Genomic DNA, 144,179 nt, shown 5'->3' with positions numbered 1-144,179 from the left:
GCTTAACCTTCACATTGTACCTCAAGGTTTTCTTTCCACCTTGGTAGCAAAACCTACTCTTACGGATCAAATCATCGCTGCCCAAAAGCGAGATAAGGGAATATCTAAAATCAAAGAGAACATTGCTAGCGGAGGTGCTAGTTGTTTCTCCACAAATGATCATGGTGTTGTGTACTTTGAGAACCGTCTAGTGGTTCCCAAGAACCAGCATCTACGGCAGTTGATCCTTAAGGAGGCTCATGAATCTCCTCTCACCATTCATCCCGGTAGTACTAAGATGTATCAGGACCTACGCCAGAGGTTCTGGTGGACTAGGATGAAGAGAGAAATTGCTCAGTATATTGCAAATTGCGACGTCTGTCGTCGTGTAAAAGCAGAGCATCAACGGCCTGCTGGCACCCTTCAACCCTTAGCTATTCCTGAATGGAAATGGGATAAAATTGGTATGGATTTCATTACCGGTTTTCCCAGGACCAAGAGAGGGAATAATGCTATCTTCGTCGTTGTCGATCGTCTTTCCAAAGTAGCCCATTTCCTACCTGTTCGAGAGAGTATAACCGCTAGTCAGCTGGCAGACTTATACATCTCCCGAATAGTGTCCCTCCATGGTGTTCCTTTGGAAATTAACTCGGATCGAGGAAGTCTTTTCACCTCTCGATTTTGGGAAAGTTTCCAAAATGCTATGGGAACCCGTCTCTCCTTTAGCACCGCCTTCCACCCTCAGTCGAGTGGTCAAGTGGAACGCGTCAACCAGATTCTAGAAGACATGCTTCGAGCCTCTGTTATCTCATTCGGAATGGACTGGGAGAAGTGCCTTCCATTTGCCGAATTCGCTTACAACAACAGCTATCAATCTAGCTTGGGTAAAGCCCCTTTTGAAGTTCTCTATGGACGACGGTGTCGAACACCCCTTAACTGGTCAGAGACCGGGGAAAGACAATTCTTTGGCCCGGATATGATTCAGGAAGCAGAAGAACAAGTTCGTATCGTTCGTGAAAAGTTGAAAACAGCCCAATCTCGTCAAAAGAGTCAATATGACCGAAAACATAAGGCTATGACTTTCGAGGTTGACGAGAAGGCTTATCTTCGGGTCACCCCTCTGAAGGGAACCCATCGTTTCGGTATCAAAGGCAAATTGGCTCCTCGTTACATTGGACCTTTTCGCATTCTTGCCAAACGAGGAGAAGTTGCCTACCAGTTGGAACTACCTCCGCACCTCTCCAGAGTCCACGATGTCTTCCACGTTTCTCAACTCAGGCGTTGCTTCTCGGATCCTATCCGTGGAGTGGACCACGAAACGCTTGATCTCCAAGATAATCTTACATATCGAGAGTACCCCATTCGTATCCTCGATCAAGCCGAACGTACCACCCGACGTCATAATATCAAGTTTCTCAAAGTACAATGGTCGCACCATTCTGAGGATGAAGCAACTTGGGAAAGGGAGGATCGTCTTCGACTCGAGTATCCCGCCTTCTTCCCGGAGGAACCCAAATCTCGGGACGAGATTCTTTTGAGTGGGGGTGAGTTGTCACACCCTAGCTAGTCATGCATCAGAGTGTGTGCATCATGTTTAAAATTCCATTTAATTTTGAAATGGGGATTTGTGAAACCCTCAGAATCATTTTTGAAAATGACCCAAATAAAAACTTCTCCAAAAGGGTCCAAGAAAATGCTCATGTGGCTCTCTGAAAATATTGGACAGAGATAAAAATCAAATCAATATTTTTAAGAGCTCATAGGTATTTATTTTGGGCATTTGGATTTAATGCATAAATATTTGCATTGGAAATATATTAATTATATATATTAATATATGTCCAAATATTATGCCATTTATAAAGGAGCTCTGGAATAATATATCTAGCTCCTGCAAAAATTGGCATAAGGTAAATAAATGATTTAATATTTTATTTAAATCAAAACGAATGTCAGAAATTAGAAAACAGAAATAAATAAAAGAGGGAAACCTTACCTGGGCCTCTTACCTGGCGCCTCCGGCCCAGCCAGCTGGCCGGCCCAGCCAGCAGGCGGCCCAGCCCGCCTCCCTCCTCTGTCGCCTTCGTCCTCGACAGAGGGAGGGGAGTGTGCCCGGCGCGCGCGCGCCACCTCACCACGCCACCAGCTCGCCTGCCTGCCTGCCCTTCCCCCCCTCGTCTGGATGGCCTGGAACGACGCCACGCCCTCCCCTGCTCTCTCTCACTCTCCCCGGTTCTTCCTCTCCTCTCCCTCGCTCTCTCTCTCCCGTGTCCGAACGCACCCGTCGCCGCCGTTCGCCATAGCCGCCGCTACCGGCCTCCCCTCGCCTCCCCGACACGCTCCCCAGCTCCGCCCCGACCCCCTCTTCCTCCCCACCAAGCCAAGCCCCTCGGGAAGCTCTGCATCGCCTCCACGCCATCGTCTTCGTCCTCGGGCTCCGACCACCATCGCCGTCGATTCTCCGTCTCCAGCGCGTCCCCGAGCCCGCTTCGATGCCCACTGCAACCGCGGTGAGCTCCGCCACCGTTTCCCCCTCTTTTCCCCCTCGTTCCCTCACCGTAGCCTCCTCCCCACCACGGCCGAACCTCTGCCGTCGCCGAGCTCGCCGTCGACGCAGCTCCGGTGACCATTTGGTCAAGGGCGTGCACCCGTTGTGCTTGCCGCGACCCGTAGAGCCCCTCCAGTGCCTCAGCTCCCTCGCTTGCGAGCAGCAGCGCCGATCCCGACCGCACCCGAACTCCGGCCGCCGCTCACGAGCTCGCCGTGGTCGGTACCGGCCACCTCAGGCACGGCCAGCACCACCGTTCGACACGCGGGAGCAAGGGCTCTCCAACGAGCCCAAGCACGGCCTCGCCCGTGCCCTGTAGCGCGTTTCCGTATCGCGCCACCGTCTCGGGCCTCGCCGGCGTCATGTCGCCGGTGGGTTTGACTTGTCCGACCTGGGGTTTGACCCCCCCAGAGTCACTGACGCGTGGGCCCCGTCGGCCAGGTGGTTAGCTTAGTGCTAATCGCTGTTAGTTAACCCCCCTGACACTGACCAGTGGGCCCCAGCGCCACTAATTCCTAATTAGGATTAAATTAACCCTGTTAAACCCCCCTGTCACTGACGTGTGGACCCCACACGTCAGGTTTGACCCCAGCCAGCCGCAGTTGACCACTGACGTCATGCTGACGTCATGCTGGCGCAATATATATATTTCTGGATTTAATTTAAATCAGGAAATTCCAGAATATTATTTAAACTTCAAAAATTCATAACTTTTATTCTGTAACTCCAAATCAGACAAATTATATATGAAAAATGATCAGAAAAATCCAAACTATCCATCTGTACTATTTTCATGCATGATCAAACAAGTTAAATTGATGTTTTTAACAGAACAAGGAAAAGCACCTTAAAGGGCCATGTTTGAGTTTGAAATTTGAATCTTTGATTCAAATTGGTTCAAACCCTTCTGGTTTTAGTTGCATTAGCCCAACACACTCATATTGCCATGTTTCATGCATGCATCATATTGTTGCACATTGTTTGGTGATGGTTGTGTATCGGTGTCCTTTGCGACAGGTTCTGCCTCTGAGGAGTACCGTGATTACCCTAACGAAGAATCGTATCAGTGCATCGAACCATCAGGCAAGCAACCAACCATTTGATCATATCGATACAATCCCATGTTCTCGCTCCTGCTCTCTTTTACTGCATTAAGACAACGCGTTTCAAACTGCTGTGTGCTACGGTAGTTGAACCCATTTCCTCTGCATGACATGTCATTGCCACAGTAACTAGATGAAACCCACTAGCATGTGTAGGAGTTGATTGAGCCATATGTATGTGTTGTTCCTACCTTGCTATGCTTGCTATGCTTAGAGTCGTGTCAGGTCTGGTTCATCTGGGTGGTGGGCTAGAGTAAAAATAATTATGTCGGTAATGAGAATGGTGTGGTGAACACGAATTGGTAAAGGTATCGATGAGAGGCCATGTAGGAGTACATGGTGGGTTGTTTCATTGAAGCCGACCTTAAGCACTGAGATCTGTATGTGTGATTTAAGATACAGCTACTACCATGCATTGGGCCCTGAAATATGACCCCGCTCGACTTCTTATTCACCCTAGCTCTCTGTCCAGGAGTTGCAAGTAGTTTCTGGTGTTTGTAGCCTACTGGAGGCCGTGGACAGCGCTGACCGTAGGGGTGGGCTGTGATGCGGTAGGTACGTGGCCGGGTGTACCGAATACCCGTTAGGTATCTCGGGAACCCTGTTCACATCGTTCGGGGCCGTATGGGAAACCTCGGCCGGACTCCCTGCGGATGGAACCTGAATAGGCGATAAACCTGGACTAGAGGCTTAAGTGTTTAGGTAGGTCGTGGTCTACACCCACGTCGGCTTTCGCTTGAAGTCTGCCGAGCACATGTCGTGTGCAGACGCTAAGTGGTGGAAACATGTATGAAGAAGTACACCCCTGCAGGGTTAACATGATCTATTCGAATAGCCGCGTCCGCGGTAAAGGACTACTTGGTTGCCTATACAGTTCATAGACAAGTAAATGGAAACTACTAAAAGCCTCAAGATAAGTGTGAGTGCCAAGGATGGCTCTTCCGTAGGAAGACGGAGGCGGATCCTCGGTAGTGTATTGAAGTGGTGAGTAGTGGACTCGTGTGCGCAAAACCATTTCAAGTTGGAGTATCGTAGGATAGTCTAGCCAAGAGTCAAAGCTGGCTTGCTGCAATAACTCCACCAGCCCTTCTTGATAATATGCATGTATGTAGGATCTGATGTAAGTCTTGCTGAGTACCTTTGTACTCATGTTGCTATAATTTACTTTTTTACAGAAGACGCTGCAACCCCTTCTGATGGGTTCTATGTAGACATTGACATCAACGAGTAGGCTAAAGGCCCAGGTGGTGACCCTGAGCTTGTGAAGGACCACGTAGTATAGTTAGGCTTTCCAAGCCTCTTTTATTTTACTAGTTGTCTGTACTCAGACAAGTTACTTCCGCTGCTGGTTTGTATGACTGTATGACTTGAATGTTGGGTCGTGAGACCCGTACCTTTGTGTATGTTATGTATGGCTCCCTGAGCCTTAAATAAAGTACTTGTGTCATAGAGTCATGTTGTGATGCTTCGTTGTATTTGCACATATCGAGCATATTGTGTGTATGATTGAAATGCTTGGTATGTGTGGGATCTGACCACCTAGTTGTTTATCCTTAGTAGCCTCTCTTACCGGGAAATGTCTCCTAGTGTTACCGCTGAGCCATGGTAGCTTGCTACTGCTCTGGAACACTTAGGCTGGCCGGCATGTGTCCTTCTTCGTTCCTGTGTCTGTCCCTTCGGGGAAATGTCACGCTTTGAGTATCGGAGTCCTGTTAGCCCGCTACAGCCCGGTTTACCGGAGTCCTGCTAGCCCAGTGCTACAGCCCGGACCCACTTGCTGATGACCGACACGTTCGAAGCTGGGTCATGGATGCCTGTCCCTGTAAGTCTGTGCCACTTTGGGTTTACGACTAGTCATGTCAGCCCGGGCTCCTTATCATATGGATGCTAGCGACACTATCATATACGCGAGCCAAAAGGCGCAAACGGTCCCGGGCAAAGGTAAGGCGACACCCGTGGGGATACCGTGCGTGAGGCCGCAAAGTGATATGAGGTGTTACCGGCTAGATTGATGTGACATCGAGTCGGGGTCCTGACAGCGTTGGCATCAGAGCCGGACTGCCTGTAGGTTCTCCAAGCCAAACTGGTCGATGTTGAGTCTAGAAATTCTTTAGTTATATGTAGGGGAATTGTTTGTGGGTTGGAACGTAAGGCTCTTTTTACTCCTTTATCTTATGACATTCTGATCTGAGTCGGTCTATTCTTCCACCGGGGATTAAGGAATTAGGATCTGTTCTCTCTATTAGGATCACGTGTTACTAATCAGTAGTACCTTATAGGTTTGATGGATACAAGCCTAGTTCAGTTCTACTACCACATTATGTTGCTAGGATGGTCTCAGAACTTGGTATGATGATGATGAGTGTGTATGTAATCCTTTGTTAAATGTCTCAAAATCCTTCTTGAGCATTTACAGCTGTTATGCTGCCGAAATTTTGCTAGAAATTCTAATGCCTTTGCATTATAATTGTGCTTTCAGATGGCCACTCGCGACCTCAATCAAGTGGTTCGCCTGACTCGATGCCTAGATGTACCCGGCCATACTGCCAAGTTGGTCAGGGTAATGACTGAGGCTGGATACCGCTGGTATCCTGAGTACACAGTCGAAGAGCAATTTCGGGACTTCAATCAAAGCCAGTATCTCTGCACTGTCAGGATATTTCCATCTTATCCTGGATCCACCGAGCCCCTTCACTGCTCCTATGGACTCGGGGTTACTATTGAGATGGCTATGCAGGACGCCGCCTACTCTATGATGACCATCATGCGAGTCAGATCTGGTCTATTTCGGGACTCTGATTTCCGGTATATGCCAGGATCACTTCCGGGAGCACAAGGGTATCTCCAGGCTATCTATGCTGACCCCACCCAGGAGGATTCACGGACTCGCACCACTGCTGAGATGCTCGACGATAAGGACCGTGAAAATCGGGCCTTGAGGTTAGAGCTCTTTAATACCCGTGCTGACCATTGGGCCACGTTGACTCGGTTTGCACCGGCGGTGCAAGCTGGATATTCGGATATGCGCGATCTCTATCCTGTGAGATCTGCTCTGCCAGACGTGATGGGTTGGCGTGATGTAGGAGGCATCACCCCACCTCGCGGTCCCCGCAGGCCACCGTCTGTTGGTCCAAGACCTCATCCTAGCCCCTATGGTCCACAAGCTCCGCGAGATCGTCTGTTTCCGGATGATCATGTTGAGCTTCCAGGCTATGGAGGTGACTTCTACGAGGACTACTACGGATCGGTCTGAGTTAGTGGTAGTATCACTAGTTCGCACTAGCTGTGTTGTCTATCGTCCCGCGTGACTCGTGGGATATGACCTAGCTTGTACTCTTTCCGGAGGTGTAGAAAAATAATGTATAGGAGCTTGGGATGCCTCCGATGAGATGTAATCCTCTTTTCACCGTAATAGTACCTTGTTTGGTCTTGTACTAAACCCTGTATGGTGTGTATGATGATGGAATAAAGAAACAGTTTCTGTATCTACCATGTCATACGGATGATCATCTTGCATTCTGAGTTATTCCTTACATTTTGTATCCTATGTTGGAATTTTATCATCCTGACTAAATCATTGTCTTGTCTACCTAGGATGGTCAACACGCGCACTAACCCTGCTCCTCAAGAGCAGGCCAAAGGCAGGGAAGTCAGGGATGCAAATCTGCCTCATCCTCCTTCCCTAGCCGAGGTTATGATGGAAGCTGAGAGAAACAAGCGGGAGACCAACCATTTGTTGGAGCGTATTGAACAGAACACAGCACACCATCAGAGGACTAACGTGGTGTCAGTCAGTGATTTCATCAAATTACATCCGCCCACGTTCCACCACTCCGTCGAGCCTCTCGACGCTGATGACTGGCTTCGCAGTATCTCTCACAAACTGCGTTCCGCGCTGGTAGCGGAGGCTGACAAGGTCACCTTTGCTGCATATCATCTTGAAGGCCCCGCCAGTCTATGGTGGGAGAATTATGGAGCTATGCGCCCGGCGGGCCATGTCACTACTTGGGCTGAATTCAGCGAGGCTTTCCGTGAACATCACATTCCGGAGGGTCTCATGGACCGTAAACGTGAGGAATTTTGCAATTTCACCCAAGGCCGACTCTCTGTGGATGTTTACAGCAGGGAGTTTGGTAACCTCGCACGATATGCAACTGAGGAAGTGTCTACTGATGCCAAGAAGCAAGCAAGGTTCCGTAAGGGCCTTAGTCCTGAGCTTCGCCGCGACCTCGATCTGCATGAGTGCACATCTTTTCAGAAACTTGTTAACAAAGCCATCAGTGCTGAAACTGGTCAGACTGACTATGACGCAACACGCAAGCATGGCCGTGACATGGGTTCCTCATCCGGTGCTGGTCCTCAGAAGCGCCGCGTGTGGGTGCCCAACACCGCCCTGCCACCCAGGTTCACACCGAGGCCATCTTTCCAGGCGCCTCGCCCTGTTCAACAGTCTGCACCGGCCAAGCCCTATGGGGGTCCAACAAACAATGCTCCTCCACGTACCAGTTCCGTAACTTGTTTCAAGTGTGGGGAATCTGGCCACTATATGCGTGAGTGTCCCCAGACCAACCCCAACCAATCTGCTAAAGCCGTTGGCCGTGGCAAGCCGACAGGGAAAGTGTTCCACGCCAAGCCGGCCACCGCCTCACGTGGCCATGTCAACTGTATCTCTGCCGAGGAAGCTCAAGAGGATCCCAACGTCGTTCTCGGTACGCTTCTTGTTAATTGCCACCCGGCATCTGTTCTTTTTGATACAGGAGCCTCCCATTCTTTTATATCTGAAAACTATGCTCGTTTGCATAACACCGCATTCTGTGACATGCCATCCACTATGGAAATTTCTACTCCTGGTTCTAGATGGCAGACCTCTAGGGTAAGTTATGGAAATAAAATCCAAGTCGACAGACTTGTTTTCCTTGCATCGTTGATAGCCCTTAAATTTTCAGATATTAATATCATTTTGGGTATGGACTGGATGTCAGCTCATCATGCCAAAATTGATTGTTTCTCTAGGACTGTTCAACTCACTCACCCTTCGGGCAAGATAGTCAATGTCTTGACCCGATTAGCCAAGCGACAATTATATTCTCTTAACGCCAGCCCTTTGCCAGACCTTGAGGACGTTCCGGTAGTCCGTGACTTTCCGGATGTCTTCCCAGAGGAATTGCCAGGTGTTCCACCTGACAGGGATGTTGAGTTCGTAATAGACCTCATTCCAGGAACCGTTCCGATTGCTAGAAGACCCTATAAGATGGCACCCCTAGAACTAGCCGAGCTTAAGAAACAACTCGATGAGTCCTTGAAAAAGGGTTTCATCCGCCCTAGTTCATCTCCGTGGGCTTGCCCCGTCCTATTCGTCAAGAAGAAGGATGGTACGGACCGGATGGTTGTAGATTACCGACCTGTCAATTTGGTCACAATCAAGAACAAATATCCACTTCCCAGGATCAACGACCTGTATGATCAGCTCGCTGGATCCTCAGTCTTCTCCAAGATGGATTTGAGGTTGGGCTACCATCAAATCAAAATCAGAAACGGGGACATTCCTAAAACGGCCTTTGTTACTCGTGGTGGTAATAATTCAGCACCAAAGCGAAACAATTTCAACCCCAATAACAACCACCGGAAGGGTCACCTGAACCACGTGACAAAAGAGGAAGCATAGAATGCCCCAGATATCATACTCGGTACGTACCCTGTCAACACAATACCTGCCATGGTTTTGTTTGATTCTGGAGCTTCTCACTCATTCATTTCGAAGAGTTTTGCTTTGCAAAATAATTTGTCGATGCTTCCCTTGGAAAAATCAATGATCATCAAGTCCCCTGGAATTAAGCAAGTGACCCAGAGTTACTGTCAAGGTGTGGTTATTGAATTTGAAGGATTGAAGTTTTACGCCAACATTATTGTATTGGAAAGCAAAGGACTGGATGTCATCCTAGGGATGGATTGGTTAACCACCAACAAAGGTTTTATTGACTGCTTCAACCGGACCGTGATTCTCACACACCATCAAGGGAAGACAATAAAAGTTTCAGCCAAAGAAAGACAAATACCTCAGCAACCGAGATTAAACAAGGTGGACGTCTCTGAGCTGAACAAGGTTCCAGTAGTGTGTGAATTTCCAGACGTATTTCCAGAAGAACTACCAGGCATGCCACCGGACCGAGAGATAGAATTCAGCATTGAGCTAGCACCCGGAACCGCTCCCATTTACAAGAAACCATACAGAATGGCACCATCCGAATTGGTAGAACTGAAGAAGCAAATAAAAGAATTATTGGAGAAAGGATACATACGAGCCAGTTCCTCACCTTGGGGTTCTCCAATTTTATTTGCCAAGAAGAAGGACGGAACACTGAGATTGTGTATTGACTGCCGAGCTCTTAACATGGTCACAATCAAGAACAAATACCCAATGCCCCGAATAAATGATTTATTTGATCAGCTCGCACAGGCCAAAGTCTTCTCAAAAATTGACTTGAGATCGGGATACCACCAATTAAAAGTGCGGACGGAAGATATTCCAAGACAGCCTTCACTTCCAGATATGGACTGTATGAATTCACAGTAATGCCATTTGGGCTAACCAACGCCCCCGCATATTTTGTTCACCTCATGAACAAAGTATTAATGAAGTATATGGACAAGTTTGTTGTGGTATTCATCGATGATATTCTGATATAATCCAAAACACCAGAAGAGCACGCCGAGCATCTCAGGATTGTACTAGGAGAACTCAGAAAACATCAACTGTATGCCAAATTTAGCAAATGTGAATTTTGGCTAAGACAGGTGGGTTTTCTGGGCCACGTGCTAACCCAAGAAGGTATTGCAGTAGACCCGGAAAAGGTCAAGGCCGTACTTGCATGGAAACCGCCAGCTAGCGTAACGGACGTACGGAGTTTCTTGGGAATGGCAGGCTATTATCGGAGATTTATTGAAGGATTCTTTACCATAGCAAAGCCAATGACGCAATTGCTCAAGAAAGGCAAGAAGTTTGAATGGACGGAAGCATGTGAGAAAAGTTTCCAAGAGCTAAAAAGCAAATTAACAACGGCACCAGTATTAATTGTGCCAGACATACACAAGAATTTTGAGGTATATTGTGACGCATCCCGGAAAGGCCTCGGATGCGTGTTGATGCAAGAAGGCAAGGTAGTGGCGTATGTCTCCAGACAAATTCGCAAGCATGAGGAGAATTATCCCACTCATGACTTAGAATTGGCAGCGTCATCCATGCACTCAAGGAATGGAGACACTTTCTACTTGGAAATCATTGTGAAATATACACAGACCATAAGAGTCTTAAGTATATTTTCACACAGCCGGAACTTAATTTACGACAATGACGCTGGTTGGAGTTGGTAAATGATTATGATGTTGGAATCCACTATCATCCCGGAAAAGCAAATGTTGTGGCAGATGCCCTTAGTCAGAATCCCAGCACAGACAACGACAATATACCAAATTTGAGGCCAGAATTTCAACAGGAATTTGCCAAACTCAATTTAATAATGGTCACTGAAGGCAGCGTATCAAATTTGGAAATACAGCCTACCCTGATGGAAAAGATTAAGGAGGCTCAGCATGGACACTCCAGCATTGATGGCATAAAAAGGAAAGTGAGCTGGGGCAAGGCCTCGGAATTCAACGTAGATGAGCAAGGGATGTTGTGGTACGGAGAAAGGCTTTGCGTACCAAATATCAAGGAACTCAAACAACAGATCCTGGCTGAAAGCCACAACGCTCCGTATTCAATCTATCCTGGAGGAACAAAATGTACAAAGACCTTCAGAAATTTTTTTGGTGGCACGGTATGAAGAGAGATATAGCCACGTTCATTGCATGCTGTGACTCTTGTCAATGCATCAAGGCCGAGCACCAGAGACCAGCTGGGCTGTTACAACCAAACAAGATACCCGAGTGGAAGTGGGACGAGATTGGAATGGATTTCATTGTTGGACTACCACGGTCGCAACACGGAAGTAATGCCATATGGGTCATAACCGACAGATTAACCAAAGTGGCACGTTTTATTCCGGTGAAGACAACTTACACCACTTAGAGACTGGCCAGACTTTATCTTGCCCGTATCGTCTGCCTGCATGGAGTCCCAAAGACTATCATATCCGACAGAGGCACACAGTTCGTCTCTAGATTTTGGGATCACCTACAACAGGCACTGGGAAACCAACTGTCGTTCAATACCGCATACCACCCCTAGACTGATGGTCAAACTGAACGCGTAAACCAAATTCTGGAAGACATGCTGAGAGCCTGTGTCCTCACATACGGAACTAGTTGGGAAGAAAGTTTGCCATATGCAGAGTTCGCATACAACAACAGTTATCAAGCCAACTTGCAAATGGCACCCTTCGAAGCTCTATATGGGATAAGATGCCGTACCCCGCTAAACTGGTCAGAAACCGGGGACAGCCACAACTTTGGCCCAGATATGCTCAAAGAGGCTGAAGAGAAAGTTAAGACGATTAGAGATCGACTCAAGACAGCTCAAAGTCGGCAAAAGAGTTATTATGATCGAAAGCATCGGGAAATCAGTTTTGAACCCGGAGAATTTGTATACCTAAGAGTTTCTCCTATGAGGGGTCTGCAGCGATTCAGGATTAAGGGAAAGCTAGCACCAAGATTCATCGGACCATTCCGTATAGTGGCCGAAGAGGCACGGTAGCCTACCAGCTAGACCTACCCGGGGATTTATCCGATATCCACAACGTGTTCCACATCTCGCAGTTGAGAAAGTACATGAGCAACCCAGAGAAGCAAGTATCACATGAAAATATTGACGTGCAACCAGACCTCACCTATCGGGAGCACCCAATAAAAATATTAGAAGAGTCTGAGAGGAGGACCCGACAGAAAACCATCAAGTTTTTCAGAGTTCAGTGGAGCAATCACTCCGAGAATGAAGCTACTTGGGAGAGAGAGGATTTCCTTCGGACAGAGCACCCACACCTATTTAAGGATCAGCTGAAATCTCGGGGACGACATTTTTCCTAAGGGGGTAGGTGCTGTGACACTCCAAAATTTTTGTGGTTTTTGTTTAAAAAAAACCTTTTTGGTTTTGGGCTTTTATTTGGTTTTGATCCTTTCTTGATTTTACCATACCTCTTATGGTAAAATTCCCCCAAAACCCCTCCTTCCACTTTGTATCAACCCAAACATTCTGTCCCAACTAATAAAATCCATTTTTGGATTTTATCTCATTTGTTTCTTTTCCAAAAACAATTCTGTCCTTTATTTTGAGCCTAGGTCATTTGCAAAGCAAGTACCTTAATGCCTTTGATTTTTGGTCTCAACTCAACTCCCCTGGATAGTCCTTAGCACCCACAACCTAGAACCATCATGATCCACTCTTCTTCCTTTCAAAATTTTCAAAATTCAACCTCTGCAAGTTTGAACCAGATTTGTCAAATTTGGTGAAATTCATATCTCCACTTCTCCAAAAATCCCACCAAAATTCAGGCAAACTCTAGTTGCAATGAGAGACCACTCCACCAAAAACCAGCTCAAGGAAAAATCCCCACATGCAAAAATCATTCTATTGAACACCTGGCATGCACTGTTACTATTCATATTCAGTAAAATTCAGATTTCAGTGTCGTTTCTTCATCAGAGTTTCAGTCACATGTAAATTGTGCACTTGGCACGTTGCTCACAGCCCCTCCTCCTTGTCCGGAGCTCCACACGCGCGCTTGGCTCGTTCCTGGTGTCGATGGCGCCGTGGCCCGCTTGCGCCGGCGTGTCCCGCGGCGGCAGAACCACCGTAAGGGCCGACAGGGGGACACACTACGGCATAACGCCGTTCGGCACCGCCCAGACCTCCTGAGAGGTCCGCGTGGCCATCTCCTTGCCAGCGCACGCATGCAGCACCGTTGCCATGGCCTGGCACGCGCAGAGCGCGTTCTCTGCCGCCGACGTGCCGTGCGGCCGTTCCGTCGAGGACAGGCCGTAACCACCCCTTCCTTGCTGAGTTGGACACTGGAATGGCACCAGTGCTTCGTCTAGTCGATGCTCAAGCCCCTAATCCAACCGTCCAGCCACAGCGCCGCCGTAGTCGCTCGCCGGACTTATCCGTTCATGGCAACCGCCTCGGGCTGGCTATAAATAGCACCTTATATCTTTTTTCTGCTGAACCCCCTGGGAGTTTTCTGTTTCATTACAAAAAGGTCCTTGGATCAAAACCCTTATATCTTTTAAACAGAAAAGTATTTTTGGTTGATTCTTTTTCTGTTCTTCTTAAAATTTTGTCTAGTTTTTTATCAGATTTATTTGAAAATTATTTGGTATACTTTTTTTGCACCTCGCGGTATTTACGTTACGTGCGTATTTTTCTTATACCGTAGATTCCGGAGGAAGTGACGGAGCCGCAAACTTCACCCAGTTAGACTCCGACTACTCCGAACCAGGCAAGCATGTTTGAACTCTTGATATGATGAAGTGTTTGTTGCATGTTTGCATCTTAGGAGTTTCATGGCATGTTTATGAACATTTCTTTAAATGTTATATTTCAAGCACAAGTGGAAAGTAAGTTTCGGAAAGCCATATGTTGTTGGATACATATTGGCATGGCCATGAGATGGCATGAGGATGGGTAAGATGGCAGTGTTGTGACATGCCAGTCTTATGCCAGTCCATTTGACATCAGTGTCATCGTGAATCAAATCACATTCCCATTCATTTCCATTCCTGTACTGCCACATGTTTTCCACAAGGAATATGGCTTAGTAAGTTGCAACCGTTTTCCTGGTACACACCAAGTAGAGAGGCCGGGATGAGGGTTCCATGGCCCTGGATTAAAGCCCGTCATCCGGTCAGGGGGCATGGGTGTTTCCGGTTGGGACGGAGAGGGGGGCACCCCTTAGAGCGCGCGTATAGAAATTTGATCCCATGCTATTCGAGGTTGTGACCTCCCCGTCTCAAAGTTTTTCTTGGACGTTGTCTAGGGTTATTCCTGGCATCGTGAGGTAGAATGGTTGTGTACTGGTTAAATGTGTTTCTACCGAAATACCGTAAACGGAACTAGTCCTTCGTGACTATGGAAATCCGTTGGCTGTGGTCACTCAGTACAAACTCTGCAGAGTCACAAATCCTTTAAATCATCTTGTACTTGTCCAAGTACTGTGTTCATCTTATCTTGTCAGATATCAGTCTCAGTGACAAAACTCTGGAGGAATACATGTGTGAAAAATCCAGTTAAAAGTTTATTCTTGTGGATGGACTAATCTTGTTATTTACATTTGTTATAAGCCCTGTCTATGATGTTGCTCAGACGTCCGACGGTGGCATACTTGTTATTTACATTTGTTATAAGCCCTGTCTGTGATGTCGCTCAGACGTCCGACGGTGGCATACTTGTTATTTACATTGTGGCATTTCTTTTCAAAGCCCTTTCTGTGATGTCGCTCAGACGTCCGACTGTGGCATTTCTTTTATAAGCCCTTTCTGTGATGTCGCTCAGACGACCGACTGTGGCATTTCTTTTCCAAGCCCTTTCTGTGATGTCGCTCAGACGTCTGACTGTGGCATTTCTTTTCAAAGCCCTTTCTGTGATGTCGCTCAGACGTCCGACTGTGGCATTTCTTTTATAAGCCCTTTATGTGGTGTCGCTTAGACGCCCGACTGCGGCATGAATTTTATTTGTTTACCTTTCGAGGCGTCGCTCCAGACACCCGATCGGTCTCAGTTATTTGTTTCACTTGAAAAATCTTTATTTTGGGATGAGTATCATTATCTTTTGCTCATGACGCATTCATGCATGCATTTGTTATATCTTTTGTCCGAACTGTCTTGCGAGTACTTTCAAAGTACTCACCTGGCTTGTTGATTTGGCCAGATGTTGATGAAGGCGATCTCATGGATGAAGAGTTCAATAGCGAGTCCGAAGCCTAGAGGAGTCCCAGTCAGTCCCGTGCGATCCTGTTTTGGTCATTGTATCATACCCGCTTCCGCCACCCCAGAATAAATTCATCGAGCCTCACTTCGACGCTCGATGAGCTGCCAGTTAGGAGTCAAGTTATCCACCACCACTTTTATCTCGAGCTAGTAGCATGCCACCACACCCTGTGTCATAACCGCCCTTATGTAAGATATTGGCGAGTTTGTAATAATTTGTTGAGCAGCCTCAGCTCAACCCTGTAATATATTTATGCTACTGGTCCTCTGTTTATCAAGTATTTCTCTACCAGTGAGGATAATTTTTCCTATACTGGGAACTAAAGATCGATTTTCTCAATAAGCTTTTTAATGAAAAACCGGTCGTGACAATGACTTATACATATTCCTCAAACTATGAGATTATGTAACTCCCGAATACCGGAGGAACACTTTGTGTGCTACCAAACGTCACAACGTAACTGGGTGATTATAAAGGTGCTCTACAGGTGTCTCCGATGGTACTTGTTGAGTTGACATAGATCAAGATTAGGATTTGTCACTCCGATTGTCGGAGAGGTATCTCTGGGCCCTCTCGGTAATGCACATCACTATAAGCCTTGCAAGCAATGTGACTAATGAGTTAGTTGCGGGATGATGCATTACAGAATGAGTAAAGAGACTTGCCGGTAACGAGATTGAACTAGGTATTGAGATATCGACGATCGAATCTCGGGCAAGTAACATACCGATGACAAAGGGAACAACGTATGTTGTTATGCGGTTTGACCGATAAAGATCTTCGTAGAATATGTAGGAGCCAATATGAGCATCCAGGTTCCGCTATTGGTTATTGACCGGAGATGAATCTCAGTCATGTCTACATAGTTCTCAAACCCATAGGGTCCGCACGCTTAACGTTCTGTGACGATTTGTATTATGAGTTATGTGATTTGATGACCGAAGTTTGTTCAGAGTCTCGGATGAGATCGGGGACATGATGAGGAGTCTCGAAATGGTCGAGCCGTAAAGATAGATATATTGGGAGGCTATATTCGGACATCGGAAAGGTTCTGAGTGGTTTGGATATTTATCGGAGTATCGGAGAGTTACGGGAATTCGTCGGGAGAAGTATTGGGCCTTATTGGGCCATACGGGAAAGAGAGAGGGTCTGCCTAGGGCAGGCCGCGCGCCCCCAAAGGCCTAGTCGGAATGGACTAGGGGGAGGGGCGGCGCCCCCTCCTTCCTTCTCTTCTCTCTTCCCTTTCCTTCTCTCCTACTCCTACTACTTGGAAGGGGGGAATCCTACTCTCGGTGGGAGTAGGACTCCCCTTGGGGCGCGCCTAGGAGGCCGGCCTCCTCCCCATCCTCCACTCCTTTTTATACGGGTGAGGAGGGCACCCCATAGACACACAAGTTGATCATTGATCTTTAGCCGTGTGCGGTGCCCCCCTCCACGATAATCCACCTCGGTCATATCATAGCGGTGCTTAGGCGAAGCCCTGCGTCGGTAGCTTCATCAACACCATCATCACGCCGTCGTGCTGACGGAACTCTCCCTCGAAGCTCTACTGGATCGTGAGTTCGTGGGACGTCACCGAGCTGAACGTGTGCAGATCGCGGAGGTGTTGTACGTTCGGTACTTGGATCGGTTGATCGTGAAGACGTACGACTACATCAAGCGCGTTGTCATAACACTTCCGCTTACAGTCTACAAGGGTACGTGGACGATACTCTCCCCTCTCGTTGCTATGCATCACCATGATCTTGCGTGTGCGTAGGAATTTTTTTGAAATTACTAAGTTTCCCAACATATGGATGACGTGCTAACCAAACATTTTGATGGGATGATGCACACCTTCGGCCTAATTGTTTTTCGCTTCCATCCTTCTCTTCCTTTGCTTTTGTAACCCTTGTTGCAATAGAAGGTTGCACATCATTTTTATTTTGACTGCTCCTCTTGGGAACCCATGCCATGTTCTTCTTTTTCAGCTGTCGTGCACTAAGCTTTTGTAATTCCTTCTTTTGCCAATACAATAAACCGAGTGGGCACCTCGATTGTGATTTTGTTTGAAGTAATGGAAATTATTGTTTTACCTTGTGCACTCTCAACTTCTTATCTTCAGATTTGGCACTTGATTAACTTGCCTCATTACTTTTAGTAGCCAATGTTAATACTCCCTCCGTACCAAAATACTTGTCGGAGAAATGGATAAAAAGAAATGTATCTGCAACTAAAATACATCTAGATACATCCATTTGTCCGACAAGTATTTCCGGACAGAGGGAGTACTTTAATTGGCTCCTTTTCATTTGAGATCAAATATGAAGTAACACTTTTATGACCATCTCTTTTAACGCGGTAAACTTGCTTTACCACCTCTTTATTCTTCCTTGAGCTCTTGACCGATTCCTTATGATTGCAACAGTCTTTCACATGGGACTGTTCAAATGTTGATCTTCTCGGAGCTGCATAATATTGGTGAGATGGTATAAACTAAGATGGAGAATATGCCTGTCGGTGTCAAAACTGGCGGATCTCGGGTAGGGGGTCCCGAACTGTGCGTCTAGGCGGATGGTAACAGGAGACAAGGGACACAATGTTTTACCCAGGTTCGGGCCCTCTTGATGGAGGTAAAACCCTACGTCCTGCTTGATTAATATTGATGATGTGTGTTACAAGAGTGGATCTACCACGAGATCAAGGAGGCTAAACCCTAGAAACTAGCCTATGGTATGATTGTTGTTCGTCCTATGGACTAAAGCCATACGGTTTATATAGACACCGGAGAGGGCTAGGGTTACACAAAGTTGGCTACAATGGTAGGAGATCTACATATCCGTATCGCCAAGCTTGCCTTCCACGCCAAGGAAAGTCCCATCCGGACACGGGACAAAGTCTTCAATCTTGTGTCTTCATAGTCTTGGAGTCCGGTCGATGATGATAGTTCGGCTATCCGGACACCCCCTAGTCCGGGACTCCCTCAGTAGCCCCCGAACCGGGCTTCAGCGACGACGAGTCCGGCGCGTATATTGTCTTCGGCGTTGCAAGGCGGGTTGTCCTTCAAACTTCATGTTCCTGTCGAATAGTGTCGGACTTCCTCATAAATGTTGCGCTCCTTGGCTTCTGCGCCCAATAATGGCCTTATTCCACGTGTCGTATGAATGCGAAAAGCTAGGGTATTTTTACATATTACCCCCTAGCCGTGCGAACGAGCCGCCTATAAGAGAGGCGAGGATCTAGATCCAGCTCACACCATCCTCCCTTTGCAAGTTCTCATCGAAGCGCTTCTGACAAAAAATCCATTCCATCATGGGTAGTCGACGCGGCTCCTCCTCTCGCGCTCCCAGCCCTAATCCAGGAGATTGGGGGAGATGCTCAGTTCCACACAGCGATCTAGTGGCGCTCCAAGCTGAGGGATATCTACCCCCAGCTTTCATGGTTCCGGTTCGAGCCGGACTGGCCACCTTCCAGGGTGGGAAGCAGGCGGAGAGCGTCCCCAACCCTTCCAAAGGAGAGCGGGTATGCTTCGTCCCTTATCTAATAAGGGGACTCGGATTTCCCATACATCCGTTTCTCCGGGGGCTCCTAGAGTTCTATGGACTCCAGCTCCACCACCTCACACGTGCCTCCATTTTGCACATCGCGGGCTTTGTAGCTCTTTGCGAGCTGTTCCTGGGCATCGAGCCCCATTTCACGCTATGGAAGAGATTGTTTTGCCTTGTACCCCGTTCTTATGAGGGGTCGATATATCAAGTGGGCGGAGCCGAAATATGGCGCATCGCCGGGACCGGATATCTATCCGGCACCCCGAAGAAGGCGTCTGAAGACTGGCCTTCGGAATGGTTCTACATGGAGGACGCCCCTCTGCCGGACCCAGTTCGGGTCGGCCTCCCGGAGTTCAGCAATGCTCCCTTGAAGAAACGCCTAAGTTGGCGCCCGCGGAGCCCTCAACGGGAGGATGATAGGAGCGCCCATTATCTGATGGGCCGGATTAGATTACTGGCCCATTCCGGATTGACCATGATTGGAATCATGGCCACGTGCATTATGCGAGGGGTGCAGCCGCTCCAATATAGGGGCCATCCTATGTGGGATTTCAACAGGGAAGACGACGCCACCCTTCACGGCCGCAAAGGGCCGAGCTCGGCAGCCGATCTGGCAAAGATCCTGTCCGGCTTGTACAAGGGGGAGGAAGAGGACTTTCTCCGCACGAATCCATTGAACGGATTTTCCATGAACAACCCTCGGAGCTAGGTAAGTGGACGTTTCATCCACCCGATCCATACTTCCAAAGTCAAGTATTTTACTTTGTAATTTCGGCGCAGGAACTGCGCCGGGACGTGGAGGGCATACGAAGCCTAACTCCACAGCCCTAGGATCCGGAACGATCCCTTGATCCAACCTCCGAAGAGGATCCGGACATAAAGGTGGAGCTGATCGACGGGGCGTTCCACCAACTTAGCATGGACAATGCCCTAGTCGCCATTACGGCTGGCTACCCCGGTTTGATTCTGGCCTCCCAGGTGACTACGGCTGAGGTCTTGACACCATCATTTAATCCATGCTCAATTCTGACCATCCCATATTGATGGTGCATCGCAGGAGGTGCCTTTAAGGCGGGAAGCCGAACCTGCGGCGGTTGACCAACAAGGGTCAGTTCGGCCCAGCAGGCGGAAGAAGAGTGCGACGCGAGTCGAAACGTTGCCGCAACGGTACAGTGCACCATTGTTTTTGAGGGAAGGATCCCTAGGAGGTACATTAATGCTCATAACTTTTTCCAGGAGAAAGAGCGCTCGCCGGACAATGTCCGGAGAGGTTGCCAATCAAGCCTCCACCAGCCATGCTCCATCGCGTGGTCCGGAAGTGGAGGCGAACACAAGGCAAGAGCCGGATGCTCCTCCAACGGAGGATGCCGACAGGCTGTCCGCCACCCAGTCTGAGGTGGAGAGCGCCATGAATCATAGGCGTCGCCGGATAGTTCTTCATGACGCGTGTTTCTCCCCGGAGGCGTTGAATGCCTTTGACGCGGGAAACGCGCACCTCCGTGCTGCTCAAGATGGTTTAACCAGAGCCACGGAGCAGTATGTGAAGGACATACGGGTAAGTGATTTTGATAGTTATATATGCCAGTAGCCCCCGAGACTTATAATAGTTAAAATAACTGATTTAAGGATCATTTATTATGCAGGATCTTACGGAGAAGAACACCCACCTATCCCAGGAGCTCCAAGAGTGCAAGGCCCAACTTGAGGCCGCACTAGCCACCACAGGGAGAGCCACAGAGACCCCCGCTGGTAATACGTACTTCGAAAAGATACGTAGTTAACAAAGTGCGGCGTGTGCGTAAATCTGACAATAATATTGCAGAGGGCGCCGGACTTGATCCGGACAAGCAACAGCTACTGCGTCAGCTAAAGGCCGACGAGAGGGTGCTTATGAAGGTGCAGCAGGAGAGCAACAAGCTCCAAGATGCCCACGCCCAGCTAGGAGAAGAGCTGAAAGGCGTTCAGGCCCAGCTGTCTGGCTCCGTGAAGGAGAATCAGCGGCTTTGACGCGGCATTTATAGTAAGTGCTTGAGCAAATTCCTTTGAAAAGAAGAATTCGGCGAGGAAGTCAATTGACAGAAATGTGTCGTTAGGTGTGCTCACAGGTCGCCCTGCGGAGGAAATGCCTGGTTCAACGGGTGACCAACTTCCCGAGCTGGTTCAACTGCTCGAACTTGTTTGGCACGCGATGAGTGTCGTCGTTCGGGCTTTATGGCCTTCCGTCTCCCTACCCGAGGGCCTTGGAGAGCTTGCTGAGAAGCTTCAGGGAGCACGGCGACGCCTCCATCTGTGGAAAATATCGGCCTGTCGTCAAGGCGCCAGGGAAGCCTGGGCCATGGTGAAGACGCGATACCCGAAGGCTGACCCAAACCACATGGCCGAGGTCGGACCTGCGGGGCCTGACGGGAAGGAGATCCCTGTGAGCTTGATGTACGACCAAGTAGAACTGGCTGCGAAATATTCCCAACAGGACTGTAAATTAGACAGCCTGTTAGATGGGATTGAAGAGGAGTACAATCAGTCAGTTTGACGATGTAATTTGAAATGACATGTAAAATGCCTTCTAGCCGGATTGTAGATCGTTTGTCTTTGCGGACCTTTTCGCTTCAACCTCCGGACCCAACAGTCCAGAGTGTGTCCGAATACCCTTACGGTTATAGAAGAACCGGGGCATGCGTGGAGACAAGGCGTCGGGGTCATAATTGCTTTATCAGACAAGTGCCCAACTAGCTATGTTATATTACATGGTTAGTAAGAAACATCTTCCAGGGAGAATAGTTCCGTTAAGGGTTCCTTTCCCTGGGAGGCATGCCCTAAAGTGCATGTCCGGACTGTGAAAATAGCAGAAAAAGGCATCTGGGGGCAAATAAATAAGTAAGTAATAAATCATCTTTCAAGTCACCAACCGAATATTCTCTTAAGAACGCTAGCTTTCGGCTTCACCCAGTCTGAGGTACACAACCGGCTGACCCGGCAGTAACAATCGCAGAGGTGCTCCCTTTACCTCCTAGCCGAACAATCGGGAATGTAGGGGTAAGCATAGGAGCCAGGCAACCCAGCTTGGCCAAAACTTAAGTCATATCGATGCATATAATGGTGAATAAAAGGTACATGCGGAAGTATGACACATGTGTTGGGCATGAAGCCCGTATAAATAAGCTTATGTTAAAGAAGCCCCCAGGTATAACGAGTGCTAGGAGCACATCGAGTGTGTGTGAACAATGCGCAAATCAGCCTATCAAAGGTATTGAAAAGAAAAAAAAGTGGGAAGAAGGAGGGGGACAAGAGATAGTGAAAATGTAAAAAGGTGGACGGAAGAGTGAGACGAACTCTGAGTCCGGCCTTAGGCGTAGAATCTTCGGAGACGGGCTGCATTCCATGGGTTCGGCTCGAGTCGGTTGTTAGATGCGTTACGTAGACGGTATGCTCCGCCGGTCAGGACTTGGTCGATGATGAAGGGACCTTCCGCTTGGGCTTAAGTTTGTCCTTTTTCTTGTCCGGCAGGCGTAGAACAAGTTCGCCGACATTGTAAGCTTTGGCCCGTACTTCTCTGCTTTGATATCTTCGAGCCTGCTGTTGGTAAAATGCGGAACGAGCTTTTGCCACGTCCCGTTCCTCCTCTAAAGCGTCCAAATTGTCCTGCCGATCTAGCTCGGCTTCTCTTTCTTCGTACATGCGGACGCAAGGTGAGTCATGAATTATATCGCAGGGCAGAATTGCCTCTACGCCGTACACCATAAAAAATGGTGTGAATCCGGTAGTTCGGTTTGGCGTGGTCCGCAGCCCCCAGAGTACGGAGTCGAGCTCCTCTACCTAGTGCGGGTTAGATTCCTTGAGGGACCGCACTAGTCTGGGTTTGATGCCGCTCATGATTAGACCATTTGCTCGCTCGACTTGACCGTTAGTTTGAGGGTGATAGACTGAAGCGTAATCGAGCTTTATGCCCATGTTTTTGCACTAGAGTTTAACCTCATCGGCCGTGAAATTCATGCCGTTATCAGTGATGATGCTGTGGGGGACGCCAAAACGGTGTACTACCCCGGATATGAAGTCTATCACAGGTCCGGATTCTGCAGTTTTAACCGGCTTGGCTTCAATCCATTTGGTGAATTTGTCCACCATGACCAATAAGTATTTGCGCTTGTGGGTTCCCCCTTTAAGGGGTCCAACCATGTCAAGCCCCCAGACCGCGAACGGCCAGGTGATGGGTATAGTTTTAAGGGCGGTGGGTGGCATGTGGCTCTGATTAGCAAAGAGCTAGCAACCAACGCATCGTCGGACTAAGTCCTGAGCATCTGCCCGGGCTGTTGGCCAATAAAATCCCGTACGGAAGGCCTTGCCTACAAGGGCCCGGGCTGCGGCGTGGTGCCCGCCGAGCCCGGTGTGAATTTCAGCCAGGAGATTTCGCCCCTCCTCTTCGGAGATACACCTTTGAAGGACTCCGGTTGTGCTTTTCTTATAAAGTTCTCCCTCATGGACCTTGTAGGCTTTAGATCGCCGAACTATGCAGCGGGCCTCATTTTGGTCTTCGGGAAGTTCCTGCCTAATTAAGTAGGCTAGGAATGGTTCCGTCCACGGGGCAATTACTGCCATTATTTCGTGGGCTGAAGGTGTTATTTCATTGGCTGAGCCACCGATCGTGTCAGAATTGTCTGGGTTAGGAGGTGCAGCTGGCTCCAGACTGTTATTTCCGGACTCCTCTTCCCATAATACGGATGGCTTAAAGAGCCGTTCTAGGAAGATGTTTGGAGGTACGGCGTCATGTTTTGCGCCGATGCGTGCTAACACGTCTGCTGCCTGGTTATTATCCCGGGCTACGTGATGGAATTCGAGTCCTTCGAACCGGGCTGACATTTAGGACAGCATTGTGGTAAGCTGCCATTTTCGGATCTTTGGCGTCAAAGTCTCCATTTACTTGGGATATTGCGAGGTTTGAATCCCCGCGCACCTCTAGGCATTGGATGCCCATGGAGATTGCCATCCGGAGGCCGTGTAGAAGGGCCTCATATTCGGCTGCGTTGTTGGAGTCCATGTACATTATTTGAAGTACGTATTGGACTGTGTCTCCAGTTGGGGACGTCAAGACGACGCCAGCCCCCAAGCCAGCCAACATTTTGGAATCGTCGAAATGCATGATCCAATTGGAGTACGCGTCATACTCTTTAGGGAGTTCGGCTTCGGTCCATTCGGCGACGAAGTCAGCCAGGACTTGCGACTTTATAGCTCGCCGTGGTTTGTAGGTTATGTCAAATGGTAAGAGCTCAATGGCCCACTTTGCAATCCTGCCTGTTGCGTCGTGATTGTTTATAATATCGTTGAGAGGTACTTCGGAGGCCACCGTTATGGAACACTCTTGAAAGTAGTGTCGCAGCTTCCGGGATGCCATGAACACCGCATACGCTATATTTTGATAATGTGGGTACCGGGACTTGCATGGAGTTAAGACAGTGGATACGTAGTACACTAGTTTTTGAAGAGGGAATCTGTGCCCTTCAGTTTCTCGTTCGACGACGAGTACCGCGCTAACAACTTGATGTGTTGCTGCGATATATAATAACATAGGTTCGCCCAGGTTGGGCGCGGCTAGGACTGGATTTGTTGCCAGTATGGCCTTGATTTGTTCGAGTCCGGCCGTGGCGGCATCCGTCCATTCGAAGTGTTCGGTGCGCCGGAGAAGGCGATAGAGGGGCAGAGCCTTTTCTCCCAAACGGGAGATGAAGCGACTTAGAGCCGCTACACACCCAGTTAGTTTTTGTATTTGCTTGAGGTCTTTTGGGATATCCAATTGTGACAGAGCTCGGATCTTGGCTGGGTTTGCTTCAATTCCTCTACCGGATACAATGAAGCCCAAAAGTTTTCCGGCTGGTACTCCGAAGACACACTTCTCCGGGTTGAGCTTAATGTCATATGCTCGGAGGTTGTCAAATGTCACCCTCAAGTCGTCTACTAGAGTTTCGACGTGCTTGGTCTTGACGACCACATCGTCTACATATGCCTCTACTGTTTTGCCTATCTGGGTAGCCAGACATGTCTGAATCATGCGTTGATATGTTGCGCCGGTGTTTTTGAGTCTGAAGGGCATTGTGTTGAAGCAGAATGGCCCATATGGAGTAATGAATGCCATTGCAGCCTGGTATTTTTCCGCCATCTTGATTTGATGGTATCCGGAGTATGCATCGAGGAAGCACAATGAATCGTGCCCTGCGGTAGCATCGATGATTTGGTCGATGCGAGGGAGAGGGAAAGGGTCCTTTGGACAGGCCTTGTTAAGGTCTTTGAAATCGATGCAGAGGCGCCAGGATTTGTCCTTTTTTGGTACCATTACCAGGTTGGCTAGCTAGTCCGGATGTTTGATATCTCTGATGAATCCGGCTTCTAAGAGTTTGGCTAGCTCCTCTCCCATTGCCTGTCTTTTGGGTTCGGAAAATCGCCGAAGAGCTTGTTTGACTGGCTTGAATCCTTTTAGGATATTTAGGCTGTGCTCTGCCAGCCTGCGTGGGATTCCTGGCATGTCTGAAGGATGCCAGGCAAAAATATCCCAATTTTCCCGAAGGAATTCTCGTAGTGTGGCTTCTACATCAGGATTTAATTGTGCCCCAATGGATGCCGTCTTTGTGGGGTCCGTTGGATGGACTTGGAATTTCACTATTTCGTCTGCTAGTTTAAAGGAGGTGGACTTGGACCTCTTATCGAGTATAACATCGTCCCTATCCACCATGGAGCGCAGCACGGTTAATTCCTCTGCCGCTAGGGCTTCGGATAATGCCTCTAGGGCTAGTGCGGCCGTCTTATTCTCAGCGCGGAGTGCTGTATCTGGATCACTGGCGAGAGTGATTATTCCATTGGGTCCGGGCATTTTGAGCTTCATGTACCCGTAATGGGGTATAGCTTGGAAGATTGTGAATGCCTCTCGTCCTAACAAAGCGTGATATCCGCTGCCGAATGGGGCCACTTGGAACGTGACCTCTTCGGACCTATAATTGTCCGGCGAGCCGAACACTACATCTAGTGTGATTTTTCCCGTGCAGCGTACTTCTCAACTAGGAATTATTCCCCTGAAGGTTGTGCTGCTTCGCTCAATGCGGCTCCAGTCAATTTACATTTTTTGAAGGGTTTACTCATAGATGAGGTTTAGTCCGCTGCCGCCATCCATGAGTACCTTGGTAAGACGAAAGTCGTCCACTATCAGACTGAGGACCAATGCCGCTGGTGCTCTAGTTGTTCGGAATTTAGGTTCGTCGCTAGCATTAAAGGTGATAGCCGTGTCGCTCCATGGATTTGTTGTTGCTACTTGGTAGACTTCGGCAAGGCTGCGGATTGTTCGTTTCCGTATGTTATTTGATGCGAAAGTCTCGAAGACTATTAATACCATACTGGTGCTGCTGGGCTGGTTGCCCGGGGCTAAAAAGCCTTCGCCACTTTTGGCCACCTGCTGTAATATCCAACATGCTCGAAGGCTATGTGTTGGAGTGGCGCCCTCCGTACTGTGGATTTTGCAGGGTCCGTTGAGCCATCCCTCCAGTACGGTTCCATACCCTTAATAGGGTTTTTGCTTTTTGCTTTTTAACCCAGGTGCTTGAGTATGACGCACCCTTTTATTTCGGACTGGGGTTGCATTCAGGGCCGGATTGTCCCAAAACCTAGTTTCAGTTTTCCAGGCACTTTCCATTGCGTAGTATTTTTGTACAATGGTCGCTCGGTCAGCAAAGCGTGTAACTTCGCGACAACTGATGGCGTTTATGATTCCCTTGTCCGTGCAATTGTTGCAGAAAATTGAAATCACGCTTTCTTCACGGCAGTCCTTTATGCTGTCCATAACCAGGAGGAATCTGGCCCAGTAATGATGTACTGTTTCATCGGGCTCTTGCCGTATTTGAGATAGATCGCTTATGTTTGGGTGGGCGGGTGGAATCAAGTTCGGAACCTCGCCCAATCTGAGGCTCAAAGGCCCAGAGGCTTCCGGATTCAGAAGCTTGGTTTGCCGGATGCTTTCCAACGAATCTGGTCCGATGCCTGACTTTAGGTTCAGTATTTGATTAGCGTCCGTCCCTCCGCGGGAATCCGGCATGGGGGGATGGGGAATCCGGACATAGTTGGTTTTTAATATAGAAGAAGAGTCGCCGCATTGTTCCTCTACCACGATAGCGTGGTGGGTAACCTGGGGAGAGTTAATTTCTCTCAGATCGGTTTTAAGCCTGATCTGATCGTAGTCAGTAGCGACTCCCAGGGCGGCGATGCAGTCCAAGAGCTCGTTTACGGAGGAGAGCTCAATCGGATCTAACTGCTCGGCGAATTCCGAGCTGACATGCAGACCACTTTCAATGAACTGAGAGGTCATTGTTGGAGCGGTGGCCGAACGGGCGGTCATAAGAAAGCCGCCTAGCCGGATAGTCTGGCCGGCGGCCAAAGCTCCCTTAACGACGGTGCCGTCTTTGAAGACGGGAAAAGGCATCCTTCCTGATGGTGACGACACAGAGGAACTCTCAATGAAAGCACCAATGTCGGTGTCAAAACCGGCGGATCTCGGGTAGGGGGTCCCGAACTATGCGTCTAGGCGGATGGTAACAGGAGACAAGGGACACGATGTTTTACCCAGGTTCGGGCCCTCTTGATGGAGGTAAAACCCTACGTCCTGCTTGATTAATATTGATGATGTGTGTTACAAGAGTGGATCTACCACGAGATCAAGGAGGCTAAACCCTAGAAGCTAGCCTATGGTATGATTGTTGTTCGTCCTATGGACTAAAGCCATCCGGTTTATATAGACACCGGAGAGGGCTAGGGTTACACAAAGTCGGTTACAATGGTAGGAGATCTACATATCCGTATCGCCAAGCTTGCCTTCCGCGCCAAGGGAAGTCCCATCTGGACACGGGACGAAGTCTTCAATCTTGTGTCTTCATAGTCTTGGAGTCCGGTCGATGATGATAGTTCGGCTATCCGGACACCCCCTAGTCCGGGACTCCCTCAGTGCCCTTGTATCATACCTGTCCCATGATGGATATGAATCAACATGAGCATAGGGATGCATCCACGGCATTGGCATTGGCGTCCCAAAATAAGGATATGAATATCTTGCATTAAAATTATCACTTTGCCAATATCGATCCTCATATTTGCGCCTTGGGGGTGATCTTCGTTTCTTTGCATGATTTGGCCGATAAACATTCTTATCTTCACTCTTATTTTGATATTTATCCAATAGTTCAGCAAATGTGATTTTTGATCTCTTACACTTGCGCTTATTTCGGCCTTTGCTTTCTTTTGGTTTGCTTTCATTGATCATTGGATTTGCTTGCTGCCCCCCAGTCCTTGACGTCTCCATTGTAGGTTTGATGGAATTTTCGCCCTCAAGATTATGTTCATTATGCTCTTCAACAACTTCTTTACTTGAAAGCTTGATCCCATCACCTGCAGTTTTTACCTTCTCTTTAAATGGATCGACTTGAAGCAGCTGATGCAAAAACTTTCTGCCATCGGGACCAATCGGAATAGACTGGTCATCTCTTGGTGTCTCAACAAATTTCAATCGTCCTTTACCAATGGCCGATTTAACTATTTGACAAAACATGTTGCAATCCTCAAAATTATGCTTGGACGAATCATGCAACTTATAAGACATTCGTCCCTGGACAGATGGCTCAACATGGTGATAAAAATTCTAATATAACTATTTCTCAACAACAAATCAAATATTTGATGACACATGCTTGAATTGAAGGTAAACTTTTTATTCTCTAGCCGATCTTGCTCTGAGAACGGCTTTGGTGTTAAGCAAACGAATGGTTTAGATTTTTGCATCACCCCATTCAGCTATGCATTGTGTTTTGCACTCTATCTCCAATTTCTTTGGATAAGAAACTATACTGGCATCGGTTTGCTCAGAAGATTTTAACCTTGGCTTTAAATTTCTGAAACGAAAATAGTTAGAACATACATGTCTCAATTGAGACCAAGTGTAAGCCAAGTAAGAAATGAGCAAAGCTACCCAATTAGATATGAGCTTTATATAAAGTAATGTGGAAAGCCTTGGCTGCAATAATTTTTCACCATCGGTCTTGATGTCTACTACACAACCTTCTTCTTGTAGACGTTGTTGGGCCTCCAAGTGTAGAGGTTTGTAGGACAATAGCAAATTTCCCTCAAGTGGATGACCTAAGGTTTATCAATCCGTGGGAGGCGTAGGATGAAGATGGTATCTCTCAAACAATCCTGCAACCAAATAACAAAGAGTCTCTTGTGTCCCCAACACACCCAATACAATGGTAAATTGTATAGGTGCACTAGTTCGGCGAAGAGATGGTGATACAAGTGCAATATGGATAGTAGATAAAGGTATTTGTAATCTGAAATTACAAAAACAGCAAGGTAACTAATAATAAAAGTGAGCGTAAATGGTATTGCAATTGTAGGAAACAAGGCCTAAGTTTCATAATTTCACTAGTGCAAGTTCTCTCAACAATAATAACATAATTGGATCACATAACTATCCCTCAACATGCAACAAAGAGTCACTCCAAAGACACTAATAGCGGTGAACAAACGAAGAGATTATGGTAGGGTACGAAACCACCTCAAAGTTATCCTTTCTGTTCTATCTATTCAAGAGTCCGTAGTAAAATAACATGAAGCTATTCTTTCCGTTCAATCTATCATAGATTTCATACTAGAATAACACCTTAAGACACAAATCAGCCAAAACCCTAATGTCACCTAGATACTCCATTGTCACCTCAAGTATCTGTGGGCATGATTATACGATATGCATCACACAATCTCAGATTCATCTATTCAACCAACACAAAGTACTTGAAAGAGCGCCCCAAAGTTTCTACCGGAAAGTCAAGATGAAAACGTGTGCCAACCACTATGCATAGGTTCATGGGTGGAACCCGCAAGTTGATCACCAAAACATACATCAAGTGGATGACGTGAATATCCCATTGTCACCATAGATAAGCACGACAAGACATACATCAAGTGTTCTCAAATCCTTAAAGACTCAATCCGACAAGATAACTTCAAAGGGAAAACTCAATTCATCACAAGAGAGTAGAGGGGGGAGAAATATCATAAGATCCAACTATAATAGCAAAGCTCGCGATACATCAAGATCGTGCCATAGAGAGAACACGAGAGATAGAGAGATCAAACACATAGCTACTGGTACATACCCTCAGCCCTGAGGGTGAACTAGTCCCTCCTTGTCATGGAGAGCGCCGGGATGATGAAGATGGCCACCGATGATGGATCCACCCTCCGGCAGGGTGCCGGAACAGGCTCCCGAGAGGTTTTTTGTGGCTACAGAGGCTTGCAACGGCGGAACTCCCAATCTATCTTCGTCTTCGATGGTTTTAGGGTATATGAGAATATATAGGCGAAAAAAGTCAGCCGAGGAGTCTCAAGGGGCCCACGAGACACGGGGGCGCGCCCAGGGGGTGGGGGCGCCCTCCTATCTCCTGGCCTCCTCGAGGCTTCCCTGGCTTGTACCTCAAGTCTCCCGGATCATGTTCATTCCAAAAATCATGCTCCCGAAGGTTTCATTCCGTTTGGACTCCGTTTGATATTCCTTTTCTTCGAAATACTGAAACAGGCAATAAAATAGCAATATGGGATGGGCCTCTGGTTAATAGGTGCTACGTCTTGAGCTAGCATTGGTTTTCCCCAAAGAGGAGAGGGTGATGCAGCAAAGTGTAGCGTAAGTATTTCCCTCAGTTTTGAGAACCAAGGTATCAATCCAGTAGGAGGCTCCTCAAAAGTCTCACGCACCTACACAAACAAACTGAGAACTCGCAACCAACACAATAAAGGGGTTGTCAATCCCTTCACGGTCACTTACGAAAGTGAGATCTGATAGAGATAGTATAATAAGATAAATATATTTTTGGTATTTTGTGATATAGATGCAGAAAAGTAAAGATGGAAATAAAAAGTAGATTGAAAGCAAATATGATAAGAGATAGACCCCGGGGCCATAGGTTTCACTAGAGGCTTCTCTCGAGAGCATAAGTATTACGATGGGTGAACAAATTACTATCGAGCAATTGATAGAAAAGCGAATAATTATGACGTTATCTAGGCATGATCATGTATATAGGCATCACGTCCATAACAAGTAGACCGACTCCTGCCTGCATCTACTACCATTACTCCACACATCGACCGACTCCTGCCTGCATCTAGAGTATTAAGTTCATAAGAACAGAGTAACGCCTTAAGCAAAATGACATGATATAGAAGGATAAACACATGCAATATGATATAAACCCCATCTTGTTATCCTTGATGGCAACAATACAATACGTGTCTTGCAACCCTTTCTGTCACTGGGTAAGATCACCGCAAGATTGAACCCAAAGCTAAACACTTCTCCCATGGCTAGAAAGATCAATCTAGTAGGCCAAACCAAACTGATAATTCGAAGAGACTTGTAAAGATAACTCAATCATACATAAAAGAATTCAGAGAAGATTCCAATATTATTCATAGATAAACTTCATCATAAACCCACAATTCATTGGATCTCGACAAACACACCGCAAAAAGAGATTACATCGAATAGATCTCCACAAGAGAGGGGGAGAACATTGTATTGAGATCCAAAAAGAGAGAATAAGCCATCTAGCTAATAACTATGGACCTGTAGGTCTGTGGTAAACTACTCACAACTCATCGGAGAGGCTATGTTGTTGATGTAGAAGCCCTCCATGGTCGATTCCCCCTCCGGCAGAGTGCCGGCGAAGGCTCCAAGATGGGATCTCGCGGATACAGAAGGTTACGGCGGTGGAAATTGTGTTTCGTGGTGCTCCTAGATGTTTTTGGGGTCCGTGGACATATATAGGATGAAGAAGTACATCGGTGGACGCCCGAGGGGCCCACGAGACAGGGGGCGCGCCCTACAGGGGGGGCCCTCTTATCTCGTGGGGCCCTCGGAGCTTTCTTGACTTGCACTCCAGGCTCTACGGATCATATTTGTTCCAAAAATAATGCTCCCAAAGGTTTCATTCCGTTTGGACTCCGTTTGATATTCCTTTTCTTCGAAATACTGAAATAGGCAAAAAAACAGCAATACGGGCTGGGCCTCCGGTTAGTAGGTTAGTCCCAAAAATGATATAAATGTGTAGAATAAAGCCCATAAACATCCAAAAGGGGTAATATAATAGCATGGAAGAATAAAAAATTATAGATACGTTGGAGACGTATCAAGCATCCCCAAGCTTAATTCCTGCTTGTCCTCGAGTAGGTAAATGATAAAAAGAGAATTTTTGATGTGGAATGCTACCTAGCATAATTCATAATGCAATTTTCTTTCATTGTGGCATGAATATTCAGATCCAAATAATACAAAATAAAAGTTCATAGTGACATGAGAAATAGTAATACTTCAAGCATACTAGTCAAGGTAGTCATGTCTTCTCCAAATAACATGGCTAAAGAAAGTTATCCCTACAAAATCATATAGTCTGGCTATGCTTCATCTTCATCACACAACGTATTTAATCATGCACAACCCCGATGACGAGCGAAGTAATTGTTTCATACTTTAATAATCTCAAACTCTTTCAACTTTCATGCAATACATGAGCATGAGCCATGGACATAACACTATATGTGGAATAGAATGGTGGTTGTGGAGAAGACAAAAAGGAGAAGATAGTCTCACATCAACTAGGCGTATCAACGGACTATGGAGGTGCTGATTAATAGATATCAATGTGAGTGAGTAGGGATTGCCATGCAACGGATGCACTAGAGCTATAAATATATAAAAGCTCAACAAAAGAAAACTAGTGGGTGTGCATCCAACTTGCTTGCTCACGAAGACCTAGGGCACTTTCGAGGAAGCCCATCATTGGAATATACAAGCCAAGTTCTATAATGAAAAATTCCCACTAGTATATGAAAGTGACAACATATGAGACTCTCTATCATGAAGATCATGGTGCTATTTTGAAGCACAAGTGTGGAAAAGGAGATAGTAGCATTGTCCCTTCTCTCTTTTTCTCTCATTTTATTTTTTTCTTTTTTTTCTTTTCTTTTCCTCTTTTTTTTCTTTGGCCTTTTTCTCTTTTTTTTTTCTTTTTGGCCTCTTTTTTTTCTTTTCCCTTTTTTTTCTTTTTGTAAAGTCCGAAGTCTCATCCTGACTTGTGGGGGAATCATAGCCTTCATCATCCTTTCCTCACGAGGACAATGCTCTAATAATGAAGATCATCACACTTTTATGGATTTACAACTCAAAGCTAGAACAAGATATGACTATATGAATGCCTCCGGCGGTGTACCGGGATATGCAATGACTCAAGAGCGACATGTATGAAAATTATGAAGGTGGCCTTGCCACAAATACGATGTCAACTACATGATGATGCAAAGAGCAATATGACAAAAGTAATGTGTGTCATATGAACGGAACGGTGGAAAGTTGCATGGCAATATATCTCGGAATGGCTATGGAAGTGCCATAATAGGTAGGTATGGTGGCTGTTTTGAGGAAGGAGTATGGTGGGTGTATGGTACCGGCAAAAATTGCGTGGCACAAGAGAGGCTAGCAATGGTGGAAGGGTGAAAGGGTGCGTATAATCCATGGACTCAACATTAATCAAAAGAACTCATATACTTGTTGCAAAAATTTAGAAGTCATCAAAAATCAAAGCACTACGTGCATGATCCTAGGGGGATAGATTGGTAGGAAAAGTCCATCGCTCGTCCCCGACTGCCACTCATAAGGAAGACAATCAATAAATAAAATTATGCTCCAACTTCATCACAAAGCGGTTCACCATACGTGCATGCTACGGGAATCACAAACTGCAACACAAGCATTCTTTAAAACCATAATCGCCCAACTAGCATGACTTTAATATTACTACCTCCATATCTCAAAACAATTATCAAGTATCAAGTTGATCATAGCATCCAATTCACTTCCTATGATAGTTTTTATTATACCCAACTTGGATGCTCATCATTCTAGGATCAACTTTGTAACAAAAGCAAATACCATGCTGTTCTAAAAGACTCTCAAAATGATCTAAGTGAAGCATGATAGACTAGCAATTTCTTCAAAATTAAGACACCGCCGTCGTGCTCTAAAAGATATAAGTGAAGCACTAGAGCAAAAACTATCAAGCTCAAAAGATATAAGTGAAGCACATAGAGTATTCTAGCAAATTCTAATCAAATAGGCTTCTCCCAAAAGGCGTGTTACAGCAAGAATGATTGTGGTAAACTAACAAGCAAAGACTAATATAATACATGACGCTCCAAGCAAAACACATATCATGTGGCGAATAAAAATATAGCTCCAAGTAAAGTTACCAATGAACAAAGACGAAAGAGGGGATGCCTTCCCGGGGCATCCCCAAGCTTGGGATTTTGGCTACTCTTGAATATCTTGGGGTGCCATGGGCATCCCCAAGCTTAGGCTCTTGCCACCCTTTATTCCATAGTCCATAAGGGCTTTACCCAAAACTTGAAAACTTCACAACACAAAACTCAACAGGAAATCTTATAAACTCCGTTAGTGAAAGAAAACAAAACCACCACATAAGGTACTGCAATGAACTCATTCTTTATTTATTTTGGTGTTAAACCTACTGTATTTCAACTTCCTTATGGTTTATAAACTAATTTATTAGCCATAGATGCATTGAAATAAGCAAACAACACACGAAAAACAGAATCTGTCAAAAACAGAACAGTCTGTAGAAATCTGTAACTAACGCAAACTTATGGAACTCTAAAAATCCTAACAAAATAGGACGTACAGGAAAATTTGTCTATTGATCAGCAGCAAAAAGAATAAATGCAAAATCACGTTTCTGTGATTTATTGATTTTTTTCTCGTGAGCGCAAAGTTTCTGTTTTTCAGCAGAATAAAATCAACTATCATCGTAGTTTATCCTATAGGTTCTACTTGGCAAAAACACTAATTAAAAGATAAAAACACATCTAAACAGAGAGTAGATGCAAGATTTATTCCTAAACAAGAGAAAAACAAAAAACATAAAGAAAAATTGGGTTGCCTCCCAACTAGCGCTATCGTTTAACGCCCCTAGCTAGGCATAAAAGCGAAGATAGATTTAACACGTGCCATAATAATAAGATAGATCTTGAAGGCTCATCTCATATTCTCTATGTTCGGCAGCAAGTTTGCTTTGAGGCAAGCAAAAGTAATCAAAAGGGCTAAATTTAGTGGGACAGATGTCCCCAAGATCAATCACATGAGGAACGGGTTCCTCCTTTGGCCCTTCATAGTGCACAACTATTTCATCACTAAAAGCATTCTTTTGGCAAAATCTTGTGGCCTATACTCAAGGGAGTATCCTAGCTCATTGTTTCGAAGGGCAAAATAATTATTAAGTTTGTTAATGCAATCAACCAAGACATTGGTAGGAACCTTTTTTCTAAGGTTTTCATTAAAAGCAACATAGTCCGAAGATTGAAAATGCCTAAATTCCTCTTGATCGTAGAGGATCGCCTCTATGGGAGGACGACCGGCGTCCACCCTATAGTGCGCAAAGATTTCTTTGGCCTCTCTTATGATAAATCTAAGCCCGTGAGCCAAAAAGATAGTAACAGCGCGCTTAACAGAAGAATGCTCAATATTAGAGAATTCTAGGAAAATTCTTTGTATGCAAGGATGCATATGCATAAATTGTCTTTCAAGTTCAACTACAAGCATAGCGATAGCATCCGCAAGACTACTAGTTCTATGAAGAATAGAACATCCCAAGGAAGGTAAAGCACCGACACAACTTAATAAATCTTGAATAACGCCTTTGCCAATGATGTTACCACTGTCGATTCGAAACTTTTTAGTATGCAAAATAGGGGGTTCATCGGCCGGTGCCTCGGGATTTTCCATGTTATCATTATTGTCCATATCGATGATAATCTCCCCAGTTTCAGACATAGCGGCAAACAAAGAGCAAGGCGGAAGAAAGCGAGTGAAAAAGAGGGGAGGAGATTGGGAAAGAGAGGGAGAATAAAACGGCAAGGGTGAAGTGGGGGGAGAGGAAAAAGAGAGGCAAATAATGTAAATGCGAGGGAGATGGGTTTGTGATGGGTACTTGGTATGTCTTGACTTGAGCGAAGACCTCCCCGGCAACAGCGCCAGAAATCCTTCTTGCTACGTCTTGAGCTAGCGTTGGTTTTCCCCGAAGAGGAGAGGGTGATATAGCAAAGTGTAGCGTAAGTATTTCCCTCAGTTTTGAGAACCAAGGTATCAATCCAGTAGGAGGCTCCTAAAAAGTCCCACGCACCTACACAAACAAACTGAGAACTCGCAACCAACGCAATAAAGGGGTTGTCAATCCCTTCACGGTCACTTATGAAAGTGAGATCTGATAGAGATAGTATGATAAGATAAATATTTTTTTGGTATTTTGTGATATAGATGCAGAAAAGTAAAGATGCAAATAAAAGTAGATTGAAAGCAAATATGATAAGAGATAGACCCGGGGGCCATAGGTATCACTAGAGGCTTCTCTCAAGAGCATAAGTATTACGGTGGGTGAACAAATTACTGTCGAGCAATTGATAGAAAAGCGAATAATTATGACGTTATCTAGGCATGATCATGTATATAGGCATCACGTCCATAACAAGTAGACCGACTCCTGCCTGCACCTACTACTATTACTCCACACATCGACCGACTCCTGCCTGCATCTAGAGTATTAAGTTCATAAGAACAGAGTAACGCCTTAAGCAAGATGACATGATGTAGAAGGATAAACACATGCAATATGATATAAACCCCATATTGTTATCCTCGATGGAAACAATACAATACGCGTCTTGCAACTCTTTCTGTCACTGGGTAAGATCACCGCAAGATTGAACCCAAAGCTAAACACTTCTCCCATGGCAAGAAAGATAAATCTAGTAGGCCAAACCAAACTGATAATTCGAAGAGACTTGTAAAGATAACTCAATCATACATAAAAGAATACAGAGAAGATTCCAATATTATTCATAGATAAACTTGATCATAAACCCACAATTCATCGGATCTCGACAAACATACCGCAAAAAGAGATTACATCGAATAGATCTCCACAAGAGAGGGGGAGAACATTGTATTGAGATCCAAAAAGAGAGAAGAAGCCATCTAGCTAATAACTATGGACCCGTAGGTCTATGGTAAACTACTCACAACTCATCGGAGAGGCTATGGTGTTGATGTAGAAGCCCTCCATGGTCGATTCCCCCTCCGGCAGAGTGCCGGCAAAGGCTCCAAGATGGGATCTCGCGGATACAGAAGGTTCCGCGGTGGAAATTGTGTTTCGTGGTGCTCCTGGATGTTTTCGGGGTCCGTGGACATATATAGGAGGAAGAAGTATGTCGGTGGACGCCCGAGGGGCCCACGAGACAGGGGGGCACACCCTACATGGGAGGCCCGCCCTCCTATCTCGTGGGGCCCTTGGAGCTTTCTTGACTTGCACTCCAGGCTCTCTGGATCAGACCTGTTCCAAAAATAATGCTCCCAAAGGTTTCATTCCATTTGGACTCCGTTTGATATTCCTTTTCTTCGAAATACTGAAATAGGCAAAAAAACAGCAATATGGGCTGGGCCTCCGGTTAGTAGGTTAGTCCAAAAAATTATATAAATGTGTAGAATAAAGCCCATAAATATCCAAAAGGGGTAATATAATAGCATGGAACAATAAAAAATTATAGATGCGTTGGAGACGTATCAATAGGTTAGTCCCAAAAGTAATATAAAAGTGTATAATAAAGCCCATAATCGTTCAAAACGGATAACAAAATATCATGAATGCTTCATAAATTATAGATACGTTGGAGACGAATCAGCATCCCCAAGCTTAATTCCTGCTCGTCCTTGAGTAGGTAAATGATAAAAGAAAGAATTTATGAAGTGTGAATGCTAGAAGGTGCACACGTTTGATCAATGATAATTTCAATCGCCTTTTCTAGCATGATTATATGTCATAACAGTAGTTCATCTCATAAAACTTCTCACAAACAAGTGACAAGCAATTTACATGTTAAAGCGTAGACCATAAACTTTCTTGAAAACTAATAAACTTCATTCTTAGTCATCAAACAATTGCAGTTCATCTTATTTTCAGGAAGGGTCTATGTTAGAGCTTTGATTTAGCAAACTTCACATACTCAACTATCATATAGTCTTCTACAATTGCTAACACTCACGCAATACTTATGGTTATGGAGTTTTAATCGAACACTGAGAAAGATAGGGGCTTACAGTATTGCCTCCCAACGTATTCACCTTTGGGTGATGTCAACAATAATAGTTCATGCTAACTTACAGCCAATTGGATATATATATCAGGATCTTTCCAACACGAGGTTCTTGCCAAAGGATAAAATGAAAAAGGGAAAGGTGAAGATCACCTTGACTCTTGCATAAAGTAAAAGACATACAGTAAAAGATAGGCCCTTCGCAGAGGGAAGCAGGGATTTGCAGAGGTGCCAGAGCTCGATTTTGAAATAGAGATAAATAATTTTGAGAGGTATGATCTCATTGTCAACATAACAACCAAGAGTTCCCAATATCTTCCATACTTTATACATTATAGGCGGTTCCCAAACAGAATGGTAAAAGTTTTTACTCCCCCTCCACCAACAATCATCAATCCATGGCTGGCCCGAAACAACGGATGCCTCCAACTAACATCAAACCTGGGGGAGTTTTATTTGCAATTGTTTTCGATTTTATATTGATCTTTTGATCATGGGACTGGGCATCCCAGTTACCAGCCATTTTTCTTGTGAATGATGAGCGGAGTCCACTCATCTTGAGAATAATCCACCTAGCATGGAAGATACTGACAACCCCTGGTTGCTACATGAGCGATTCGGTCATACAAAACAGATTATTGTTTGAAGGTTTAGAGTTTTGCACATGCAAATTTACATGGAACGGCAGGTAAATACCGCATAAGTTAGGTATGGTGGACACTCATGGCAAAAACTGGGTTTAAGGATATTTGGAAGCACAAGTAGTATCTCTACTTGGTGCAAGGAATTTTGGCTAGCATGAAGGGGAAAGGCAAGCTCAACATGTTTGAATGATCCATGACAATATACTTTAACTGAGATGTGGGAAAACATAACCCATTACATTGTCTTCTTTGTCCAACATCAACTCTTTAGCATGTCATTCTTAATGGGTGCTCACAATTATAAAATATGTCCAAGATAGTATATTTATATGTTAAATCTCTCTTCCTTCAATATTCTTTTATGAATTGTTCAAATGACCAATACAATGCTTGCTAACCTTCAATAAATTTACAACCTCTACTTCTTAGATGTGAAGTCATTACTCCCCATGGGATAAGCAAATGAGACATATATAATTTCAGATTTGTGACATTCAACTCATTCAACCATTTACTCATAGGTTATAAGTGAAGCACACGAGTAAATGACAAACTACTCCAAAAAGATATAAGTGAAGATCAATGAGTAGCTAAATAATTATGTAACTATGTGAAGACTCTCTCTCATTAAAGAATTTCAGATCTTGGTACTGCATACAAACAGCAAGCAAAACAAAATAAAATGACATTGCAAGTATAGCACAACTCATGTGAAGAAGCAAAAACTTAGGCTCAACCGATACTAACCGATAGTTGTTGAAGAAGAAAGGTGGGATGCCTACCGGGGCAACCCCAAGCTTAGATGCTTGAGACTTCTTGAAATATTATCTTGGGGTGCCTTGGGCATCCCCAAGCTTGAGCTTTTATGTCTCCTTAATTCCTCTCATATCATGGTTTCTCTTCTTTTTATCAAAATCTTCATCCAATACAAACTCAACAAGAACTCGTGAGGTAGGTTAGTATAAACCAATGCAAAACTTTATCATTTTCTACTATAACAAATCACCAAAATTATTATTCAACATTGCATACCAAATTCCTCTGCATATTTAATACTCCTATCCTCAAATAGAATCATTAAACAAGCAAACATATGCAAACAATGCAACCATAACAGCAATCTGCCAAAACAGTATAGTCTGTAAAGAATGCAAGATTCATCATACTTACCTAACTCCACGAATTATGAGAAAAATACTAAGCTGTAGAATATTTATCATAGCTCAATATGCAAAAAGTTCAACATTATACCATTCCCTGACTTTTCTAGGGAATTTTTGCAACAGTGGTAAACTTTCTGTTTTTAAACAGCAACATGTATACTAGCAAAATAAGCATGGTAAAGGCTATACTTGACTTTTTTATTGAAAATATAGATGAAAAACATTATTCTAAATAACATCAAGCAAATACTAACAAAATAAAATGACACTCCAAGCAAAACACATATCATGTGGCGAATAAAAATATAGCTCCAAGTAAAGTTACCGATGAACGAAGACGAAAGAGGGGATGCCTTCCGGGGCATCCCCTAGCTTAGGCTCTTGGTTGTCCTTGGATATTACCTTGGGGGCATCCCCAAGCTTAGTCTCTTGCTACTCCTTATTCCATAGTCCATCGAATCTTTACCCAAAAATTGAAAACTTCACAACACGAAACTCAAAACAAAACTCGTAAGCTCCGTTAGTATAAGAAAATAAATCACCACTTTTGGTACTGTTGTGAACTCATTATAAATTCATATTGTTGTAATATCTACTTTATTACAGCTTCTCTATGGTTCATACCCTCCGATACTACTCATAGATTCATTGAAATAAGCAAACAACACAAAGAAAAAGAATCTGTCAAAAACAGAACAGTCTGTAGTAATCTGTATCATTCGAATACTTCTGTAACTACAAAAATTCTGAAATAAATTGGTGGACCTGATGAATTTGTCTATTAATCGTCTGCAGAAATAATCAACCTAAAATCACTCTCCAGTAAAAAATAGCAGCTAATCTCGTGAGAGCTAAAGTTTCTGTTTTTATAGCATGATCATAAAGACTTCACCCAAGTCTTCCCAAAGGTCCTACTTGGAACTTTATTGAAACAAACCTATAAAAAATGATTACTACAGTAGCATAATCATGTGAACACACAAAAACAGTAAGGGTAAATATTGGGTTGTCTCCCAACAAGAACTTTTCTTTAATGCCTTTTTAGCTAGGCATGATGATGGCAATGATGCTCACATAAAAGATAAGAATTGAAATATAACGGGAGCATCATGAAGCATATGACTAGCACATTTAAATCTAACCCACTTCCTATGCATAGGGATTTCATGAGCAAACAACTTATGGGAACAATAATCAACTAGCATAGGAAGGCAAAACAAGCATAACTTTAAAGCTTTAAGCACATAGAGAGGAAACTTGGTATTATTGCAATTCCTACAAGCATATGTTCCTCCATCATAATAATTTTCAGTAGCATCATGCATGAATTCAACAATATAACCAGCACCTAAAAATATCAACTTTATTTAGGAAGTAACAACTTTGCATATCAAAACTTGGGAGGCTAAAAATATCATCTTCATTAAACATAGCATCCCCAAGCTTGGGACAAACATTAATTTCAGCATTCTCAAATATTTCATCCTCATCAAACATAGCTTCCCCAAGCTTGTGGCTTTTCATATCATTAGCATCATGGATATTCAAGGAATTCATACTAACAACATTGCAACCATGCTCATCATTCACATATTTCATGCCAAGCATTCTATGTAATTCTTCTTCTAGCACTTGAACACAACTTTCCTTTTCATCATACTCACGAAAGATATTAAAAGGATGAAGCCTATGAGACAAAGTCAAATCCATTTTTTTTGTAATTTTCTTTTATAAACTAAACTAGTGATAAAACAAGAAACAAAAAGATTCGATTGCAAGATCTAAAGATATACCTTCAAGCACTCACCTCCCCGGCAACGGCGCCAAAAAAGAGCTTAGTTGATGGGGTGTGAGTGCCGCTTACCTAGCCTCCCCGGCAACGGCGCTATAAAAGAGCTTGATGTCTACTACACAACCTTCTTCGTGTAGACGTTGTTGGGCCTCCAAATGCAGAGGTTTGTAGGACAGTAGCAAATTTCCCTCAAGTGGATGACCTAAGGTTTATCAATCCGTGCGAGGCGCAGGATGAAGATGGTCTCTCTCAAACAACCCTACAACCAAATAACAAAGAGTCTCTTGTGTCCCCAACACACCCAATACAATGGTAAATTGTATAGGTGCACTAGTTCGGCGAAGAGATGGTGATACAAGTGCAATATGGATAGTAGATAAAGGTATTTGTAATCTGAAATTATAAAAACAGCAAGGTAACTAATAATAAAAGTGAGAGTAAATGGTATTGCAATTGTAGGAAATAAGGCCTAAGGTTCATACTTTCACTAGTGCAAGTTCTCTCAACAATAATAACATAATTGTATCACATAACTATCCCTCAACATGCAACAAGGAGTCACTCCAAAGAAACTAATAGCGGAGAACTAACGAAGAGATTATGGTAGGGTACGAAACCACCTCAAAGTTATCCTTTCTGTTCTAACTATTCAAGAGTCCGTAGTAAAATAACATGAAGCTATTCTTTCCGTTGAATCTATCATAGAGTTCATACTAGAATAACACCTTAAGACACAAATCAACCAAAACCCTAATGTCACCTAGATACTCCATTGTCACCTCAAGTATCTTAGGGCATGATTATACGATATGCATCACACAATCTCAGATTCATCTATTCAACCAACACAAAGTACTTGAAAGAGCACCCCAAAGTTTCTACCGGAAAGTCATGACGAAAACGTGTGCCAACCCCTATGCATAGGTTCATGGGTGGAACCCGCAAGTTGATCACCAAAACATACATCAAGTGGATCACATGAATATCCCATTGTCACCATAGATAAGCACGGCAAGACATACATCAAGTGTTCTCAAATCCTTAAAGACTCAATCCGACAAGATAACTTCAAAGGGAAAACTCAATTCATCACAAGAGAGTAGAGGGGGAGAAACATCATAAAATCCAACTATAATAGCAAAGCTCGCGATACATCTAGATCGTGCCATAGAGAGAACACGATAGAGAGAGAGATCAAACACATAGCTACTGGTACATACCCTCAGCCCCGAGGGTAAATGAGGGAGTCCTGGATAAGGGGGTATCCGGACGGCTGGACTATATACTTTGGCCGGACTGTTGGACTATGAAGATACAAGATAGAAGACTTCATCCCGTGCCCGGATGGGACTCTCCTTGGCGTGGAAGACAAGTTTGGCGATTCGGATGTAGATCTCCTCCTCTGTAAACCGACTCTGTGTAACCCTAGCCCCTCCGTTGTCTATATAAACCGGAGGGTTTAGTCCGCAGGACAACAACAACAATCATACCATAGGCTAGCTTCTAGGGTTTAGCCTCTCTAATCTCATGGTAGATCAACTCTTGTAATACTCATATCATCAAGATCAATCAAGCAGGAAGTAGGGTATTACCTCCATCGAGAGGGCCCGAACCTGGGTAAACATCGTGTTCCCGGTCTCCTGTTACCATTAGCCTTAGACGCACATTTTGGGACCCCCTACCCGAGATCCGCCGGTTTTGACACCGACATTGGTGATTTCATTGAGAGTTCCTATGTGTCGTCGCTGCAAGGCTAGATGGCTTCTCCAACCTTCAACCACGCTGTCCTGGGTGAGACTTTTCTCCCCGGACAGATCTTCGAGTTCGGTGGCTTCGCACTGCGGGCCAACTCGCTTGGCCATCTGGGGTAGATCGATAGCTACGCCCCTGGCCATCAGGTCAGGTTTGGAAACCTAAAATACACTGCCGACATCCGCGGAGACTTGATCTTCGACGGATTCGGGCCCGTGTCAGGAGCGTCGAACAAGCACGATGTGCATGACCCAGATCTGCAGTCGGATAGTATTCAGAACATCGCACCTGCTACAGCTCCGGACTTTGTTCCAGAGCAGGTCGTGCCTTCCAAGGACGGGTGGATGGCCCCCGCCCCGGAGGACGCACACTCCTCGGTGTTGGAGCCGAACACAGACTCCTCTCCTAAGGGGATCTGTGTCTCCAGACCCCCGGACTGATCTCCGGCCATGTGCTCCGAACCGCGCACATCCGTGCCCATTGAACCCAACTGGGCTCCGGTCATGGAGTTCACCGCCGTGGATATCCTTCAGCACTCACCCTTCGGAGACGTGCTGGGCTCATTAAGGTCTCTCTCTTTGTCAGGAGACTCCTGACCAAACTATGTCCGGCTCAAGTGGGAAGCTGGTGACGAAGAAATTCGTTACCCACCCACCACCCACTTAATAGCCACGGTCGATGACTTAACCGACGTTCTTAACTTCGACTCCGAAGACATCAATGGTATAGACGAAGATGCGAGAGAAGAGCTGGAACCACCGCCCACAGGCCGTTGGACTGCCACCTCTTCCTATGATATATATATGGTGGATACTCCCAAAGAAACCAATGGCGATAAGGCAATGGGAGATAGCCCCTCGGGGAAGAAAGCAAAACATGGGCGTCATCAGTGCCGCTCCAAGCCTTGCCACAACAATACCGGCACTGGAGAAAATCCAGATGGTGCCGAAGAGGAATACGATCCTGATCAACCCACCTTCGAGCAAGCCGAACAGGAACACGGGCAGGCTAGCCCAAACGAACATGCGATAGACGAATACTTGGAGAACGATAACTATATGCCTCCCTTCGAAGATGAGGTGAGCCTCGGTGATGATGAATTCGGTGTACCAGAGGATCACATAGAGAAGGAGCGCTTCAAGAAGCCTGAAAAGAAGCAGCAGCAGCTCCAAGCTGACCAAGATCTGCTCACAGACAGACGGACTAAGGCCCAGGCAGCCGAAGAATACGGACTCGAGCGCCGAACAAAATACTACCCAAAACGCAGGCTGCTACCTCAATTCGAGGAGGCGACACTAAAAACCAAACGCATGCCTACACCCCGCCGACAACAGACCGCGACAAGGGGCTGCGCACAAGACCAGCATTATATACCAAACAGCAACATGGCAAGCACCCCGTACGCATCAGCGGACAAAAACAAAGTCTATTAACCTTGGTGCAACAAATATAAGCGTCCCAAGGCAACAAACGGTGCCCAGGGAATGACGATCAACACAGGAGCCCGTAATCCTCAACCCATTGAGCGGGAGAAGAGACTTCAACATCTTAATTCGGACCCCTCCAGCTTGAACCGCATACTTGACCGCCCATGTCAAATTCATGGCACCCCAGGAGCGGCTGCCAATCATACGAATAGAGAATGCTAGGTTTTTAAACAAATCGGCAGGCCGGCGCCGGAAGGAGCATGAAGAAGCCCAGATTATCAAGTCTAGGGACCGATAACTCGAGGATCATACTCACCAAATAACTCATTCTAGAGTACCATAAATAGGCGTGACAGCCATCTAGGCCCCGCCACCCCGGAGCTGGTCTCCGGATAGCCAAAAATGTCATACCAACTTTCGGTCTAACACCTCTAGGCAGTAGCTACTCAGCACCGCTAGGATACACTGCGACTCGACGCATTACCACCCAAGACCCACGTGATGAAGTCACAAATGCGGTCAAGACTGAGCTTCGCCTCGGCACTGAAGAATATTCGGCTACTTTATTCACTGAAGCAGCGAGTCATGGTTTTTTCAATCAAACTTAGATTTGACAGCCGAACTCCCGGACACAAAGGAGTCCGAACTACTTCACGATACCCCAACCTAACCATAGCTCATACTGATCCTTCAGCGTAAGCCGGACGGATCACATCCACGGCTCAGCTACTGCTCACACACGCCTCTTAAGCATTATTCGCAGGTTCGCCCTCGCGAATAACAGGACCGGCGACTTGGAAGCAGCTCGGACGCACACAGGGGGTATCTCCACCCCACCTGAATACAATCTGGATATTCCTCCGGACTCGCGCATAGCCAACCACCGCCCGGCCCTAACAGGTTCTGCCGTCATGCCTCTCTTTTATAACATGCACTGTACTCATACGCATAGACGTGTTACTTAGTTACAGCATGGAGAGTCATTTGATGCTTATCTGCTATTTCTCAACGACATTTTGTCATAACGGCATCCGAACATCGTGTTATGCCTTTGAATGTCAGGGCTTCCTTGCACCCGTACTACGACGACTAAAGTCCGAACACCTTTTCGGTCGTTCGGCACCCCGAACTTATAGCATTATATGCATCAGCTCCGAATGATGTCTTGGGTCATTGGTTGGGTTTGCCCAACTCCCATGTTTTGGTACCTTATGTTCCGCAATATCGGCTAAGGTAGCGCTGGGAGAACTACTGTGATTGTGTCCCGGTTCTGCCGGACGAACACCTCAGTAGAGAAAGCCGAAAACCGACTGTCATGATAAGGCGGGAGTTGGTCAGCTGTTCGAGAGGTTGTAAAATCTTTAAGGATTTATTCTGCATAAATGCCATAATAAAATGCAGCATGCGAAGGATCGGTCCACCGATCAGGCGCTATTTGATCCCCCGTGCGGTCTTCCGAACACCAGGGGCTGCGCCTCCCATACTCGAATTCCTATGGCTAAGTGAGAGTAATAAAGCCCTATAGTCTGATTGCCTGGTTCGTTGTGCTGAACACCTCCTTCATGGACCCAAGAATGGGATAAAGAGTGTTTAGGTTTATCTCGAACACCCCCGTAGTTCCTACGTGGGGGCAGAAGCCGACGACTGGCCAACTCTCAAGACTAACATATTAAACAGCCGGGCAGGAATAGAATTTACACATAGCAGGCACCTACATATAAGTGACTCTGTTTTGCCTTACAAAGGATATCACATATGCTTTCAGGAAAAAATAATGTCTTTCATACATTCCTCGGCCACGAGGCGGGCGCCTTTTAGGACACCATCATAATATAGTTCGGGCTTGCGGTGTTCCTTCCCCTCCGGCGGCCCCTCAGTCATCAGCTTCTCAGCACCAAGCTTCCCCCAGTGCACTTTCGCATGGGCAAATGCCATTCGTGCCCCTTCTATGCAAAATGACCGCTTAATGACGTCCAGCCGAGGGCAGGCCCTCACAATCCGCTTCATGAGCCCAAAGAAACTGCTCGGTATAGGCTCGGCGGGCCATAACCGGATAACCAGATCCTTCATGGCTAGTTCGGCCGCCTAATGCAGTTCGATCAGCTGTTTGAGCTGGTCGACAAATGGCACCGGATAGTCCGACGCCAAATACTATGACCAGAAGAGCTTCTCCGCAGTTTCCTTTTTCTCAGCTCGACGGAATTGGGCAGCATCAGATATGATGCATGGCAAATCCGCCAATACCTCTAAAAAATCAGGATTCAATGGGTCACCATGAATATTCCCTGCAAAAGTGTAAGGCCCTTTGAACAAAAAAAACCCTTACCGGCCGCAATCTTCCGCGCCTCCTCAATATCCTTCAGCGCAGCCTGGGCTTCCTCCCGAACCTCATTCGTGGTCCGGAGAGCTTGGGCGAGTTCAGATTCTTTCAATGATAAACTCTGCTCCAAGCTCTCGCTTCTCCCTACGGCCTCCTGAAGCTCTCGTTCAGCTTCCATGACCCCCGCTTCGTGTTTTTCATGGAGAGCCTGCTCCAGGCCGCTTTCTTTTCGGCCAAGGCAACATCCTTCTTGAGCCCCTCAATTTCTGCATTTGCCCCTGGAGTGTGCGATATATATACTCTAAGATAGCCACAACTACTTACTTGTGCTAAAACTTACTAAAAGTTTCAAAACATACCTTGTTGGTCCTCCAGCTGCTTCTTCACTCGACCGAGTTCCTCTTCGGCCCGCACCAGACTCTGCTTGAGTCCGAACACTTTAGCAGTATGAGAGGAGGCAGTCGCTGTAGACATCTGATTCATAAAATATATATGTCATTAGCTAAGTCTCCTGCGGACGGGAAGTTGATCCCCTGTCCGGTTCCTGTCCTCTCCGGACAGTGTATCAGGGGCTACTATCTATACTATGACAGTCTTTTACATGTACCTCCAAGCCTTTTATAAGGCTGACGCAGGATTCATTCAGTCCGCTCTCGGCGGCCTGAATCTTTTCTATCACCACACCCATAAGGGCGTGGTGTTCATCAATGATGGACGCACTTTCAGTGCCGTCGACAGACCGCCTGACACCTTTGGTTGGACGGAGGTCGCAGGCGGAGTAGGGTCGCCCCCTCCAGTCAAGAGGGGCTGCCCGCCCGATCCGGGAGCCTTAAGGGCCTCCGAGACTGTGTCCGGCTGCGGGCCGGATCCACGATCGCCCCCGCCGTCGACATTCATGGGAACCGCCGCTCCCGCATGTCTGGCCCCCAAGGTACTCCCCCCTGGCTCAGGTCCCTTTTGGAGGACACCTCGGCATCACAGCCAGGCTCTTGGGAAGGGGCCCTGGGAGGTGTCTCACTTTCCAAGGCATCGGAACCCAACGAGTCCTCTGATGAGGCCTGTTGGGCCGAAGACCTCGCCGGACTGTAAAAAGCACGGTGCGAATCAAAATACTACATTCTAGTAAATTCTGGATGCATGAATATGTTCGAATTTCATGCACTTACGATTTTATCAGGGGCTGGGCCCTGGGATCCCGCTCCAGGCTGCTGTCGGTAGCCATGGTAGACGCCTCGGGGAAGGATGTTCTTCCCCTCTTAGGCGAATCTGTCTCTAAGGATGAGGAGGCTGTCCTTTTCTTCCTCCCCCTCGTAGGGGACTCAGGCTCTTCTTCCTCCTCATCCTCTTCCTCCTACTCGTCCTCTTCCTCCTCCTTGTTCTCTCCGAAGGAGGGAGGGTCACTAGAGTCTTCAGACTTCAGGTCCGAAGCACCGTGACAACGGAGACCGCTCCTGGTCTCCTTGGCCTTTTTGTTGGCCTCTTTCTTCAGCGCCTTGTAAGGCACTGGGACCAGCATCTTCGTCAGAAGAGGTCTCGCCGGTTCTTCTGGCAGCGGGGCCGGGCAATGAATCCGCTCCGCCACCTTCGTCCATCCCTGAGGCAATCATGGAAAGACACATTAAAAAACATCTCCTTTGGGACATATCAATGAAACATGCGAATAGCCAAGATATGATGACGACTTACCAGACTTGTGGGGTGGGACAATTGGTACCCACGGTCTGCGGCCGAGTCCGGCCATGGTTTGCCGGACTTAAAGAGCACCTTCCAGATGTCCTTGTGTGAGGAGCCAAAAAGCTCCCGCAGGGTCTGGTGTTCGGCTGGGTCATACTCCCACAAGTCACAGCCTCTGTGCTGGCAAGGAAGGATCAGGCGAACCAGCATCACTTGGACCACATCAACAAGCCTGATGGCCTTGTCCTCCATACCTTTGACGCGCGCCTGGATCACTAGTAGTTCGTCGGACGGCAACCAGTTCACGCCCTTCTTGGGCCAGGATGTGAGCCGCAAAGGGGCTCTAGATCGAAACTCGGGAGTAGCGGCCAACTTTTTGCCGCGCGGCTCAGTGATATAGAACCACTGTTGCTGCCACTCCTTGACAGAGTCATTGAAAGTACCCGTCGGCCATGTGACCTTGGGCATCCTGCTCACCATGGCACCTCCGCACCCCGCATGTTTGCCATTCACCACTTTGGGCTTCACGTTGGAAATCTTGAGCCATAACCCGAAGTGCGGCGAGATACGGAGAAAGGCCTCGCACACGACAATAAACATTGAGATGTTTAGGAAAGAATTGGGGGATAGATCATGAAAATCAATCCCGTAGTAATACATGATGCCGCGAACAAAAGGGTGGAGGGGGAACCCGAGCCCACGGAAGAAATTGGGGAGGAAAACAACTCTCTCGTGGGGCTCTGGAGTCAGGACAATCTGTCCCGCCGTTGGAAGACGGTGGCCAATTTTCTTGGCCAGATATCCGGCCGCCCGCAGCTTTTTAATATCCTTCTCCTGGACGGAGGAGGCCATCCACTTGCCTCCTACTCCAGATCCGGACATTTTCGGAGGACCTTTTTTGGTGGGGAAGATGAATGCTTGGGTGCTAGGGCTTGGGAGAAAAGAAAGGGGCAAGCAGAAGTAGAAGAAGGCGTGTGTAGAAGGGAGGAGGCTTTTCCCCCTTTTATCAAGGCGATAAAACTTTACGCCTCCCCGCTTGCCTAACGGAGCCTGCTCGTTCCCCACTTACCGTAATTGATGGTACGGTTGGGTTACCCACGCCCGTATTAAAGAGGATCCCGTGTTAAGGGGACACAATATCTGCTTTGACAAGACGTGCCGAGGAAACCGCCTCGCAATATGTGAAGAAGCAGGTTGTAGAAAATGGTTCGAATAAAAATCAGACCGTGGCGTGATGTCACTTTTCGAAGAATTGTCAGCAGATTAGATTCGTGCATTATTATTATTCTCTCTACGGTGGTATATGGAATTTTATCTTGCAGAGCCGGACACGGTCCTTGTGTTCGGAATTTATCTTGGAGTATTCGGAGATGGAACCCGCCTTGCAATGCTGAAGACAATCTACGTGCCGGACTCATCGTCATTGAAGCCTGGTTCAGGGGCTACTGAGGGAGTCCTGGATAACGGGGTATCCGGACGGCTGGAGTATATACTTTGGCCGGACTATTGGACTATGAAGATACAAGATAGAAGACTTCGTCCCGTGTCCGGATGGGACTCTCCTTGGAGTGGAAGGCAAGTTTGGTGATTCAGATGTAGATCTCCTCCTCTGTAAACTGACTCTGTGTAACCCTAGCCCCCTCCGGTGTCTATATAAACCGGAGGGTTTAGTCCGTAGGACAACAACAACAATCATACCACAAGCTAGCTTCTAGGGTTTATCCTCTCTGATCTCGTGGTAGATCAACTCTTGTAATACTCATATCATCAACATCAATCAAACAGGAAGTAGGGTATTACCTCCATCGAGAGGCCCAAACCTGGGTAAACATCGTGTCCCTAGTCTCCTGTTACCATTAGCCTTAGACGCACAGTTCGGGACCCCCTACCCGAGATCCGCCGGTTTATACACTGACAGTGAACTACTCCCTCCTCGTCATGGAGAGCACCGGGATGATGAAGATGGCCACCGGTGATGGATCCCCCCTCCGGTAGGGTGCCAGAACGGGCTCACGAGAGGTTTTTGGTGGCTACAGAGGCTTGCGGCGGCAGAACTCCCGATCTATCTTCGTCTTCGATGGTTTTAGGGTATATGGGAATATATAGGTGAAAGAAGTCGGTCGGGGGAGTCTCAAGGGGCCCACGAGATAGGGGGACGCGCCCAGGGGGTGGGCGCGCCCTCCTATCTCCTAGCCTCCTCGACGCTTCCCTGGCTTGTACTCCAAGTCTCCCGGATCATGTTCGTTCCGAAAATCACGCTCCCGAAGGTTTCATTCCGTTTGGACTCTGTTTGATATTCCTTTTCTTCGAAATACTGAAACAGGAAATAAAACAACAATATGGGCTGGGCCTCCGGTTAATAGGTTAGTCCCAAAAGTAATATAAAAGTGTATAATAAAGCCCGTGATCGTTCAAAACAGATAATAAAATATCATGAATGCTTCATAAATTATAGATACATTGGAGACGTCTAAGAATCCCCAAGCTTAATGCCTGCTCGTCCTCGAGTAGGTAAATGATAAAAGAAAGAATTTATGAAGTGTGAATGCTAGAAGGTGCACAAGTTTGATCAATGATAATTTCAATCACCTTTTCTAGCATGATTATATGTCATAACAGTAGTTCATCTCATAAAACTTCTCACGAACAAGTAACAAGCAATTCACATGTTAAAGCATAGACCATAAACTCTCTTGAAAACTAATAAACTTCATTCTTAGTCATCAAACAATTGCAATTCATCTTATTTTCAGGAAGGGTCTATGTCAGAGCTTTGATTTAGCAAACTTCACATACTCAACTATCATATAGTCTTCTACAATTGCTAACACTCACGCAATACTTATGGTTATGGAGTTTTAATCGGACACTAAGAAAGATAGGGGCTTATAGTGTTGCCTCCCAACATATTCACCTTTGGGTGATGTCAACAATAATAGTTCATGCTAACTTACATCCAATTGGATATATATCAGGATCTTTCCAACACGAGGTGCTTGCCAAAGGATAAAATGAAAAAGGGAAAGGTGAAGATCACCTTGACTCTTGCATAAAGTAAAAGACATACAGTAAAAGATAGGCCCTTCGCAGAGGGAAGCAGGGATTTGCAGAGGTTCTAGAGCTCGATTTTGAAATAGAGATAAATAATTTTGAGAGGTATGATCTCATTGTCAACATAACAACCAAGAGTTCCCAATATCTTCCATACTATATACATTATAGGCGGTTCCCAAACAGAATGATAAAAGTTTTTACTCCCCCTCCACCAACAATCATCAATCCTTGGCTTGCCCGAAACAATGGGTGCCTCCAACAAACATCAAACCTGGGGGAGTTTTGTTTGCAATTATTTTCGATTTGATTTTGATCTTTTGATCATGGGACCGGGCATCCTGGTTACTAGCCATTTTTTCTCGTGAATGATGAGCGAAGTCCACTCATCTTGAGAATAACCCACCTAGCATGGAAGATACTGACAGCCCATAGTCGCTACATGAGCGATTCGGGCATACAAAAAAGATTAATGTTTGAAGGATTAGAGTTTGGCACATGCAAATTTACTTGGAACGGCAGGTAAATACCGCATATAGGTAGGTATGGTGGACACTCATGGCAAAAATTGGGTTTAAGGATATTTGGAAGCACAAGTAGTATCTCTACTTGGTGCAAGGAATTTTGGCTAGCATGAGGGGGAAAGGCAAGCTCAACATGTTTGAATGATCCATGACAATATACTTTAACTGAGATGTGAGAAAACATAACCCATTACGTTGTCTTCCTTGTCCAACATCAACACTTTAGCATGTCATACTTAATGAGTGCTCACAATTATAAAAGATATCCAAGATAGTATATTTATATGTGAAATCTCTCTTCCTTCAACATTCTTTCATGAATTGTTCAAATGACCAATACAATGCTTGCTAACCTTCAATAAATTTACAACCTCTAATTCTTAGATGTGAAGTCATTACTCCCAATGGGATAAGAAAATGAGACATATATAATTTCAGATTTGTGACATTCAACTCATTCAACAATTTACTCATAAGATATAAGTGAAGCACACGAGTAAATGACAAACTACTCCAAAAAGATATAAGTGAAGATCAATGAGTAGCTAAATAATTATGTAACTATGTGAAGACTCTCTCTCATTAAAGAATTTCAGATCTTGGTATTGTATTCAAACAGCAAGCAAAATAAAATAAAATGACATTGCAAGGATAGCACAACTCATGTGAAGAAGCAAAAACTTAGGATCAACCGATACTAACCGATAGTTGTTGAAGAAGAAAGATGGGATGCCTACCGGGGCATCCCCAAGCTTAGATGCTTGAGACTTCTTGAAATATTATCTTGGGGTGCCTTGGGCATCCCCAAGCTTGAGCTTTTATGTCTCCTTAATTCCTCTTATATCATGGTTTCTCTTCTTTTTATCAAAATCTTCATCCAATACAAACTCAACAAGAACTCGTGAGGTAGGTTAGTATAAACCAATGCAAAAACTTATCATTTTCTACTGTAACAAATCACCAAAATTATTATTCAACATTGCATACCAAATTCTATGCATATTTAATACTCCTATCCTCAAATAGAATCATTAAACAAGCAAACATATGCAAACAATGCAACCATAACAGCAATCTGCCAAAACAGTATAGTCTGTAAAGAATGCAAGATTCATCATACTTCCCTAACTCCAAAAATTATGAGAAAAATACTACGCTGTATAATATTTATCAGAGCTCAATATGCAAAAAAAATTCAACATTATTCCATTCTCTGACTTTTCTAGGGAATTTTTGCAACAGCGGTAAACTTTTTGTTTTTAAACAGCAACATGTATACTAGCAAAATAAGCATGGTAAAGGCTATACTTGACTTTTTTATTGAAAATATAGATGCAAAACATTACTCTAAATAACATCAAGAAAATACTAACAAAATAAAATTATGCTCCAAGCAAAACACATATCATGTGGCAAATAAAAAATATAGCTCCAAGTAAAGTTATCGATGAACGAAGACAAAAGAGGGGATGCCTTCCGGGGCATCCCCAAGCTTAGGCTCTTGGTTGTCCTTGGATATTACCTTGGGGTGACTTGGGCATACCCAATCTTAGGCTCTTGCCACTCCTTATTCCATAGTCCATCGAATCTTTACCCAAAAGTTGAAAACTTCACAACACGAAACTCAAAACAAAACTCGTAAGCTCTGTTAGTATAAGAAAATAAATCACCACTTTTGGTACTGTTGTGAACTCATTCTAAATTCATATTGGTGTAATATCTACTGTATTCCAACTTCTCTATGTTTCATACCCTCCGATACTACTCATAGATTCATTGAAATAAGCAAACAACACAAAGAAAATAGAATCTGTCAAAAATAGAGTAGTCTGTAGTAATCTGTATCATTCGAATACTTCTGTAACTACAAAAATTCAGAAATAAATTTGTCGACCTGATGAATTTATCTATTAATCGTCTTCAAAAAGAATCAACCTAAAATCACTCTCCAATAAAAAATAGCAGCTAATCTCGTGAGCGCTAAAGTTTTTGTTTTTTACAGCATGATCATAAAGACTTCACCCAAGTCTTTCCAAAGGTCCTACTTGGCACTTTATTGAAACAAACCTATAAAAATGATTACTATAGTAGCATAATCATGTGAACACACAAAAACATTAAGGGTAAATATTGGGTTGTCTCCCCACAAGCACTTTTCTTTAATGCCTTTTTAGCTAGGCATGATGATGACAATGATGCTCACATAAAAGATAAGAATTGAAACATAACGGGAGCATCATGAAGCATATGACTAGCACATTTAAGTCTAACCCACTTCCTATGCATAGGATTTCGTGAGCAAACAACTTATAGGAACAATAATCAACTAGCATAGGAAGGCAAAACAAGCATAACTTTAAAACTTTAAGCAATAGAGAGGAAACTTGGTATTATTGCAATTTCTACCAGCATATGTTCCTCCATCATAATAATTTTCAGTAGCATCATGAATGATTTCAACAATATAACCAGCACCTAAAGCATTCTTTTCATGATCTACAAGCATAGAAAATTTACTACTCTCCACATAAGCAAAATTCTTCTCATTCGGAATGGTGGGAGTATCATAAGAGACTCGAACACTATAAATTGTTTCCACATTAAAAGAGTAATGTTCAGAAAAAGGGTAATCATAATCATGACAAGTTCTATAAGTATAATCTTCACTACTTTTTATAGCATAATTTTCATCACAATATCATCATAAGTAGCAACTTTGTTCTGATCATAATCGATTGAAACCTCTTCCAAGATAGTGGAATCATCACTAAATAAAGTTGACACTCTTCCAAATCCACTTTCATATTCTTCACAATAAGATTCAACATCCTGCAAAATAGTGGGATCATTACTTCCTAAAGTTGACACTCTTCCAAACCCACTTTCATCAATATAATCATAAGTAAGAGGCATGCTATCATCATAACAACTTTGCATATCAAAACTTGGGAGGCTAAAAATATCATCTTCATTAAACATAGCATCCCCAAGCTTGGGACAAACATTAACTTCAGCAAATATATTCTCAAATATTTCATCCTCATCAAACATAGCTTCCCCAAGCTTGTGGCTTTGCATATCATTAGCATCATGGATATTCAAGGAATTCATACTAGCAACATTGCAACCATGCTCATTATTCACATATTTCATGCCAAGCATTCTATGTAATTCTTCTTCTAGCACTTGAGCACAGTTTTCCTTTTCATCATACTCACGAAAGATATTAAAAAGAGGAAGCGTATGAGACAAACTCAAATCCATTTTTTTTGTAATTTTCTTTTATAAACTAAACTAGTGATAAAACAAGAAACAAAAAGATACGATTGCAAGATCTAAAGATATACCTTCAAGCACTCACCTCCCCGGCAACGGCGCCAGAAAAGAGCTTAGTTGATGGTGTGTGAGTGTCGCTTACCTAGCCTCCCCGGCAACGGCGCTAGAAAAGAGCTTGATGTCTACTACACAACCATCTTCTTGTAGACGTTGTTGGGCCTCCAAGTGCAGAGGTTTGTAGGACAGTAGCAAATTTCCCTCAAGTGGATGACCTAAGGTTTCTCAATCTGTGGGAGGCATAGGATGAAGATGGTCTCTCTCAAACAACCCTACAACCAAATAACAAAGAGTCTCTTGTGTCCCCAACACACCCAATACAATGGTAAATTGTATAGGTGCACTAGTTCGGCAAAGAGATGGTGATACAAGTGCAATATGGATAGTAGATAAAGGTATTTGTAATCTGAAATTATAAAAACAGCAAGGTAACTAATAATAAAAGTGAGCGTAAATGGTACTGCAATTGTAGGAAACAAGGCCTAAGGCTCATACTTTCACTAGTGCAAGTTCTCTCAACAATAATAACATAATTGGATGACATAACTATCCCTCAACATGCAACAAAGAGTCACTCCAAAGACACTAATAGCAGAGAACAAACGAAGATATTATGGTAGGGTACGAAACCACCTCAAAGTTATCCTTTCTGTTCTATCTATTCAAGAGTCCGTAGTAAAATAACATGAAGCTATTCTTTCCGTTCAATCTATCATAGACTTCATACTAGAATAACTCCTTAAGACACAAATCAACCAAAACCCTAATGTCACATAGATACTCCATTGTCACCTCAAGTATCCGTGGGCATGATTATACGATATGCATCACACAATCTCAGGTTCATCTATTCAACCAACACAAAGTACTTCAAAGAGCGCCCCAAAGTTTCTACCAGAAAGTCAAGATGAAAACGTGTGCCAACCCCTATGCATAGGTTCATGGGTGGAACCCGCAAGTTGATCACCAAAACATACATCAAGTGGATCACGTGAATATCCCATTGTCACCACAGATAAGCACGACAAGACATACATCATGTGTTCTCAAATCCTTAAAGACTCAATCCGACAAGATAACTTCAAAGGGAAAACGCAATTCATCACAAGAGAGTAGAAGAGGGAGAAACATCATAAGATCCAACTATAATAGCAAAGCTCGCGATACATCAAGATCATGCCACAGAGAGAACACGAGAGAGAGAGATCAAACATATAGCTACTGGTACATACCCTCAGCCCCGAGGGTGAACTACTCCCTCCTCATCATGGAGAGCACCAGGATGATGAAGATGACCACCGGTGATGGATCCCCCCTCCGGCAGGGTGCCGGAACAGGCTCCCGAGAGGTTTTTGGTGCAACACAGGCTTGCGGCGGCGGAACTCCTGATCTATCTTTGTCTTTGATGTTTTTAGGGTATATGGGAATATATAGGCAAAAGAAGTCGGTCGGGAGAGTCTTAAGGGGCCCACGAGACAGGGGGGCGCGCCCAGGGGGGTGGGCGCGCCCTCCTATCTCCTGGCCTCCTCGAGGCTTCCCTGGCTTGTACTCCAAGTCTCCCGGATCATGTTCGTTCCAAAAATCACGCTCCCGAAGGTTTAATTCTGTTTGGACTCCATTTAATATTCCTTTTCTTCGAAATACTGAAACAGGCACTAAAACAGCAATATGGGCTGGGCCTCCGGTTAATAGGTTAGTCCCAAAAGTAATATAAAAGTGTATAATAAAGCCCGTAATCGTTCAAAACAGATAATAAAATAGCATGAATGCTTCATAAATTATAGATATGTTGGAGACGTATCAGCATCCCCAAGCTTAATTCCTGCTCGTCCTTGAGTAGGTAAATGATAAAAGAAAGTATTTATGAGGTGTGAATGCTAGAAGGTGCACAAGTTTGATCAATGATAATTTCAATCACCTTTTCTAGCATGATTATATGTCATAACAGTACTTCATCTCATAAAACTTCTCACGAACAAGTAACAAGCAATTCACATGTTAAAGCATAGACCATAAACTTTCTTGAAAACTAATAAACTTCATTCTTAGTCATCAAACAATTGCAATGTGTTAATAGGTTAGTCCCAAAAGTAATATAAAAGTGTATAATAAAGCCCGTAATTGTTCAAAACAGATAATAAAATAGCATGAATGCTTCATAAATTATAGATACGTTGGAGACGTATCAGGTCTTTCTGAATGGTGCAATGTGTTGACCGATATGCTTTGTGACAATCTGATTGCTAACAAATAAATTACCCTTCTTCATTGGTCTCTGAATATTTCTTATGAAGATTTTTCTAATATATGCATCAACAACTAAGTCATGACCAAATTTAAAAATAGATAAATTAATTGCTAGACATACCTCTTCAAATATTTTAGGAGAGCATGATGGTGGTGTGACTTGAAGAATATCTTGCTCTGCCTTCGGATAGCTCCCCAATGCCTTGTCATCATCTTTTTCTTGATTTTGTGCATCATTAGTTTGAAGATCTTTGTCCACCAAACTTTCTTCGGCTACTTGTTCTTGTTCTTGAAGCTCGTCAATTTCTATGGCACGAAACTCATAGGGCAGGAAGTAGGTTCCATTAACTTCAGAAAAATCAAGTATGGCTGTCTTGCTATACTTTCCGTGCCCTTTCTCAAAAATGTTTGCCTCTTTGGATTCGATGGATTCAGAATATATACTACTTGATTCGGCTTTTTCAACCGAAGCACTTTTAGTTTCCGGATCATGAATGTTTTCATCGGTTATATCAATTGGCAAGGCTTCTTTTCTTTGAGCCAATTCCCTATCAATTCTCTCTTGGCGAAGTACTTGCACCCTATCACGTAAAGCTTTAACTCCCCTCTCAATTTCAGCCCGCTCTAGATCAGTTTGCCCCCCAATGCTTTTAGGATCTTTCGGCAATGAATTGTTAGTGTTGCCGAAATTTTGCAATTGTGTAGCGGGTGTATAATATGTTGCGGTACAAGGTGAAGGTGTATGCACTGCTATATAACCATATGCTCTCTCACCAATACTATCAATTGATGAAGTTTCATCTTCCTGCAAAACTCTAGCCTTTATTGCAACATAATCAGGAAACAACCCCTTTTCATATTGTTCAAGGCAAAGAGCACTAATTCTCTTGTTTTGTGCCAAGCTCTTTTTTAATGCAACCACAACCGCTTCAGGAAGGGATTGCTCCACAATACTTTCAGATTCTTTCGGCAATGATTCGTGAGTGTTGCTGAAATTCTTGAATTGCATAGAGTATGCATTGTATGCTATAGTATTTGATGAAGGCACATGTCTTCCTGTAAAATTTTCACTTATTTGGCTAAGACCATGAAGATGCAAGGCCGAATTATGAACATCTACAGTTGCATACGCTGGTGAAAAATTACTAACATGAGGTGTAACATATGATGGCTGAGAGTAACTGGCCGAATAGCTAGTAGTAGCATGGACAATTCTCCCATCCATCGGCAAGGTTGGATCCACATATTGCAAATTAGTTGCCGATGAATAAAAAGGTGAAACACTTTCTTGTATGCTATTGGAAATTTTAACATGAGGTGTTTCAAATTGATTAACCAAACCCATCATGTTGTTCACCGGCATATGGATTTGTAGGGTAGCCGATGCATGAGAGTTTGGATACATATGTTGTACGTTGCTAAAATCATAAGAATTTGAAGCATGAAAATTGTTTTGCATTGGCCCTTGCACATAATTAGATGCATAATTGATAAAACTAGGGCTAGCCGATACATTATGCTCATTAGGTGATCTAGCAACAACATATGGATTATTTGCATCTACAAAGGGGAATTGAGTATTCATATTACCTTTGTAGATTGCATCAACTTGATGACGATCTCTTCGTAGCAAGAACGGGCTGGAGACCGTTCAAAGCTTTGTCCCCAGCGGAGTCGCCAAAAAGTGTGTTCGCACACGAACACATTGCCACATACCCTTGACACCGGGGGTGATGCACCGCAGCTCACGTCAAAGGAGACTCGTCCGTAAGCGCAGTACGCAGGCAATTCGGCGGGCGCTTTTGATGACCCGAAACCCCACACGCCTGGGAGGGACCCCGTCAGGGTGCGCGACGGCTATGGGCTGCCATAGGTCGGCCCGACCGCCCCTAGGGCCTCGAGGTTCGCCGCCCTGCAATAAGAAGAACAGATGAAGAACAAGGAAGAATAAGAAGTAGGGTTAATGAGAAAAGATAAAAGATAAAAAGTGGTAGATGATTTGATCGATTGTATGTTGTTCAATCGACCGTCACCCCTTAGGTATATAAGAGGCGGCTGGACTTTCCATGAAAGGAAAAGGCTTGTATTCACGTCCAAAACCCTAGTCAAATTTGGATTGGTTTTGTCCGAACTTTCCAAAACTGTTCTGTTTAAACTGGTTGCACCTTGCGGGTCTTTTTTGTGGTGGTAAACGATCTCGGATAGAAACGAGCCCAAAAACAATCTTGACCGTTTCGACGACGAACAACTTTCATGCTGAACGTTTTTTGATCAGAGGTCATCTTGAGGGTCAAATCGGTCATGCAAAACAGGCTATTCCCTCGCGCTACCCATCAGACATGCATCTGGTGGGGCGCGCCACATCTCGCCTCGTCACAGGGCTGCACTCCGATTGCTCTAAATTTTGCATAAGAACTCGGATTTGGACGATTTTTATATCAAAATCGATCATTTCAACGAGATGAAGACAACCTGTGTAGATCGTTTTTCCATTTGAGGTCGTCTTGGGGGCTTAGTCGTCCAAATTGTACTCTGAATATAAGATATTAGTACTTTGAGCATAGTTTCGGCCTTCGAGATGAAATCAGATGACGATGACCCAAACTTCAAAGATGTACATATCAACAATACATAACTCTTTCATGTAGATCACTTCTCCATTTGAGGTCATCTTAAATAAGTTCTTGACCGTGCCAAAATCTGGTGTCAACACAAAAGAGACTCTTACGGTACATCGTTCTACCGAAAAATAAGGTGCAGTATATACTCCCTCCGTCCAAAAATACTTGTCATAGAAATGCATAAAAATGGATGTATTTAGAACTAAAATACATCTAGATACATCCATTTTTCCGATAAGTATTTCCAGACGGAGGGAGTATAATTGATTGGTTACCTAGGGAGTACTAGTCGGTGGTTGGAACTGAGTACCTACGTAGTAATGTGTTGCATAATCCTCTAAGGAGAGAAAAGCAAAATCAGTTACGGGTATACATCTTGTATGAATTGACGTACGGGTATACATCTTGTATGAATTGACATCATCTGTGGCCGTTTCCGCGTGAACGCCTTAGGATACGTTGGATCCCGTGCATGAATCTAAAAACATTCGCTCCCACCAGAACGAGCGTTGCACATACCCCCTCAGAGTGAATTTTTTCCTATAAAGGGGATATTAATATCAGGATGATAGTAATTACACCCAGACTCTGCAACAACATAGACATTAAGGAAATGACTCTTAACTTTGTTCGAGCAGCAACACCGAAATCTTCCCCGCCAAGAATTAATAGATGGTTGAGATCATTGAATGGCCAACTGGTTTTGAATATTGATGCTTCTTTTTAGAGGATCACACAGGTTCATGTGGTGTCGTGCTAAGAGACCACTTGGGTTTTTTCATTGCGGCATCCACAGCAAAATTAGACCATGTGGCTGACGTTGAATCAGCGGAGGCAGCTGCGCTCTTGGAGGGACTAAAGCTAGCCTGCTCGATTGGTGCACATACCCTTGTTCCTCGGGCGGATAACATAACAGTGGTGGAGGCGATGGCAAATAACTCTGGGCAATCACTGGTGGCAGGACCCATACTTGATGAATGTCGTTCTCTGTGTTTAGAATTTGGGAAGGTCTTTTTTCAGCATTGTAATAGAGAATCCAATATGGTTGCTCATAGGCTAGCTCAAAGGGGACGTGATGGTCCACCAGCTTTGTGGTTGGACGCCCCCTAGTTTTATTTCGGTTTTACTTGCGGATGATGTAAGCATTGGTTGAAGTTAATAAAGCTAGCCAAAATACCTTTCCCTCAAAAAAAACATAGAGATTAAGGATGCACATAGCAGTAGCCATGATGGCCTTCCCTAAAAAAAAGATGCACATAGCCAAAAGGAGAAATAAAAAGAAAAAGGAAAGACCCCGCTTAAGCTACCATAGACTCACATCAGCATGGTCAGACCACCACCAAAGGTCACACATAAATTCCACGAAAGGTTCTCCAAAGCGACGCCTCTAAGAAGGTAACATCACACAAGCACCATCATCGCCCGGTCTAACCACCTAGTGAGAAGCAGGGTTTTCACCCTAGGGAATGTCCAATCTCCGAACAATGCCTTCAACAAGTAAACGACTAAGGAGCCGCCATTGCCAAGTACAACCAATAAATGTTAGACCTAGGGCTTTCACCCTAGAAATCGAGACACGATGTTCAAAGAGCTCCACCAGAAGTCACCTTGTGCCCCCCCCCCCCCCCCCCCCCCCCCACTTGTCGGGAACACTGCTGCAACTCCAAACGTCTGGCTTACCATCATCATGCACATGGTTTTATTGTGGACATCGCCACAATACTAAACCGCATACGCACAAGCAACAGTGAAACACCATCTTCACTCCATTCTCTGCTAGAACACCCTGGAACAAATGGTCCCAACTCAAAAAGCTTGCGAATAGTACCCAATCTTCTCCCAACATGAAAGCCTTGATTCCCTGTGTCAAACACATTGGTCATCTAGGCCATGGAGGTGCCAATGTTGATGGACCCAAACTGCCGACATCATGTGGTTGAGAGTCGCCAAATCACTCAAGCTTGCAGCCTTCTACGATGTCGGTAACACATCAAAAACTGCATTAGAGGTAGGCTCTGTTAGAGTTGTATTTTATATATATGCATGTACATGTTGTATACTCATTGTATTTCCTTGTTGTACAAGTTGATCTAATCAATATAAAGAGATGCCAGCCGGTTGGGGCTAACCACGACAAATAATTCTTTTTGACTTGGTATACAGAGCGGGCCGACCCTACCTAGGGTTTCGCGCACGCGCTTCCGCCGCTGCCGTCTCTTTTCCCCGCTTCCGCTGCCGCAACACCTCGACGCGCTGGGTGACACCGCCGCCGCGTTGCAGCTTGCCCTCTCCACTTCGAGCACCTTGTCCCAGTCCTCCGCACCATCCATCCCCGCCGGCACCATCATCTCCGCCCCTATCGGCCAGAACCTCAACACCATCACGGTACGTCTAGATCACACCAATTATCTTATCTGGAAGATGCAGGTCGTCCCCAACATCGCCGGCCAGGGCTGGTACGGCTTCTTGTATGGCTCCTACGGAGCCCCTCCGGCCACGATCACCAAAGGATACGGCGCCAAGGCCGTGACCAAGCCCAATCCGGAGTATGCCTGTGGTTCTACACGGATCAGCATGTTCTCAGCATCCTCGTCGGCTCCATGACGGAGGAGATCCTCGGCCATGTCATCGGCCACACCACCGCGTCCTCTGTGTGGGCGTGCCTCGAGTCCATGTTCTCGGTGCAGAACAGGGCCGGGGTGCGCCAGATGCGGCGTCAACTCTCGACGCTGAAGAAGAACGACCTCACCGCAGCCGCCTACTTTCACAAGATGAAGGGTTTCGCGGACGCCATGGCCTAGGTGGGGTCGCCTCTCTCCGATGCTGAGGTGATCGACTACATCATCGTCGGTCTCGGGCCTCATTACGAGTCCCTCCAGCACTCTCTCACAGTGTTGGCAGCTGCTGGCGCTGACAACCTCAGCCTGTCGGATTTTTACTCCATGCTCCTCTCCTGCGAATCCCTCAAGGAGCAGAACGCCTTCGCCCCCGAGTTCTCCACCTCCGCTAATGCCGTGGCACGGCAAGGCGACGACCGTGGAGGGGGGCGCATCTTCACCGACACCACCAACGACGGCCGCGGCGGGGGTCGTCCTACTGGCTCGCACGGAGGCGGCCAGTACAACGGCGGCCAGCAGGCCTCCCGCGGTAACAACCGCCCCAACCAAGGGGGCGGTGGTGGTGGCAACGGTGGAGGAGGAGGACAGGGCAACGGCGGTGGCAGGTGCAACAACCGGTGCGAGCGCCCCCGCTGTCAAGTTTGTCGGTACTGGGGTATGAGGCTCTCCAGTGCAAACAACCCTACAACTTGTCCTACGACGAAAATCGTGCTGGCAATTCTGCCTCTTTCCAACCTGCCCCCAGTCAACCTTGGCTCTTCGACCCCGGCGCCACGGATCATCTCACCAAGGACATGAGCCGGATGAACATCCAGGAGCGCTACAACAGCATGGATCAAGTGCAAGTCGCCAACGGTGTAGGTCTGTCTATTACACATGTTGGTCACTCTCGTTTACCTGGTTCATCCGCCCAAATTGAACTCAAAAATATTCTTCTTGTTCCTGACCTTAGCACTAATTTGCTCTCCGTTTATCGTCTTGTCTCTGACAATAAAATCTTTGTTGAATTTCATAAATTCTTTTTGTATGTCGAGGACAAGTTCACGAAGAAAATTCTTCTTCGCGGTAGGAGTCGTGGCAGCCTCTACCCTCTTCCGTTCAGTCGTGCCGTCACCTCTGGATGTCATGCGTCTTCTGACGTTAGGCTGACTACCGAGCAGTGGCATCGGCGTATTGGTCATCCTTCAAATAAAATAGTTCATACCATTGTTAGCTCCAATAAATTGTTGTGATCTCCAAACAATGAGTCCTCTGTGTGTGATGCTTGTCAGCATGCTAAGAGTCACCAGTTACAATATAATTATTCTACTCGTGTTTCTACATCACCACTTGATCTTATTCATACCGATGTTTGGGGGCCTGCTTTGCCATCTTCCGGAGGTTTTAAGTACTATGTCAGCTTCATTGATGACTATAGTCGTTACTGCTGGATATACTTGATCAAGCATAAATCTGATGTTGAGAGCATTTTTTACACTTTTCAAAACCATGTTGAGTGTCTCTTAAATGCTAAGGTTCATTCTGTTCAGTCAGACTGGGGTGGTGAGTATCACTGTCTCCATGCTTATTTTCAGCGCACCGGCATTGCTCATCGTGTGTCTTGTCCACATACCTCCCGACAGAATGGTATAGCTGAACGCAAGCACCGTCATCTCGTTGAGACGGGTCTAGCCCTCCTCGCACACTCCTCCCTGCCTCTTTGGTTTTGGGACGAGTTGTTTCTTACTGCTTGCTACCTGCTACCTCTTGAGCACTGCGTTGAATTTCCCCGAAGAGGAGAGGATGATGCAGTAAAGTAGCGTAAGTATTTCCCTCAGTTTTTGAGAACCAAAGTATCAATCCAGTAGGAGACCATGCACAAGTCTCTCGTACCTACACAAAACGATAGCAACTCGCAACCAACGCTTAGGGGTTGTCAATCCCTTCACGGTCACTTACGAGAGTGAGATCTGATAGAGATAATATTTTTGGTATTTTTGATAGATAGATGCAAAGTAAAAAGTAAAAGGCAAAGTAAAACAAAGCAAGTAAATAAAGTGATATAGATTGATATGATGAGAATAGACCCGGGGGCCATAGGTTTCACTAGTGGCTTCTCTCAGGAGCATAAGTATTCTACGGTGGGTGAAAAAATTACTGTTGAGCAATTGACAGAATTGAGCATAGTTATGAGTATATCTAGGCGATGATCATGTATATAGGAATCACGCACAAAACAAGTAGATCGAAACAATTCTGCATCTACTACTATTACTCCACTCATCGACCGCTAACCAGCATGCATCTAGAGTATTAAGTAAAAACAGAGTAACGCCGTAAGCAAGATGACATGATGTAGAGGGATAAATTCATGCAATATGATAAAGAAAACATCTTGTTATCCTCGATGGCAACAATACAATACGTGCCTTGCAACTCTTTTTGTCACTGAGTAAGGACACCGCAAGATTGAACCCAAAGCTAAGCACTTCTCCCATTGCAAGAACTACCAATCTAGTTGGCCAAACCAAAAAGGTAATTCAAAGAGACTTGCAAAGATAACTCAATCATACATAAAAGAATTCAAAGAAGAATAAAATATTTTCCATAGATAATACTGGATCATAAACCCACAATTCATCGGTCTCAACAAACACACTGCAAAAAGAAGATTACATCGAAGAGATCTCCACGAGAGAGAGGGAGAACATTGTATTGAGATCCGAAAAGAGAGAAGAATCCATCTAGCTACTAGCTATGGACCCGAAGGTCTGAAGTAAACTACTCACACTTCATCGAAGGGGCTGTGGTGATGATGTAGAAGCCCTCCGTGGTGGATGCCCCCTCCGGCGGAGCTCCGGAATAGGCCCCAAGATGGGATCTCGTGGATACAGAAGGTTGCGGCGGTGGAATTAGGTTTTTGGCTCCTATTCTGATCGTTCGGGGATACGTAGGTATATATAGGAGGAAGGAGTACGTCGGTGGAGCTCCGAGGGGCCCACGAGGTAGGGGGCGCGCCCAGGGGGGCACGCCCTCCACCCTCGTGACCTCCTCGGAAACTTCTTGGAGTAGGGTCCAAGTCTCCTCGATCATGTTCGGTTGGAAAATCATGATCCCGAAGGTTTCATTCCGTTTGGACTCCGTTTGATATTCTGTTTCTTCAAAATACTTAAAAAGGCAAAAAACAGCAATTCTGGGCTGGGCCTCCGGTTAATAGGTTAGTCCCAAAAGTAATATAAAAGTGGAAAATAAAGCCCAATATAGTCCAAAACAGTGGATAAAGTAGCATGGAGCAATCAAAAATTATAGATACGTTGGAGACGTATCAGGCATCCCCAAGCTTAATTCCTGCTCGTCCTCGAGTAGGTAAATGATAAAAAAAGAATTTTTGATGCGGAGTGATACTTTGGCATAATTTCAATGTAAATCTTCCTAATTGTGGTATGAATATTCAGATCCGAAAGATTCAAGACAAAAGTTCATATTGACACAAAAATAATAATACTTCTAGCATACTAATCAAAGCAATCATGTCTTCTCAAAATAACATGGCAAAAGAAAGTTCATACCTACAAAATCATATAGTTAGGCTATGCTTCATTTTCGTCACACAAAGATGTTCCCAACTTCTATACCCCCGATGACAAGCCAAGCAATTGTTTCATACTTAAATAATCTCAAACTTTTTCAACTTTCACGCAATACATGAGCGTGAGCCATGGATATAGCACTATGGGTGGAATAGAATATGGTGATGGGGATTGTGTGGAGAAGACAAAAAAGGAGAAAATCTCACGTTGACGAGGCTAATCAACGGGCTATGGAGATGCCCATCAATTGATGTCAACATGAGTAGGGATTGCCATGCAACGGATGCACTAGAGCTATGAATGCTCAACAAAAGAAAACTAGTGGGTGTGCATCCAACTTGGTTGCTCATGAAGACCTAGGGCATTTCAAGAAGCCCATCGTAGGAATATACAAGCCAAGTTCTATAATGAAAAATTCCCACTAGTGTAAAAAGGATAACTTATGAGACTCACTACATGAAGAACAAGGTGCTACTTTGAAGCACAATATATGAGACTCGCTACATGAAGAACAAGGTGCTACTTTGAAGCACAAGTGTGGAAAAAGAGATAGTAACATTGCCCTTTTTTTGGGCCTTTATTTTTTTTGGCCTTTATCTTTCTTTTTTTCATTTGGGCAATGCTCTAGTAATGATGATCATCACACTTCTATTGATTACAACACAAGGATTACAACTCGAAACTTAGAACAAGATATGACTCTATATGAATGCCTCCGGCGGTGTACCGGGATGGTGCAATGAATCAAGAGTGACATTTATGAAAAATAATGCATGGTGGCTTTGCCACAAATACGATGTCAACTACATGATCATGTAATGGAAATATGACAAAAGTAATGTATGTCATGATGATGATGATGGAAGTTGCATGGCAATATATCTCGGAATGGCTATGGAAATGCCACAATAGGTAGGTATGGTGGCTGTTTTGAGGAAGATATAAGGAGGTTTATGTGTGATAGAGCGTATCGTATCACGGGGTTTGGATGCACCGGCGAAGTTTGCGCCAACTCTCAAGGTGAGGAAGGGCAATGCACAGTACCGAAGAGGCTAGCAAAGATGGAAAGGTGAGAGTGCATATAATCCATGGACTCAACATTAGTCAAAAGAACTCCTATACTTATTGCAAAAATTTAGAAGTCATCAAAAATCAAGTACTACGCGCATGCTCCTAGGGGGATAGATTGGTAGGAAAAGACCATCGCTCGTCCCCGGCCGCCACTCATAAGGATGCACAAGCCTGGTACACTTCATGTTTCAAATTTGTTACACAACTTTAACCATACGTGCATGCTACGAGACTTGCAAACTTCAACACAAGTATTTCTCAAATTCATAATCACCCAACTAGCACGACTTTGATATTATCACCTCCATATCTCAAAACAATTATCAAGCATCAAACTTATGTTAGTATTCAATTCACTCAAAAGAAAGTTTCACATATCTTGAACACCAAGTATATTAACATTAAGAAAATTATCATGCTATTAAAGACTCTCAAAATAATCTAAGTGAAGCATGAGAGATCAAATAGTTTCTTTAAAACAAATCCACCACCGTGCTCTAAAAGATCTAAGTGAAGTACCAGAGCAAAAATTATCACGCTCAAAAGATATAAGTGAAGCACTATGAGCAAAACTATCAAGCTCAAAAGATATAAGTGAAGCACCTAGAGTATTCTAACAAATTCCAATTCATGTATGGCTCTCTCAAAAGGTGTGTACAGCAAGGATAATTGTGGTAAACTAACAAGCAAAGACACAAATAATACAAGACGCTCCAAGCAAAACACATATCATGTTGGTGAATAAAAATATAGCTCCAAGTAAATTACCGATGGAAGTGGACGAAAGAGGGGATGCCTTCCGGGGCATACCCAAGCTTTGACTTTTTGGTGTCCTTGGATTATCTTTGGGGTGCCATGGGCATCCCCAAGCTTAGGCTCTTGCCACTCCTTGTTCCATAATCCATCAAAAGAATTCACCCAAAACTTGAAAACTTCACAACACAAAACTCAACAGAAATCTCATGAGCTCCGTCAGAGAAAGAAAACAAAAGACTAGTTCAAGGTACTATCATGAACTCATTCTTTATTTATATTGGTGTTAAACCTACTGTATTCCAACTTCTCTATGGTTTATAAACTAATTTACTAGCCATAGATTCATCAAAATAAGCAAACAACACACGAAAAACAGAATCTGTCAAAAACAGAACAGTCTGTAGCAATCTGTAACTAACGCAAACTTCTGAAACTCTAAAAATTCTACCAAAATATTAAGTCCTGGACAATTTGTTTATTGATCAGCAGCAAAAATAATCAACGCAACAGCACGTTCTTGTGATTTCTCATAATTAAATTCGGTTGGACAATTACTTGGCACAAACACTAATTAAAACATAAAACCACATCCAAACAGAAGGTAGATGGATTATTTATTACTAAACATAAGCAAAAACAAAAAACAGAAAATAAAATTGGGTTGCCTCCCAACAAGCGCTGTCGTTTAACGCCCCTAGCTAGGCATAAAAGCAAGGATAGATCTAGGTATTGCCATCTTTGGTAGGCAATCCATAAGTGGCTCTCATGATAGATTCATATGGTAATTTTATTTTCTTTCTAGGTACGTGTTCCATACCCTTCTTTAAGGGAAATTGGAATCTAATATTCCCTTCCTTCATATCAATAATTGCACCAATCGTTCTAAGGAAAGGTCTACCAAGAATTATAGGACATGAAGGATTGCAATCTGTATCAAGAACTATAAAATCTACGGGCACATAATTCCTATTTGCAACAATAAGAACATCATTAATTCTTCCCATAGGCTTTTTAATAGTGTAATCCACAAGATGCAAGTTTAGGGAGCAATCATCAAAATCACGGAAATCTAGCAAATCACATAAAGTTTTGGGGATAGTAGAGACACTAGCACCCAAATCACACAAAGCATAAAACTCAAAATCTTTAATTTTAATTTTAATAGTAGGTTCACACTCATCATAGAGTTTTCTAGGGATAGAAACTTTCAACTCAAGTTTTTCTTCATAAGATTGCATCAAAGCATCAACAATATCTTCGGTAAAGGCCTTATTTTGACTATAAGCATGAGGAGAATCTAGCACGGATTGCAACAAGGAAATACAACCAATCAAAGAGCAATTTTCATAATTAAATTCCTTGAGATCCAAAATAGTGGGTTTAGCAACATCACGGTTTTTATTTATTTCAATCCCACTTTCATCAATTTCATCATTAAGATCTAGAAACTCCAAATTCTTAGAACGCCTTCTAGGTAAAGGAAGATAATCTTCAGATTCATCAAGATTCATATTGCAAAACAAAGATTTAATGGGGGACACGTCAATAACTTTTAGATCTTCATCTTGATTTTCATAGGGATTGGAAGAACACGCTTTAATAAAGGCATCTTTGGAAGCACGCATCCTAGCGGTTCTTTCCTTGCACTCATCAATGAAAATTCTCATTGCTTTGAGAGACTCATTGATATCATGCTTAGGAGGAATAGATCTAAGCTTTAAAGAATCAATTTCAAGAGAAATTCTATCAACGTTCCTAGCCAAATCATCAACTTTAAGGAATTTTCTTCAAGCAAAGCATTAAAATTCTTTTGTGAATTCATAAACTCTTTAACACTACTCTCAAATTCAGAGGGCATCTTAAAATTTCCATAAGAGTTATTGTAGGAATTTCCATAATTATTAGAAGGATTACTAGGATAAGGCCTAGGATTAAAATTCCCTCTATAAGCGTTGTTTCCAAAACTATTCCTACCAACGAAATTCACATCCATAGATTCATTATTATTCTCAAGCAAGGTAGATAAAGGCATATAATTGGGATCAAGAGGAATATTTTTAGGCGCAAACATCTTCATAAGTTCATCCATCTTCTCACTCAAAACATTGATTTCTTCTAAAGCATGCACCTTTTTACTAGAAGATATTTCGGTGTGCCATTGAGAATAATTAGCCATAATACTATCAAGCAATTTGGTAGCATCCCCTAACGTAATTTCCATAAAAGTGCCTCCCGCGGTCGAAACTAAAAGATTGCTAGAAGCAAAATTCAATCTGGCATAAAATTTGTGTATGATCATCCATAAATTCAAACCATGAGTAGGGCAAGTGCGAAGCATTAATTTCATTCTTTCCCAAGATTGGGAAACATGCTCATGATCAAGTTGTTTAAAATTCATGATATCGTTCCTAAGAGTGATAATCTTAGCGGGAGGAAAATACTTAGAGATAAAAGCATCTTTGCACTTGTTCCAAGAATCAATACTATTTTCAGGCAAAGATGAAAACCAAACTTTAGCACGATCTCTAAGTGAAAACAGAAATAACTTCAATTTGACAATATTGTTATCTGTATCTTTCTTCTTTTGTGTATCACACAAATCAACAAAATTGTTTAGATGAGTAGCGGCATCTTCACTAGGAAGGCCGGCGAATTGATCTTTCATAACAAGATTCAACAAAAGCGGTATTGATTTCACAAGACTCATCATTATTAAGAGGAGCAATCGAAGTACTAAGGAAATCATTATTATTGGTATTCGAGAAATCACACAATTTGGTATTATCTTGTGCCATGGCAACAAGTAATCCAACACACAAGCAAACAGAAAGGCAACGGGAAAAAGGCAAACGGAAAAGAGAGGAGGAGATTGGGAAAGAGAGGGCAAATAAAACGGCAAGGGTGAAGTGGGGGAGAGGCAAACGAGAGGCAAATGGCAAATAATGTAATGCGAGAGATAGGGATTGCGATGGGTACTTGGTATGGTTGACTTGCTTGCGTGAGCCTCCCCGTCAACGGCGCAGAAATTCTTCTTGCTACCTCTTGAGCACTGCATTGGATTTCCCCGAAGAGGAGATGATGATGTAGTAAAGTAGCGTAATTATTTCCCTCAGTTTTTGAGAACCAAGGTATCAATCCAGTAGGAGACCACGCACAAGTCCCTCGTACCTACACAAAACGATAGCAACTCGCAACCAACGCTTAGGGGTTGTCAATCCCTTCACGGTCACTTACGAGAGTGAGATCTGATAGAGATAATATTTTTGGTATTTTTGATAGATAGATGTAAAGTAAAAAGTAAAAGGCAAAGTAAAACAAAGCAAGTAAATAAAGTGATATAGATTGATATGATGAGAATAGACCAGGGGGCCATAGGTTTCACTAGTGGCTTCTCTCAAGAGCATAAGTATTCTACGGTGGGTGAACAAATTATTGTTGAGCACTTGACAGAATTGAGCATAATTATGAGTATATCTAGGCGATGATCATGTATATAGGCATCACGTCCAAAACAAGTAGATCGAAACGATTCTGCATCTACTACTATTACTCCACTCATCGACCGCTATCCAGCATGCATCTAGAGTATTAAGTAAAAACAGAGTAACGCCGTAAGCAAGATGACATGATGTAGAGGGATAAATTCATGCAATATGATAAAAAAAACCATCTTGTTATCCTCGATGGCAACAATACAATACGTGTCTTGCAACTCTTTCTATCACTAAGTAAGGACACCAAAATATTGAACCCAAAGCTAAGCACTTCTCCCATTGCAAGAACTACCAATCTAGTTGGCCAAACCAAAAAGATAATTCGAAGAGACTTGCAAAGATAACTCAATCATACATAAAAAATTCAGAGAAGAATCAAATATTTTCCATAGATAATACTGGATCATAAACCCACAATTCATCGGTCTCAACAAACACACCGCAAAAAGAAGATTACATCGAATAGATCTCCATGAGAGAGGGGGAGAACATTGTATTGAGATCCAAAAAGAGAGAAGAAGCCATCTAGCTACTAGCTATGGACCCGAAGGTCTGAAGTAAACTACTCACACTTCATCGGAGGGGCTGTGGTGATGATGTAGAAGCCCTCCGTGGTGGATGCCCCCTCCGGCGAAGCTCCGGAACATGCCCCAAGATGGGATCTCATGGATACAGAAGGTTGTGCTGGTGGAATTAGGTTTTTGGCTCCTTTTTCTGATCGTTCAGGGATACGTAGGTATATATAGGAGGAAGGAGTACGTCGGTGGAGCTCCGAGAGGGCCACGAGGTAGGGGCGGGCCCAGGGGGGCGCCCTCCACCCTCGTGACCTCCTCGGAAACTTCTTGGAGTAGGGTCCAAGTCTCCTGGATCACGTTCGGTTGGAAAATCACGATCCCGAAGGTTTCATTCCGTTTGGACTCCGTTTGATATTCTGTTTCTTCAAAATACTGAAAAAGGCAAAAAACAGCAATTCTGGGATGGGCCTCCGGTTAATAGGTTAGTCCCAAAAGTAATATAAAAGTGGAAAATAAAGCCCAATATAGTCCAAAACAGTGGATAAAGTAGCATGGAGCAATTAAAAATTATAGATACGTTGGAGACATATCACTACCTCATCAATAGGATGCCTATGCCTGTTATCAACAATGCCACACCCGTGTTTCGCCTCCTCAACATGCTTCCCGAGTATTCATTTCTCCACACTTTTGGTTGTGCGTGTTGGCCTAGTTTGCGTAAGTACAATTCACGTAAACTCGAGTTTCGCTCTAGGATGTGTGTGTTTCTTGGTTATAGTCCCATACATAAAGGCTACAAGTGCCTTGATCGCACCACCGGTCATATTTACATCTCTCGTGGCGTCGTGTTCGACAAGATGGTGTTTCTCTATGCCACTCCCAGTGCCACTGTTGATGTATCCCAACTCCTTCTCGTGTCATTTCCGTCAGATGAGCCAGTTACTCAGAGTACCGACACGCGTAATTATGACATTACCTTGTTACCGGCTAATGCACCTGGTGTTGTTGTTAGTTCTCCTGTGCAGGTCCCTGCGACGTCAACTTCGCCGCTCAATGTCCCTGCTCCATCAGCGCCACCGCCTCTGCATGTCTCGGGCAGCCCGCTTGGGCCCGCCTCTCATGCAGGCACGACCCGTTCGCCTAGGACGGCCTCTGCTCTGCATGCCTCGGGTGGCATGCCAGGGGCCCGCTTGCATACAGGCACGCAGGCTGCTCCCGGATCGACACCGCCTCTACATGCCTTGGCTGTCACGCCTGGGCCCGGGTCGCATGCAGGCACGCCCCGCTCGCCCGGGTCGGCTTCTCGTGCCGCTTCTGGTGTCGACCCCGCCCAGGCCGATTCGCAGGTCCCGGTGGTCGACCACGGCCCGCGGTCTCGCTCTCCGTCGCCAGCACGGTCATCTGCCTCGCCGGCTCCTGACGGGGCTTCTTTGCCTGGCCTCTCTCTGGCCCGTGACGAGGCTGCTTCTTCGCCCTTGTCGACGTCTTCTATACCACCAGCGTCGCCGCCTCTAGTGCCTCCTACTGCTGAACCGGCTCGGGTCATCGTGACGCGACGGCGCAATGATATCTCTCGTCTCAAGGTGTTTCGGGATGGCACAGTTCAATATGATCCCTATCGTCGCCGTGCGTTTATGGTGGAGCATGCATCTCATCGTACTGCTCTCTCTGAGCCAGCTTGGCGTCCTGCTATGGAGGCTGAGTTCGAGGCACTTCAGGCTAACAAAACGTGGATATTGGTACCCCATCCACCTAGCACTAACATTGTTGGTAGCAAATGGATCTTCAAGACGAAGTTCCATCCCGATGGTTCTGTTGATAAATACAAGGTACGACTTGTGATTCGAGGCTTCACACAGCAGTACGGTATAGATTATCATGATACTTTCAGTCATGTGGTCAAACCAGTCACCGTTTGCCTAGTGCTTGCTCTTGTTGTCTCTCGTGGTTGGTGCCTTCATCAGATTGATGTGAGTAATGCCTTCCTTCATGGTTTTCTGTCTGAGGAAGTGTATATGCAGCAGCCCCCTGGTTTTGAGGATTCACGGTACCCTCGACATGTTTGCAAGCTGCAGCGTGCTCTCTATGGTCTCAAACAGTCGCCTCGTGCCTGGTATGCCCGTTTGAGTGACAAGCTTCATCAGCTTGGTTTTGTTGCTAGCAAGGCCGATACCTCTCTGTTCATTTTGTATCATCATGGGTTATTATATATATGCTTGTCTATGTTGACGATATTGTTTTGGCTGGGTCCTCTTCGGCTGCTGTTGAGAAACTGGTTACAACTCTTTCTGGTTCTTTTCCTGTCAAAGACCTTGGGCGCCTGGAGTATTTTCTTGGTATTGAGGCCACTTATAATTCTGAGGGTCTGGTCTTGTCGCAACACAAATATGCTCTTGATCTCTTGCACCGGGCCAACATGGAGCAATGTCGGTGTGTTACTACTCCCATGTCTACTTCCGACAAAATGTCTCGAGATCAAGGCCAGCAATTGAGCTCTGAGGATGTTTTCAAGTACAGGAGTCTTGTTGGGGGGTCTCCAGTACCTCACTCTGACACGTCCCGACTTGTCCTTTGCTGTTAACAAGGTGTGCCAATACTTGTCGCAGCCTACTACCGCTCACTATGAGGCAGTGAAGCGAATTCTTCCCTATATCCGAGGTACTGTGTCTACTGGCTTGCATTTCCAACGCTCCCCTTCTATGGGACTGAGTATTTTCACTGATGTCGGTTGTGTTGGAAATATGCCCTAGAGGCAATAATAAAATGGTTATTATTGTATTTCCTTGTTCATGATAATTGTCTATTATTCATGCTATAATTGTATTGACTGGAGACCGCAATACATGTGTGAATACACAGACCACAACATGTCCCTAGTGAGCCTCTAGTTGACTAGCTCGTTGATCAACAGATGGTCATGGTTTCCTGACCATGGACATTGGATGTCATTGATAACGGGATCACATCATTAGGAGAACGATGTGATGGACAAGACCCAATCCTAAGCCTAGCACAAGATCGTGTAGTTCGTATGCTAAAGCTTTTGTAAAATGTCAAGTATCTTTTCCTTAGACCATGAGATTGTGCAACTCCTGGATACCATAGGAATGCTTTGGGTGTACCAAACGTCACAACGTAACTGGGTGGCTATAAAGGTGCACTGCGGGTATCTCCAAAAGTGTCTGTTGGGTTGGCACGAATCGACACTGGGATTTGTCACTCCGTGTGACGGAGAGGTATCTCTGGGCCCACTCGGTAAGACATCATCATAATGTGCACAATGTGATCAAGGAGTTGATCGCGGGATGATGTGTTACGGAACGAGTAAAGAGACTTGCCGGTAATGAGATTGAACAAGGTATCGGGATACCGACGATCGAATCTCGGGCAAGTACTATACCGGTAGACAAAGGGAATTGTATACGGGATTGATAGAATCCTTGACATCGTGGTTCATCCGATGAGATCATCATGGAACATGTGGGAGCCAACATGGGTATCCAGATCCCGCTATTAGTTATTGGCCGAAAAGTTGTCTCGGTCATGTCTGCATGGTTCCCGAACCCGTAGGGTGTACACACTTAAGGTTCGATGACGCTAGGGTTATAGGGAAGGTATGTACGTGGTTACCAAATGTTGTTCGGAGTCCCGGATGAGATCCCGGACATCACGAGGAGTCCCCGAATGGTCCGGAGGTGAAGATTGATATATTGGACGAAGGGTTTTGGAGTCCGGAAGTGTTCCGGAGGTACCGGGTGATGACAAGCATGACCGAAAGGTGTTTCGGGAGCCCCGGCAAGTGTTGGGGGGGCTTCATGGGCCAAGGGGAGGGGCAAACCAGCCCACTAAGGGTTGTGCGCCCCCCTCACCTATTCCCACGTGACCAGGGGGTTTGGGGCGCCCCATCTAGGGTTCCCACCTCCTGGCTTGGGGGCCAAGTCACCCAAAGGGGAGATCCCATCTGCCCTGGCCGCCGCCCCCCTAGGGGAAACCCTAGAGCGCCTCCCCCTCTCCCTTCCCCCTATATATAGTGGAGGTTTTCGGGTTGCCCAACACATGAGTTTCTCTCTCCCAAGGTGCAGCCCTACCTCTCTCCCTCCTCGTCTCTCGTAGTGCTTGGCGAAGCCCTGCTAGAGTACCGCGCTCCTACACCACCACCACGCCATCGTGCTGCTGCTGGACGGAGTCTTCCCCAACCTCTCCCTCTCTCCTTGCTGGATCAAGGCATGGGAGACGTCACCGCGCTGCACGTGTGTTGAACGCGGAGGCACCGTTGTTCGGCGCTTAGATCGGAATCAACCGGGATCTGAATCGCTACGAGTACGACTCCTTCATCCGCGTTCTTGTAACGCTTCCGCTTAGCGATCTACAAGGGTATGTAGATGCACTCCCCTTCCCCTTGTTGCTAGATTACTCCATAATTGATCTTGGTGATGCATAGAAAATTTTGAATTTCTGCTACGTTCCCCAACAGAGGCATCATGAGCTAGGTCTATTGCGTAGATTCTATGCACGAGTAGAACACAAGTTGTTGTGGGCGTTGATTTTGTTCAATATGCTTACCGTTACTAGTCCTATCTTGTTTCGACGGTATTGTTCGATGAAGCGGCCTGGACCGACCTTATATGTACACTTACGTGAGACAGGTTCCACCGACTGACATGCACTTGTTGCATAAGGTGGCTAGCGGGTGCCAGTCTCTCCCACATTAGTCGGATCGGATTCAATGAAAAGGGTCCTTATGAAGGGTAAATAGAAATTGGCATATCACATTGTGGCTTTTGCGTAGGTAAGAAACGTTCTTGCTAGAAACCAATAGCAGCCACGTAAAACATGCAAACAACAATTAGAGGACGTCTAACTTGTTTTTGCAGGGTATGCTATGTGATGTGATATGGCCAAAAGAATGTGATGAATGATATGTGATGTATGAGATTGATCATGTTCTTGTAATAGGAATCACGACTTGCATGTCGATGAGTATGACAACCGGCAGGAGCCATAGGAGTTGTCTTTATTTATTGTATGACCTGCGTGTCACTGAATAACGCCATGTAATTACTTTACTTCATTGCTAAACCGTTAGCCATAGTAGTAGAAGTAATAGTTGGCGAGACAACTTCATGGAGACACGATGATGGAGATCATGGTGTCATGCCGGTGACGATGATGATCGTGGAGCCCCGAAGATGGAGATCAGAAGGAGCAAAATGATATTGGCCATATCATGTCACTTTTTGATTGCATGTGATGTTTATCATGTTTATGCATCTTATTTGCTTAGAACGACGGTAGTAAATAAGATGATCCCTCATAATAATTTCAAGAAAGTGTTCCCCCTAACTGTGCACCATTGCGAAAGTTTGTTGTTTCGAAGCACCACGTGATGATCGGGTGTGATAGATTCTAACATTCACATACAACGGGTGTAAGCCAGATTTACACACGCGAAACACTTAGGTTGACTTGACGAGCCTAGTGTGTACAGACATGGCCTCGGAACACAAGAGACCGAAAGGTCGAACATGAGTCGTATAGTGGATACGATCAACATGAAGATGTTCACCTATGATGACTAGTCCGTCTCACGTGATGATCGGACACGGCCTAGTTGACTCGGATCATGTATCACTTAGATGACTAGAGGGATGTCTATCTGAGTGGGAGTTCATTAGATGAACTTAATTATCCTGAACATAGTCAAAAGGTTTTTGCAAATTATGTCGTAGCTCGCGCTTTAGTTCTACTATTTCAGATATGTTCCTAGAGAAAATTTAGTTGAAAGTTGATAGTAGCAATTATGCGGACTGGGTCCGTAAACTGAGGATTGTCCTCATTGCTGCGTAGAAGGCTTATGTCCTTAATGCACCGCTTGGTGTGCTGAACCTGAACGTCGTCTGTGGATGTTGCGAACATCTAACATACACGTTTTGATAACTACGTGATAGTTCAGTAATGGAAAACGGTTTAGAATTGAGGCATCGAAGACGATTTCGAAATGTCGCGAAACATATGAGATGTTTCGAGGGCTAAAATTGGGATTTCAGGCTCGTGCCCACGTCAAGAGGTATAAGACCTCCGACGAGTTTCTTAGCCTGCAAACTAAGGGAGAAAAGCTCAATCGTTGAGCTTGTGCTCAGATTGTCTGAGTACAACAATCACTTGAATCGAGTGGGAGTTAATCTTTCAGATGAGATAGTGATGTTTCTCCAAAGACATTGCCACCAAGCTACTAGAGCTCCGTGATGAACTATAACATATCAGGGATATATATGATGATCCTTGAAATATTCACGATGTTTGACACCGCAAAAGTAGAAATCAAGAAGGAGCATCAATTGTTGATGGTTAGGGAAACCACTAGTTTCAAGAAGGGCAAGGGCAAGAAGCGGTACTTCATGAAACGGAAAATCAGTTGCTGCTCCAGTGAAGAAACCCAGGGTTGAACCCAAACCCGAGACTAAGTGCTTCTGTAATGAGGGAACGGTCACTGAAGCAGAACTACCCTAGATACTTGGTAGATGAGAAGGCTGGCAAGGTTGACAGAAGTATATTGGATATACATTGAATTAAATGTGTACTTTACCAGTACTCCTAGTAGCACCAGGGTATTAAGATACTGATTTGGTTGCTAAGTGTTAGTAACTCTAAATAAAAGAGCTACGGAATAAACGGAGACTAGCTAAAGGTGAGATGACGATATGTGTTGGAAGTGTTTCCAAGCTTGATGAGATCAAGCATCGCATACTCCCTCTACCATTGAGATTGGTGATAAACCTAAATAATTGTTATTTGGTGTTTGCGTTGAGCATAGACATGATTGGATTATGTCTATCGCAATACGGTCATTCATTTAAGGAGAATAATGGTTACTCTGTTTATTTGAATAATACCTTCAATGGTCTTACACCTAAAATGAATGGTTTATTGAATCTCGATCGTAGTGATACACATGTTCATGCCAAAAGATATAAGATAGTAATGATAATACCACATACTTGTGGCACTGACATTTGAGTCATATTGGTATAAAATGCATGAAGAAGCTCCATGTTGATGGATCTTTGGACTCACTCGTTTTTTGAAAAGTTTGAGACATGCGAACCATGTCTATTGGTATGTACGCATGAAGAAACTCCATGCAGATGGATTGTTTGGACTCACTTGATTTTGAATCACTTGAGACATGCAAATCATACCACATGGGCAAGATGACTGAAAAGCCTCGTTTTCAGTAAGATGGAACAAGAAAGCAACTTGTTGGAAGTAATACATTTTGATGTGTGCACTCCAATGAGTGCTGGGACACGCAGTGGATATCGTTATGTTCTTACTTCACACATGATTTGAGTAGATGCTGAGTATATTTACGTGATAAAACACAAGTTTGAATTATTGAAAGGTTCAAGTAATTTCAGAGTGAAGTTGAAGATCTTCATGACAAGAGGATAAAATGTCTATGATATGATCATAGAGATGAATATCTGAGTTGCGAGTTTGGTACACAATTAAGACATTGTGAAAATTGTTTCAAAACTAACACCGCCTGGAACACCATAGTGTGATGGTGTATCTGAACATCATAGATGCACCCTATTGGATATGGGGCATACGATGATGTCTCTTATCGAATTACCACTATCATTTATGGGTTAGGCATTAGAGACAACCACATTCACTTTAAATAGGGCACCATGTAATTCCATTGAGATGACACCGTGTGAACTATGGTTTAGAGAAACCTAAGCTGTCATTTCTTAAAAGTTTGGGGCTGCGATGCTTATGTGAAAAAGTTTCATCGTGATAAGCTCGAACCCAAAGCGGATAAATACATCTTCATAGGACACCCAAAACAGTTGGGTATACCTCCTATTTCAGATCCGGAAGCAAAGTGATTGTTTCTAGAAACGAGTCCTTTCTCGAGGAAAAGTTTCTCTCGAAAGAATTGAGTGGGAGGATGGTGGAGACTTGATATGGTTATTGAACCGTCACTACAACTAGTGTGTAGCAGGGCACAGGAAGTTGTTCCTGTGGCGCCTACACCAATTGAAGTAGAAGCTTATGATAGTGATCATGAAGCTTCGGATCAAGTCACTACTGAACCTCGTAGGGTGACAAGGATGCGTACTACTTCAGAGTGGTACAATAATCATGTCTTGAAGGTCATGTTGCTAGATAAAAATGAACCTACGAGCTATGGAGAAGTGATGGTGGGCCCAGATTCCGACGAATGGCTCGAGGCCATAAAATCCGAGAGAGGATCCATGTATGAAAACAAAGTGTAGGCTTTGGAAGAACTACTTGATGGCCGTAAGGCTGTTGGGTACAGATGGATTTCAAAAGGAAGACGGACAATGATGGTAAGTATCACCATTAAGAAAGCTCGACTTGTCGTTAAGATGTTTTCCGACAAGTTCAAGGAGTTGACTACGATGAGACTTTCTCACTCGTAGCAACGCTAAGAGTCTGTTGGAATTATATTAGCAATTACTGCATGATTTATGAAATCTTGCAGATAGAATGTCAAAACATTGTTTCCTCGACGATATTCTTGAGGAAAGATTGTATGTGATACAACTAGAAGGTTTTGTCAATCCTGAAAGATGCTAACAAGTGTGCAAAGCTCCAGCAATCCTTCTAAGGACTGGAGTAAGCATCTCGGAGTTGGAATATACGCTTTGATGAGATGATCAAAGATTTTGGGTTTATACAAAGTTTATGAGAAACTTGTATTTCCAAAGAAGTGAGTGGGAGCACTATAGCATTTCTGATGAGTATATGTTGTTGACATATTGTTGATCGGAAATGATGTAGAATTTCTGGAAAGCATATAGGGTTATTTGAAAAGTGTTTTTCAATGGAAAACCTGGATTAAGCTACTTGAACATTGAGCATCAAGATCTATAAGGATAGATCAAAACGCTTAATAGTACTTTCAAATGAATACATACCGTGACAAGATTTTGAAGGAGTTCAAAATAGATCAGCAAAGAAGGAGTTCTTGGCTGTGTTATATGGTGTGAGTATTGAGTAAGACTCAAGACATGACCACGGCAGAAGAGAGAGAAAGGACGAAGGTCGTCCCCTATGCTTCAGACGTAGGCTCTATAGTATGCTATGCTGTGTACCGCACCGGAAGTGTGCCTTGCCATGAGTCAGTCAAGGGGTACAAGAGTGATCCAGGAATGGATCACAGGACAGCGGTCAAACTTATCCTTAGTAACTAGTGGACTAAGGAATTTTCTCGATTATGGAGGTGGTAAAAGAGTTCGTCGTAAAGGGTTACGCCGATGCAAACTTTGACACTAATCCGGATTATTCTGAGTAGTAAACCGGATTCGTATAGTAGAACAGTTATTTGGAATAGCTCCAAATAGAGCGTGGTAGCTGCATCTAGGAGATGACATAGAGATTTGCAAAGCACACACGGATCTGAAAGGTTCAGATCCGTTGACTAATAACCTCTCTCACAAGCGAGATATGATCAAACCCCATGGGTGTCGATTCATTACAATCACATAGTGATGTGAACTAGATTATTGACTCTAGTGCAAGTGGGAGACTGTTGGAAATATGCCCTAGAGGCAATAATAAAATGGTTATTATTGTATTTCCTTGTTCATGATAATTGTCTATTATTCATGCTATAATTGTATTGACCGGAAACCGCAATACATGTGTGAATACATAGACCACAACATGTCCCTAGTGAGCCTCTAGTTGACTAGCTCGTTGATCAACAGATGGTCATGGTTTCCTGACCATGGACATTGGATGTCATTGATAACGGGATCACATCATTAGGAGAATGATGTGATGGACAAGACCCAATCCTAAGCCTAGCACAAGATCGTGTAGTTCGTATGCTAAAGCTTTTCTAAATGTCAAGTATCTTTTCCTTAGACCATGAGATTGTGCAACTCCCGGATACCGTAGGAATGCTTTGGGTGTACCAAACGTCACAACGTAACTGGGTGGCTATAAAGGTGCACTACGGGTATCTCCGAAAGTGTCTGTTGGGTTGGCACGAATCGAGACTGGGATTTGTCACTCCGTGTGACGGAGAGGTATCTCTGGGCCCACTCGGTAGGACATCATCATAATGTGCACAATGTGATCAAGGAGTTGATCGCGGGATGATGTGTTACGGAACGAGTAAAGAGACTTGCCGGTAACGAGATTGAACAAGGTATCGGGATACCGACGATCGAATCTCGGGCAAGTACTATACCGGTAGACAAAGGGAATTGTATACGGGATTGATTGAATCCTTGACATCGTGGTTCATCCGATGAGATCATCGTGGAACATGTGGGATCCAACATGGGTATCCAGATCCAGCTGTTGGTTATTGGCCGGAAAGTTGTCTCGGTCATGTCTGCATGGTTCCCGAACCCGTAGGGTCTACACACTTAAGGTTCGATGACGCTAGGGTTATAGGGAAGGTATGTACGCGGTTACCGAATGTTGTTCGGAGTCTCGAATGAGATCCCGAACGTCACGAGGAGTCCCGGAATGGTCCGGAGGTGAAGATTGATATATTGGACGAAGGGTTTTGGAGTCCGGAAGTGTTCCGGAGGTACCGGGTGATGACAAGCATGACCGAAAGGTGTTTCGGGAGCCCCGGTAAGTGTTGGGGGGGCTTCACGGGCCAAGGGGAGGGGGCAAACCAGCCCACTAAGGGGTTGTGCGCCCCCTCACCTATTCCCACGTGACCACGGGGTTTGGGGCGCCCCATCTAGGGTTCCCACCTCCTGGCTTGGGGGCCAAGTCACCCAAAGGGGAGATCCCATCTGCCCTGGCCGCCGCCCCCCTAGGGGAACCCTAGGTCGCCTCCCCCTCTCCCTTCCCCCTATATATAGTGTATGTTTTGGGGCTGCCCAACACATGAGTTTCTCTCTCCCAAGGTGCAGCCCTACCTCTCTCCCTCCTCGTCTCTCGTAGTGCTTGGCGAAGCCCTGCTGGAGTACCGCGCTCCTCCACCATCACCACACCGTCATGCTGCTGCTGGACGGAGTCTTCCCCAACCTCTCCCTCTCTCCTTGCTGGATCAAGGCATGGGAGATGTCACCGGGCTGCACGTGTGTTGAACACGGAGGCGCCGTTGTTCGGCGCTTAGATCGGAATCAACCGCGATCTGAATCGCTACGAGTACGACTCCTTCATCCGCATTCTTGTAACGCTTCCGCTTAGCGATCTACAAGGGTATGTAGATGCACTCCCCTTCCCCTCGTTGCTAGATTACTCCATAGATTGATCTTGGTGATGCGTAGAAAATTTTGAATTTCTGCTACATTCCCCAACAGATTGGGCGGGCTGCCCTGATGATCGTCGGTCTACGGGCGGTTTTTGCTATTTTTCTTGGCTCCAACCTCGTCTCTTGGAGTTCTCGCAAGCAACCTACAATTTCTCGTTCTAGCACGGAGGCAGAATACAAGGCTTTGGCTAATGGTACCGCTGAGGCTATATGGATACAGTCGGTGTTGAAGGAGCTTGGTGTGTTTCTTTCTCGCCCTCCGGTGTTGTGGTGTGACAATGTTGGCACCACATACTTATCTGCCAATCCAGTTTTTCATGCCCTCACGAAGCATATCGAGCTTGATTTTCACTTTGTGCGTGAGCGGGTTGCTTTGGCTGCCCTTGATGTTCGGTTCATCTCCACTGGCGGTCAGTTGGTTGACGTATTCACGAAGCCTACTTCTCAGCTCACACTTCGTTGTTTTAGTTCCAATCTCAACCTTGTTCACGACGGTTTAGATGGGGGGGGGGGGGGGGGGGGGGTTAGAGTTGTATTTTATATATATGCGTGTACGTGTTGTATACCCATTGTATTTCCTTATTATACAAGTTGATCTAATCAATATAAAGAGATGTCAGCCGGTTGTGGCTAACCACGGCAAATAATTCTTTTTGACTGGCTCCATGGAAGATCAGTAGGAGTTGGCGTCCAGGGAGGCGCGAGCCACCCGGGGCTTTGTGGCAGCAGCCATTGGAGGCATCGCCACTGGACTATAGGCAGCCAGTAGGGCCGACAGGAATGAGCCACACATCAGGATCTGATCGAGATCCATGGATGAAGCCATCTGTTAGACCTTGGAGAATCTGAGAATACCCCAACCTACCACTGGTAAACAGGTTCAAGAAGTCCAGAAAATACAAACAAGACTCCACACTGACGGGATGCAACCCACGAACTAGTAGCAGCAAATTTTTCTGAACGATAAAAGCAGAGACACATGACATAAACCCTGAAGGAAGACAAAACAAAACAGAAGATCACAGGCAGCCCACGTCACCACTTGTCTTGATCTGGAAGACGAAGGAAAGATCACCCGTAGCTTCAGTTTTCTGGTTTTTGTAACCCCGCTCTGCATACCTGCGACGTAAAATAGATCTCACTTGCCATCGGCTCGATTAGTTTTGCCCCCGAGCATCAGCAACTTTTGTTCTGGATTTTTTATCTGCAAAATAGACTAATCGACGATCCAGTTGCACATTAATCTCACAAGGATCATGGAATCATGAATTCGTTTTGATTTCAAATGGACCAAAATATAGCAGAAATCCCAACTAAGATGAGTCTTTTGTCAGGTTTCTGAAATTTTTTCAACCAAACATTTAAACAATTATCTAAATCACTCGGCCGGGGTTGACCTCAAGTCAAAAGCACACTTCATCAAGTCTTCAACTGCGACCCGCAAATTTTCTCCCACATCTGTTTGTGGACAGAGAGGGACCAATCCACGAATATGGATGCGTGTGGCCGCTATCCAACGCTGACCACATATATTTCAAACATTTTTTCAACAAACCGGATGAAATTCATGCAAATACAGCCATATTTCATACAAATCGGACGACATTCGTGCAAACATGGTGGATTCGCATTAGATTTCGAACATTTAGAAGAAGAAAATGACACGACCCTAAACCTATGCTATGGCGGCGGCGGCCGGCATCAAAGCCCTTGTTGTCCTCTATCTGCCGTCTTCATGACCATGGGCGATAAGACCGATTAAGTGAAGCTGCGTTCTCCGGCGAGGAAGGGTAAAACACGGGATACAGATGGGCCCACATGGGACACAAGGCTCTGCCACCTCCCATGTCCTACTCATCCTCAGAGGAGTATGCGCCTTGTCCATCGCCGGTGGACGTGAGGTCAACAATGGCAATGGTGGCGCTCGTGTTGTCGTCATCCCACCGGGCCGCTAGATAGTTTGTCGGCAGCGCGTCGGATGCACAGCTGGCATTGAATAGGCAGGGACACCATAGACGCGTCGCGGGCGGCGCTCTCGGCCGGTGTACCGCTTCAATGGTGGAGGCAGTGAGAGGTCGCGTCCGCTCTGGGCCGGCTTCAATATGGAGCGGCATGATTGCGGTCAACTGGCGTGGAGAGGGAACGCGCGTGGGCGAGGGAGAAAGGGTTTAGGTGGGCCAGGGTGGTCAGGAGCGGGTATGGTTGTTGTCCGGACGCCCGTAACACCCCCCCTCCCCCCATTTGTCTTCGATTTGTGAGAGAAAGTACGCCCGACCCGTCTTACGGACCAATACAAAACCGTGTTGTATGGCTTCTACAGTCCAGACAGCACGATTCTGTTAGAGATATATTTGGGTTACATGTATTTGGTAGTTTAGGATTCCTACCTTATCTCTAGGAGAGGCGTATTGCCCTCCAAGTCTTGTACTCAATATATACTCGCCCTCGAGGCTCAATAATACATCCATCATATTCTGCAACAATTCCTCTCTCTCCCTTCTAACATGGTATCAGACTAATCACGATCCAAACCCTAGCCGCCGCCGCTTTCGCACCCACGCGCCGCCCCCGGGGCGGTCGGCCTCCATGACCGCCGCCGGGGGCCGCGCTGCCCGTACCTAGGGTTCGTCCGCCGGTCGTGTCGACCGGCTGCCCTAGAGAGTCTTTTCCCCGATCCTTTGATCCGGGTTTTCTCTCTCTCGCCGGTCACTTTGATCGGCGTCTACTTTTTGGTTTTCCGGTCTATGTGATCCGGTTTGCGTCGCCCGCCGCCGCCGTCGACCCCCGCGCCTCTAATCCAACATCGGCGTCGATTTCACCGGCTGCTTCGTCATCAACCGCGCGGCAAGGCTGGACGCGCCGCCCAAGGGACGCCATCGTGCGTGGCTGCCGGCCGCTCATCCGCGCGGTCTCCATCACCGGTCTGTCTTCGTCGTCATCGCCCGGGACATCACCGACAACGTCGCCATCGACTCCGATCTGCGCGTCGTCCCTGCCATGGCGCATATAGCGGCGCCGTCGGTCTGATCAACCGATCACGCGCCTGTCTTCGCCAAGCACGTCCCCGAGCACGCGCCTACCGCTGATCGAGCCATAGGTTGCCATCGCGTCGTCCCTATGGACCGCTGCGTTGCCGCCCGAGGTCTTCCCGTCGGCTGCCCCGACTCATGCGCCGCAACCGCCGATGCCCCTACGGGCGGTTGCGTCGCGGAACGTGGTCCACGCTGCCGCCCCGAGATCCTCCCACCGGCTACCCCTGTGGCCGCCGCCGCCTCCGTGTCACCCCTTAGGGTTATCACGTCGCGGCACGCGGTCCACGCCGCCTCCCGACGGGCCATCGCCCTCGGCTAGTGGTTCTCCACGCGGCTGCCCCGACCTGTGAGCCTCCGCTATACCGCCTCTTCGGGCTGTAAAGCTGCGGCATGCGGTCACCGCTGCCGCCCGAGGCCGTCCCCGCGGTTGCACCGACCTGCGAGCCGCCGCTACACCACCTCTTCGAGCTCTAGCACTGCGGAACGCGGTCCCCGCCGCCGCCTCACGGTTCCCGGCGCCGCCCCGAGGTCTTCCCGCCGTCACCCCGACCCACCTGCCGCTGCTGTGTCGCCCCTTCGGGCCATAGCGCCGCGGCCCACGGTCCACGTCGCCGTCACCACGCGTCGACCTCCCGTGGTATGCGCCGTGCCGTCTCCCTTGGTGCTGGAACGCCACCGTCCGCACCGGTCTTCGTCACGCTGTCAGGGTTCTTCGCCTACTTCGAGCACCGCCGCCGCACTCCTAACCTAGCTGCCGCCACCGCCGCCGTTAGGCCGCCGCGGCCGCTCTTCTTTGGCCGCTGCCGCCGCTACCTTCGTAGCCGCCGCCGCCGCCCGTCCACCTCCTTCGTCTTCGTCCAAGCACCAGCCCGTCGCCAGCGTCGCCGTCATCTACCCCAACCACTTCGTCTACTCCGACCACCGTTGGTGACATCGGCCCTGCGCCGATAGACGCCGCAATTGTCGTCGAGTTCTTCTCTGCTGGCCCCTCCGACTTCTCCGACATGGCGTACAGCTCGTGCAGGTCCCTCGTCTACGCATGCCCGGTGCTGGCAACACTGATGCGTGCCTTCATCCACGACGTGTCCCCGGGCCTGGCAAGCCTGGTCGGCGCTTCGTCAACTTCGTCTTCGTCCGTCTACGCATGCCCGGTGCTGGCAACACCGGTGCGTGCCTTCATCCATGATGTGTCCCCGTGCTTGGCAAACCCGTCGCGATGCGTCGTCAACAACATCTTCTTCCCAGCGCACCACTACTTCGACACCCTTGCGCCCATGCTAGCTCGGCGCCCCCTTGCGCCCGCGGCTCCACGGCGACTTCCTCGACACCGGCCACCCCGACTCGACATCGACCACGGCATTCTTCGCACGGCTACCTCGACCACGGCTACACCACCCTACGCTCTCGGCTACATCGACATCGGCACAAAGGGCTATCATCCGCTTGAGCAACTCGTCGGCTTCCTCTACAGTCAATGCGTCCGCGACGCGACACCGTCCACGACGTTCCCGCTAGGACTGCAGGGGGGTGTCAGCCCGTCGGCTGCTATTCTCTCCAGTCTGACCGTCCACGACGCTCATGTTGTTCGCAACGCTACCGCCTACCGCTACGACTGCGGGTGGATGTTAGAGATATATTTGGGTTACATGTATTTGGTAGTTTAGGATTCCTACCTTATCTTTAGGAGAGGCGTCTTGCCCTCCAAGTCTTGTACTCAATATATACTCGCCCTCGAGGCTCAATAATACATCCATCATATTCCGCAACAATTCCTCTCTCTCCCTTCTAACAGATTCGAACTCGTAAGCAGACGGTTTGAATGTTGGCGTTGGAGATGCCCTAACATGGACGCGTTCAAAACTTCAAACAACCTATCATAGTAGAACGGCCTCTCCTAGGCCGCCCGTGCGCCTCCGGGGACGTCGATGTCGGCGTTCAACATAATAAGTGGTCTGATGACCAACGGCAGATCGATGGACCTAAGACAGGTCTAGTCTCTAATCCAATCTGCGTGCTCAACCAGGAGTCTTAAGTCGCCACGAAGCACTCCTTCCATAACCATTAGAAAACCCTACAATCCCAACTCGATCGACTTGAACTTGCCGCCGTCGCATCGCGTCCCGTCGCGTCGCATAGCGATGGGAGATCGTCGGTGGTGGTCGCCGGAGCCTGATCACAGCAGCAGGGAGATCCCTAGCGAGATGCTGCAGGAGATCCTGTTGAAGGTGCCGGCGAAGGACGTCGCCCGGTCCTGCTGCGTCTCCAGGCAGTGGCGCCGCGTCGCCGGCGACCCCTCCTTCCGCAGCCTCCACACCGCCAGCTACGTCGCGCCCTGGGCGGACGCAGAGGTCCTGCTCGTCGCCCAGACAAGCGAGCCTGACGAGGCCAGCGTCTACAGCATGTCCTCGGGCAAGCCCACGGCCATGTGCTCCGTCGCCATCCCCAGCGACTACGGCCTCGCCAACGTCTGCAACGGCCTCCTCTGCTTCGTCCACCGCTACGAGGCCGCGGAGCCGGCGGTGGTGTGCAACCCCGTCACCGGCGAGAAGCTGGCGCTCCCCAGGGTGCCTCCCCTCCCCACCGACTGCGTCTTCGCCTTGGGGTTCAGTCCGCCCAGGAGGGAGTACAAGCTGTTCAGGCTCTCGCCCCCGTTCGTGGACGTCTACACCCTAGGCGACGCTGGAGGCTGGCGCCAGCACACGGACCTCTCGCTGCCTCGTCCAGATGAAATCATGGACTGGCCGCCACAGCTGATCGGCGGCAAGCTGTACCTGCTGACAAGAGATGACCGAGTATTGGTGGTGGACGTGTCCACGGAGACGTGCCGGACGTACCATCACCCGGAGCACAGGACTCTGCCGCCCTTCAACTACGAGCTGTTCGGCCTGGAGCCCGGGGCTCTCGACGATGTAGTGCATTTGCCGCATCCGCCGCGGGTCCGCCGTCCTTTCGCCATGCACCCGTTCGAGCTCGACGGCCAGCCGTGCTTCCCGGTGCACGCCACCGGCTATCAGAGGGGCGTCCACTTTTGGGTCATGTCGCCCCCGCCGGAGGACGACAAACAGCCGCAGTGGGATCTGCGCTGTAGCTTTGAGATCAATCGGCTCGCTAGCCACTTCGGTCCTTCGAGCGCCTGGGTTGACGATGGCGAGATGCTCTGCTACATGCTGGGTGGCACCTTGTACATGTATGGCATGAAAGCACATTCACCGCCGACTTCCAACCATGCTCGATGGTTGGAGTGGGACCAACGGATCAGTCTCAAAGAGATTCCCTTATGGCGGGAACCTTCGGTATGCCGGTGGAACATCTACGGGGGTTACCGTCCCACCCTGCTCTCGCCTCTCGTCTTTACGTTGCCGCCTTCAAGATGACTTCGAGCGTAAGCGCCATCAATCAACAAATCGAGAGAAAGAAAGCAAAGAAATATTCCTTCCATATCCCTAATTCAATAAATTGACTTTAAACAATGTTGTCGTGAACTTTTTCTTCTTAATGCGGTCTTTCGCATGATACTATTGTGTATGTCACGCGGTGATTCCTTCCCATGGCATTTATTTTTTCTTAGGAGATGCCTAATGTTTATCTTCTTCTATTTCCTACTCTCCTCCTCCCAAATAGTGTCTAGATACATCCGTGTCTTACAAATTTAAAACAACTAGTTCGGTAATACGTACTTTCTCCGTTCCGATTTACTCGTCATGGTTTTAGTTTAAATTTGAACTAAAACCACGACGAGTAAATCGGAACGGAGGGAGTAGTACTCATTGTGGGTACTCCCTCCGTCCAGAATTAATTGTGCTAGATATATCCTTTGAGCGGCAACTAATTCTGGACGAAAAAAGTACTTGTTTATTTAGAAAAAAGAGTATTCAAACTGTTTATGGCACCAGTCCAAACTTTAGGTAAAAAAAGGATCACTTCAATGATTGTACGCGTACATCTCAGAATGAGCGATCTAGGGAGCTCTCGGCCTACATTTCCATATTTGGAGCCCACCAGCTCCAAGTCCTAGACCTCACGTCGGTGCTTGCATTTTTCTAGATTTATTTTAGGATTCTGACGATGTGCGTTCGTTGAGAGAAGACGTTCCTGTCGACTATGAAGGCGTATTTGGTGACTTCATCAATCTCAAAATGATGGGTAAGGTGTGTGTGTGCGCTTTCATAGGGGTGAATGTATATATGTATATATGAGCGTCTGCGTTTGTACAATGTTCAAAACAAAATTTGTGTTATGGCGCAAAACAGATGCTACATATACAAAAGGTTACTTTAAATGTTTACATCCAAGCTGATGTGGAGGATAATTATTTGTCATAGGGAACTGAAGTGGCCCACCCAGCTTGAATTTGGGGGGGGGGGGTTATGAAAAGTTAAGTAAAGGGACTGTCTATTTAGCATTTGACTGTTTTTCAATTTGACAACAATCAAATTTACTGACAAATAAACAATAGACACATGTAGGTCATAAAAACCCTCCAGTAGCCACTTTATATTTCCAATTTCTGAAAAAAAAAACGGGTTAGTCAAACTCTGACCCGTTTGGAACCTTGGAACTAAAACTGGACCGCAAACCTCCCTAGACCACAGCTACCAGCTGCCCATCAACTTGCGACCCAAAAAAAGCAAAAAAAAAACTCCTTCGACCCCCCCCCCCCTTCTACATAACAACGAAGATCTCACCTAACACGCACCACAACACCGAAACAAATCGGGTCGGCGACCATGGAAGAAGGGTGGGGACAGGAAGAAAGAGCAGATCAAGAAAGAAGAAGGAAGAATCAAGAGCAGATCAGACAACCGATGATGGGATAGGGTGTGAACCTGGAGACGACCAAGAAGGAAGAATTACAGTTTGGACATAGAAACGAGGAGAAATCAACAATCATGAAGCATATCAAAATATACTCATAGGCAATTCGACTTCAGAAGATTTGAGCTTGTTGGCAAAGAAAGACTCTGGGGGAATACTTGACAGATTGAAATGAGAGAGGACAAAATCACGGCCCAACTCGGGATCACAAAGAAGTGGCTCACCATCTACTGGGAGGTCAAGGATATTGTGAATATCATATTTGGTGATTGGGATGAACTTCTCTTTTAACTCGAACTCCGAAGAAGGTACATTGAACCTACTAGCAAGCCACTTAACTAGCATGAGAGGAACCTCAGTCCTGACAAAATTAAGAAGACACCCCATGTCATAAGTTTGGATGACAGTCTTATACCTATGACACATGCCATCTACTACTCCAGAGAAAAACTTTCCAGAATATATGGTGAAGGTTGAACAAGTAGGGTAATCAGTGGATCGTTTCTGCCTCTACAACAAACAAAAAGAAAGCGAGATCAAAATACTAAAACCAGAAGACACAAATTAGATCCTAAAAGAACACTACTACATCACTCAAAAAATACAGTGAAAAACATAATTAGTAAGATGAACAAACTAAAACCGAATGAGAGCATGGCAAAAGAAGGAGGACTAACCACATTTCTTCTACAAGCAAAAGACAACTTCCTCTTCAATGCTTTTACTTACTGGAAAAATATAAAGATGAAAATAACCTCAACAAGAGAAAATAACCAACAACATAAAACAGCAAGCACAAGGAAAAAAAGATGATGAACTTGATTAACATAAAACTTGAAAAGAGCTTTGTCAAAGGCTCCTTCATCACCAGATAGTTCCTAAAAAAAGAAAAAGACAGCAGAGCAAAATAGAAAACTGATTACATAAACTTCAAAATGAAAATATAACTAGAAAAAAAGAGAGAAAAATAACTACCGTAGGCATTGGATGCGATCCATCTTCCACAAAGTCATTAGGCACGAATGGTTCACGAATAGAATCTGCACTCTCAAAAGATGATACTAACGGAACATCCTGGTGAGAGACTTTCCGAAGCCTTCTCATAAAACTAAACCTGTGAATTACAGAGCTAAAGCATGAAGATTACACTACAAACTAGGCATGAAGATAAATTGTAAAGACATATACTAAGCAAGACGATTACACTACAAAACTAGGGGTATACTGTAATTCTTGGGAAGACTACAGTGGAAACAAGACACATAGATGAGAATAATCACCAATAACAAAGCCATATATTCAAGAATTACATAATTGAATCAAGAAAAATACAATGTACAAATCAGGTGCTCCCATGTAAGTTCAGTTGTTCGATCTTAAATCCATGAGCTTCCGTGAGATGACGAACATTTTTATAAGAAAAGTCCTCGAGAAGTCCAAAAAATGTGCGCAGGTAGAACAACTACAGGAACTCCTCATATGCCATTGGATCTGAAATCCAACGGCTCAAGAGCTCGTATGATGGAAGCACCTATGCCCCCGTATCGCAGGATACTCTTAAGTATAATTGGTCCCATCTTTCCCGGTGTGGGGTCGAGTGCAGGAGAAAGAGAGACACCATGGGAGCGTGCTTTCATAGGGGTGAATGTATATATGTATATATGAGCGTATGCATCTGTACTATGTTCAAAAGAAAATTTGTGTTATCGCGCAAAAGAGATGCTACATATACAAAAGTTTACTTTAAATGTTTACATCCAAGCTGATGTGGAGGATAATGATTTGTAGTAGGGTACCGAAGTGGCCCACGCAGCTTGAATTTAGGGGGGGCGTATTATGAAAAGTTAAGTAAAGGGACTGTCTATTTAGCATTTGACTGTTTTTCAATTCAACAACAATCAAATTTACTGACAAATAAACAATAGACACATGTAGGTCACAAAAACCCTCCAGTAGCCACTTTATATTTCCAATTTCTGGAAAAAAAACGGGTTAGGAAAACTCTGACCCGTTTGGAACCTTGGAACTAAACATGGACCGCAAACCTCCCTGGACCACAGCTACCAGCTGCCCATCAACTTGTGACCCAAGAAAAAGACAAAAAAACTCCTTCAAAAAATCCCCCCCCCTTCTACATAACAACAAAGATCTCACCTAACACGCACCACAACACTGCAAATCGGGTCGGCGACCATGGAAGAAGGGTGGGGACAGGAAGAAAGAGCAGATCAAGAAAGAAGAAGGAAGAATCAAGAGCAGATCAGACAACCGATGATGGGAGAGGGGGTGAACCTGGAGACGACCAAGAAGGAAGAATTACAGTTTGGACATAGAAACAAGGAGAAAGCAACAATCATGAAGCATATCAAAATATACTCATAGGCAATTCGACTTCAGAAGATTTGAGCTTGTTGGCAAAGAAAGACTCTGGGGGAATACTTGACAGATTGAAATGAGAGAGGACAAAATCACGGCCCGACTCGGGATCACAAAGAAGTGGCTCACCATCTACTGGGAGGTCAAGGATATTGTGAATATCTTATTCGGTGATTGGAATGAACTTCTCTTTTAACTGGAACTCCAAAGAAGGTACATTGAACCTACTAGCAAGCCACTTAACTAGCATGAGAGGAACCTACGTCCTGACAAAATTAAGAAGACACCCCATGTCATAAGTTTGGGTGACAGTCTTATACCTATGACACATGCCATCTACTACTCCAGAGAAATACTTTCCAGAATATACGGTGAAGGTTGAACAAGTAGGGTAATCAGTGGATCATTTCTGCCTCTACAACAAACAAAAAGAAAGCGAGATCAAAACACTAAAACCAGAAGACAAAAATTAGATCCTAAAAGAAACACTACTACATCACTCAAAAAATACAGTGAAAAACATAATTAGTAAGATGAACAAACTAAAACCGAATGAGAGCATGGCAAAAGAAGGAGGACTAACCACATTTATTCTACCAGCAAAAGACAACTTCCTCTTCAATGCTTTTATTTCTAGAAAAACATAAAGATGAAAATAACCTCAATAAGAGAAAATAACCAACAACATAAAACAGCAAGCACAAGGAAAAAAAAGATGATGAACTTGATTAACATAAAACTTGAAAAGAGCTTTGTCAAAGGCTCCTTCATCACCAGATAGTTCCTAAAAAAAGAAAAAGACAGTAGAGCAAAATAGAAAACTGATTACATAAACTTCAAAATGAAAAAATAACTAGAAAAAAAGAGAGAAAAATAACTACCGTAGGCATTGGATGCGATCCATCTTCCACAAAGTCATTAGGCACGAATGGTTCAGGAATAGAATCTGCACTCTCAAAAGATTATACTAACAGAACATCCTAGTGAGAGACTTTCCGAAGCTTTCTCATAAAACTAAACCTGTGAATTACAGAGCTAAAGCATGAAGATTACACTACAAACTAGGCGTGAAGATAAATTGTAAAGACATATACTAAGCAAGACGATTACACTATAAAACAAGGGGTATACTGGAATTATTGGGAAGACTACAGTGGAAACAAGACACATAGATGAGAATAATCACCAATAACAAAGCCATATATTCAAGAATTACATAATTGAATCAAGAAAAATACAGTGTACAAATCAGGTGCTCCCATGCAAGTTCAGCTGTTTGATCTTAAATCCACAAGCTTCCGTGAGATGATGAACATTTTTATAAAAATAGTCCTCGAGGAGTCCAAAAAATGTGCGCAGGTAGAACAACTACAGGAACTCCTCATATGCCGTTGGATCTGAAGTCCAACGGCTCAAGAGCTTGTATGATGGAAGCACCTATGCCCCCGTATCGCAGGATACTCTTCAGTATCATTGGTCCCATCTTTCCCGGTGTGGGGTCGAGTGTAGGAGAAAGAGACACACCATGGGAGCGTGCTTTCATAGGGGTGAATGTATAAATGTATATATGAGCGTTTGCGTTTGTACTATATTGAAAAGAAAATTTGTGTTATCGCGCAAAAGAGATGCTACATATACAAAAGTTTTACTTTAAATGTTTACATCCAAGCTGATGTGGAGGATAATGATTTGTCATATGGGGACTCAAGTGGCCCACCCAGCTTGAATTTAGGGGGGGGGGTATTATGCAAAGTTAAGTAAAGGGACTGTCTATTTAGCATTTGACTGTTTTTCAATTCGACAACAATCAAATTTACTAACAAATAAAAAATAGACACATGTAGGTCACAAAAACCCTCCAGTAGCCACTTTATATTTCCAATTTCTGAAAAATCGGGTTAGGCAAACTCTGACCCGTTTGGAACCTTGGAACTAAACCTGGACCGCAAACCACCCTGGACCGCAGCTACCAGCTGCCCATCAACTTGCGACCCAAGAAAAAGCAAAAAAAACTCCTTCGAAAAATCCCCCCCCCTTCTACATAACAACGAATATCTCACCTAACACGCACCACAACACTGAAACAAATCGGTTCGGCGACCATGGAAGAAGGGTGGGGACAGGAAGAAAGAGTAGATCAAGAAAGAAGAAGGAAGAATCAAGAGCAGATCAGACAACCGATGATGGGAGAGGGGGTGAACCTGGAGACGACCAAGAAGGAAGAATTACATTTTGGACATAGAAACGAGGAGAAAGCAACAATCATGAAGCATATCAAAATATACTCATAGGCAATTCGACTTCAGAAGATTTGAGCTTGTTGGCAAAGAAAGACTCTGGGGGAATACTTGACAGATTGAAATGAGAGAGGACAAAATCATGGCCCGATTTGGGATCACAAAGAAGTGGCTCACCATCTACTGGGAGGTCAAGGATATTGTGAATATAATATTCAGTTATTGGAATGAACTTCTCTTTTAACTGGAACTCCAAAGACGGTACATTGAACCTACTAGCAAGCCACTTAACTAGCATGAGAGGAACCTCGGTCCTGACAAAATTAAGAAGACACCCCATGTCATAAGTTTGGATGACAGTTTTATACATATGACACATGCCATCTACTACTCCAGAGAAAAACTTTCCAGAATATATGGTGAAGGTTGAACAAGTAGGGTAATTAGTGGATCGTTTCTGCCTCTACAACAAACAAAAAGAAAGCGAGATCAAAATATTAAAACCAGAAGACACAAATTAGATCCTAAAATAACACTACTACATCACTCAAAAAATACAGTGAAAAACATAATTAGTAAGATGAACAAACTAAAACCGAATGAGAGCATGGCAAAAGAAGGAGGACTAACCACATTTCTTCTACAAGCAAAAGACAACTTCCTCTTCAATGCTTTTACTTTCTAGAAAAACATAAAGATGAAAATAACCTCAACAAGAGAAAATAACCAACAACATAAAACAGCAAGCACAAGGGAAAAAGATGATGAACTTGATTAACATAAAACTTGAAAAGAGCTTTCTCAAAGGCTCCTTCATCACCATATAGTTCCTAAAAAAAGAAAAAGTCAGCAGAGCAAAATAGAAAACTGATTACATGAACTTCAAAATGAAAATATAACTAGAAAAAAAGAGAGAGAAATAACTACCGTAGGCATTGGATGTGATTCATCTTCCACAAAGTCATTAGGCACGAATGGTTCACGAATAGAATCTGCACTCTCAAAAGATGATACTAACGGAACATTCTGGTGAGAGACTTTCCGAAGCTTTCTCATAAAACTAAACCTGTAAATTACAGAGCTAAAGCATGAAGATTACACTACAAACTAGGCGTGAAGATAAATTGTAAAGACATATACTAAGCAAGACGATTACACTACAGAACTAGGGGTATACTGTAATTCTTGGGAAGACTACAGTGCAAACAAGACACATAGATGAGAATAATCACCAATAACAAAGCCATATATTCAAGAATTACATAATTGAATCAAGAAAAATACAGTGTACAAATTAGGTGCTCCCATGCAAGTTCAGCTGTTCGGTCTTAAATCCACGAGCTTCCGTGAGATGACGAACATTTTTATAAAAAAAGTCCTCGAGGAGTCCAAAAAATGTGCGCAGGTAGAACAACTACAGGAACTCCTCATATGCCGTTGGATCTGAAATCCAACGGCTCAAGAGATCGTATGATGGAAGCACCTATGGCCCCGTATCGCAGGATACTCTTCAGTATCATTGTTCCCATCTTTCCTGGTGTGGGGTCGAGTGCAGGAGAAAGAGAAACACCATGGGAGGCGAGGGTGTGAGCTGAGCCGGGGAGAGTGGTCATGTGGAGACAGGGAGCACAAGCTGTCGTTGGTGTTGATGAACTCGCCCAGGCGCGCGACCATGTAGCTCTTGTTGGGTTTATTTTCCTGAATGCATGTAGCTCTTGCTGGTGGGCAAGTGCAAAAGAGAAAGAGAAGAATAGGAGGGAGATGGAAAGGAGGAGGAGAAAGACTAGTCAAAGTGCCTACGTGGACTTTCCTTTGGCCAACTCAGCCAGACAGGCGGGCCCAGCTGTCAAAATCAGAGTCAAGCGACATGCCAACGTCTCCAGGGTCCCGGCCCGCCCGGCTCAGCCGGAGATTTCCTGCCTCGACGGCGAGGATTTCCGCCTTTGCCAATCCACGCCTGCGTCCCTGTCCTACAGCGGGATTTTTTTGCCATTCTTTACTTCGTACTTTGATGATTAGCCACTATTTACTTTATACTCCATATTTGCTTATTTGCCACTGTTTAGTTTGGACTTCAATGTTTTTCCCCTATCATGTGAGACCCATGTGGAAATCACCAGATTAACCTTTCTCGTTCTATCCACCAAGGAGATGAGCTTGTCTTCTCCCTCATTCCCCATCTGGCTCTCGTCTCGACGGAAGACGGCCTCCTACGCACTGGCGGAGCTTTGTTGAGGCTAAACTATGCCATGGTCTGCCCAGCTTAGAGCATATGCATGAGTAAAAGTGTGGTTAATGAGAAAAACAATGTCTAAGGCCAACTCCAGCGCACGACCCCAAACAGACGTCCATTTTGTTGGATTCTGTCCGTTTGGGTAGGGCAATGGGTCGTGTCCGGGCCTTTCCTGGAATGCGGTGGCCGTGCGTCCAACGCGTGGACGCATCCTTTGGCCCCGTCCTGTCCCCATGGCCAATGTGCTCATATATTCATATTTCAATGTTTAATAAAACAAGTTTGCACGTCCAAATATTAGTTGTATCAAATAAAAAGAGTTTTACAACCAAATCAAAATTGTCTCGAATAAAATAGTTTTGCAACCAAATTGAAATTGTCTCGAACAAAATAGTTTTACAGCCAAATCAAAATTGTTTTGAATAAACATAATGAGCCAATACATCTATTGGTTGCCAATGTGATTCCACGTGTGCTCAACCAAGTCATTTTGGAGATCCAAATGAGTGTGCCAATCACGCAGTTCACGATGGAATTGGGTAAAGTGTTCAAACGTGGCCGGTTCTTGGTGCAGGGGCTGAACATTTTCACCTTGAAAATCAAATCCTTGGTCAAAGATGTTGTTATCACGCTCGTCCTCGATGATCATGTTGTGCATGATCACACAAGCAGTCATCACCTTCCAAAGCTTCCCTTCATCCCATGTCAGTGAAGGGTGCTGAACGATACCCCATCGGGATTGAAGCATACCAAAAGCACGCTCCACATCCTTTCTAGCACTCTCTTGAATTTAGGAAAATCTCTGTCTCTTCTCACCTTGGGGTTTTGAGATTTTCTTCACAAAAGTTGACCACTAAGGATATGTACCATCAGCTATGTAGTATCCCTTGTTGTAGTGGTGGCCATTGATCTCAATGTTAACTGGTGGGGAGTGGCCTTCTGCAAGCCTTGCAAAGACTAGAGAACGCTGCAGCATGTTGATATCATTGTGAGAACCTGCCATGCTGAAGAAAGAATGCCATATCCAAAGATCTTGCAAAGCCACCGCTTCTAATTATGACAGTGCATGCTTTAACATGCCCCTTTTACTAGCCCTGCCAAGCAAATGGATAGTTCTTCCACTCCCAGTGCATACAATCTATGCTGCCAAGCATGCCTGGAAAGCCTCTTTCGGTGTTGATCACCAACAACCTTTCTGTAACAGCGGCATTTGGCTGCCTCAAGTACTCAGGGCCAAACACTGTCACCACGGCCTTGCAGAAGTTGTGCAGTGACAGCAGACATGTGGACTCACTCATGCACATGTACTCATCCACCAGATCGCCAGGAATTCCATATGCAAGCATGCAAATGGCCGCGGTGCATTTCTGATAAAATGAGAATCCAAGCTTGCCAAGGGCATCCGTTTTCCACTCAAAGAATGGGTCATGAGCAACCACTCCCACACGGATACGATTGAACACATGCCTTGCCATACGAAAACGGCGATGGAATTTATCCGGTTTGAAGAGCGGGGTATTCGCAAAGTAATCGGCATAAAGCAGGGTGTGGCCTCTCTCTCTCTGTTGCGGTTCAGGTTGGGAGCACGGCCAGGGACTAACTGAAGGAAATATGCCCTATAGGCAATAATAAAGTTGTTATTTTATGTTTCCTTATTTCATGATAATTTTTATTTCATGCTAGAATTGTATTAACCGGAAACTTGATACATGTGTGGATACATAGACAAAAAACCGTGTCCCTAGTAAGCCTCTACTTGACTAGCTCGCTAATAAAAGATGGTTAAGTTTCCTAACCATAGACATGTGTTTTCATTTGATGAACGGGGTCACATCATTAGGAGAATGATGTGATGGACAAGACCCATTTGTTAGCTTAGCATTATGATCGTTTAGTTTCATTGCTATTGCTTTCTTCATGTCAAATACATATTCCTCCGACTATGAGATTATGCAACTCCCGGATACCGGAGGAATGCCTTGTGTGCTATCAAATGTCACAACATAACTGGGTGATTATAAAGATGCTCTACAGGTATCTACAAAGGTGTTTGTTGGGTTGGCATAGATCGAGATTAGGATTTGAATCACTCCGAGTATCGGAGAGGTATGTCTGGGCCCTCTCGGTAATGCACATCATAAGAAGCCTTGCAAGCAATGTGACTAATGAGTTAGTTGCGGGATGATGCATTATGGAATGAGTAAAGAGACTTGCCGGTAATGATATTGAACTAGGTATGAAGATACCGACGATCGAATCTCGGGCAAGTAACATACCGATGACAAAGGGAATAACATATGTTGTCATAACGATTCGACCGATAAAGATCTTCATAGAATATGTGGGAGCCAATATGAGCATCCAGGTTCCGCTATTGGTTATTGACTAGAGAGGTGTCTCGGTCATGTCTACATAGTTCTTGAACCCATAGGGTCCGCACGCTTAACGTTCGATGACGATTTTGTATTATATGAGTTATGTGATTTGGTAACCGAATGTTGTTTGGAGTCCCAGATGAGATCACAGACATGAGAAGGAGTCTCAAAATGGTCGAAAGGTAAAGATTCATATATAGGACGATAGTATTCGGACACAAGGAAGTGTTCCGGGGGCACCGGGTACGTATCGGGTCACCGGAAAGGGGTTCCGGGCACCCCGGCAAAGATATGGGCCTTATGGGCCAAGAGTGGGACATACCAGCCCCTGGTGGGTTGGTGCACCCCCATATAGGCTGAAATAGGAGGAGAAGGAAGGAGGGGAAGGGAGAAGGAAACGGGAGGATTCGGCCTCCCCCTTTCCTTCTCTCCCCCTTCTCTTTCCTTCCCCCTCCAACACTTATGGAAGGGGGGAGGCCGACTTGTGGGAGGCGCCCAAGTAGGATTACTCCCACTTGGGGTGCCCTTGCTGCCCATCTCCCTCTCCCACCTATATATATGTGGGGGCACCTCTAGAAGACACAAGATTGATTCCTAGCCGTGTGCGGCGCCCCCCTCCACAGTTTACGCCTCCGGTCATATTCACGTAGTGCTTAGGCGAAGCCCTGCATGGATCACTTCACCATCACTATCACCACACCATCGTGCTGACACAACTCTCCCTCAACACTTTGCTGGATCAAGAGTTCGAGGGACGTCATCGAGCTGAACATGTGCAGAACTCGGAGGTGTCATACATTCGGTGCTTGATCGGTCGGAACAAGAAGAAGTTCGACTACATCAACCGCGTTGGACAACACTTCCGCTTTCGGTCTATGAGGGTACGTGGAAACACTCTCCCCCTCTCATTGCTATGCATCTCCTAGATAGTTCTGGCGTGAGCGTAGGAAATTTTCTGAAATTGCATGCTACGTTTCCCAACAGTGGCATCCGAGCCAGGTCTATGCATAGATGATATGCACGAGTAGAACACAAAGAGTTGTGGGCGGTGATCGTCATACTGCTTACCACCAATGTATTATTTTGATTCGGCGGTATTCTTGGATGAAGCGGCCCGGACCAACCTTACATGACCGCGTTCATGAGACCGGTTCCACCGACAGACATGCAACTAGTTTTGCATAAAGGTGGCTGGCGGGTGTCTGTTTCTCCTACTTTAGTTGAATTGAATTTGACTGCGGCCAGTCCTTGTTGAAGGTTAAAACAGGAAACTTGATAAATCACCATTGTGGTTTTTGTGTACGTAAGAACGGTTCTTGCTAGAAGCTCATAGTAGCCACGTAAAACTTGCAACAACAAAGTAGAGGATGTCTAACTTGTTTTTGCAGGGCATGCTTGTGATGTGATATGGTCAAAACATGATGTGATATATGTTATTGTATGAGATGATCATGTTTCGTAAAAGTTATCGGCAACTGGCAGGAGCCTTATGGTTGTCACTTTATTGTATGAAATGCAAATGCCATGTAATTGCTTTACTTATCACTATGCGTTAGCGATAGTTGTAGAAGCAATAGTTGGCGAGACAACCACGACGCTACGATGGAGATCAAGGTTTCAAGCCAGTGGCGATGGAGATCATGAAGATGCTTTGGAGATGGCGATCAAAAGCACGAGATGATGATGTCCATATCATGTCAAATATTTTTTGATTGCATGTGATGTTTATCTTTATGCATCTTATTTTGCTCAGTATGACGGTAGCATTATAAGATGATCCCTTAACTAAAATTTCAGGGTATAAGTGTTCTCCCTGAGTATGTACCATTGTGACAGTTCTTCGTGCTGAGACACCATGTGATGATCGGGTGTGATAGGCTCTACGTTCACATACAAAGGGTGCAAGCCAGTTTTGCACATGCGGAATACTCAGGTTAAACTTTACGAGCCTAGCATGTACAGACATGGCCTCGAAACACTAGAGACCGAAAGGTCGAATGTGAATCATATAGTAGATATGATCAACATAGAGATGTTCACCATTTATGACTATTCCATCTCATGTGATGATCGAACATGACTTAGTTGATTTGGATCACGTATCATTTAGATGACTTGAGGGATGTCTATCTAAGTCGGAGTTCTTAAGTAATATGATTAATTGAACTTAATTTATCATGAACTTAGTCCTGATAGTTTTTGCATATCTATGTTGTAGATCAATGGCTCGTGCTACCGTTCCCTTGAATTTTAATGTGTTCCTAGAGAAGGCTAAGTTGAAAGACGATGGTAGCAACTACACGGACTGGTCCGTAACTTGAGGATTATCCTCATTGTTGCACATAAGAATTATGTCCTTGATGCACCGCTAGGTGAAAGGCGTGCTGCAGGAGCAAATGCTGATGTTATTTATGTCTGGCAAGCTTGATCTGATGACTACTCGATAGTCCAGTGTGCCATGCTTGAGGGCTTAGAATCGGGAGTTCAAAGACATTTTGAACGTCATGGACCATATGAGATGTTCCAGGAAATGAAGTTAATATTTCAAGCAAATGCCCGAGTTGAGAGATATGATGTCTCCAACAAGTACTTTGCCTACAAGATGGAGGAGAATAGCTCAGCCAGTAAGCATATGCTCAGAATGTCTGGGTAGTACAATTACTTGAATCAAGTGGGAGTTAATCTTCCAGATAAGATGGTGATTGAAAGAGTTCTCTAGTCACCATATCACCAAGCTAATAGAACTTCATGATGAACTATAATATGCAATCGATGACAAAAACGATTCCCGAGCTCTTCACGATGCTTGAATCAACGAAGGTATAAATCAAGAAAGAGCATCAAATGTTGATGGTTAACAAGACCACTAGTTTCAAGAAAAAGGGAAAAAGTGAAAGAAAGGGAACTTCAAGAAGAATGGCAAATAAGTTGCCACTCCCATGAAGAAACCCAAAGCTAGACCTAAGCCTGAAACTGAGTGCTTCTACTGCAAAGGATATGGTCACTGGAAGCGGAACTACCCCAAATACTTGGCGGATAAGAAGGATGGCAAAGTTAACAAAGGTATATTTAATATACATGTTATGGATGTGTACTTTACTAGTGTTCATAATAGCCCCTGGGTATTTGATATCGGTTCAGTTGCGAAGATTAGTAACTCAAAACAGGAATTGCAAAATGAATAGAGACTAGTTAAGGGCGAGGTGACGATGTGTGTTGGAAGTAATTCCAAGGTTGATAAGATCACCATCGCACACTCCCTCTACCTTCGAGATTAGTGTTATTTGGTGTTTGTGTTAGGCATGAATATGATTGGATCATGTTTATTGTGATACGGTTATTCATTTAAGTCAAAGAATATTGTTCTATTTACATGAATAAAACCTTTTATGGTCATACACCCAATGTAAATTCTTTATTGAATCTCGATCGTAGTGATACACATATTCATAATATTGATGCCAAAAGATGCAAAGTTGATAATGATAGTGTAATATACTTGTAGCACTATCATTTAGGTTATATTTGTGTAAAGCGCATGAAGAAACTCCATGCAAGATAGACTTTTGGAATCACTTGATTATGAATCATTTGATACTTGTGAACCATGCCTCATTGGCAAGATGACTAAAACTCCATTCTCCAGAACAATGGGGCGAGCTAATGACTTATTGGAAATAATACATACTGATGTATGCGGTCCGATGAGTGTTGATGCACGCGGCAGGTATCGTCATTTTCTGACCTTCATAGATGATTTGGGCAGATATGGGTATATCTACTTAATAAAACACAAGTCTGAAACATTTGAAAAGTTCAAAGAATTTCAGAGTAAAGTGGAGAATCATCGTAAGAAGAATATAAAGTTTCTACATCTGATCACTGAGGCGAATATTTGAGTTATGAGTTTGGCTTTCATTTAATACAATGTGGAATTGTTTCACAACTCATGCCACCTGGAAAACCACAGCGTAATGGTGTGTCCGAACATCCTAACCACACTTTATTAGATATAGTGCGATATATGATGTCTCTTACCGATTTACCATTATCGTTTTGGGGTTATGTTTTAGAGACAACCGCATTCATGTTAAATAGGGCACCATCTAAATCTGTTGAGACGACGCCATATGAACTGTGGTTTGGCAAGAAACCTAAGCTGTCGTTTCTTAAAATTTGGGGTTGCGACACTTATGTCAAAAGGCTCCAGCCTGATAAGCTCGAACCCAAATCGGAGAAGTGTGTCTTCGTAGGATACCCTAAGGAAACAATTGGGTACACCTTCCATCACAGATCTGAAGGCAAGATCTTTGTTGCTGAGAATGGGTCCTTTCTAGAGAAGGAGTTTCTCTCGAAAGAAGTGAGTGGGAGGAAAGTAGAACTTGATGAGGTAAATGTACCTTCTCTCGAATTGGAAAGTAGTACATCAAAGAAAATTGTTCCCGTGATGCCTACACCAACTAGAGAGGAAGCTAATGATGATGATCATGAAACTTTAGATAAAGTTACTACTGAATTTCGTAGTTGACCAGAGCATGATCCGCACCAGAGTGGTATGGTAATCCTGTCCTGGAAGTCATGTTACTAGACCAAGGCAAACCTATGAACTATGAAGAAGCTATGATGAGCCCAGATTCCGACAGATGGCTTGAGGCCATGAAATCTGAGATAGGATCCATGCATGAGAACAAAGTGTGGACTTTGGTGGATTTGCCCAATGATCGGCGAGTGTTGGGGATATGACTATTAGGTATGACCCACCCAGGAGGGGCCGGGTTATACCTATAGCGGTGCATCAATATGAAGCCCCTGAAGATAATGGAGATGGCGGTTCACTGGCAAGGGCCCAAGCCCCAAGGGCGACTTAAGGCCCGTAGGAGTAAACCGCCATATGTATAAGACTTGTATTGTAAGGCATGTAAACTTAGTCAACCGAGCCGGACACGTTGTCTATGAGCTGGCTGGGACTCCGTGAGCCGCTGGGCGTCAACCTGTGTATATAAAGGGATGACCTGGCGGCGGTTCAGGGCAAGAAACAAGAGATCGAAAGCTAGGTCAAGCGTATTCGCTCCCTGGTAATCGAGACATAAGCAATACAACCTCAAACTGGATTAGGCCTTTACCTTCACCACAAGGGGCCGAACCAGTATAAACTCATGTGTCCTTTGTCCCGTTTAACCCCTTTAAGCTAACCTAGTTACGATGGCTCCAGGGCTAAGTCCTCACGCTAGGACATCTGTCGTGACTATTCCATTACAGTTGGCGCCCACCGTGACTACAGGTATACCTTGTTTGGTGTCGGCTCTGCGTAATGAGCGTTTGCCCAAGGATTTCAAAGGACCTCGTAAGGTGCCTAACTACACAGCCGACTTACCCCTTGAGGCGTGGATTGAGAGTTATGAGATGGCCATGGAACTGTTGGAGGTCAGCGATGCCGCGTGTGCTAAATACTTCACCATGATGCTGGATGGGACGGCCCGTACTTGGTTAAAGGGGTTGCCTACCAATTCCATCGGGTCATGGGGTGAGCTAAAGGCCCGGTTTATCCAGAACTTTAAAGATACATGCAAACAGCCCATGTCGATTGTGGATTTATCTGCTTGTGCCCAAGAGGAGGGTGAACCCATTGGGTGCGTCGGGTCAGGGCTATTATACACTCATCTGATAATATCAATGCCGGTTCTGTAGTTCTAATGTTAGAGAAAATTTGTCGTTTTTTGCCTCTTAAGCAGAAGTTGGGGCGGCTCAAGCGCGATTGCAATGATATGGGGCAGCTGATGGCGACCCTAATTAAATATGCCGACTCTGATGGTACCAAGGACCCCGAGTCTGATGATGAAAAGCCAGGAAAGGGAAAGAAGAGTGGCAACGCCAAGGGTTCGCAGCATAACCCGGTGAGTCAGGGGGCAATGGCAAGCGCAAGGCTGATGGTAGCTCAGATTTTGTAGCTAATACCAATATGCAGAACAATGGTCAGCATCATAAGGGGAGGCCACCTCCTCGTACAGGTGGATCAGGTCCCAATCTTGAGCAGTTGTTGAATGAGCCCTGCCCAAAGCATGGTACGAAGGAGAGGCTAGCCGCTCACCTTTTTGAAAGATTGTTCAATCATGAGGGATTTCAAAAATTCTAATTTATTCCAAAACAACTAATGGACGGGTGGCGGCTCGGGTTATGGTGGCGGCGGTTCTCATGGCCCGGGTTATGGTGGTGGCAGTTCTAATTTCGGCTTCCAGGGTCATCAAAATCATCAAGGCAATCAGGGCGGTTACAATCAACAATCTGGTCAGGGGGGTCAACAGCAGCAGCAGCCTGGATATCAAAGTCATCCAAAGCAGTTAAATAGTGGGCAGTATCACGTTTTCATCACAAGTTTATGCAAGCGAGACCAGAAGCTTCACAAGAGGGCTGTGAACGCCGTTGAGCCAGCAGTTCCCCATTACTTGCGATGGTCTGAGCAACCCATTATGTGGAGTCGAGAGGATCACCCGCCTCGGGTTGATAATCCGGGTCACTTGGCTTTGGTGGTGGCACCTCAAGTTGGTGGATACAAATTCACTAAGGTACTCATGGATGGAGGTAGCAGCATTAATATCCTTTATTATGATACTTTCCGTCGCATGGGGTTAACAATAAAAATCTTAAGCCATCCAATATTGTTTTCCGTGGAGTGGTGCCTGGTAAGTCGACGTACCCTATAGGCAAGATTGATCTGGAAGTGGCCTTTGGAGATGAGCACGATTCCAGGGCCGGGAAGTTAACCTTTGAAGTGGTCAAGATCAGAAGCCCGTACCACGCTCTGTTTGGACGACCGGCTTATGCCAAGTTCATGGCACGGCCTTGTTATGTTTATTTACAACTCAAGATGCCGGGTTACAAGGGGACCATCATAGTGCATGGAAGTCGGAAGATAGCTATGGAGTGTGAAGAAGGTGATGCTGCTTATGCCGAGTCTGTCTACGCAACGGAGGAGTTGAAATTTTACAAAGATAGTGTTGATCCGGCTGATATGACATCTTTGAAAAAGCCTACTACGGAGCATGATCCGGTGCTGAAGTTTAAGTCGGCCGATGACTCTAAGCTAGTTGACTTTGTTCCTGGCGATTCATCCAAGCAATTCAGTATCAGTGCTAACCTGGATTCTAAATAGGAAAGCACGCTCATCAAGTTCATCCGTGAGAACCGGGACATTTGGACATCTTTGCATGTAAACCTTCTGACATGCTGGGTGTACCGAGGGAACTCGGTGAGCACACTGTTAGTATTGATCCAAAGTTTAAGCCGGTCAAGCAATTCCTCTGTTGCTTCAATGAGGAGAGGCGTAAAGCCATTGGTGAAGAAGTGGCCCGACTCTTGGCGGCTGGATTCATTGTTGAAGTCTTTCATCCTAATTGGTTGGCTAATCTAGTGTTGGTACTTAAGAAGAATGGAACTTGGCGTATGTGTGTGGACTACACGGACTTAAACAAGGCTTGTTCGGCTGATCCTTTTGCTCTCCCTCGTATTCATCATATCATTGATGCTACAGCGGGTTGTGAGCTTTGAGTTTTTTGGATGCTTACTCTGGTTATCATCAGATCAAGATGGCAGTTAAGGACCAGGAGAAGACAACTTTTATTACTCCCTTTGGAGCCTTCTGCTATGTGTCTATGTCTTTTGGACTCAAGAGCGCCCAGGCGACGTACCAGCGATGTGTGCAGAATTGCCTTCACAGTTAGATTGGGCGCAATGTTCATGCTTATGTGGATGATATTGTGGTGAAATCCAGAGAGAAGGAAACTTTGATAGATGATTTGAAGGAGACCTTCAACAATCTCCGGGTCTACAAGATGATGCTTAACCTGGCCAAGTGCGTTTTTGGTGTGCCGGCAGGCAAGCTTTTGGGTTATCTGGTTTCTAACAGAGGCATTGAGGCAAACCCAGAAAAGATCAAGGCCATTACTTCCCTGGAAAAGCCGGCATGTATCAATGATGTCCAACGTCTGGCAGGTCATATTCCTGCCTTAAGTTGTTTCATAACTCGGTCGGGGGAGAAGGCCATACCACTGTATCAGATGATGAAGAAAACATACAACTTCGTCTAGAGTGATGCTGCTAATGACGTGTTTGAATCTTTGAAGAAACAGCTAGCTGAGCCGCCAGTTCTTGTTGCTCCCATTGATAAGGAGCCGTTGTTATTATATGTAGCTGCTAACGCCCGGGCTGTCAGTGTAGCTATCATGGTGGAACGGGAGGAAGCAAGCAAGGAATATCCGGTTCAACGGTCGGTTTACTATATTAGTGAAGTGCTTATTGAGTCTAAGAAGAGATATCCACACTGGCAGAAGCTCGGTTATGGGGTGTTCATGGCCAGCCGGAAGCTTAAGCAATATTTTCTGGGTCATCCCATCACTATGGTTAGTTTTGCTCCCTTAGGGGATATTATTCAAAACAAAGCCATAGGGCGGGTAGCCAAGTGGGCCATTGAGCTTGGACCTCATGGTTTGAAATATATGCCTCGCACTGCCATCAAGTCTCAAGCACTTGTGGATTTCATTAATGACTGGACAGAATTGCAGATGCCTGAAGAGAAGCCAGATAACACATATTGGACTATTCACTTTGATGGGTCCAGGAAATTGGAGGGCCCGGAGGCTAGAGTTGTTTTAGCTTCCCCTCGAGGTGACAAGTTTTGTTATGTTTTAAGGTTGATGATTCCCTGTACTAACAATGCAGCTGAGTATGAAGCCTTGCTCCATGGTCTTCGGATGGCTAAGGAGATGAATTTAAGCCGGGTGAGATGTTTCGGCGACTCAGACTTGGTGGCTCATCAAGTTTCAGGCACATGGGATTCTAAGGATTCACTCATGGTGGCTTATCACCACGAAGTTGACACTATACCTGGGCACTTAAAAGTTTATCAAGTGGAACACATTGATCGCAGGAAAAATGAGGCGGCTGACGCCTTAAGCCGGTTGGGATCTTAGCGTAAGTCGATATCACCTAACACTTTCTTGGATATTTTGCATAATCCTTCGGTCAAATTGCCTACAGAGGATCTGGCTATTCCTGACCCGGAAGCACAATTGGTGGCGGCTCTACACGCTATCCCTGATTGGACAGTTCCATATTTGGCTTATATGACCCAGGGCGAGTTACCTGAGGATGAAACTTTGGTCAGGCAGATAACCCGGTGGTCTAAGTCAATGACAATTGCCAATGGCAAGTTACACCATCCCAGTGTCACTAGGGCGTTTCAGCGTTGCGTCTCTCCTGAGGAGGGCCGTGAGATTCTTCGAGAGATTCATGAAGGAGATTGTGGTCATCACGCCGGCTCTAAATATCTTGTGGCTAAAGCTTTTCGTCATGGATTTTATTGGCTCACGGCTCAAGATGATGCACAGGATTTGGTCAGTAAATGTGATGGTTGTCAGAAATTTTCACGGCGAGCTCACGTGCCAGCTCAATAGTTGAGGATGATTCCAATTACTTGGCCGTTTGCAGTTTGGGGGCTTGATATGGTTGGGCCTTTTAAAAGGTCCAAGGATAAAAAGACCCACCTTTTGGTGGCGGTTGACAAATTCACAAAGTGGGTCGGAGCAGAGCCGGTCAGTAAGTGTGACGCGGCAACGACGGTCCAATTCATCAAAAAGGTGGTTTTTTGCTTTGGCTTTCCCCACGGCATCATAACTGATAATGGCACTAATCTTTCCAAGGGTGCTATGAAAGAGTTTTGTCAACGTGAGCATATTCGACTTGATGTATCATCAATGGCTCATCCTCAGTCCAATGGTCAAGCCGAAAGAGCCAATCAAGAAATTTTGAGAGGCATCAAGCCCCGGCTTATTGTTCCTTTGCAGAGAACATTGGGTTGTTGGGTAGAGGAGTTACCTTTAGTGCTATGGAGTATCAATACTACCCCCAATAGACCTACAGGTTACGCTTCATGGTTTATGGAGCAGAGGCGGTTCTTCCTAGTGACATCCGTCACTACTCGCCCCGCATGGCGGATTATGTTGAGGCTGATAATGAAAGAGCACGTCAGGGTGCACTCGACCTGTTAGATGAGGAGTGTGACCTTGCAGCGGCTCCTTCGGCGATTTAACAACAAGATCTACGCCGATATCACAGCCGTCGGGTTAAGACCAGAACCTTTCAAGAAGGTGACTTGGTGCTCCGGCTCATCCAGGATCAAACTGACATGCACAAGCTATCCCCACCTTGGGAAGGACGCTTTGTGGTCAGCAAAAATTTGAACAATGGGTCATACTATCTCATCAATGTTCGAGACTACAAGGACTCACGTCAGTCGGAGGAGGAGACCGTCGGTCGTGGAATATTTCTCATCTTCGGCCTTACTACACTTGAGCCACCTACTCTTATGATGTACATATTTTGATGATGTATATATTATGATCATTCTAATAAAGCCGGCATCCCTGATAAAGCAGGGCCTCTGTTGTTTCATTCCCATGAGTAATGAGTCTTCTTCATCATAATTTCATGGTCATTTGTGGGCTTCCTATTCAAACATAGGTGTATTCACCAAAGAGAACATAGCTGTGAATATCCCTATTGATCGGCGCAAAGCCAAAACTTATGGTCACTAGGGGGCTTCCTGATCATATTCGAATCATAGCTATGAATATCCCTTTTGATCGGTGCAATGCCAAAATTTATGGTCACTAGGGGGCTTCCTGGTCGTATTCGAATCATAGCTGTGAATATCCCTTTTGATCGGTGCAATGCCAAAATTTATGGTCACTAGGGGGCTTCCTAATCGTATTCGAATCATAGTTGTGAATATCCCTCTTGATCGGTGCAATGCCAAAACTTATGACCACTTGGGGGCTTCTTGCTCGTATTCGAAGCATAGCTGTGAAAAAACCCTTTTGGTCCGGCTTCCTGCTCATATTCGAAGCATAGCTATTAACCCTTTTGGTCCGGCTTCCTGCTTGTATTCGAAGCATAGCCTCGTTTTTTCTCTTTTTTCTTGGTTTTTTGAACGTTTTTTGGTTCATCTTGCTACCATCTTGGTTTAAAGTGATTCAGGCCATGTAGCCTCAATTTACACTGCTCATATTTGAAGCATACACATGGTTTCTATTAAGCCGGCCCGGCTTTGGATGATAAGTTGCCAGTTTATAATGATATTAAGTACTTGGAAGCGTTGGTTTCTAAGTTTTGGGTTATCACCCTTACTGCACAGGTAAACCGGCAGTACGATACAATATCACAGGGCTCTTGTGATGTACTTGTGTGCAGGATAATCATAAGTTCATCTGCACAAGTCAGCACTATGATAAGGGTGAAAGGATAATTATCAAGCGGTGGCTCAAACAGCGTTGGGCAAAATATAAACGTGCACGATGGCACGACAGAGCAAAGTGTTTGCTAGCCTATTACATGACTCAACGAGCCCAAATAATTAAGTGTTTTTGGAAGATCAAATATATGAACCGCCCAGCGGATCAATCCTCTTGGCTCTGATAGCTTGACGCTTCTGGATCATCCTTCTCCATTTCTTCGTCCTGCTCTACTTCCTGGAAGGTTGATGATGACCAGTCAATGCCATTCAAGGCTTGGAATTCAGCTTCATCATCAATAAGCTCGGACGGGTCAACTTCGGGAGCAAAATTGTGCTTACGGATTGGGGGAATGAGATCCATCACTTTATAAGTCGGCGTATGCAGCTTCTGGTTTTCCATGTCATAGGCCGGTTGGTATCTTGAAAGATTTGTTTCGTTGGCAATTAAGCTCGCAAGGGGACGTATCTCCTTCGCGCAGGCAGCAAAGTCTTTTTATCAAACAGAGTGCCATCTTCTTTCAAGCTTGGATACCCGGTCGATATATCGGCCGGGTCTAGTTCTGGTAGCCATGCTTTAGTCCGGCTCAAGGCCGTCACAGCGCCGGCTCTTGCGGATGATCGCTTCATCTCATTAAACCTCTCAGGTAGAACATAAAGCTTCCTCAATACCTCAACCAAGAGAGTCGGTGCTTGATTAGCCGAAGAAATTGTGGCCAGTGCGCGTTGAGTCCCAGTATAGAGTTGCTCAACAAGTGTGTAAACCGCCTTCAGCTTCACAAGCATCTCTTGGCTAAGGTTAGTGCTCCTGGGACCTGAATAATAGTCATGGATTGGTTATAGGCGGCTTATATCATCGCGGAAAAAAATTCACAATTGATACTAGCAAGGCGACTCACCAAAAATAGCAGAAACCATCTGATAGACATGGCGTTTTAAGTCGGACAGCTCAGTGGTCACTTCCTCAAGAGCCGCCTCCGCCTTCTCATCCCGTTGTATCAAGGCAGTCTTCTCTTCAGCACGGGTGCTTTTTTCAACTTCAAAGCTGGTCTTCAGTTTTTCTGTTTCAGTCATGCTTAAATGAAATTTTGAGTCCGCCTCCGGTTCTCAGATTCTTGCAGCTCCAGACGAGTCTTCACGTCAGACAACTCTGACTGAAGTTGAGCAGTGGTGGCCTGTACATACACCGGTTCAAAATCATGGTCAAACTTGGGTTACAGAAATGAAGTCCCAAGCACTTTGCAAGCAAGAGTACTTGGCACTTGGGGGCTAATGCCTACCAAAAAAATTACTCATGCAACGGCTTATGTGAATAAGTCCCAAGCGCTTTGCGAGCAAGAGTACTTGGCACTTGAGGGCTAATGCATATTGCTTGTCTTTTTACTACTTTATGGTGAACCAGTTGTGCCGCAAACGGTCACCGTCGGTTTATAAGGGCTACACAAGTAAGTTCTGCTCTACACAAGGATACAAAGGACCGGTTCATCCATGCTGATTAAATTGGCCCTTGGGGGCTACGGGTTTAGTGTTAAATCATTATAGATCAGTTTTAACCCGGATGGTGTAAACCGAATTTTGAAGGGTTTTATCAATGGGGATTGTTTATACTCATGGTTAAGCTAAGTCTACAGCATATTCAATTACATCGTAAATAGTATACTTGGGGGCTGACAGGATGTGCATAACTCAATAAAGAAGGAGCTCATACCTCAAATTTTTGGTGCATCTGCTTCACCATGTCAACTTCAAGATCATGGCTGGTGTGTACTTGACTAAGATAGCCATAATATACTTCACCAATGCTTAATTGGAAGTAGTCGGCAACATCAAATCTCACTTTTCACCGTTCAATGTATTCTTCCTTGGCAGAGTGCTTGGCCAAGACAGTAGGCCTTCCCCGCTCTTTAAAGCCGGTGTTGGTGATCACCACATCATCATCATGTGTGTCAGCCGTTTTAACTGGGCTTGATGTTTCAGTGTTCAAAGGATCATCATTTGCTTGATCGGTAGAAGGGTCAGGAGTCACTGGAGGAACATCAAGAACCGGCTCTGATGGTGAAGGAGTGGAGGTCTCAGGTGCTGGGATATGTTGCTCCGGTTCATTGACTTTTGGGTCTTCGGACGGCTTAGTCACCCTTGCCTTCTTGCTAGGCTTGGCTTTCCACTGCATGAGTCTAGAGAGGTTAGTATAAATATAAAGGAGCATAATGAGCAAATAGTAAATAATTGTTATTACCCGGGAGCAGTCTTGAAAGCCGGCAGATGAGACTGAGATGAATCACCAAAAGAGGAACGAGACGTCTCCTGATAATTTGAATCAGAAGAATTAAGTGGTTGGCGAATGAGACCCGCCAGAGGATAAAAAGAGTTTAAATCGGGGATGACCTCATTTTGACGCTTTCTTGGAGTGTTTAGTAAGCCGAAAGATAATCTTCACCTCCAATAGTCTGAGTCTGTCGCCGGCTCTCGTGTTGTTGTTGCTTCAAAAGAAAGTGAGCATCCAGATGAGCTAAGGGGTGTGAAAAGCTTACTTTCCGGGTTACTCTTCGAATTTTCTGTCTTGGCTCGGAGTCGGAGGAAATGATAGTAACATCTTCTTCGATTGCTTGACTGGTCCCCGTGTCATCCTGATGATAATCAATGTCAATAAGATGGTTGAAAAAGGAGCCAAGGGAATCAAGGGCTACCTTCGACTCAGAGTTGTCGTCCAATTCAAACGGCTCGGCGGTACTGGATTTCTTCCCCTTCTTCTTGGCGGCTTTCTTGGCTTTCCTGGCCCTCTTGGCAGCTTCATGATCGTATGTTTTCTTCCAAAAATCATCGTCAGCCTGTGAAAGTCGTCAACGTTGAGTTAACAAGTATTTAAGGATGAAGGTAAGGTAAGTAATTTAAAGACTTACCTTGGGTGCCGGGTTAGATGTGCAGAAAGGGTTCAATCCCACTTTGCTGCAGTCTGCCAGGTCTTCATGCAGAAGGGACTTCATCATTTCATTGATGGCATTGTTAGTTAAATGCACGGAACTGTGGCACAGTGGGTCCTTTTTACTGCCCGTGTAAGTGCACATTAAGCCGGTTCGGTGACTCAATGGTATGATCCGCCATGCAACCCAGCATTGAACCAAGTCAATGTCAGTTAAGCAGTTTCCCAACAGAGCCTTGACCTTGGAAATGGTGGAGGTGAGCTTTTTGCATTCGACAGCGGTCAGCTTATGAGGGAGAGGATTTTTGAGTCAAGACGCAGGGCATGAAAGCCTGGCAATCGATTCTTGTCAGCCGGAGAAGTGTCCTTGCAATAGAACCATGTCTGGTTCCAATCCTTGGGATGACTCGACAGGCGAGCATAGGGGAAGATGGCTTCTCTCCTTCGCTGAATTGAGATTCCACCACGTTCCAGGTTGGGTCCGTTTGAATACTCATTTTGGCGGTTCAAATAAAAGTATTCCCTAAAAAGTTCCACACTGGGCTCCTCTTGAAGGTACACCTCACAGAAAACTTGGAAATTGCGTATGTTTGAGACGGAATTGGGTCCGATGTCTTGAGGATGAAGATCGAAAAAGTGCAGAACATCCCGGAAGAATTTAGAGTCGGGCGGTGAGAAGCCCCAGTTCATGTGGTCTATAAAGACAATAACTTCATCATCTTTTGGCTGACGCTTTTCTTCTTCAGGGTTAGGGGCGCGATAATGCATGACAGTCTTCTCTGGTAAATAGCCGGTTTTCACAATGTCCTGGAGCGTGTTCTTAGTGACGATGGAGGGAACCCAGTTATAGGAAGTGGCTGTCTTTGGGGCCATTGTGAAGAAAGAGGCCTAAAAAGAAAAAGAGCAAGTTGCCCGTTTAAGTTAAGACGGAGGAAAAGAACTACAACACATATTCAAAATGGAGGCTTAAAATGGGCCTAATGATATATGAATAGCTACAATTGGTCATGTAAGCTGACATGAAGAGATCGATATCCCTCAAGAGGGAAATCTGCTAAGTGTTGAATCTAGCTACAGCTAGTGGTGTAAGCCGCCATGACCAGAATGGTATATATCAGGAGTAAAATCTGCTAAGTGTTGGAAAAACAAGTTTTTACAGATGGTAGTAGGTGATTTGGATCTGGCGCTGTGTGAGAAAAGAAAATAAATCAAAACCTAAAGCACTGCAGCAGTAGAGGAACTAGCGCAAGGGCGAGATTTATACATCTGTGAAGCAAGCTTTGATATAACAAAAGGAAGGGAAACGGGTTCCGCGCGTCCTAATAGACATACTCGGATCTAAAACAAGGGTTGTCTACAAGAATGACGAAGAACTATGAAGAACTCGAAGGACTCAGAAACCCTAATGCAGATCTGGAGCATACGAAGATGAGTACTTATAGATGCAGATGAGACTGTGGTGGAGTGCCGGCGTTCTCTGGTCCCGTTCAGGTTAATGCAGCGGCCGAGGGCGAGGAGGATGGTGAACTTCGCGGCGGCGGCGGAGCTCAAGTGGCAGATGAGTCGCGAGAGGAGGAAGACGAGAAGGAGAAGGGGGGAATGACATAAGGGAGGTTCGACCCTATTTATAAGGAGAAGGTTAATAAGTGGGCGTGAGAAACGAGGAGACCAAAGAATGATTATTGATAACCCACAATTATAGGGGATCAATTGTAGCCTCTTTCGATAGGTAAGAGTGTCAAACCCAACGAGGAGCTAAAGGTAGAACAAATATTTCCTCAAGTTCTATCGACCACCAATACAACTCAACCCACGCTTGACGTTTGCTTTACCTAGAACAAGTATGAAACTGGAAGGGCTTTGTAGGTGTTGTTTGAAAGGTTTGCAAGAATATAAAGAGCACGTAAATATAAACTAGGGGTTGTTTAGATAAAGAAGCAATAAAGTAAATATAGTGAGTGCGGAAAAGTGGTGGTAGGAGTTGTCGGAATTGTCCCTAAGCAATTGAATACTTTACTAGACCGATAGCAAGTTTTATGTGGGAGAGGCATAAGCTAACATACTTTATCTTCTTGGATCATATGCACTTATGATTGGAACTCTAGCAAGCATCCGCAACTACTAAAGATCATTAAGGTAAAACCCAACCATAGCATTAAAGTATCAAGTCCCCTTTATCCCATATGCCACAAACCCCTTACTCGGGTTTATGCTTCTTTCACTCAAGCAACCCACTATAAGAGAATCATGAACGTATTGCAACACCTTACAGCGGGAATCCCTCACGCTTGTGTGACACGGAGAGCACCATAGGACAGCAACATAACCACAAGAAAATTAAACCTATCATAGCAATTCACCAACTATCGATAGGACAACGAAAATCTACTCAAACATCATAGGATGGCAACACATCATTGGATAATAATATGAAGCATAAAGCACCATGTTCAAGTAGAGGGTACATCGGGTTGCGAGAGAGTGGACCGCTGAATATAGATGGGGGAAGGTGATGGAGATGTTGAAGATGGCGGAGGTGTTGGTGTAGATCGCGGTGATGATGATGGCCCCGGCGGTGTTCCGGCACCACCGGAAGGGAGGGGGAGAGCCCCCCTTCTTCTTATTCTTCCTTGACCTTCTCCCTAGATGGGAGAAGGGTTTCCCCTCTGGTCCATGGTCTCCATGGTGTGGGAGGGGCGAGAGCCCCTCTGAGATTGGATTTGTCTCTCTGTCTCTCTCTATTTCTGCGTTCCCAGATTCTGCCCTTTCACTGTTTCTTATATATCCGGAGATCCATAACTCCGATTGGATTGAAACCTTCGCCATGATTTTTTTTCGGAAATTAGCTTTCTTGCAGCAAAAGAAGAGCATCAGCTGCCTTACGGGGTGCCCACAAGGGTCAGGGGCACGCCCACCCCCCTGGGGCACGCCCCCTGCCTCGTGGCCCCCTCGGGCACCGTCTCGCATTGATTCTTCTTCCCAAAAATCATAAATATTCCAAAAATATTCTCCGTCCGTTTTTATCCCGTTTGGACTCCGTCTGATATGGGGTTTCTGCGAAACATAAAACATGCAACAAACAAGAACTGGCACTGGGCACTGGATCAATATGTTAGTCCCAAAAATAGTATAAAAACTTTCCAAAAGTATATGAAAGTTGAATAATATTCGCATGGAACAATAAAAAATTATAGATACGACGAAGACGTATCAGCATCCCCAAGCTTAATTCCTGCTCGTACTCGAGTAGGTAAATGATAAAAAATATAATTTTTTATGTGGAATGCTACCTAGCATAATATTGATCATGTAATTTAATCATGGCATGAATATTAAGACACGAGTGATTCAAGGCAATAGTCTATCATTTAACATAAAAACAATAATAGTCAGACATCCCAACAAACAATCATGCCTTTCAAAATATCAATGCTTACAGAACATTATCCCTACAAAATCATATAGTCTTGTATGCTCCCTTTTCTTAACACAAGGTACCCCTCATGCTCATCATGGTGTCAGCCAAGCAATTGGTTCATACTTTTTAACGCGCTTCAGCTTTTTCAACCCTCACGCAATACATGAGCACAAGCCATGGATATAGCACTATAGGTGGAATAGAATATGATGGTGGAGGTTTATGTGGAGAAGACAAAAAGGAAGAAAGTATGACATCGACGCGGCTAATCAATGGGCTATGGAGATGCCCATCAATTGATGTTAATGTGAGGAGTAGGGATTGCCATGCAACAGATGCAATAGAGCTATAAGTGTATGAAAGCTCAAACTAAAACTAAGTGGGTGTGCATCCAACTTGCTTGCTCATGAAGACCTCGGGCATTTGAGGAAGCCCATCATCCGAATATACAAGCCAAGTTCTATAATGACAATTCCCACTAGTATATGAAAGTGATAACTCAAGAGACTCTCTATATGAAGAACATGGTGCTATGTTGAAGCGCAAGTGTGGTAAAAGGATAGTAACATTGCCCCTTCTCTCTTTTTCTCTCAAATTTTTTTCTTTTTTTTCTTTTTTTGGCAGGTTTCTTTGGCCTCTTTTTTTATTTGGGCTTCTTTGGCCTCTTATATTTTTCATAAAGTCCGGAGACTCATCCGACTTGTGGGGGAATCATAGTCTCCATCATCCTTTCCTCACTCAGGCAATGCTCTAATAATGATGATCATCACACTTTTATTTACTTACAACTCAATATTATAACTCGATATCTAGAACAAAGATATGACTCTATATGAATGCCTCCGGCGGTGTACCGGCATGTGCAATGATCTAGCATAGCAATGACATCAAAAAATGGACAAGCCATGAAAACATCATGCTAGCTATCTTATGATCATGCAAAGCAATATGACAATGAATGCTCAAGTCAGGTATATGATGATGATGGAAGTTGCATGGCAATATATCTCTGAATGGCTATGGAAATGCCATGATAGGTAGGTATGGTGGCTGTTTTCAGGAAGATATAAGGAGGCTTATGTGTGATAGAGTGTATCGTATCACGGGGTTTGGATGCACCGGTGAAGTTTTCACCAACTCTCAAGGTGAGAAAGGCCAATGCACGGTACCGAAGAGGCTAGCAATGATGGAAGGGTGAGAGTGCGTATAATCCATGGACTCATATTAGTCATAAAGAACTCATATACTTATTGCAAAAGTTTATTAGCCCTCGAAGCAAAGTACTACTACGCATACTCCTAGGGGAGAGGTTGGTAGGAGTTAACCATCGCGGGGCCCCGGCCTTCACGCAAAGATAAACAATCAAAATACAATGCGCGCCAATTTGGTTACATAGTTAGGAGACCATACGTGCATGCTTCAGGAATCACAAACCTTAACACCAATATCCTTACTAAACCCAACCATTTACTAGTACCTCCCACATATTATCATCTCTATATTGCAAAACTATTGCAAGGAATCAAACATATCATATTCAGTGATCTATAAGTTTTATGTAGGATTTTATGACTAACCATGTGAATGACCAATTCATGTCGTCTCTCTAAATAGATATAAGTGAAGCAAGGGAGTTTAATTATTTCTACAAAAGATGTTCCCACGCTCTAACAAATATAAGCGAAGCAAAAGAGCATTCTACAAATGGCGGTTTTCTATGTGAAGAGAAACAGGCAATCCAAACTTCAAAAGATATAAGTGAAGCACATGAAGCATTCTATAAAGCCATACTCAAAAGATATAGGTGAAGTGGAATGAGCATTCTATAAATCAACCAAGGACTATCTCATACCAGCATGGTGCATAAAAGAAAACTGAAAACTAAATGCAAAAGACGCTCCAAGATTTGCACATATCGCATGAACGAAACGAATCCGAAAACATACAGATACTTGTTGAAGAAAGAGGGGATGTCATCCGGGGAATCCCCAAGCTCAGATTCTTGAGTCTCCTTGAATATTTAATTGGGATGCCTTGGTAATCCCCAAGCTTGAGCTCTTGCCTCTCCTCCTTTTCCTCATATCGAGACCTTCTCAATCATCGAACACTTCATCCAAATAAAACTTCAACAGAGAACTCGGTAAGATCCGTTAGTATAATAAAGCAAATCACTACTCTAAGTACTATTGAAAACCAATTCATATTTTGTTTTTTCATTATAGATACTGTAATATAACTTTTCCATGGCTTAATCCACTGATAGAAAATGATAGTTTCATCAAAATAAGCAAACTATGCATTAAAAACAGAATCTGTCAAAAACAGAACAGTCTGTAGAAATCTGAACATCACCATACCTATGTTACCCCAAAATTCTGCCAAAATTAGGAGAAATAAAAAATTTGTATAGAAAGACAGTGCAAAAAGTTTCAGAACCGTTTGACTTTCCAGTAAAAATGTAAAATTGTGCACTACAGACAAAGTTTCTTTCCTCCACCGCACAAACCAACAAGCATTGTAAACATCCTAAAGGCAAACCTTGGCACATTATTTTTATAATACAATGGAATTGTACAAGGGGATAAGTATTTTTGATGAAAAGTTTTTGTAGTTAAGATTCACAAAGTTTCTGTGAGCATGAACCAAGTTCAAGGAGCTCCCCCACTTCAAAAATGCTTGTCTTTCTCACTTTCACTTTCCCTTTTGAAAAGTTTTGGGTTCCCCTCTTTATTTTTTTTGTTTTTTAAACTATATAAAAGCACTCAACAGAAATAAATGACTCTCTAAAACTTCCGGCTTGTCTCCCTGGCAGCGCTTTCTTTAAAGCCATTAAGCTAGGCATATGGTGCTCAAGTAATGGATCCACCTGGATCCCAAGGTATATCAAAGCCAGTTTTAATTAACAATGATTTGTGATTTAGTAGTGAGCACAAAGTAACATATATCATGTAATGACGAAGTCTAACTCTCTTCCTATGCATCGGCATGTCATAAAAGAACAATTCATGCACACAAGGTAAAGGCCAATGCATAGTATAAGCAGATTCTTGCAATTTTATCATATTGGCAACATAGGGAGGTGGAGATATAGTTCCTCTCTCATAATAATTGCAAGTAGGAGCAGCAAGCACATTCATATTATATCTATCAAAATCATCATGTGTAGTAGTAAAACGCAACCCATCAATATAATCCTTAATAAGGGCAAACTTCTCTGATATAGTGAAGTCGGGAGAATTTAAAAATACAATAGGACTATCATGCGTGGGTGCAATAGCAACAATTTCATGTTTAACATAAGGAACTATAGCAAGTTCATCTCCATAAGCATAATTCATATTGGCATCTTGGCCACAAGCATAGCAAGCATCATCACAAAGGGATATTTCAAAAGAATCAGCGGGATCATAACAATCATCATAGCAATCATCCTTCGGTAAGCACGAAGGGGAATTCAACAATGTATGAGTTGAAGAGTTACTCTCATTAGAAGGTGAGCATGGGTAGCTAATCTTATCTTCCTCCTTTTGTTCTTCGCTCTCCTCATCATCTTTTTCATCCAATGAGCTCACAGTTTCATCAACTTCTTCTTCCATAGACTCCTGCAAAATATTAGTCTCTTCTTGGACAGCGGAGGCTCTCTCAATAAATGCATCAATATCGGAATTGTATTCATAATTCTCATAACAATATTTAAGTATAGCAAAATTTTCAGGTCTATAAACAGCATCATCAAGATTTTCACACTCTTTAAACAAAGATTCAATCTCATAAGCACCCATAAAAGCAACGAATTTGTCTATTTGTTCCACATCATAGTAATCATATATACCATTAGCATAAGAAGCTAAGGTTTCATTATCATTAAATTTGCATGAAAAGGGAAGGTGTGGAGCCTTCATCCTAGAGCAACAAGTATAATCATATCTCAAGCATAGTTGTCGAGCATACCAATGCAACATATAAATTTGATCCCATAATAGTTTCCCTTTTTGTGTCAAGAGATAATCCCTAAAGTATTCACGTTGATCCAACGTGTCTCCCATAACTTAATTGAATGGGGTTTTCTCAGGATTATCAAAGTAGTACATAATGTCTTTCACATAATGAGCATCGAAGGTTTTAGGAGGTTCCCCATCTCCATGAGTAGCAAGTACACCTAAATTTTTTGGTATTTCGTGTTCCATATCCATAACTAAAGATAGAGAACAACTTAGAACAACAAATAAAATCTACTTAGTGATAAGCAAACAAGCACACACGAGAATATTCACCCCATGCTATGACTCCCCGGCAACGGCGCCAGAAAAAGGTCTTGATAACCCACAAGTATAGGGGATCAATTGTAGCCTCTTTCAATAAGTAAGAGTGTCGAACCCAATGAGGAGCTAAAGGTAGAACATGTTGGGTTCTACGGTAGGGTGCATCGACTGCAAATTGAAAAAAATTTACGCGCAGAACAATGGGAACATGCTACGGGAGATGGATCATAGTTCATTACCACTAGACGCGCAGTGACATGCAGCGGAAGAAGAGTTGGGGAAGCGCGTCCACGTGGATCGTCTCCTCCTCGTATGATCTCCCTTGAACATTCGGTCGTCCGATCCCACACCGGAGCGGCGCAAGTGCACCGCCTCTAACGGTATCCCCGCGTGTAGGAGGAACTCTGTGCGGCGGACTGCTAGGTCCGATCACACAGTCGGTGGCGAGTGGAGGTGGCTATTTTCAACACATGCAAACCCTAGTGCCAGCACTGAAGCGATCAATCGCATGAGTGTGCCGCACCTCCACTTTATATAGGCGTCCGTCGCGGGCTCAACACTTGGGCCTCGCACGGACCCTAAAGCTCACAAGTCTCCTCTCGCCACAATCCGAATACACCTCGGATCACATCCGACCAGTGTCCTCGGGTCCGACCTCGTAGGTTCCTTCCCATAAGTGCGTGACCCCTTAGGTTCAAATCGGCTTGGTCGCAGTTCGTATCACCTCCGAACTGCACGGTTGGTAGCAGCCTCTAGCAAGGCATGCCGAACACCAAGCAGACTATGAAGCTGGTTAGGCAAACCTGTACAACGTGTCACACTTCTATTCCCTTTGCCTCACGATATATGTTGTCGGGCTCAAGGCGAGACTGTCATCCTTGTGCTAGCCCAACCTCTTTCTCGTTCCAGTGATACCGACCACAAACCGGATTATCTCATAATCCTTGTTGCATGGCCATGCTTATCCTAGTCGGATCACACGAGGGCCCCAGAGTATATCTCTCCTTATCGGAGGGGCAAATCCCATCTTGCTCGACCATGTCTCGCAGCATGGAACTGGACAAACCCGAAACCTACCTTTGTAATTACCCAGTCACGGAGTAGCGTTTGGTCGGCCCAAAGCAAGTCTGTCACCATCCCGAGTACATGCGTCAGCTCATGTCTTAGGACATAGAACGTATGTTGTACTAGAGACTCACAGATGACATACCGTTGCGTCTCATAGTTGGGTATGTCCGACTCGGACCTTATCCCGACTCGGATCCGACTATGTCGAATTCGACCAGATCCTTCCGAGTCCATATTATTTGGTTAGCATACAATGCTCCATGGCTAGTGAGACCGAGCCATCGACCGTGTCATATGCTAGTCTAGTCGGTTGCGTGTCCACACCGCCCTTTTGACTAGGGACCTTTTAGGACAGTCATCATACAATGCATAGTCCCACAAACAAGTCACATACTTGCTGATACACATCATTGATAATGTCCAAGGACTATATTTATTCATAAACACATAGGAAATATCGTCATACATGATTGCCTCTAGGGCATATCTCCAACAGTCTCCCACTTGCACTAGAGTCAATCAAATAGACATCGAATGCCCATAGCTCTAAAGTGCCCCTCATCTTGGGTTGTGGAAGCGGCTTAGTCAACAAATCTGCAACGTTTGCATCCACGTGAATCTTGCATAACTCTACATCACCATTCTTTACGATCTTTCGTATCAGGTGATATTTCCGATCTATGTGTCTGACCTTGTGGTGATTCCTCGGCTCCTTGGCTTGTGCGATGGCACCAGAATTATCACAATAAAGGTCCAACAGTTTCACCGAGGCTGGGAAAAATACCAAGATCATCCAGAAAATGCCGGATCCAAACACTTTCCTTTGCAGCTTCACAAGTCGCAATGTATTCGGCTTCTCTGGTAGAATCGGCCACCGTATCCTGCTTGGAACTCATCCAGTGCACTGCCCCTCCGTTCAGGACGTACATGAATCCGGACTGTGATCGACAATCATCTTTGTCGGTTTGGAAAATAGCATCGACGTAACCCCTTACGACGAGCTCTTCCTCACCTCCATAAACTAGGAACATCGCTTTAGTCCTTTTCAGGTACTTCAAAATAGTCTGTACCGCTGCCCATTGACTCTCACCTGGGCTGGCCTGGTATCTGCTTGTTAGGCTTATTGCAAAAGCAACATCATGCCTTGTACATATCATGGCATACATGATGGATCCGATTGCAGAGGCATATGGAATCCTACTCATCCTGCTTCGCTCATCAGATGTCAAAGGACTCTGAGTCTCTCTTAGCCTTATACCATGTGAGCGAGGCAAGAACCCTTTCCTCGCCTAACTCATGTTGAACTGCTTCAACACTTTATCTATGTACATGCTCTGGCTCAAGCCGAGCAGCCTCCTCGATCTATCTCTATAGATCTTAATGCCTAAAATATAGACTGCCTCACCAAGGTCCTTCATCAAAAACTTACCATTCAATGAATCCTTGACCGAGTTTAGCATCGAAACATCGTTCCTGATCAACAATATGTCATCCACATACAAGATAAAAAACACTATCGAGCTCCCACTTAACTTCTTGTATAAACAAGAGTCCTCTTATCTTTTGATGAAACCGAGACCAGTGACGACCTCATCAAAACGAATGTTCCAACTCTGAGATGCTTGCCTCAACCCATAAATGGATCTCTTGAGCTTGCATACCTTACTAGTGCTAGTCGGATCGACAAAACCCTTGGGATGTATCATATACACGTCCTCGGTTAAATTTCCATGAAGGAAAGCTGTTTTGACATCCATCTGCCATATCTCATAATCGAAATATGCAGCTATAGCTAGTACGATCCTCACCGATTTCAGCATTGCTAACGGCGAGTAAGTCTCATCGTAGTCAATTCCTTGAACTTGTCCATAACCTTTAGCGACAAGCCGAGCTTTGTGGATCTGAACATTTCCATCCACATCGGTTTTCTTCTTAAAGACCCATTTGCAACCAATGGCAGTTACGCCAGGTGGCGGATCAACCAAGTCCCAGACTTGATTCTCATCCATGGACTTTAACTCGGATCTCATGGCCTCCAGCCATGCCTCGCAATCTGGGCTCACCATCGCTTCCGCATACGTGGCTGGCTCATCGCTTTTTAGCAATAATACATCACACACTCTGTGCAATCTTTCTGACCTCCGTGGTTTCGGTGCCGCTTCCACTACGGGTTCCTTGACTGGCTCTAGTATGATCTCATCACCAGCCGAGCCGTCCCCGAGTGGTCCTCGAATTTCTTCAAGTCGGACCGTCCTCCCACTAGCCTCCCGACTGAGAAACTCTTTCTCAAGGAAAATCCCGCTCCAAGCAACAAACACTATGTTCTCTTCCTGGTTGTAGAAGCTATATCCTAAGGTTTCCCTCAGATATCCCACGAATATGCATTTATCCGATTTAGGTGTAAGCTTGTCTGACATAAGTCGCTTGACAAATGCTTCACAACCCCAAATATTTAGAAAAGACAAACTGGGACTCTTCCCAGTCCACATCTCATGTGGTGTCTTGTCTACGGATTTTGATGGTACCCTGTTAAGTGTGAAAGCTGCAATTTCTCAAGCGTATCCCCAGAATGACAAGGGTAAATCTGATTTGCTCATCATTGACCGGACCATGTCCAACAAGGTCCTATTCCTTCGTTCTGACATGTCGTTTCTCTGTGGCGTACCCGGAGGTGTGAGCTGAGGTACTATACCTCGACTTTCCAGATGATCATCAAACTCCTGGCTCATGTACTCACATCCACGATCCGATCGCAGAAGCTTTATAGTCTTGCCGAGCTGATTCTCAACCTCGTTTTGAAACTCTTTGAACTTTTCAAAAGTTTCCGACTTGTGCCGCATCAAATAGATATATCCATATCTACTCAAGTCGTCGGTAAAAGTCACAAAGTACTGATAGCCACCTCTGGCAGTTGTGCTCATTGGACCACACACATCACTATGTATAAGTTCCAACAGCTCGGACGCCCTCCCGCAACTCTTTGCAAAAAGAGACTTAGTCATGTTGCCGAGCAAGCATGATTCACATGTCTCGGACGACCCGAAGTCGGACGAAGTCAGGAGCCCATCATCATGGAGCTTCTTCATGCGTTTCAGACTAATGTGTCCAAGCCGGCAATGCTGGAAGTATGTCGGATTTATCTCATTAGGCTTATTCCTCTTGACATTCACGTTATAGACCGGTTCCTGTTCTAGATTCAGTATAAATAGCCCATCAATAATGTGTGCATAGCCGTGGAACATACCATTCAAAAATATCGAACAACCATTGTCCTTTAAATTGAATTCATGACCTTGACTCATCAAACATGAGGCAGAAATAATGTTCCGACTAAGTGCAGGAATGTACTAATAATTATTCAATTCCATAATGAATCTGGAAGGAAGCTGGAGCTGCATCGTGCCGACCTCCAACGCAGCAACTCTTGTTTTGTTGCCGACCCTGATGTCAATCTCCCCTTGTGCCACACGCCTAGTTCTTACCAGCCCCTGCATCGAGTTGCAAATATGAACAACCGATCCGGTATCAAATACCCAAGAGCTACTAGGTATGTCAGCAAGGTAAATGTCTATAACATATGCAACAAGTGTACCTTTGCTCGAAGAAGCATTTCCGGCCTTCTTGCCATGCTCTGCAAGCCACTTGCTACAGTTCCTCTTCCAGTGACCGGTCTCCTTGAAGTGATAGCAAATGGTCTTCGAGTCCGGTCCAGACTTTGGCGCAGCGGCGGAGGTTACCGGCTCCGTGCCCTTTGCCTTAGCCTTTTTCTTGGACCAACTCTTCTTGAACTTAGCCGATTTCTACACCATCAACACTTGATGCGTGCCTTTCTTAATATCCTGCTCTACCACCTTGAGCATCCTATGCAATTCAGTGAGCTTCTTATCCATGCCATGCATATGATAGTTCGAGATGAACGTTCCATAGCTGGGCGGAAGAGAACCCGGAATAGCATCAGTAGCCAGCTCATCCAAGAGCAGGAAGCCCAACCGATCCAAGGCTTGCACATATCCGATCATCTTGGTCACATGTGGGCTCAGTGGACCACCTGCCTTCAGCTTACAATCCATTAAGGATCACCAGACATTGAACCTTTCGGTCCTAGCCTGTGTCTAAAACATGCTCTTGAGACTCTCGATCATATCGTAAGCCTCAACATTTTCAAAATGCTGTTGCAAATCGGGCTCCATACAAGCCAGCATCAGATAGCTGATCTCTGTTGATTCATCAATGAGTTTATGGTAGGCATTCTTAGTTGTGGCATTAGCATTATCGGCAGGTTCCTCTGGAAGTGGATCCTCTAGAACATGTTCCTTTTTATCATGCTTGAGAACAATTCTCAGATTTCTATATCAGGTGGTAAAGTTTGTTCCATTCGGTTTATCCTTTTCCAGAATTGATTTCAATGCAAAGTTGGGTCGAGCAGGTGGTGCCATTGATCTACAATAGAAAATATGCAATCACTAAGCAATGTGTTTATGTAAAGCAATTCAAGCCTAAACAGAAATACTCCCACTGAAGTTAGCAACCCTCCGCAAACTCTCGGTGATTCAGGATCCGACCGGCGCATGCGACTAGTGAGCTTTAGCATCACTGCTAGCCAACATACCTATCCAGTAAGCAACTCCTTTTTAATCGTATCTCTATACGACTCCTGTCGGTCGGGAAGGTATCTCATACCCCGGCTCCCAACCTTCTTTGCCACAAGGCCCAAAACAGTTTTGATAGCATTGTCAAGTTAACCTGACGCAGTGCATGTCCGTGTCCGACACGAACCCTTAAGTTCAAGGACACCTAGCAGCACCCCAATTTTATGAGCCCACTACTAGACGTACTTGACGTGCGAAGGTGCAACATCTGGGATGGCAATTAGCTTGATTTCATGAGGGATCATTCTACCATTCTAACATGCATAGAAACGAGGAAGCATAACAATCACAAATAAACACATATTGTGAAATAGTATGGCTCCTTCATGGACGTTCTTCAGGTCGGCTCCGACTACGATGACCATCTAGGAACTCCATCTTGTTTGTCACGCTGGGATGCCAAGCCATCAACCTGATCTCTATTATCCAACTACTACAACTAGTAACGAATTTTACATAGAGTCACAAGTCGACACGCAGGTCATTATACAATATAATGACAACACTTTGGCTCCTGCCGGCTGACAAACATGACACGCAGGCCATGTATAATTTACACACATGCATCACATACACATGAGCCATACTATTCACATTAAACCTGCAAAACAAAGTTAAGCATAGAATCACATTCTACCGGTTTGTGTCTAGGGTACAAAATACACGGCGCTACGCACACGGCGGTCCGATTCGGGTTTACGTTTCACTGTTAACCCCGATGGCGGATACCGTCCGGTAGGGGTAGGTTGTGTCACGACCTCATCGACTCCGATCATCAGAAAACATAGCCTCCTCAATCCCCATGTGCAATTGATCTCATCAACCGTGCACATAGCCGATCTCATCAAGGACAACAGATCTCATCTGCTGCCTCCACATATATAATATGCATACAATCTGAATACAAATCCTATAGCAGAGGCATATGGTGCTCAAGTAATGGATCCACCCGGATCCCAAGGTATATCAAAGCCAATTTTAATTAACAATGATTTATGATTTAGTAGTGAGCACAAAGTAACATATATCATGTAATGACGAAGTCTTACTCTCTTCCTATGCATCGGCATGTCATAAAAGAACAATTCATGCACACAAGGTAAATGCCAATGCATAGTATAAGCAGATTCTTGCAATTTTATCATATTGGAAACATAGAGAGGTGGAGATATAGTTCCTCTCTCATAATAATTGCAAGTAGGAGCAGCAAGCACATGCATATTATATCTATCAAAATCATCATGTGTAGTAGTAAAACGTAACCCATCAATATAATCCTTAATAAGGGCAAACTTCTCTGATATAGTGTAGTCGGGAGAATTTAAAAAGATAATAGGACTATCATGTGTGGGTGCAATAGCAACAATTTCATGTTTAACATAAGGAACTGTAGCAAGTTCATCTCCATAAGCATAATTCATATTGGCATCTTGGGCACAAGCATAGCAAGCATCATCAAAAAGGGATATTTCAAAAGAATCAACGAGATCATAACAATCATCATAGCAATCATCCTTCGGTAAGCACGAAGGGGAATTCAACAATGTATGAGTTCAAGAGTTACTCTCATTAGAAGGTGGGCACGGGTAGCTAATCTGCTCTTCCTCCTTTTGTTCTTCGCTCTCCTCATCATCTTTTTCATCCAATGAACTCACAGTTTCATCAACTTCTTCTTCCATAGACTCCTGCAAAATATTAGTCTCTTCTTGGACAGCGGAGACTCTATCAATAAATGCATCAATATTGGAATTGTATTCATAATTCTCATAACAATATTTAAGTATAGCAAAATTTTCAGGTCTGTAAATAGCATCATCAAGATTTTCACACTCTTTAAACAAAGATTCAATCTCATAAGCACCCATAAAAGCAACGAATTCGTCTATTTATTCCACATCATAGTAATCATACATACCATTAGCATAAGAAGCTAAGGTTTCATTATCATTAAATTTGCATGAAAGGGAAGGTGTGGAGCCTTCATCCTAGAGCAACAAGTATAATCATATCTCAAGCATAGTTGTCGAGCATACCAATGCAACATATAAATTTGATCCCATAATAGTTTCCCTTTTTGTGTCAAGTGATAATCCCTAAAGTATTCACGTTGATCCAACGTGTCTCCCACAACATAATTGAATGGGGTTTTCTCAGGATTATCAAAGTAGTACATAATGTCTTTCACATAATGAGCATCGAGGGTTTTAGGAGGTTCCCCATCTCCATGAGTAGCAAGTACACCTAAATTTTTTGGTATTTCGTGTTCCATATCCATAACTAAAGATAGAGAACAACTTAGAACAGCAAATAAAATCTAGTTAGTGATAAAGCAAACAAGCACACACAAGAATATTCACCCCACGCTATGACTCCCCGGCAACGGCGCCAGAAAAAGGTCTTGATAACCCACAAGTGTAGGGGATCAATTGTAGCCTCTTTCGATAAGTAAGAGTGTCGAACCCAATGAGGAGCTAAAGGTAGAACATGTTGGGTTCTACGGTAGGGTGTGTCGACTGCAAATTGAAATTTTCCTACGCGTAGAACAATAGGAACATGCTACGGGAGATGGATCATAGTTCATTACCACTAGACGCGCAGTGATGTGCAGCGGAAGAAGAGTTGGGGCAGCGCGTCCGCATGGATCGTCTCCTCCTCGTACGATCTCCCTCAAACAGCCGGTCGTCCAATCCCACGTACAGGTTCGCCGGAGCGGCGCAAGTGCACCGCCTCTAACGGTATCCACGCGTGCAGGAGGAACTCCGTGCGGCGGACTGCTAGGTCCGATCACATAGTTGGGGCGAGTGGAGGTGGCTATTCGCAACACATGCAAACCCTAGTGACAGCGCCGAAGTGATCAATCACATGAGTGTGCTGCACCTCCACTTTATATAGGCGTCCGTCGCGGGCTCAACACTTGGGCCTCGCACGGACCCTAAAGCCCACAAGTCTACTCGACCATAATCTGAATACAGCTCGGATCACATCCGAGCAGTATCCTCGGGTCCGACCTCGTAGGTCCTTCCCTTAAGCGCATGACCCCTTAGGTTCAAGTCGGCTTGGTCGCAGTTCGGATCACCTCTGAACTGCACGATTGGTAGCGGCCTCTAGCAAGGCATGCCGAACACCAAGTAGACTATGAAGCTGGTTAGGCGAACCTGTACAACATGTCACACTTCTGTTCCCTTTGCCTCACGAAATATGTTGTCGGGCTCAAGGCGAGGATGTCATCCTTGTGCTAGCCCAACCTCTTTCTTGTTCCAGTGATACCGACCACAAACCGGATTATCTCATAATCCTTGTCGCATGGCCATGCTTATCCTGGTCGGATCACATGAGGGGCCCAGAGTATATCTCTCCTGATCGGAGGGGCAAATCCAATCTTGCTTGACCATGTCTCGCAGCATGGGACTGGACAAACCCGAAACCTACCTTTGTAACTACCCAGTCATGGAGTAGCGTTTGGTCGGCCCAAAGAAAGTCTGTCACCATCCCGAGTACATGCGTCAGCTCAGGTCTTAGGACATAGAACGTATGTTGTACTAGAGGCTCACAGATGACATATCGCTGCGTCTCATAGTTGGGTCTGTCCGACTCGGACCTTATCCTGACTCGGATCCGACTACATCGAATCCGACCATATCCTTTCGAGTCCATATTATCCGGTTAGCATGCAATGCTCCATGGCTAGTGAGACCGAGCCATCGACCATGACATATGCTAATCTCATCGGCTGCACGTCTGCACCACCCTTTCGACTAGGGACCTTTTAGGACAGTCATCATACAATGCATAGTCCCACAAACAAGTCATGTACTTGTTGATACACATCATTGATAATGTCCAAGGACTATCTTTATTCATAAACACATAGGAAATATCATCATACATGATTGCCTCTAGGGCATATCTCCAACAAAACAAATATTCCCTCTAAGTTCTATCGACCACCGATACAACTCTACGCATGCTTGACGTTCGCTTTACCTAGAACAAGTATGAAACTAGGACTTTGTAGGTGTTGTTGGATAGGTTTGCAAGAATATAAAGAGCACATAAATATAAACTAGGGGCTGTTTAGATAAAGAAGCAATAAAGTAAATATAGCGAGTGTGGAAAAGTGGTAGTAGGAGTTGCAGAACTGTCCCTAAGCAATTGACTACTTTACTAGACCGATAGCAAGTTTTATGTGGGAGAGGCATAAGCTAACATACTTTCTCTTCTTGGATCATATGCACTTATGATTGGAACTCTAGCAAGCATCCGCAACTACTAAAGATCATTAAGGTAAAACCCAACCATAGTATTAAAGTACCAAGTCCCCTTTATCCCATACACCAGAACCCCCTTACTCGGGTTTATGCTTCTGTCACTCAAGCAACCCACTATAAGCGAATCATGAACGTATTGCAACACCCTACAGCGGGAATCCCTCACGCTTGCATGACACGGAGAGCACCATAGGACAGCAACATAACCACAAGCAAATTAAACCAATCATAGCAATTCACCAACTATCGATAGGACAACGAAAATCTACTCAGACATCATAGGATGGCAACACATCATTGGATAATAATATGAAGCTAAAGCACCATGTTCAAGTAGAAGGTACGGCGAGTTGCGGGAGAGTGGACCGCTGAATATAGATGGGGGAAGGTGATGGAGATGTTGGTGAAGATGGCGGAGGTGTTGGTGTAGATCGTGGTGATGATGATGGCCCCCCGGCGGTGTTCCGGCCGGCGCCATCGGAAGCGAGGGGGAGAGAGCCCCCTTCTTCTTCTTCTTCCTTGACCTTATCCCTAGATGGGAGAAGGGTTTCCCCTCTGGTCCATGGTATCCATGGCTGGAGGAGCGAGAGCCCCTCCGAGATTGGATCTATCTCTCTGTCTCTCTCTGTTTCTGCGTTCCCAGATTCTGCCCTTTCACTGTTTCTTATATATCCGGAGATCCGTAACTCCGATTGGATTGAAACCTTCGCCACAATTTTTTTCTTCCGGAAATTAGCTTTCTTGGGGCAAAAGAAGAGCATCAACCGCCTTACGGGGTGCCCACGAGGGTCAGGAGCGCGCCCACCCCCTGGAGCGCATCCCCCTGCCTCGTGGCCCCCTCGGGCACCGTCTTGCATTGATTCTTCTTCCCAAAAATCATAAATATTCCAAAAATATTCTCTGTCCGTTTTTATCCCGTTTGGACTCCGTTTGATATGGGGTTTCTGTGAAACATAAAACATGCAACAAACAGGAACTGGTACTGGACACTGGATCAATATGTTAGTCCCAAAAATAGTATAAAAAGTTGCCAAAAGTATATGAAAGTTGAATAACATTGGCATGGAACAATCAAAAATTATAGATACGACGGAGACGTATCAATTATCCAGCTGCTCGGGCGCCTCTATTCTCGGGACGGCTATTAAAGATAAGGATCTGTTAAGATATATTGGATATTGTGTAAATTAATGACAGGTGACGTCATGGCGGGTAACCACAAGCCTAGGAGATGACGTCATGGCGGGTTATGAATTCTTGCACAAATGAAGAAGGGAAGATTTTTTCTAATGTTGAAGATTGACATGAACAAGTTCAAATCAACCTAGGGCCTAATGTTGGGGATATGACTATTAGGTATGACCCGCCGAGGAGGGGCCGGGTTATACCTACAGCGGTGCATCAATATGAATCCCATGAAGATACTGGAGATGGCGGTTCACCGGCAAGGGCCCAAGCCCCAAGGGAGACTTAAGGCCCATAGGAGTAAACCTCCATATGTATAAGACTTGTATTGTAAGGCATGTAAACTTAGTCACCGAGCCGGACACGTTGTCTATCAGCCGGCCGGGACTCCGTGAGCCGCTGGGCGTCAACCTGTGTATATAAAGGGATGACCCGGCGGCGGTTCAGGGCAAGAAACAAGAGATACAAAGCTAGGTCAAGCGTATTTGCTCCCTGGTAATCGAGACATAAGCAATACCACCTCAAACTGGATTAGGCATTTACCTTCACCACAAGGAGCCGAACCAGTATAAACTCATGTGTCCTTTGTCCCGTTTAACCCCTTTAAGCTAACCTAGTTGCGATGGCTCCACGACTAAGTCCTCACGCTAGGACATCTGCCGTGACTATTCCACGACAGCGAGCCATAGAGAATAAATGGATCTTTAAGAAGAAGACTGACACTGATGGTAATGTTACTGTCTATAAAGCTTGACTTGTCACCAAAAGGTTTTCGACAAGTTCAAGGAGTTGATTACGATGATACTTTCTCACCCGTAGTGATGCTTAAGTATGTCTAAATCATGTTAGCAATTGCCGCATTTTATGTTTATGAAATCTGAAAAATGGATGTCAAAATTGAATTCCTTAAATGGATATCTCTAAGAAGAGTTGTATATGATGCAACCAGAAGGTTTTGTCGATCCTAAAGGTGCTAAAAAGGTGTGCAAGCTCCGGCGATTCATCTATGGACTGGTGCAAGCATCTCGGAGTTGGAATATACGCTTTGATGAGGTGATCAAAGCATATGGTTTTATATAGACTTACCGTGAATCCTGTATTTACAAGAAAGTGAGTGGGAGCTCTGTAGCATTTCTGATATTATATGTGGATGACATATTGTTGATTGGAAATGATATAGAATTTATGGATAGCATAAAAGGATACTTGAATAAGAATTTTTCAATGAAAGATCTCGTTAAAGCTGCTTACATATTGGGCATCAAGATCTATAAAGATAGATCAAGACGCTTGATAATATTTTCAATGAGTACATACCTTGACAAGATTTTGAAGGAGTTCAAAATGGATCAGTCAAAGAAGGAGTTCTTGCATGTATTGTAAGGTGTGAAGTTGAGTAAAGCCTCAAAACCCGACCACGGAAGAAGATAAAGAGAGATTGAAAGTCATTCTCTATGCCTCAGCCATAGGTTCTATAAAGTATGAAATGTTGTATACCAGACATGTTGTGTACCTTGCCATGAGTTTGGCAAGGGGGTACAATAGTGATCCAGGAGTAGATCACTGGACAACGATCAAAATTATTCTTGGTTACCTTAAAGAGGATTAAGGAAATGTTTCTCGGTTATGGAGGTGATAAAGAGTTCGTCATAAAGAGTTGCATCGATGCAAGCTTAGACACTGCTAGATGACTCTAAGTCTCAATCTAGATACATATTGAACGTGGGAGTAATTAGCTAGAGTAGCTCCATGCAGAGTATTGTAGACATAGAAATTTGCAAAACACATATGAATCTGGATGTGGTAGACCCGTTGACTAAACTTCTCTCACAAGCAAAACACGATCACACCTTAATACTCTTTGGGTGTTAATCTCATAGCGATGTGGACTAGATTATTGACTCTAGTAAACCCTTTGTGTGTTGGTCACATGGCGATGTGAACTATGGGTGTTAATCACATAAAGATGTGAACTATTGATGTTAAATCACATGGCGATGTGAACTAGATTATTGACTCTAGTGCAAGTGCGAGACTGAAGGAAATATGCCCTAGAGACAATAATAAAGTTGTTATTTTATGTTTCCTTATTTCATGATAAATGTTTATTATTCATGCTAGAATTGTATTAACCAAAAACTTGATACATGTGTGGATACATAGACAAAACACCGTGTCCCTAGTAAGCCTCTACTTGACTAGCTCGTTAATCAAAGATGATTAAGTTTCCTAACCATAGACATGTGTTGTCATTTGATGAACGGGATCACATCATTAGGAGAATGATGTGATGGACAAGACCCATTCGTTAGCTTAGCATTATGATCGTTCAGTTTTATTGCTATTGTTTTCTTCATGTCAAATACATATTCCTCCGACTATGAGATTATGAAACTCCCGCATATCGAAGGAATGCCTTGTGTGCTATCAAACGTCACAACGTAACTGGGTGATTATAAAGATGCTCTACAGGTATCTCTGAAGGTGTTTGTTGGGTTGGCATAGATCGAGATTAGGATTTGTCACTCCGAGTATCGAAGAGGTGTCTCTGGGCCCTCTCGGTAATGCACATCATAAGAAGCCTTGCAAGCATTGTGACTAATGATTTAGTTGTGGGATGATGCATTACGAAACGAGTAAAAAGACTTGCCTATAACGAGATTGAACTAGGTATGAACATACTGATGATCGAATCTCGGGCAAGTAACATACCGATGACAAAAGGAATAACGTATGTTGTCATAACGGTTCGACCGATAAAGATCTTCGTAGAATATGTGGGAGCCAATATGAGCATCCAGGTTCCGCTATTAGTTATTGACCGGAGGGTGTCTTGGTCATGTCTACATAGTTCTCGAACCCGTAGGGTCCGCACGCTTAACGTTCAATGATGATTTGTATTATATGAGTTATGTGATTTGGTGACCGATTGTTGTTCGGAGTCCCGAATGGGATCACGGACATGATGAGGAGTCCCGAAATGGTCTAGAGGTAAACATTCATATATAGGACGATAGTATTCGGACAACGGAAGTGTTTCGGGGGTACCGGGTACGTATCGGGTCACCGGAAAGGGGTTCCGGGCACCCCGGCAAAGATATGGGCCTTATGGGCCAAGAGAGGGACAGACCAGCCCCTGGTGGGCTGGTGCACCCCCATATAGGCCAAAATAGGAGATAAGGAAGGAGGGGAAGGGAGAAGGAAGGGGGAGGATTCGGCCTCCCCCTTTCCTTCTCTCCCCCCTCTCTTTCCTTCCCCCTCCGACACTTATGGAAGGGGGAGGCCGACTTGTGGGAGGCGCCCAAGTAGGATTACTCCTACTTGGGGCTCCCCTTGCTGCCCCTCTCCCTCTCCCACCTATATATATGTGGGGGGGCACCGCTAGAAGACACAAGATTGATTCCTCCGTGTGCGACGCCCCCCTCCACAGTTTACACCTCTGGTCATATTCACGCAGTGCTTAGGCGAAGCCCTGCGTGTATCACTTCACCATCACCGTCATCATGCCGTCGTGCTAACGCAATTCTCCCTCGACATTTTGCTGGAGCAAGAGTTCGAGGGACATCATCGAGCTGAACGTGTGCAGAACTCGGAGGTGTCGTACGTTCGGTGCTTGATCGGTCGGAACGAGAAGAAGTTCGACTACATCAATCGTGTTGGCAAACGCTTTCGCTTTTGGTCTACGAGGGTACGTGGACACACTCTCCCCCTCTCGTTGCTATGCATCTCCTAGATAGATCTTGCGTGAGCGTAGAATTTTTTTTGAAATTGCATGCTACGTTTCCCAAAACTGACCCCCTGTACCGAGGCCGCTCCCGTTCAATGTGGTCGTGAACGACCAGTGCAGCCACCACTAGATCTTCGTTATCCGAGGACGAATCATCCGATGTATAAATGAAGTTATTGAAGAAAAAATCATCTACATTGTCCATATCTTTGTGGGCAAAGTGTCAAACACCTTGCGGTCGTGGTAGAAAAGAGGCCGTGATGATCACCTCGATGCAGCAGGGGCGTTTGGCGGCCGGCTACAGGCCGCTGAGGAGTGCCGGACGAAAGTTGTCCTGGTCCATAGTCGTCGCCGGCGGTCGTATCCCCTCTGGCACCGGCTACGGCGGCGACGGCAAAAACTCCTCCAAACGACGGCCAAAACTCCTACGGAAGCGCGGGTGTGGTGGCGGCCATGTAGAGACGTGGTTTCGTATGGACGGACGAGGGATGAGCAGTGAGGTGGCGGTCGGAGAATAGTGGCGGCGCTGGCGGCGGCGTGGGGCGGGAGAGGGCGGGTGGAGGTGAATGGAGGGCTAGTGTCCCCAACAGGCAGGCCACGGGGAGGACAAGGGCGTGCGTCCAGCCCGTCTGCGCGATGTCCATTTCAACCCAAACACGGCGTATGTTTGGGTTGGCAATGGGTCCAAAACGGACGAAATCCAAAAATTTGTTTGTTTGGGATCACGCGTTGGGCCGTGTTATTCGTCTGTTTTACCCCAAACAGATTAGAACGGATGGGGTAGGATCGCACGCTGGAGTTGGCCTAACCTATGAGTGAATGCCTGATGCGGCCCGCCCTGGTTTTTTTATTGTAGCTCCGCCACTACTCCTACGGCCGCGGACCGCTGCAGCCTGGGCTACCTCGACGGATGCGCGTCGTCCGCCGAGGAAGGGGCCGGCACCGGCCACCGGGAGGTGTGCGTACGTCCCCACGCACGGAAGGCAACAGGCTCGCTCAGCGTGGACGTACTCGCTGACGCACGCTTGTTTTGTTCGCGCGGGACACTCTGACCCGCCTCTGTTGGATCTCGTGGTTCGCGTGTGGTTTCCTCCCGTCGCGTCAGGGCCGAGGTTGCCAGGTCCACTTCCCTCCCCGTCGCCATCGCCATCGCCATCGCCGCTGCGCAGGCATGCACCGCTGGCCTTTGAATTATCCCACGTACGTACGGTACCGCGCGTGATCGTTTCCTTCTACAGTACCAAAATACAACCCGTTCATTATATTATTATCAGTGGTAAATAAGTTGCAGCCCGGTGCTGCTTCCCCTTGACAAAACATCGCTCGCGCCAAAACCACTGCTGATCATTTTGCAGCGCCCCTCTGCCCCGTGAAGAGCTCCCCTGGTTGCCCACCCACGTTACTCATTTCAGATTGGCATCTTCGGCGGTAGCAGACACGAGTTTACCACTTGTTCAGCCTGCTAGAAAGGAGCCTAGGACCAACAGAATCACGTATGGTCCTTGATTTTCCCCCACTAAACAAAGCCAAGCCTGTTGCTGTCTTGAAACCAGCTGTTGCTAACATAACAAAAAGCGCATCCATTAGGCCATATTACTAAAACAACACCCGCAGCGATCATTCATGACGGGAAAGCACCAAAAAAAGGTTGTGCATATCTCTCGCTCGTGTTGGACTCGCCACACTCCAAAAGCCGCCGGTAACCCATTCAACGTTGTGCTGGTAGATTCCTCCCCCTCCCCCCTCCCCTACCCTCAAAAAAAGAAAAAAAGGAAAAAGGAAAACTTTTTTTTGCAGCAATAGTGCTCTCTGTACGACTATACATGGTCAATCGATCTGCTACCCTATTCTGCACACGACTAATTTTCAAGGGAATGAAAACTCTATCTACCATAAGATGCCGAATCTCAACAACTAGATATCCATAGGCAGGCCTGGTTAAGCTGTCACCAGGCATAGCGGAGAGGGCCACAGAAGAATCCGACTGAACTATGATAGGTAGCTCACAATGCTGGATAGCCAGAGCCATACCCTGCATTAGCGCATGTAACTCCACCTCCAGTGCACCATTGCAATTAAATATGCAACAGTATGCCACAAATATAATGCTCCCATCATGCCTCCTCAGAATCATTCCTGTCGCTGCTGAACCATCAGACTATAAGAAAGATCCATCACCAGACAGGGCCACCCGATCCGGTGGTGGCCTCGGCCATGGAAGGACCTGGAGCTCCTTCTGCACAACAGTCGGTTCCTCCTGCACCATAGGCATCTTGCCTTTGATAATCTCTTTTGTAGAATACTTTCTGGGGAGGTCTAAGGACTGCAAATAACTATGCAAATATAAGACTGTTGTAGCCACCGTTGGCACTTCCTTCCCATGCACTAAGTCAGACCAGAGGGACAAAATATGCCAAAGCAACATGATCACACACTCCCTCATCAACTCATCACAAATTGCCAACACATTCAATAACCAGTCCTGCCCTGTAACCCATTCAACGTTGTGCTGGTAGATTCCTCCCCCTCCCCCCTCCCCTACCCTCAAAAAAAGAAAAAAAGGAAAAAGGAAAACTTTTTTTTGCAGCAATAGTGCTCTCTGTACGACTATACATGGTCAATCGATCTGCTACCCTATTCTGCACACGACTAATTTTCAAGGGAATGAAAACTCTATCTACCATAAGATGCCGAATCTCAACAACTAGATATCCATAGGCAGGCCTGGTTAAGCTGTCACCAGGCATAGCGGAGAGGGCCACAGAAGAATCCGACTGGACTATGATAGGTAGCTCACAATGCTGGATAGCCAGAGCCATACCCTGCATTAGCGCATGTAACTCCACCTCCAGTGCACCATTGCAATTAAATATGCAACAGTATGCCGCAAATATAATGCTCCCATCATGCCTCCTCAGAATCATTCCTGTCGCTGCTGAACCATCAGACTATAAGAAAGATCCATCACCAGACAGGGCCACCCGATCCGGTGGTGGCCTCGGCCATGGAAGGACCTGGAGCTCCTTCTGCACAACAGTCGGTTCCTCCTGCACCATAGGCATCTTGCCTTTGATAATCTCTTTTGTAGAATACTTTCTGGGGAGGTCTAAGGACTGCAAATAACTATGCAAATATAAGACTGTTGTAGCCACCGTTGGCACTTCCTTCCCATGCACTAAGTCAGACCAGAGGGACAAAATATGCCAAAGCAACATGATCACACACTCCCTCATCAACTCATCACAAATTGCCAACACATTCAATAACCAGTCCTGCCCTGTGTCTTGCAACAGCTCCTGGCGAGGTAATCTCCACATCGACCTCATCTACAGCCACACCTCACGCACATGATCACATGCAACTAGGGCGTGGAAGCTGGTCTCCTTCTCCTTTGCGCATAAGGGGCATGTATCCCTCGTAGATATATGACGGTATTTTTGCAAGCATTAGTGGCTAGGGCACCCGAGACCACCTTCCAAGACAGAATCCTCATCTTAAGGGGCACTTTTGCACCCCATATGCAGCGCCAGACCGGCCGCTCCTCGGATGGGGTGTTGCTGGACGCGCCCACTACTCCAGGGATAGCGCCCAAGGTGGCAAGACGATATGCACTTCACACGGTGAACTGTCCGCTCCTCTCCGGGAACCAAGCTAGGAAGTCTTGGCCATTCCTCGCTGAGGTACGAATCTTAAGAATCTCATGTACATCCATGTCCCAAAAATGTTCTCGCAATCTTTGCATATTCCAAGCACCATGTTCATCCAAGAAATTAGCCACCCAATTGAGTCTGCAGTTACGCTTTGGTGTTACTGGCTGAAGGTTATGGCCCCTCGGAATCCAAGCATCTCTCCAAGTTTTAATTAACGTACAATATCCCACACTCCAAATGATGTCTTTATTTACCAAATAATGGCCCCTCGGAAAATGTTCTATTGGTAGATATCAGGCGTCCGATTTGTCGAATCTCACAATACACATGGTTGGGGCCTTCTTTGTAGATCTAACGGTCGGAGTTACTACGTGTCAAGAGGAAACTCGGTGGCAATGGTGCCATACAATGGGCAGGTCATATGCTCGACATCCTTGTCCACGACTCTTCTGACCGATTGTTTGGCATAGACTAACAGGAAACTCGTGCGTCGATCGTGGGTCAGGGATCTTGGTTGATCGTTCGAGTGGATTCCAGTGGCTGGAGCTACTATGTCTATACCCTATAGATATATTCCAGTGAAGCTAGAGTCATTTGCTCGGGAAGAATTTACGGCAATGACACTGTGCTGGCAAACCTCGACAGAGCACTACTCTTCGTTGTTGTGTGCAGGCCTTTGTGGGTAGCTAGGTTGCTTGTGTTGTCCTGCCTCATGGACATATTGTCACATTTGTCTTCCCTTTTTTCGCTAAATAATTGGGCAACTTTCTTCTTTTTAATTAATAGATAGAGTTCTAAAGACCTTGATGACCAAATAACCATGTTGAGTTAGATGGTCTCCACTACATGGATGCCCTCACATTACATCTTCTCGTCCACATCGATCCTTTCTCTTTTTTTGGGTCACATCGATCCTTTCTTAGGATCGAGTCGAACAAGCCCCGTGTGATAGCACCCAAATCAGTTCGCTATATAGATTATGCACAACCCCACCACATTTGACCAATAACAACAAGCGAACCTAAATTATTTGAGGTGGCACAGGATGGAGTGCATGCTAATCATGTTGTTTCTTTAGTATGCACGCCATCGCATATCTGTTAGCTATTACTACTAAAAGTGAAGGAACGCATAATAACAAAGAAATGAATTGATATAAAGGCATAACAAAAATTTGAGTGGATACAACAATGATCAGTTACCAGACGAAAAGTTGGAGAGAAAACCCTAAGTTGGGATGTTACAATCCAACCAGCAGACTAATTGTGTTGTTAAGGCCAGTCCTCGAGCTTTATCCCTCCTACGTCGGGGTCCCTTGACGCATGACTACAATTGGATACACATATTTCCACGTGAACAAGTCTTTTGTCGATGATGAGCGTCGTAGACCACAGTAGGAGACACATCGTGACGGAAGCCTGAGAGCACTATAAGAAGGAACCTTGTCAGAAGCATACTGCAGTAATCACCATATCCTCACCAAAAAATTATGTTCTCGGTGATACGTACTAAGCTACCACCAAGAAGGGGTCAAACGGAAGGATTATTATGTCACCACCACTAGTATGAGCTCGAGCACTCCACCTAAGGGGAGACCCGCCAAAACGATGGATCAAAAAGAGGGAGGGGCATGGAGAGAACTATTCCCTCTGTACCGAAATAGTTGTCGTTGGAGTAGCTGAAGTTCAGCTACTCCAACGACAACTATTTCGATACAGAGGGAGTACTTGTTATTTGAAGGTGGTGAGTAAGAGAAGAAGAGCCAACCGACTAGTTCCATCTAGCTATGCCAAACTGCCAATGAAATGGAATGCCATGTCATGAAAACCACCATTGCTCACCACCTCCTCCCCACACGCACATACATAACAAACATAATTATTCTGTGTTCAGTTTATTCCGTTATCTCTTGATAGTGGAACAAGATCCATTTTTTGGATCTTACAGGAAAAACATAGTTATTTCTCTATTGCCTAAGAAATAGCAAAACCGGTTACACATCAGGGCTAAATGCATCAAATCCAAAAAGAGTAAATCATACACTACAATTCATGATGACGCAGAGGGCAGGCAAACCCCTTTCCAAAAAAAAAAAAACATACAACACATGAGAAGTAATCTCGTTCACCGTAGAAGGAAAGAGGAATAATTTTGTATCAACTGAATCAGGAAGGAACCGCACGGAGGACAAGTCTGTGGCTCGACGGTTGGTTGTGGTGGCAGCTACCCGACACGCTCAAGATCGATCCCTGGACCAACGTGGCTGTCTCATCCGAAATACTTGTCGAAGAAATGCATAAAAAGGATGTATTTAGAACTAAAATACATCTAGATACATCTATTCCTCCAACAAATATTTCAGAACGAAGGGAGTATTTTTTTAGACACAAGCGCTCGTCTCCTCCCACTGAATGCGCATCGCCAGAAATTCTGAAATAAATCCAAGAATAAATACGAGCATCAGGATTTGAACCTTGATGGGCTGCAATACCACAGTCGCTCTAACCATCCAAACACAGGTTGATTCGCGTCTCATCCGAGATACTAT

Source organism: Triticum aestivum, chromosome 5B (assembly GCF_018294505.1).
Source record: "Triticum aestivum cultivar Chinese Spring chromosome 5B, IWGSC CS RefSeq v2.1, whole genome shotgun sequence".
In the NCBI taxonomy this organism is placed as follows: Eukaryota; Viridiplantae; Streptophyta; class Magnoliopsida; order Poales; family Poaceae; genus Triticum; species Triticum aestivum.
This window is presented reverse-complemented; position numbering follows the sequence as displayed.